General features: G+C 45.4%; 3 protein-coding genes across 3 annotated transcripts in view; 2 read left to right on the top strand and 1 right to left on the bottom strand.

Annotated features, from left to right (window-relative positions):
- The first annotated feature begins 39,366 nt into the window (after window positions 1-39,366).
- Window positions 39,367-64,142, top strand: LOC119404577 (beta-scruin-like). Its single transcript, XM_037671123.2, has 10 exons — window positions 39,367-39,524; window positions 40,525-40,649; window positions 41,198-41,314; window positions 42,562-42,745; window positions 44,524-44,724; window positions 48,873-49,093; window positions 51,447-51,640; window positions 53,784-53,888; window positions 62,327-62,419; window positions 64,032-64,142. Exons 1-10 carry the CDS (start codon window positions 39,484-39,486, stop codon window positions 64,140-64,142), a joined length of 1,392 nt encoding a protein of 463 aa, XP_037527051.2. The 5' UTR covers window positions 39,367-39,483.
- Window positions 64,143-67,186: 3,044 nt separating this feature from the next.
- On the top strand, window positions 67,187-100,833 carry LOC125759740 (beta-scruin-like). The gene is made up of 7 exons (XM_049418835.1): window positions 67,187-67,300; window positions 71,441-71,571; window positions 77,502-77,618; window positions 83,037-83,220; window positions 87,931-88,146; window positions 89,970-90,178; window positions 100,121-100,833. The coding sequence occupies exons 2-7, from the start codon at window positions 71,463-71,465 to the stop codon at window positions 100,345-100,347; spliced, it is 1,062 nt and encodes a 353-aa protein (XP_049274792.1). The 5' UTR covers window positions 67,187-67,300; window positions 71,441-71,462; the 3' UTR covers window positions 100,348-100,833.
- Window positions 100,834-123,959: 23,126 nt separating this feature from the next.
- The window catches only part of LOC119404575 (pyrokinin-1 receptor), a 183,978-nt gene continuing 163,758 nt past the window's right edge, over window positions 123,960-144,179 (bottom strand). Inside the window, exons 3-4 of the mRNA XM_037671121.2 lie at window positions 134,401-134,652; window positions 123,960-127,775 (exon numbers count right to left, since the gene is read on the bottom strand). Coding sequence (XP_037527049.1) covers window positions 127,711-127,775; window positions 134,401-134,652 — 317 coding nt within the window. The 3' untranslated portion in view covers window positions 123,960-127,710. The remainder of the gene's footprint in view (window positions 127,776-134,400; window positions 134,653-144,179) is intronic.

Below are 144,179 nucleotides of genomic sequence, written 5' to 3'. Positions count from 1 at the left end.
CTGCGTGTCTTTTAAGGCGAAAGCCTTAGATGCCTTATCAAACATGAAAATTCACCATCGGCATCGACCGTCGTCCCGCGGCGTCGGCGTCAACACGAGTGATGCAAAAAGTCATGACGTCACATATCGCCAAAATTTGACGTGACCATAACATTATCACCACATGACTATGACGTCACATGACGATGCCTTCACATGACACCATCGCTTGGTCAAAGGTGGGCTGATCACGGAGGCAGTGCAAAACCAAATGAGGTGCAGAAAGCTTTCAATGGCTCCGATCCTGGAGACAGTGCAAAACTACGATACGTGCAGAAAGCTTTCGGAAAGTGACGCGGGAGGGTCAATACATGAACTGAGAAGAAAAAAAGAAAAAGATGGCTTTCGCCTTCGAGTCGTACGGATAAGTGACCCTGTGAGTTTTTTTATCACTCTGAGACGGAACTAATATCTACGTTCGACCACGTTCAGTATTTTCTTTAATCATACCTGCACGCTTTATACCATATCACAATTCCACAGTATGATTTTAAATATTTCATATTTGCTCCTGACGTCTCAGTCTCGCATTCGCAGCAGCTTAGCCGTTCTTCAGTCGACCTGAATCTCACTAGGCGTAGACGCCGTGGTAGCTTGGTGTCAGTCCCCGCTTGCTACCGAGCACGAAGGTGCGGGTTCGATTCCTTTATCGCCGGGCGCGTTCCGATGGAGTCATAATTTGAAAAAAAAAAGCAAAGATCACGTACCATGCTTTAGACGCCCTCGAAGGAAACCCAGCTTGTAAAGCTTCATTCCCCCCTCACAAACCATTACAAAGTTTAGAGCTTTTGATGAATTAGTGCAACTAAGAAATATTCATGGAAATAAGACAACAGAGACAGGAGCTGAGACAGTCGTTACGTGTGCCACCTCTCTCCTTTGTCCTTCGTCCTTTTGACTAATTCATTCTCTCAGCGTTATGTACCAACTGACCCTGACTTCCACCTTACTGCAGAGACAGGAGACAGGGGTGTTCTGTCTTCGTTACCTCGCTGTTTCCTTCATCTATTTCTGAGCTACACTAATTCATGAAAACGTTATGCAACACCAGCACGCGCAAACTCCTGCCTTCAGTACAGGATCTTAGACACACCGCGTCTGATACAACTGGGTCTGTTCGATATGTTATTCCCAAAACAAGCAGTGCTTGCCGTTTTCGCAGAAGGTAAGACCTTCGCGATGGAATCAAATGTGGTGGAGACTTTCCTACGCCTCTAGTATATTAACCTTATTTACTCGTAGAGCAGCAGAGGGTAAAAACAAAAACAAACTAACTTCCGCGGCAGTCTGAAGAGCAACCTTTACTCGAGCATGAAGTTCAGGGGAAGATGAAAGCGGGAAGAGATGAAAAATTCTTGAGCACGAGGTGTCGCTGGAGCCGACGTTTCGACAAATGGTCTTGTCTTCTTCAAGGCTGCAAATGCTTTCGTGCAGCCAAAAAGCAGTTGCAGCCTTGAAGACAAGTCCGCTTGCCGAAACGTTGGCCCTAGCGACACCGCATGCTCAAGAATTTTTCATCTTTTTACTCAAGTCTGTGTGACAAAAAAAACAACAAAAACAAACAGCCTGTTATTGACGCTTATTCCACACAGAGCGTCTGTGCCTGCGTTGACTCTGCGCCTTAAGCGCGTAGGACGTTGCAAGAAGTCGCGAAAGAAGCAGGACCAAATTAACTTCGGATTAGTCGCATTAAGGACCTCTATTTGTGGCTTCGCTATGGGCGCGCCAGACCCAGTGAAGATTAGAAACCAAATAACTCAGCTTTGTGTTTGATTAGAAACCAAATAACTCAGCTTTGTGTGTGACCCAGTGAAGATTAGAAACCAAATAACTCAGCTGAGTCAGCCAGCGGCGAAGTGTTTGCCCCAGATATTAGGAAATCAGCTATTTTCCTTACGCATTTTCTACATTTCTGAATAAGTGAATGTGCCATGCAAAGGTCTCACACGCAAGCCGACGAATAAAGCAAAGGTCCCCGAAAGCCATGCAGGAAAAAGAGACTCGGTCAAATCACCATGCTTGTTGTTAAGGCGTAGTTTAGGCGTGTTCTGTTTTTCGACAACAAACACTTGAACTGAAAGGAGTGTCGCAGGGGCGCCGCACTTTACGTTAGCATGCAGTAATATCCAGAACGAAGGTATCGGCCGTCAGGCTACGTGGCGCTGCAAAATCTCAGGATGTTTCTTGTATTTCAACTCTTTCTTCATTGGCCAGAACCCTCGCACTTGTACCCTTCCATAATTTGTTCTAAGTTCACCGCATCACGCATCATTTAGCAATGATGTATGGTATGTATTAGTCTAATATCACCCGGTTTTACTTTTTCTTATTCCTTCTTTTTTTTTCTTTGATTTTATGTTGGAAAACTACGCAGTCACGAATATACTTTGCGTGTATCGCAATTTCTTCAGTTTCTTCTTTATTTTTGCTAGTGTTTCACGTATATTATAAAGGGAGGTCCCATCACCGTGTCTACACTAAAGGGCATCCTCCTGTATATCATACCTCTTATAGAGTCCTACATGATTGCGCTCAATAAAGTCACACGGTTCCTTATGCCTTTGCATAAGCAGACTCGAAAGCATAAGCCAGGTTCTTTTCCTTCTCAGTCGATCGTACTGTTGCCCCCCAACCCTAAAGCTTTCTGCACTAGACGTGGTACGTGGTTTTGCAGTGAGTCCTCGATCGACCCAGCTTTGACCAAGAGACGGTCTTGTGATAGCGTAATTTTGGTGGCCTTTGGCGTCATGATGACGTCATGGCGTGACGTCAACACGTGATTGTTTTTGTATCACTCATGCTGACGCCTACGCCGACGGTCACTTTTCGCGTTTGAAGCGGCATCTAACGGCTTTCGCCTTTAAACTCAAGCTCGCCACGTAAATAGGAACTATGTCTGCGCTTATACGGGTACGGCGCCAACTTTGAAACAGTCAACATCGCTTTGTGGGCTTCTCCTAAGGTTACCGCGCTCTTATTGCCGATATGACACTAAAAGGCGATAGAGTGGCGACTGTATCGGGACTCGCGAAGGGCCCTAGAGGCTGCGTTTGTGGTTATGAAGCTCTAGTTCCAAGTGCCGCATCGCGGAAGCCTGAAATGATTGCGGGCGAAACAATTGGCAGGGGGACTCGGGAGTGACCCAGACGCGCTCTCTTATCGTGCATTATGCCTCTTGCTTCTTCAATCTTAATCTAGAAGGAAGCATCATCTCCAGTCACTCGAGCGAAAGTGCAGCTCTTCCATTCGCATGCGCGGCTGAATGGCCGCGAAAATGGAATTCTCGTCGGTAACCGACTTTCGAGGCAGCCGGAGCAGGGAATAAAAACTCATTACGACGCCCCGAAGGTTAACAATAGCGCCCTTCCCCCCTTTCCTAACCTCCTCTCTCAGAACCCTCCAACCATCCCGTTCTACCTTTCCCACGAAAAGAAAGATAGCGCTTGTTTTCGCAGAACTCATTCGTTTCTTGATTTTTTTTTCAACCTCGAAGAAGCCTCGCTTTTTTGCGAGCGATAGCATCGATACTTTCTTACATACGTCCAGCTTTCAGCGGTGAACTGCTAAAGTCCTTGGCGAAGCTAGCAGGCGTGACTCCTTGAGCCTGAGCTTGGGTTTCAGGCATCGAGGAGCAGCCACAATCGCCGCGCGCACTTTCTTCGTGGTTTTATTCCTCGGGCGCTAAGACGACTGTACGAGTGATTTACGGAGGGAATGTTTCAACTTGTTTCGTAGCGAATACTCTATCCAAAGAAAGCGATCCCACTGTTCTCCTTTCTTCACTTTAAGCCTTCTTGACAAGCTGCGCTTCTATGGCTTAATCTATTGCCGGTATCTTTTCGCCGCTGACGGAGAGTTTATTTAACGACGCGCGCAGCTGCGCACTACACAAGCGAGAAGAGTGCAATGATTTGTCAAGATGCTAGTTTACTCGATTGTGTTCTTGAAATTAAGAACACATGATGGCCATGCGAAACAGAAAGCAAAGTAACGCGAAAGCGTGCTGTTTCTGCAGACGCTGCTTGCTGGGAAGGCGAATGTTATTCTAAAAGGGAATGGGAAATAGTATAAATAGATAATTAGACATTACCAAAGTGCTACTTACATTTAGGAATGAGTTGAGCATTATGGTTTCCTAACGCTTAGAAGCGTGCATACTAAGTTTCCCGCAATAATTTTCATAAACGGAGCAGCTGCAGAAATAGGTTCTTGCACCCACAAACTTACAGGCTTGCAGAAAAGCCGAATGCATAAGAGCATGACGGCCCGACACGTACTTTAGCACAGTCTGTCAAGTGGTAGATAAAGAAGCAGTTCTACAGCGTTTTTTTTTCTCGTATGTACCGCTGACGCCCAACGTGTTCTGCGCGTGTGAGCAGAAACGGTGCTATTATAAGACGCATATTCAGATTTGCGACAACCAATACAGTGCAGATGCTTTCATTATTGAGCTGTTCAATCCTCGTGTGTCGAACGCTTATGTACCGTGGGAAACGAGAAAGCGCCGTATTTCTGAGCCGTTATACGCCAGTAAGTTCATAGTAGTCCAATTCTGGGGGTGTTACACGTGCCAAAACCACGATATTATATCTGTGTTCGTTTTCGTTGTCCTTGTCTTGGTGCGCTTACGTGTTTCAAAATATCATGATATGATTATCAGACACGCCGTAGTGGGAAACTGCGGATTAAGTTCGACCACCTGGGGTTCTTTAACGTGCATCTAAGGTTAAGCGCACAGGTCTTCTTGCATTTCGGCCCCGTCAAAATGCGGTCGGCATATCCGTCAATCGAACCCACCTCATCGATCACAGCAGCGCTTAGCCACATTACCTACCAAGCTACCATGACGCGTGGGTAAGTTTACAGATCAAAACTCACAGGGTCCCTTATGCATTCGCCTAAGATACCTGAAAACGAAATCCATCTTTTTTTCTTTTTATTCTCTGTCGATTGTACTGATTCCCCGCCCCCGAAATCTTTCTGCGCCTAGCGTAATTTCGCACAGGCTCCGGGATCGGAGGCGTTGCAAGCTTGCTGCACCTCACACGCCTCCGGGATCGGCCCACCTATATGACCAAGCGATGAGGTCCTGCGCCGACGTGACAAATTAAGTGATCTGTGAGGTCATGATGACGTCATATGGTGACGTCATCACGTGATGATGCTTTTTTGCATCACTCATGTTGACGACGCCTACGGTCACTTTTCGCGTTTGTTGAGGCATCTGAAGGCTCGTTCACACTTGAGGCTAGCACCGGTCACGTGACCATGTTAGTCGCAAAGCGAAGGGTTGCAAATGGCCGCCTGGGTCGCAAAGCGTTTGCTTTGGCTCAGTCGCCCGCTGCTCGATTTTTCAGTTTGAACCAATAAAAACGCAGGTATGAAATGAGGCTAAGGCTTTAGCCTTAATATTGTCTCAAAGTGCTAGAGATCCGAAATTAACACTGACTGCCAAGCCTGCGGAAATTCAGGTTTATTTCTCATCTGCTTCGTCCCATGAATGTTTAACTCACACTGTGCTTCGAGACCTCTTATCTCTGCTGGGCTTTCAGTTCGTCACGCATTCATACTGCACCAGATGCAGACAAGTATGCAGTCGGGTCTTTGTCTGCTTTCCGCATCGTGAGTACCGTTCGTTTCGGAATGATATTCGGCAATCTCGCTAACACCGCTGTCACCCTCTTTTCGCCTTCTGTATACTAGAAGCTAAGTCACAGCTGAAGCTCGCAATCTACTGCTACGCTCACCAGTTGGAAATATGACGATAGCGAAGCGCAAGCCTACCCGGTCTCCTTTTACCGATGAAACGAGTTCGCAGCTCCGCGGCGAATGCACAGCTCAGCGCATCGTTTCGAGGAAAACGAGTACAGCCTGCCTGAATGCAGGAGATAACGCTGGATAAAGCCAGGAAAGGTGAGCGGCGCCGATAAACGAGCCGGAATTTCGTTCATATTTTCGAGGATACGGCATAGAGGGCTGTCTCCATACACAGCTCGTGCTGCTGTGTCGTGATACAGAGCCGCCGTCACTGAAGCCAGAAGGGTTGGCGAATTGTAAAGGAAAATAACGAAATAAAAAATCATTGCGCTAAAGTGCGTGCGCGAAAGATATTCAGAATATTCACAAATAAATTAGCACGTGATGCAGGCTCCTTTCACGTGAACTATCGTCCAGATTGCTTTCCATCCGTTTCATAAATACGTCGAAAGCGCATGCAAAAGACATGTCTTCAGAAGATAATCTTAAGTTTACAGTGCTAAAGTTAACGTGTACGATGGTAAAAGATAGGGACAAGCGCGAAAACTCACAGCTAGGGTCCTTTACGCATTGTCCTAAGACGACTCGAAGGCTAAAGCCATCTTCATCTTTTTCTTATAAGTCGATGTATTGATCCTCCCCTGCACCCTTCCAAAAGCTTGCTGCACCTAACGTGGTTTTGCATTGCCTTCGTGATCGGCCCACCTTTGACCAAGCGGCGATGTTATGCGATGGCATCATCTTGCGACGTCACGTCATGTGACGCCATAGTGGCGTCATCATGACGTTATGGTGACGTCACAAATGTTGATCATATGTAACGTCATGATGACGTCATCCCGTCCTAGACGACTTTTTTTCTCACTCAAATTGACGCCGACGCGGCCGACGGTCAATTTTCGCGTTTGATGAGGCACCCAAGTCTTTCGGCTGAGTAAGCCTAAGAGACTCGGTATGGTTTGGGCGCGAGCTAGTTGGTACGAATATTCAGACACCAGCTACGTCCACCGCAGTGGTGCAGTGGTTATGGTGCTCGGCTGCTGACCCAAAGGTCGAGAGTTCGATCCCGTATGCGGAGGTCGCATTTCGATGGAGGCGAAATGATAGAGGCCCGTGTACTGTGCGATGTCAGTGCACGTTAAAGAACACAAGATGGTCGAAATTTCCTGAGCCCTCCACTACGGCGTCTCTCATAATCATATCGTGGTTTTGGGACGTAGAATCCCAGATATTATTATTACACACAAGCTATAGCTCACGAAGTGCTGGTGTAAGATCCACCAGCAAAGTATCATGCCTGGCATCTATAGTCGAAAGACTAAGCGGTGAGGAAACAAAATTCCGGTGTTGTCGTAGGGACACGACGCGGCGGCGAATCGATGTAGCGTTAATGGCGTTGTAGTTTCGAGTTTCATACGCCGTAGACGCCGTTCAAATATATTTTAAGTCTCTTGCGACGAAGTAAGCAACAGTGTGGTTGCGCACAATGTTGTATATATGTTTTTTTTCGAGCAAGCCTTTGTCCTTCGATGGGATCGTGTTGCAAGTAGTTTGCAGGATTTTGGAGATACACTGGAAAGTAACGGGTAATTTCGAGACAGCTTCGCGTCGTAGCATACTCAACGTAATATGCTATTACGAAGCGCTTGTGTTGTATGTGTATGTGCAGAATCTTTTTTTTGCTTTTTATTTGCCCTAACAGTCCGTTGGGCATTACATGGGGGTGAGAGGGGAGGCAGATATTTTTAGTACACTGAACGCTAAAAGTTTCATGCTGACAATACAGAATACAGCGGTGCTAATAACACTTCTATAAGCAGTCTTGCATAAAGAAGTGTATGTAAAATTTGTCCACAAATGTGGGAATATGCAAACAAAAAAAGAGAAAAAAGTTTACAGAAAGCAACACAGCAACTCGGACATGTATACGTCCTCGTGTGTTTGGCGCAATTTTAAACTTTTGCTATTGCTGCTTCGATACAAAATAAAGTGCAATGAAAAGACACAAAAGATGGAAGATCAGGTCGTCACAGTATTTTTCGTGGCAGGGAGACGAAGAAAAAAAATCACAGCATATCCACGGGGTGAATGATGATGAGTGGGGCGAAGCTACGGAGGGAATCATCTGTAAACCGTGAAACTCTTCCGTGAAATGCGCCCAGTACATAATATAAAGAGTGTGAAACATCGTGTATATATTAAACATCAAACTTTTATTGTACTGTTGGTTTACGTGGTCCCTTCATTATCACTTGTGATCGGTGAAATGCAAGGAAGAAGTCCGCTCCCGAGCGAAAGAGCGCCAAGAGCGACCGCATTCCCCACTCGCCCTGTGCGAATTAAAGGCAAGGCTAGAGGGAAGACAGGACGCGCGTTCCACGACGCGAGGTCGGTAGCATGCCCAACGAAAGCCAACGGAACGCGATCGTGCAAGTGCTCCGGCTTCGCATCGCCTCATGGTTCCATTTAGCGTCCCAAAACCAAACATATTGCTCAAGGTGTGCCTTGCGTTTCTCGTAGAAATAATTTCTTTATCATGTACATTAAGACGAAAAGTTGAAAGCTCACTAGAGTGTATCACCCGCAAAGTATGTCTTTTAGTGTGATTTAACTCTCGTACGGCAGGGTCCTCGCGCCGTTGCCGGTCCACCTCGCCCGTTGACGATCGGGCGAGGTGGCTACATATAACTACTACTACTACACTTTAAGAAAAACATCTGGCGTTCTTTCGTTCTGCTTTTACAAAACATCTGGCGTCTTTCGTTGGTTTATTTCATCAATCAACGGCGTTTTGAACAAAATTTTTATTGTTTAATCACGCACAGGAGAAATCTCACCAGGCACTACCTTGGAGGTAAACAATGGCTGCTAATGGCAATGAGAGACAGAAGAAGTCGGCTTTTAGCTAGCACTTACACTTCTACTTCTACTAACGTTTCCTACTGGAACATGCCAATGGCTGCTAATGGGGAATGAGAGACAGAAGAATTCGGCTTTTAGTTAACGCGCACGCTGCGAATTTTTTATTGTTCAACAACGCACAGGAGAAATCTCCCACCGGCACCACCTTGGAGGTCAAAGCGTAAGACTTGTTACTCACTACTACGACCACGACGACTACGAGGGACGAACGGGTGCCGCCTTAAGGAGCTTCGCCCCTAAAATTGGCGAAGCTTGCAGTAAGTGGCGCAAGGCTTGAAACAGCGAGACTGGACGATTCTGAAGTCTAATCTGGTTGCTTCTAGCTTTTTTTCTAGGCCTTAGCTTGGTTCGTTACGAAACGGATGTCCAAACTCCAGAACCGAACGTTCGCACCTCTCATAGAACGACCCTCTCTTGATCTCTGCTTTCTTTCTCTCTTTCTTTCTCTTCGATTATCTCTTGATTTTTCTATTTTTTTCAATCTCTTTCTCTCTCTTCCTATATCTTTCTGTCTTTATATCTATTTATGTCTTTATTACCATTAGTTATCTCAATTTCTCACTCTCTCTCTTTATTTTTATAGCTTTTTTTCTCCCTCATAGTGAACCAAATGTGAGTGGTGGGATTTGCCAAATTTCTGTGACACATACCCCTTCATGATGATTATATTTTTCCGATAGGGCACAGAAATTACAGTTAGCTTAAACCACTTCGTTGTTAAAACATTTTAGAAGATAATGCCGAAGCGTCTGCTTTGTTTATTACGAAATCTTTGTTTTTGCGTGGGTGTTTAGAACCAATCGTTTTGCATGACGGTGCAGAACGGCCCCTCTCCCCTCTCCCCCCCCTCCCGCCCCCTTCCCAAATAACTTCCTTTGTAAGACCATGAACCAGGTTCTGCGTTTCGGAAGGAGTTTTGTCTTCTAAAGGGCAACTTCGGTGACGGCAAGTTGCAGCACTGCGCCTGTCGGCATGGCAACGCGCCACCACACCCAAGTGAAACGTCGTGCAGTGGGTGACACCATAAGAGGCACCGTTCGCACGGGAAAAAAGAAAGCACGTACGTGTTGCAATCAACCCGACGCTCATCGGCAAAATTTACCTGTGCGCGTGCTCGCGCTTACTCTAACCTCACGGTCGCTCGGCGGGCTGTTAGGGAGGCTGAGTTAGGTAACTTGCAGGCACTGGAGCACGTAGCTTGGCTCATTCATAGTGCACCGCACGTGTGGTCTTCAGCGGGTTGGCCTTCGGCTTCAAAAGGCAATATTTGAGGCCAGGTAACGTATTGCTAGAGTATCACTGCAGTGAGCCGAAGTGGTACTTGCACTGCGCATTCAATTAACAGGACAGAGCAAATAAATAAATAAATAAATAAATAAATAAATAAATAAATAAATAAATAAATAAATAAATAAAGTTTCTGCCCAGGAATTTTTTAAGGGTGGACATTATGAGAACCGGAGGGGGGGGCGGTTGGAGGTAGCAAACTACTAAGTTTCATAATGTTTTCGACGCGCACCTACATTTCATTTCCGGTGCGGTCGCGCATTTCTCGCGTCCATGACGCACATAACAAACGTAAGCAAGGGCGCTTGTGTTCCAGTGCTGGCACTGAAGTTGGCGATCTTTGAAACCGTGACGCCAGCTGTTCAGACTCCTTTTTACATAACCAGGTGGCGAGTGATACGGCTCACTAGCGTTGCGCGAACAGAGTGGCTTATTGGTTCCCCATGAACGCATTGCAAAGAGGTCAGTTGGAGTGGTGGGCGGCACTTCCATCGCCGCTCTCTTCGAGGAGAACCATATATTTATATATATATATATATATATATATATATATATATATATATATATATATATATATATATATATATATATATATATATATATATATATATATATATATATGCGTACTTGAACTTGTATTCATGCCTTCTTTCGTTGTCTTTTTTTAGCTATTGCACCGATTAAACATAAACATAATTTCTCAAGGATCAGAATTTTTGATGGACCTTGATAGTCAAGCAGATTTAAGTGCGGACTAAGGAATTTAAATGCAGCACTCGTATTGCGTGATGTGCCGGTGTTTGACTATTACGCGTGCCTTTAGCCTTTTTTATTCTTCTTCAGCGAGGTGTAAAAGGAAAGAAAAAAAAGCTTATATTTGCGCGTTTCCTAGCGTCGAACAACTATTTCTTAATGAATTAAAGCCTTCTCTTAAGACATACGAATTCTTGCAGTTCCTAAGCTAGTTTCCCTATAAAACCCTTTAGCATAACTAAAGTGTTATTACGGTATAACTTCGTATGAAGTGCACCTGGCAAATTTTCAGCGCGCAAGGAAGGTTATTCCTCGGAGAACTTGTTTTTAACGAGCTCGCTGCACTGAGATGCACGCAAACGATGTCTCGGGACTGGCAAAACATTTCATCTTCTCTTTACCGAGCGTTGCTGTGGTGTAGTGGAAAGCGAAGAAGAAAGTTTCAGGATGAGAAATCACGTTCGCCATTTACCGCACGCTCCAGGACGCGCCGGAAAACGCGTTCTCGGAAGCCGCTCTGTTGCCACGCACGGCCGAACATTTTAGCTGAGATTCCCGCGGCGTCGGATTAACACCCGAGCACTTCGTTAATGCGAACTTAGCCTCTCCGTTCCGGGCTGACTGACCGGGAAGTTTGGATAATTACCGCGAACGCCTCTGGTAAAAGCGAGAGGAGATTTTTCCGCCAGTGGTCAGGTGCTTTTCTGTAGAATTTAAAAAGAAGTATAAAAAGAGGTCAGAAGTGTTCGGGCAACAGAGGCCCGGCGCGTTTCAGAACATAACTTAGAAGTATTTCTTTCTGCACTGAATGGGCCACAGTAAATGGAACTGCAGGCCTTAGGAATATACGAGAGCATATGAACACACGCAGATATACTTCCACGCACGTAAACACACACACACACACACACACACACACACACACACACACACACACACACACACACACACACACACACACACACACACACACACACACACACACACACACACACACACACACACACACACACACACACACACACACACACACACACACACACACACACACACACACACACACACACACACACAATACATACATACATACATACATACATACATACATACATACATACATACATACATACATATCGGTAATCACTGAAGATTTGTAGACTTATTAAGATAGCTGTAATTACCGAACATTGGGGGACTTTCTAACATATCTGTAATCACATATTTGTGGACTTCCTAAAATAGCTGTAATTACAGAACATTGGTGGACTTCCTAAATATCTGTAATCACAGAAGATTTTCGGACTTCCTAAGATAGCTGTAATTACAGAACATTGGGAGACTTCCTAACATATCTGTACTCACAGAAGATTTGTGGACTTCCTAAGATAGCTGTAATTACAGATCACTGGTGGACTTCCTAACATATCTGTAATCACAGATTTGTGGACTTCCTAAGATAGTTGTAATTACAAAACATTGGTGGACTTCATAACATATCTGTAATCACAGAGAATTTGTGGACTTCCTCAGGTAGCTGTAATTACAGAAGATTTTGGTGGACTTTCTAACATACCGGTAATCACAGAAGATTTGTGGACTTCCCAAGATAGCTGTAATTACATAACATTGGTGGACTTCCTAACATATCGGTAATCACAGAAGATTTGTGGACTTCCTAAGATAGCTGTAATTACATAACATTGGTGGACTTCCTAACATATCGGTAATCACAGAAGATTTGTGGACTTCCTAAGATAGCTGTAATTACAGAACGTTAGTGGACTCCCTAATATATCTGTAATCACAGATTTGGGGACTTCCTAAGATAGCTGCAATTACAGAACATCGGTGGACTTCCTAACATATCTGTAATCACAGAAGACTTGTGGACTTCCTAAGATAGCTGTAATTACAGAACATTGGTGGACTTCATAACATATCTGTAATCAGAGAGAATTTGTGGACTTCCTCAGGTAGCTGTAATTACAGAAGATTTTGGTGGACTTTCTAACATACCGGTAATCACAGAAGATTTGTGGACTTCCCAAGATAGCTGTAATTACATAACATTGGTGGACTTCCTAACATATCGGTAATCACAGATTTGTGGACTTCCTAAGATAGCTGTAATTACATAACATTGGTGGACTTCCTAACATATCGGTAATCACAGAAGATTTGTGGACTTCCTAAGATAGCTGTAATTACAGAACGTTAGTGGACTCCCTAATATATCTGTAATCACAGATTTGGGGACTTCCTAAGATAGCTGCAATTACAGAACATCGGTGGACTTCCTAACATATCTGTAATCACAGAAGACTTGTGGACTTCCTAAGATAGCTGTAATTACAGAACATTGGTGGACTCCCCAACATATCGGTAATAACAGAAGATTTGTGGACTTCCTAAGATAGCTGTAATTACAGAACATTGGTGGACTCCCCAACATATCGGTAATAACAGAAGATTTGTGGACTTCCTAAGATAGCTGTAATTACAGAACATTGGTGGACTCCCCAACATATCGGTAATAACAGAAGATTTGTGGACTTCCTAAGATAGCTGTAATTACAGAACATTGGTGGACTTCCTTGACACTGCAATGCTGCGACCCTATTTATGATCCCCCCTCTCCCTTCATTTACTACGCTGTAAGGCAGCCCTCCATGAAAAAAAAAATGAAATTGACGAGCCCTATGTGAAAAATACCCACTGCCTCAAGATTTTTCTTTTCTTACTCTTTATTTTGAAGTTGCCGCGCAGGTTTTTTTCTCGATGGAGCACATGAGGTGAAGACAGCCAAACACAACGGAAGGCGAATATGGCTGTCTGTAGCAACGCCATCGAGTTCTGTATTTCGAGTCCCGGGCTGAAGGCCTTGGTACTTTCTGTACTGCTTATGCAATACCCCAAAAAAATGTTAAGTATAGAAAAAAAATTTCGTAGCGATCTACGTAAGTTACAATCCACGCTGAATCTTTCTTTACTCGCCCCATCTTTGAATTCACCACTATTCTTTCTTTCTCCCCTACCCTTCCTTCTTTCTTTCGCTGCTTCTAGCAGTTTCGGCGTGCGTTTACTTAGGCCTCGTGAAGCGGTACTCGAGAATGCAAGGTGTTCCTCCTTTATTTGCCATGCCATACATAAGCAAGCGACTTTCCGAGGCTTCGATCGCTGCAAACGGCAGTATTGAAGCATTCGACAACGTCATCGCCGAAGAAGCACAGGTGTTGGAGCGATGCGAAGGGCGTCGTATGCCACCGAGATTTCGATGTTCCTTCCGCGTTTCTATATGTAGCTATATATTTGTTCGTTGTTTTGCTTACCAGTATTTGCCTATTTCCTTATTCTATAGCCTTCCAATGTCCCATATATTTAGAAAGCGTGCTTGTAGAGATCTCGTTTATTGCATTACTGATTTAATGGTTTTGCTGTTGGCCGTAGTCTGCCGCTGTTCTCTAAGTTCTATTTTGGCCTATTTATCCATTACGAATGTTCTTTTTCTGGGCTCTCTTCTATGCGGCCACACCTCTCAACTGTTGTCGCAACTTCTACGCTCGTTTGTTTATATCAAACTTGTGATTCGGCGTTTAATGTCTTTTTGATATCCCTGGAACCTGTGTCCATATTTTTTTTTAACATTCTTGCGCACGTTCCAGAATTCGCCATTTTTTTTCAGTGACTATCAAACTTTCCCGGTGCTCTTCCATCGCCTTTAGAGAGGGGCGCTTGTAAAATTGCCCTTTGCGTTGGATAAGTGTTTGTGATCCGGTGGCTTTGATTTTCTTTTGATTTTCTCTGTTTTCTCACGAACCTGTTCTTCACGGGGCTTGACGCTTTACCTTCGGAGTGTACGCAAGCATTACGTTCGCATTTGCGATTCAGCTTTGGCGCCCGGAAACGCCCCGGCACCGTTCGCGCGAATGACAAAGGACCCTTCTCCGGGAGGCAAACATTGGCTTGTACGACTAAGCGAGCATCCAATAACGTTTAGATCCCAGCCTCGGATAAGTCCACTGCGTGTGTTTACTTGTGCATACCAAATCTCCTGGCCCGTTTATACCGGTTCGTTTTATCGGTACGCCCCGGTATTTTAGCACAGGCTTGAATCACGAACAGGGTACATTTTTTTTTCGAGGTGGGCCTGAGGACAGAACTGGGCTCGAAGCTTTTTGTTTGATAGAAATAAGTGTGGAAATGAGATAAAGCGCATTTACTGTATCTGGCGTTCTCCGCATCCACGTTCACTTACGCAAGGTACCTTTAAATATATTACGTAACTATTACTTTTCCGCATCGTGTTCCGCTGATTTCCTATGCATATTGCTCAACAAGAGTACAATAAACGAGTCAGGGTTCAGGCCTGTGGACAGGTGTGACTAGAACAAACTTACCTTTCAGCTTACCGAACTATTTGCCTAAAGCATTTTGCACGGGAAGTTCTTTAGCATATGCGCCGGGAATATGCGCAGCAGTTTTCGTAAAAGTTCGCACGCTCATGAAAAAACAAAAAAACAAAAACGTGCGCTGTTGCGATAAGGTGATCGTAGTTTGAGAGCCGCATGCATTAAAGTTTAAGGCTGGTGCTTGATACTCCTTGGTGTGCCTATTTCTTTATACAAACCCCCTCTCTCTCTTTTGTCGTTGACAGTCACGCTTGCCCGCCACGGTGGTTTAGTGGCTGTCCGCGGCGAGATCGGGCTACAGGTGGCAGCACCGTCGCCAAGTCAGTGTGGATAGGCGGTTGGCGGCACGTATGCAGATGTACACAGTGGCGCTTCGCTGTGAGCGGTTTGTGCCGATTGTTGGCAAACAAAACGAGTTGACTGCAGCCTACTGGTGATATATATGCTGTTCATGTCCGCATTAATGCACGAAGCCTACCCAATGTTCCTAGTACGGTACGGTACGAAGAACTTTATTTAAAGATCCGGAGAAGTGCCACCCCTTAGGGTGACACCGCGGGCCGCTCCCACGTGGGGACAGTTAGACCTAGCCTAACCGCCGCATCGCAGGCTCTCTGGACAGCCCAAAGTTGTTGCTGATATTCCGAGCTCTTGAGGGCCGAGCTCCATTTCTGCTCTGTGAGGTCCTTATCCCCACGTAACGAGGGGCACCGCCAAAGCATGTGCTCTAAATCGCACGTTCCCCCGCAGCCAGGGCATTGCGAGCTGAAGTCACTTGGGAATAGACAGTGCATGAAAGCCAGATTCGGATAAGAATTAGTTTGAAGCATCCTAAAGGTCATCGCCTGTGGTCTCGTGAGCTTTTTGTGTGGTGGAGGAAATACTCTTCTTTCCAGATAAAAATGCTTCGTGAATTCATTAAATGTGAATAAAGTGTCTCGGAACTCTTGAACCCTGCTCTGTGACAAGGCTTCTCCTCCCACGCGGAGAGTTAGTACGCGCGCTTGGGAGTGGGCGATGTCGTTGAGATTGGTGAGGGAGTCCAAAGTTTGACCTAGGTGTGCCGGGAACCAAATGATTGTGTGCATAGTTATGGTCCGGTTCTTAAGAACGTCATGTGCCTCTTTCGCTATGGAGCCCGAGGCAAACGCCCTGACTGCCGATCTAGAATCCGAGTAGATTTGCGTCCTGTTATCATCCAAGAGTGCCAAAGCAATAGCAACCTGCTCCGCTTTAGAAGAAGTGGTCCCAGTCAGGGAGGCCGACGAGATTATTTCACCTCTGTTATCTATTGCGACCACGGCATAGTGAGATGAGCGACCATATTGTGCCGCATCTACGAAGCAGACCGATTGAGGATCATCCTTGATCTTCTTCAGGATCGCAATCGCTCTTGCTCTACGCCTTCCCTCATTGTGCTGCGGATGCATATTGCGAGGGATCGGTGCGACAAGAATATTTTCTCTTTGCTCCTCGATGATTGGATAGCTTCTCTCCTCTGCCAGCACTGGATTGAGGCCCAGAATGGCTAAGATTCTTCTCCCTGCCAAAGAGCAGGATAGTCGAGAAAGCTGGGCTGATTCTTGTGCTTCGATGATTTCATCCAGCGTATTGTGCACACCTAATTGAGAAAGGCGTTCTGTGCTAGCCGTCATCGGAATGCCTAGCACCCTTTTGATGCTTTTCCGAATGAGGGTGTTAAGCTTCTTTTTCTCGAAGTTGTGCCAGGTGTGCATGGCCGCTACGTAGATGATGTGGCTCATGAGAAAGGCATGGAAAATCCGGAGTAAATTGTCTTCTTTCAGGCCTCCTCTTCTATTAGACACTCTAGTAATGAGTCTGATGACCATTTCCGTTTTCTTTGTAATCCTATCTAACGTAAGCCTATTGGATCCATTGGATTCGATAACCATGCCCAACATGCGTATGGACTCGACTCTAGGAATGAGGTTTCCATCACGTGTGGTTAGCCTGATATCGACATCTGCGAGTGGCTTCCATCCCCTGGGCTTGGGACCTCGTCTGATTGGTCTATAAAGGAGTAACTCGGACTTACTGGGGGAACATTTTAGTCCCGTGTTTTCCAGGTATGATTCAACCTCATTGACTGCCGATTGGAGACTCGCCTCAACATCTCCTTCACATCCCTTGGTGCACCATATAGTTATGTCATCTGCATAGATTGTGTGACTAACACTGTCTATAGCAGAGAGCTTTTCCGAGAGACCTCTCATTGCTATGTTAAACAATAGCGGTGAAACGACCGCTCCCTGCGGTGTTCCTCTAGGGCCAAGCTCGAAAGCCTCTGTTGTTAGGTCTCCAATTTTAAGTGTCGCTTTCCGCCCCTTGAGAAAGGAGCTGATGTAACCGTGAAAGGATGCGCCCAAATTGAGATCCGATATGGCATTCAGAATGTGTGCGTGAGACACGTTGTCAAAAGCTTTTTCCAAATCTAAACCCAGAATAGCCCGGACGTCTCTGGTTGGATTGTCGATTATTTGACACTTGATGAGCTTCATCGCATCCTGCGTCGACAAAGCCGGACGGAAGCCAACCATGTTGTATGGAAATAAATTGCTCTTCTCGACATGGTCCGAAATGCGTTTGTGAATGACGTGCTCTGCAACCTTCCCCACGCATGACGTGAGGGAGATAGGTCGAAGGTTTGCGAGGCCTGGGGGTTTTCCGGGCTTCGGAATGAGTATCACCGATGCGGACTTCCAGGTCTCTGGAACCAAGCCCTGCTTCCAGACCCGATTTATCTCTTCAGTGAGATACTCGATGGAGTCGTCATCCAGGTTCCTGAGAGCCCTGTTGGAAATTCCACATGTGAGAAAATAGCAATCTGCTAATGATTGGGGTGCTGGCCTTCGGCGACAGTCGTATGTTTTCGCACTGTGCTCGATGTTTTTTCTTGTTTTATTTGCATCTGTTTAGCTTGGGTTCTGCCGATACTACGATAGCGATGGTGTTGCTCGAGTGAACGAAATATATACATCTTGCTCGAGCGGCTACAAAAAAAAATCTGTATTTCTGCGTAATGAGTTGAAGTAGAACTTTGTGCGCTCTGCTTTTCTGTTTGCACGCATACGTATCCGCATTTTTCCTTTTAGGGGCGAAGCTCCTTAAGGCGGCACCCGTTCGTCCCTCGTAGTCGTAGTCGTAGTCCGTAACCAGTCTTACGCTTTGACCTCCAAGGTGGTGCCGGTGGGAGATTTTTCCTGTGCGTTGTTGAACAATAAAAAATTCGCAGCGGTAGCTAAAAGCCGACTTCTTCTGTCTCTCATTCCCACTAGCAGCCATTCTTTACCTCCAAGGTAGTGCCTGGTGAGATTTCTCCTGTGCGTGATTAATCAATAACAATTTTGTTCAAAACGCTGTTGATTGATGAAATAAACCAATGAAAGACGCCAGATATTTTGTAAAAGCAAAACGGAAGAACGCCAGATGTTTCTAAAGCAAGAGGAAAAGACGCCAGCTGCTTAACGAAAGACGCCAGATGTTTTCTAAAGCAATGGTTTTCTAAACAATGAAAATTCACAGCGTACATGTAAAATTAAAGTGAGCTGCAAGTCGTCATAACTCATCGAACCTTTAGTATAAACGCGCCCTATCTCACGTCGGTGATGATGTACTGGGCAGAATTCACGGAAGATTCACGGTTTACCGATGAACCTCCGCAGCTTCGCCCACTCATCATCATTCACTCCGTGGAAATGCTGCGATTTTTTTTGTATTTCTAGTCAGCCTTTGCAGACGCCAATTCACGCTCCGCGGCAGCACAAGGATTTCGAAATCACCGATAGTTCACGAGGTGGTGTCGCTAAAATGCTGTATTCATACCTCGGTATTTAATACTTCCTTTGTTTAAGACGGCGCCAAATGCACCATGAGATGTACTTTAACGACAAAGTGGCACCCAGATTGCAGCGATTTTAGCGAATGGACGGTACGGATGATTACACCTATCACCAAACCGACACGCGCATGCACTCACTTATTAGAGCACATATAAGCCTCGGAAGGTATATCGTTATAGGCATAGGTACAAGCATTTGAGACTGATAACACAACAGAATAAGCTACCCTCTGAGGACGTGCATGACGTTCTCACACATGCGAACACGTTGTGGCTAGAAGGCGACGCAAGGGGCCATCCACACTACGGGGTTTCGTCCGCTGGCCGCTAGGTGCCGACCCTGTTCGATCTCGAGGCGCTGCGCTGCTAAGCACGAGGCCGCGGGTTCGTTTTCGGGCCATTGCGGTCGCATGTCAATGTGGACGAAATGCGCATTGAGGTATCCGAGGTTGTCAAAGTTAACTTGACGTCCCTCACTACGGCGTGCCCCATAAGAAGTTTGTAGTTTAGTCCCTAAAACCATGTACATATTATATTTCAAGAAATTTGTTATACAGCTGTAACTTGGTAATAAGATGGGTCAGACTTTTTTTCTGTCATGGTTAGTCTCGGGCGCACTGAAGACACACTGTATACCAACAACACGGTTGGTACACAAGCAGTTGTTTTTTACCTTTGATACAAGTGCGCTAACTATACTTTATAAGTAACTCGAAAAGAGTTTTCGAATGCTTTTGTTATACGGCAATAAGTATTGAATAGTATATGGGGGTGGGGGTGGGCACGTCACATGTTCGTACAGCCCCAGCGCGCTGCTTATTTTTCAATGCTAATGCTTGGGTAGTGGTATGCAGTTCCAGCGTCCCACCGGGCTACCACCCCTGCCGATTCCTTCACCCTCACATTCCTCCTGGGATACTGCGCTGACGAGCTCAGTGCCGCAGGAGCAGCGTCGGCTGATCCAGCGGGCGGGCACGTGGAGTAGCGCGAGCCAATGAGGCGATGAACTAAGCTCTTCCTTGAAGGGCCCCACCCTTCAAGGAAGAGCTCTTATCCTTGTGCAAATAAAAGTTTCTCTCTCTCTCTCTCCAGTGTCGTATTTGCGTCCAGCCTTCACAGTGAGCAAATCGCTGTGATTTCGGCCATACCTGGATAAGCACGGGCCTGTGCCGTCCGTAATCCTAATAATATCTGCGGTTGAGGCACGCCGTAGTGGGAGGCTCCGGAAAACTTGACCATCTGGTGTTTTTTGAACGTGTACTGACATCGCACACTACGCGGGCCTCTCACATTTCGCCTCCATCGAAATGCGACCGCCGCGGCCGGGATCGAACCCGCGACCGTCAAGTCAGCGGCCGAGCACCGTAATCGCTACACCACCACGGCGCATCCGCCCGTAATCTTCGGCGATTTTTTAGTGTAATGGCCAAACAAGCTCGCGGTATTCTTCTGAGTGAAGCCACTTGAATAGCTTTTCTCTGTCCTCAATCTTCTTCTTCTTTTTCTTTTTGCTAGAACGGTTTTGTCAAGATCGTGTTATATTTGTCATTGTCCTGTGTGTCCGCAAGTACCGATACTGAAATTATGCATTGGAATTATACGTGACTGTGGGAATTTCTTATACCTTCCTCTCCCACCCCCGTTTTTCTCCCGCAAATTGTTCCACGTATGGAATCATGGTTATGAAGCGGGTGCGCACATGATGGCTCTTTTTTTAATCTTGAAAAAAAACAAAACAATTGCAGTTCCAACGGAACACGAGAGTTTGATGTGACTGTCAGTGGTCTGTCAATGTACTTCGATTCAGTACAGAGCCAAACGTTTCAGAATTAAAACATTGTCGATTACTTATGTAAGAGCGTGATAAAAATGTATTCTTTTTTTATTCTAAATTATTTTCTGTCAGGCGTGTATGTTGGATAACTGGACCTGAAAAGGCCTACTTCCTCACATTAAAAAAAAGAAGCAAGGAAAACTCTTGCGAGGAAGTTTATTTCCGCAAATGCGGTACAACCATCTTCTCCACTTCAATGTACATCACTGAAAGAGATTGCGTCCTGGGCCGTTTTTTTTTCCTGCTCAGCTAGCAGCGCTTCCAGCCTTCATCATCCGCGTACGTCCACACAGGGTGGTGGCGGCGCCTGCCCGAGATGGGCGTGGCCTCCACCTAGCGGGGCCACGACCCTTCCCGGCTGACATCAGGTCTGAGGACAAACGACGCCTGAAAACGAGCACATTCCCTTTCCCGTCGCTCCATCCGCAGTGTTTATGTTCCTCGATTTTGTTTGTTTTTTAAAACTCTTATTTTCTCTTTGTTTTCGTCGGCATGTTTTCTATATGTTGGCATACAGGAAAGGCTAGCAGCAGCAGCAGCGGGTTTCTCACAGGGGAAGACACGTCACCCTCCCAGGTCATTCCTTCCGCGCTCTTTCGCTCACTCGTGTGAGGTTCGCACGTGCCGCCGTACACGAGCGACTGCGGTCTATTTATTATACGCTGCACGATTAAATCCGTGCAGCGTTGTCGAAGCTGCAGTTCGCGTGATCCGAGCGGCATACCAGTTAATACGATGTACAGAACAGCATTAATCTAAATGAAATTCTTCAGTTTTACGGGGCCTACGTTAATATACGACTCAGAGGCACGCCGCAGTTAAGTAGCCTGAGTTAGTTTGGCAACCTCGGGTTCTTTAGTCAAAAGTAGAAATACACTGGCATCCTTGCATTTAATCCCTATAGTAATCTGGTGATCTTGTCCGGGAATCGAACCCGCATCTTCGTGGTTAGCAGCGCGACGCCACAGCTGCTAAGCGACGACGGCTGGTGGTTTGGGAAACGATGTTCAGCCACTGATCATACAGTTCTGTTTGTATGTATATAAATTTCGATCGACTGCTTGCTTGAACGATTGATCAACGCTATTTGCAATGGACGTATTGCTGGAATAACAAAAAAGGTACTTTTTCTTATTTCAAAAAAGTATTACTACTTCAGGCTATCAACAAGTCAACCGCGGAACCGATAAGTCGTGATTCCATTAACGCGTCAACGTGCACATTGTTGCGATGAACGAGTGGAACACAAAAAGTGCAAGTTTATAAGGTCACCGATGCTGAAGGTACAATGAAGACAATGGCTTCAGGAATGAAATGAATATAGTGCACCAGCATGTGTGGAGGAAAAAAGCTTTATAGAGGAAACCGCTGTCGTTCACACACACACACACACACACACACACACACACACACACACACACACACACACACACACACACACACACACACACACACACACACACACACACACACACACACACACACACACACACACACACACACACCCACACACACACACACACACACACACACACACACATATATATATATATATATATATATATATATATGTACATACATATCCATATACGGGACATGACGGCGACGGCAAAAACCCGCCGAAAGTGTCCATATCATTGCTATCGCAATAATATGGGAGTGAATCATATCGCTATTGTTCTATTCAGTCAAGACATTTTCTCTCAGTGTCTTTTTGTAGAATACGTCACAATTATTATTTGCATTGCACAGGCAAACACTACGGACGGATCAGAAGTAAGCGCCTGCAAAATACAAAAATAAGTAATAGTACAGAAACATTTTTCTGATTTTCAACTACAAAAGCCAGTTGTATTACTTCCTAACGGAGATGTGGGAGGCGACGAATTCCAATTTTACAAAAACACTGGCCACCGCTCACTGTTCAGGCTATACGTCAAAACACATGAAGAATAAAACCACTCGATATTCTTGATCACCTATTTTTTTTCTGCATGCGTTGTTCTAAGGAAATTGAATTGACAGGTATAACGTTGATAAACTGCACGGTAGGTTATAAAGGACCCTGTGGTGAAGGACATCGAGCTAATTTTGACGACGTGTGGTTCGTTAACGTGTGCCTAACTCCGCGGTTCTTTACCATTAGCCTAAATTCAAGTAGGTGGTGAGTACTCCTACTTGTCCTAGTTGGTATTGATTACTGTACAACACTTCGCCGCTGGGAAAGACAGCACACACAAGAAAGACACGGACACGACGGCATGGGCGGGACTTTCCGAGCGGTCTTTCCTAGCGTCAAAATGTCATACAGCAAGTACATGAGTGTTCTTGCATTTTGTCTCCGTTGAAATGCAGCATCCCCACCTGTATGTGAACTCCCGACCATGTAGCCTCTTGATCACTGGCGTTGTCTCGACTTCTCGTAGCCTTCTCAACGCTGCGCGCAATTAGGTACGTAAAAGGGACACACCTGAGCTTCCGTTGCCTTTCAGCAGGTAATACCGTGCTCCGTGATGAACGATGTGCCGTTGGCACGGTGTTGCGAATACGAGGCAAATGGCCACAGCGAAGATCAATATAGTAATCATAAAAGGGGTGTGATTGTAACCGAATGGTTCGATCGAGGTCATGCGTTATTTCGCGGGTTTCCTAATGCTTTGCCTAGCTCTTCTGCGCATTTCCGTGCAACATATTCCGAAAAAAGAAGCCTGAATTGTAACTAGCGAATAGAGTGTGAATGTAGGCTCTGGAACTTTAATCTTTATATTTACTTTTTTTTTTCGAACAGTGGTTGACAAATATAGGAAGCTTTGTATGAGGTGCTTCACGATGTTTTACAGACTATGTCTGGGAAATGAAGCGGAAGGCTATCGCTCATTTTCGAAAATTATTATAAAGGTATAGCAAAGATAGAGGCATTTAGACAGACTTCTTTTCGTCTTTGGCAAGAACGCTTTGGAACGTTCGTGTGAACGCTAATAGAAGGGGTCTATTAGAAGTGTTACAAATGTACTGGTCTATAGAAAAGCGCTAGGCAAGAAGTATATCAGTTGAGACGCCATACAGATACGCGGACTATTGCCATCAAACCACTCCGCAATAGATGCGCCATTTAGATCACCGCAAAGGTGAGGCTCTTTATAGGGAACAACACTTCGTTCAAACAGTGTGTGATAGAATGTTGGTTCGTTGGTTGGTTGTTCCTTAGATTGTTGGTGCAACCCTCTCCGAGGGTTATGCCATGAATCGGATGATGCTTTGATTAGGAAACTAATTAGCTTTACGAAGAAAGAATAGGTTTAGAAATAAATAGCTTAAAATGTTCTCGGTTAGTTAGAAAACAACCTATTCCGCACATGCGCCGCGTCATTTCTGCAAGTGAATATTTTGGCTCGGTGAATTCCTTCATCTGGCAACCTCAGCGTAGAAGGGTGAACGGCAACAAGAAAAAAAAAAGTAACGAGACGCAGAAAGTTGGTTTTTCCTTCTTTTTTTGAAATAGAGAGCAGGTGACATTCTCCCAGATTCACCCGAGGAGAGGAGCTTGTCGCGCGAAAATTACGTTTGTGTCAAAAGAGAGACGCTCACTTATCGCGGAAACTGCGTCGAAAAAAAAAAAGAGTATTTTATTTCGGAATGTGCGACTAGGGGTTCTCAAAAAGCTCGACAAGTTCAATTTAGTCGCCAGGAGGCGATGCGATCGAGAAGCAGGCACTGTGGCAACGAAAAGAAATAAGTAACGGCATTCGTGGAACGCAAGGGTGGGTATTTGGGTCTATACTGTAACATCGCCTCCCTCCTTCTTTTCTCTTTCTTTTTTTACTTAGGTGTGACACCGAGACCCCATACTACGACACGCACGCAACCTGAGCTAAAGAAAAAAACTTGGACTTTGTGCTTACGCTGTGCGGGTATTTATGTGCAATGTAGCCGCGCGTTGCTCATTTTTAAACTTTTATCTCACATACCGTCGCAGCTCTCTAAGCTTTCGAGTGCACGTCAACGGCTCTCAATGATCAATAATTTCAATATCCAGTTCTTCCCTCTCTATTAGGCGGCGCGCTGGGCGCTTGACAGACGGTTCAATAAGAAGTTATGGATTTATCGAGTCGCACTCGCGGCCTCCGTGTTGGACGTGTTCTGTGACAGGGACTGTTGCGCGCAATGTTTTTATGCTTTCTCTTTGAGATGTTTCCCTTGTGTTGGAAAGTTGCTTCCCATAAGTCCGTTATACCCGTGTAAGGGGCAATTCTTTCCTCGTAGGAACCCATAACGCAATGGGGGAGACGGCGTATTATTCTGACCGATCCACTCCGCTTCCTGTGGGGTGACTTAGCACACGGCGGCTAACCCTTTAGCGTTTTCTCACTAACATTGCCCACACATCGAGTTCAAGGTGGATATGTAGTTGACACAATCGGTGGAAAACGAAGGATGCACAGAATAGTAAGCGCCAGACAGAAGTCATTTATTCCGGCGAGCCGCATTGAGTCTAAGTCAGCCCGCTAGCCAAAGTTATGGGATCGAGGATCGCTTACACTGGACGTCCAAGATTAGTATGAAAAAAAAAAAATTCACCGACGATTATATGATACTGCCTAACGCGAATTTTGAGTGGAGCTTCGTGTTTGGGCAAAGCAAACTGTGTTCTGGCTTTGCGCAAGTTATAGACCACGCCATAAAACGTAATTTTTGTGAAGTAGGACAGCACCCACTACGCCATTATTCCTATCTCTGCGGATAAGCGTGGTACCCGCTACACATCTGTCGTGTATCATGTGCATTTTGTTGGTGCTGCATGTGACTGATGACGATGAAGAATTATGGCTGAGCACTTTGCAGTGGGTGGGAAGCATTAAGCCACATACTCGTTGCGCAGTTAGTATTATGTGATGACTGGTTGTTATTTTACTCTTCTGCCAGCCACCTTACATAGCTTAACGAGATTCCTTACCCGACCTGGCGCTTGTATAGGGTCTTTATGCAAATGAGATTCGAGCAACAGCGTGGCTCTGGGCTCAACCCTGGAAAGCCATTCAGGAACAAAGTCTTGTTGTTTGAGTACATCAACAAACTGACAAATGTTTTCACGAAAAAGCACGCGTGCAGGTCACCTGTCAGGGTCGCAGTGGAAACCGGCCATTCTAGCCCGCCATAGACAATGGAGGCCAAGAAGCATTATTAGATCGAAAGGCAGTCCATCAATTTTAGGAATGTAACTAATCATAGGTGTGTATTGCTTCAGTTGTGTCTATTATTGTATTGTCTGCTGTTATTCCTGTGCCGTGTTATGAAACCGGTAATAAAGAAAAAAAAAACAGCCTGGCTCTGTGGTAGAATACTCGAATGCCACTAAGAGGGCCCAGGTTCAAATCTCATTCGGAGCTGCGTATTTTTCTCTCATTTTATTTTTCCATGTCTATCGTTTACTTTTTCATGTCTATCGGTTACGCCACCGAAAGGCAACGGCGACGGCGTCGCCGCTCAACGCGGGAACGGGCGCCTAAGAACTGCGCTTTAAAAAAAGAAATTAGCGCACCTTGCACTACAGTCGTGCAAGGCTGGTTCACAGCAGGCTTTTACTCTCTCACACTATTCCCCACCCCTTGCCATACTATATCTGAGTCTGTTTCTTTCTCTGCCTTTCTATCTTTTTTTCTCTCTCTCTTCCCCTTCGTTCTCTCTTTTATTTCTTTCCCTTTCTTTCTATGTATTTCTTTCTTTCTCTCTCTCTACTGGTTCTCTCGCCTTCTACCTTTTTCTATCTTTTTTCCTCTTTCTTTTTATCTATTTTCTCTATTTTTCTTTCTACCTCTTTCTTTTCTTTTTCTCTCTGTACGTGTTCTCCCCTTCTCCTTTTTCTCCTTACCCTCACCCCCCTTCCCACCCCCTTGCTATACTACACAATAAAAGGCTATGCTATACGACTGGTCCCCCCTTGGTATACTAGACTACGCAAGGCTATGCTCTACGACTGGTTACCCCTTGCTATACTAGACAATAAAAGGCTATGCTATACGACTGGTCCCCCCTTGGTATACTAGACTACGCAAGGCTATGCTCTACGACTGGTTACCCCTTGGTATACTAGACTGTACAACGCTATGCTATACGACTTGTCCCCCTTTGGTATACTAGACTACGCAAGGCTATGCTCTACGACTGGTTACCCCTTGCTATACTAGACAATAAAAGGCTATGCTATACGACTGGTCCCCCCTTGGTATACTAGACTACGCAAGGCTATGCTCTACGACTGGTTACCCCTTGCTATACTAGACAATAAAAGGCTATGCTATACGACTGGTCCCCCCTTGGTATACTAGACTACGCAAGGCTATGCTCTACGACTGGTTACCCCTTGGTATACTAGACTGTACAACGCTATGCTATACGACTGGTCCCCCCTTGGTATACTAGACTACGCAAGGCTATGCTCTACGACTGGTTATCCCTTGCTATACTAGACAATAAAAGGCTATGCTATACGACTGGTCCCCCCTTGGTATACTAGACTACGCAAGGCTATGCTCTACGACTGGTTACCCCTTGGTATACTAGACTGTACAACGCTATGCTGTACGACTGGTCCCCCCTTGGTATACTAGACTACGCAAGGCTATGCTCTACGACTGGTTACCCCTTGGTATACTAGACTGTACAACGCTATGCTATACGACTGGTCCCCCCTTGGTATACTAGACTACGCAAGGCTATGCTCTACGACTGGTTACCGCTTGCTGTACTAGACAATAAAAGGCTATGCTATACGACTGGTCCCCCCTTGGTATACTAGACTACGCAAGGCTATGCTCTACGACTGGTTACCCCTTGGTATACTAGACTGTACAACGCTATGCTATACGACTGGTCCCCCCTTGGTATACTAGACTGTACAACGCTATGCTATACGACTGGTCCCCCCTTGGTATACTAGACTACGCAAGGCTATGCTCTACGACTGGTTACCCCTTGCTATACTAGACAATAAAAGGCTATGCTATACGACTGGTCCCCCCTTGGTATACTAGACTACGCAAGGCTATGCTCTACGACTGGTTACCCCTTGGTATACAAGACTGTACAACGCTATGCTATACGACTGGTCCCCCCTTGGTATACTAGACTACGCAAGGCTATGCTCTACGACTGGTTACCCCTTGGTATACTAGACTGTACAACGCTATGCTGTACGACTGGTCCCCCCTTGGTATGCTAGACTACGCAAGGCTATGCTCTACGACTGGTTACCCCTTGCTATACTAGACAATAAAAGGCTATGCTATACGACTGGTCCCCCCTTGGTATACTAGACTACGCAAGGCTATGCTCTACGACTGGTTACCCCTTGCTATACTAGACAATAAAAGGCTATGCTATACGACTGGTCCCCCCTTGGTATACTAGACTACGCAAGGCTATGCTCTACGACTGGTTACCCCTTGCTATACTAGACAATAAAAGGCTATGCTATACGACTGGTCCCCCTTGGTATACTAGACTACGCAAGGCTATGCTCTACGACTGGTTACCCCTTGGTATACTAGACTGTACAACGCTATGCTATACGACTGGTCCCCCCTTGGTATACTAGACTACGCAAGGCTATGCTCTACGACTGGTTACCCCTTGGTATACTAGACTGTACAACGCTATGCTGTACGACTGGTCCCCCCTTGGTATACTAGACTACGCAAGGCTATGCTCTACGACTGGTTACCCCTTGCTATACTAGACAATAAAAGGCTATGCTATACGACTGGTCCCCCCTTGGTATACTAGACTACGCAAGGCTATGCTCTACGACTGGTTACCCCTTGGTATACTAGACTGTACAACGCTATGCTATACGACTGGTCCCCCCTTGGTATACTAGACTACGCAAGGCTATGCTCTACGACTGGTTACCCCTTGGTATACTAGACTGTACAACGCTATGCTATACGACTGGTCCCCCCTTGGTATACTAGACTACGCAAGGCTATGCTCTACGACTGGTTACCCCTTGGTATACTAGACTGTACAACGCTATGCTGTACGACTGGTCCCCCCTTGCTCTACTAGACCAGTGAAAAATAGAGGAGGCGCTGACCAGACTATAAAAAGGCTATGCTATACGACTGGTCCCCCCTTGGTATACTAGACTATAAAAAGGCTATGCTATAAGACTGCTCCCCCTTTGGTGTACAAGACTATACAAGGCTGTGCTATACGACTGGTCTTTGAACGAATGGCGTCTAGAAGTAATCCCTTGAACCATCTATACACGCAGTCGTGCTGTTTTTGCAGAAGAACGCGTATATATATATTTTTAAAAATTTCTTTGCACTTAACGCTTGAAACTACGGGGTACCTTATGTTGGGCTTCTTTTATTCAGTATGTTATTGAACAAATAAAAATTGTGGAAGAGATGCATACGTGGAAAATAAAGTATGAGAAAGCTTTGTTGCATGCCATTAATTACATTATTTTCCTTGAAAGATTGCCTCTGTCACTGTTTCACGAAAATGTTCTAGTGAATTGTGTAGCCAATCAAAATGATTCGAATGAGAGATAAGGCTTCAATTCAGCCATGTTTATTGAAACCCACGAGCTGGGCGGTTATCATTCAATTAATTAGGTGGCACAGTGACTGTGTGGTTGTGTTGCATTGTGGTTTAGCACGACTCCGAAGATTCGATTCCGGGGGGCGGCTGTTGATTCTGATGGCAGTGGAATGAAAAAATAATTGCTTTGCTAAGGACATGTTGCTCGTTGAAAAGTTCCCCGCGAATGAAACCGTTTCGAAGTCCTCTACTCAACTTGACTGCTAGCGGCAGTGCATGTTTGGCAACTTCGACCACTTACCAATCTCCTAGCGTGGTAGAATTTCGACGACAAATAGAATGGCAGTAAGAATTAAGCCTTATGAAAGCGACACCAGATCAAGTCCCAAAAATGCTGATTTTAAATGTCGTTGGTACCGAGACCAGTCACGTAGCCAGGATTTTTTTTCGGGGGGGGGGGGGGGGCCAAGGCCTAATTGTTCGAAAGAAAGCCTTTCCATGGCAAAAAGAAAAAAAAGTTGCCTGGAAATATAGAAAGCTGGACGAATTTCGGGGGGGGGCCCGGGCCCCCCGCCCCCCCCCCCCCCTTGCCTACGTGCCTGACCGAGACACAAGTTCATTATTCGTCACTGATAACATCATTATCGTGGCGGTGACTATCATCGCCATGCACACACACACACAGCATCGCACGCGTTGTGTGCGAAGCTGAAGCTGACATGAAGTGTAATATGTCGTATGTACGCGGGAAAAATTGCGGGCAATTTTGTTCCATGTCTTTCGTCCTTTGCGCTGTTCCAAAATGAACCCGAATTAACTAGCTCAACTCTCCCTTGTGATGCAGTTAGCACTAAGTCGCACAAAGCTTGGTACAGCGAAGCAGGGGTCCGTCGCTACTCGTACTCCCCGTCGACCGACACGTCTAGCTTCGAGATGCGCGGTTTCCTCCTCGGGAGTACGCAGCAAGGCTATGCAATATAGAGCGGAAGTTGCGCGTGATGTCTCCGACAGTAGGCGTGGCTTAGCTTTTTCTTTGTCTTTTTTCTCTCTCTGCTTATTTCTCTCTGTTTTGTTAATGTTCTCTCTGTGTCTGTCTTTTTCTTTCTGCATTTATCTCTATTTCTCTCTTGGTCATTGTTTCTGTTCTACGATTTACTGTCTGCCCTCCTCCTTCTCGTCCTCCTCAGCATCACACCTCCTCACGCTCGCTTTGCACCCCTTGCTGCCCCACCTCCTTTCCACCCCCTTATTATACTATACAAGGCTATGCTTATGTGTTCGACATAACCAGTGTCTACAGAAAGGGGCCACATTGTCGTGCGCGTCTCAAGGGCAGTTTTCAAATGGAAAGAAAATGTAGGAGCGTTGCGTGATAGAAAACACTCTCAAGCTTCTCCGAGATCTTCGTACCACCAGCGGTAAATAGCGTATATAAACAGCTCGCCGTTATTTCAGCGGCGCATGCATGGCGTGTGGTTGAGTTGTCTAACGCAGCGTGCTGGAGAGCGAGGGGTCGCTGGTTGGAATCCCCGGACGGGTGCTTCGGAATTCTTTTCTTCTGTTTTATTTTCTTTGTGCCTTATATATATATATATATATATATATATATATATATATATATATATATATATATATATATATATATATATATATATATATATATATATATATATATATATACGCAGTGAAACAGTCGCGCGTACGAAGCGATTTATTGACGTTTCGGCCGAAACGTCAATAAATCGCTTCGTACGCGCATCTGTTTCACTGCGTACATTTACCCGGACCTAGAATAATCTTTTCTCGATATATATATATATATATCCGGGACATGACGGCGACGGCAAAAATCTACTGAGAGTGTCCATATAATTGCTATCGCAATAAAAAATTTGCACAGACTGTTGACTGTTGCATTGGCGAAGATGTCTCGCATGGAATTCTCAAAAAAGCAGATGCTGGAGAAGCAGGCGGCGAACTGGCACTTGGGACAAGATATCGACGATTCTTGACAACACTGTTGTGTGTCTGAACCACATAAGAGCGTGGCTTTTGAGCAGCACTTAGAACCCTAGCGCACACTTTCGAGTCCTGCACCCACACTTTTCCTTATTTCAGGGCAGGGAGATCCTTAGAAGTGTGGTGGGCATTGTCACTTGTTGCCTTACCTTGTCGTTGCCTTCTGATCCTGGCTTCGAAGTTATTAGTGCACGGCCAGTCCGGCCGGAGCTTCGCTCCCGGTACTCGAATTCACGTCCAAAGCAAGCGTTCCATAGCAGGCGTCTGCAGTTATCTGCAGACGCCTGCTATGTTGCACCGAGACCAACGTCGATGACGCCGATGGTGGATGGCGCCGAGACCAACCACCGCCTCGTAAGTTGTGTCGATTCCATGCACGACTGTTGTATCGCACGACTGTTCCAGTTTCTGTTGTATCGAGCGATTACGCCAAGTCAAAGCTGCAGAAAACGTACCGATGAGGTTGAGTCTGTTGCGTCCTGGCCCAAGAAGTTGATCGGCTCCTGACGGGTCAAGCGAAGCTGGGCATCCCTGCAACATTACAGGGACAACAGGCACATCGGCACCCGAGTCCACTTTGAAGCGAAGAGCGCGTCTATGGACTTTGGTGAACCGACCAAGTTCGCGGGAGGCGTTTACTGCGAGCAGCTGAATGTGGCTGATACGCTTCTTCATGGAACGGCAAACTGCAGTGAAGTGTCCACTTTTGCGGCCGCGGAGGAAGAAACATTTAGGAGGTGAAACTCCGTAACGTCACGCTGCCGGAGAGGCAGATCATGCTGGCGGCGTCTGGCGAGAGGCAAGGAAATTGCCACCGTTTAGGTTCCCGAGGGAACCGGTGACGCGCGTTGCTTCTTTTCCGCCGCAGTTCCAGGGAGCATGTAGGCCGAGACAGACGGTACGATTTTCCATCCGATGCGACGTCCGACGCGGCGCTGCGGCAGCCGGAATGGTGGCGATGCGATGCGATAAAAGGTCACCATTCCGGCTGCCGCACCGCCGCGTCGGACGTCGCATCGGACGGAAAATCGTACCGTCTGTCTCGGCCTTGAACGCGGAGCGCGTTTGTTTCTTGCTCCGTCGTAGCGGACTGCTTGCGTAAGCTTGCAGAAACGGAGTCAACGAAAAGAAAAAGTACGAAAAAAGAAAGAAAAACGTGTGCGCTGACGGGAACACCGGTGTCGTCTGCTTACGAACGCTGCCGAAAATCGCGCGCGGGCGTGTTGGCCTAAAGCCGGCTCGCGCAACCGGTCACGTCTTTTTTTCGTTTTTTTTTCCTGTTCCGTGGTTGCGGCTCCGCGCCGCAAGGCGCCTTTAATTGAAGTGTCTCCATCGGCGCATGTTATTTACAGTATTTTTGTGACGTTATCTGGATGCACGCGGACGCCCGTTCTAACGTGAGTTTCACCTCCTAAATTTCTTGCGGCATAAGTTGCATGTAGCCTTCTTCGCCGGACAATCTTGGCGAGAGTGTGCCGAGTAACCACACTGGTCGCACGAAGCGTTCGATGTGACGCGATGCTCGTAATCCTCGGGACGTGAGCAGCTTTCAGACGCGTCTGAGCTGCGGGCACAGGCTTGCTCCTTTGCAAGAGCGTCTACGTTGAGAGGATCTGCTTGAGAATTCCGAGCTTGTTTTAGGGGCGAAGCTCCTTAAGGCGGCACCCGTTCGTCCCTCGTAGTCGTCGTGGTCGTAGTAGTGAGTAACAAGTCTTACGCTTTGACCTCCAAGGTGGTGCCGGTGGGAGATTTCTCCTGTGCGTTGTTGAACAAAAAAAAAATTCGCAGCGTGCGCGTTAACTAAAAGCCGAATTCTTCTGTCTCTCATTCCCCATTAGCAGCCATTGGCATGTTCCAGTAGGAAACGTTAGTAGAAGTAGAAGTGTAAGTGTTAGCTAAAAGCCGACTTCTTCTGTCTCTCATTGCCATTAGCAGCCATTGTTTACCTCCAAATTAGTGCCTGGTGAGATTTCTCCTGTGCGTGATTAAACAATAAAAATTTTGTTCAAAACGCCGTTGATTGATGAAATAAACCAACGAAAGACGCCAGATGTTTTGTAAAAGCAGAACGAAAGAACGCCAGATGTTTTTCTTAAAGTGTAGTAGTAGTAGTAGTCCACCTCGCCCGATCGTCAACGGGCGAGGTGGACCGGCAACGGCGCGAGGACCCTGCCGTACGAGAGTTAAATCACACTAAAAGACATACTTTGCGGGCGATACACTCTAGTGAGCTTTCAACTTTTCGTCTTAATGTACATGATAAAGAAATTATTTCTACGAAAAACGCAAGGCACACCTTGAGCAATATATTTGGTTTTGGGACGCTAAATGGAACCATGAGGCGATGCGAAGCCGGAGCACTTGCACGATCGCGTTCCGTTGGCTTTCGTTGGGCATGCTACCGACCTCGCGTCGTGGAACGCGCGTCCTGTCTTCCCTCTAGCCTTGCCTTTAATTCGCACAGGGCGAGCGGGGAATGCGGTCGCTCTTGGCGCTCTTTCGCTCGGGAGCGGACTTCTTCCTTGCATTTCACCGATCACAAGTGATAATGAAGGGACCACGTAAACCAACAGTACAATAAAAGTTTGATGTTTAATATATACACGATGTTTCACACTCTTTATATTATGTACTGGGCGCATTTCACGGAAGAATTTCACGGTTTACAGATGATTCCCTCCGTAGCTTCGCCCCACTCATCATCATTCACCCCGTGGATATGCTGTGATTTTTTTCTTCCCGTAGTGTTCGTGCTGGTGAGCCTGAGTCAGCGCATCATGAAGAGTAAGCTTCGAGACGCGGCAGAGCTGGTCCGACAGGTGGAAGCGGGAATCCAGTGGACCCACGAAAAATGGTCGCGCACGAGACGATCTCCTACCGCAAGGGAGTAGTTGCACTCTTTCACGCGTCTACAGTCTGTCCGGGCAGCTGACTGCGTTTGTGGAACCGGCTGTACTCGTAGACTTCCAATGACCGGGTGAACAATGTATCCGTTGAACTTTTCCTTGAATGCGTCGCTGGAGGGGCAAGCTTCCGTGTCAGTCATATGAAAGGACACAGTAACACGAGCTTGAGGACCCATGCAGTACAGCAATGCACAGAACGGCAGGGTTCTGTTTGGTGTCACAGAAGTCTGGCAACTTGGGGCACACCACGGACGCTGGCAGAAGCGCGAAGCGGCTCGTGGGTTACGTGCGCCCCAGTGACACGGGCACGGACGCACGCCTGCCCCGAAGGGGCAGGCGCGCGGGCTAAACAGCGCGTGGCCGCGATGGCGGCCAGTAGCACGTGACGGAGACCCTGCCAACCGGCCATTGAGCGTCAGCGAAATGGCCGCACTGGCGAAGCGAGGGCGAAGCCACGATTAGTTTTCCGCGCCCGAAAGGCGCAGAGGGCCTTCACTGAGCAACAGGGAAAAAATGCCCCCACCTCCCCGAAGAGAATTGTGAGGAAATGCGAATACATTTCTTGAGCCGAGAGTACACGGCGTAGTAATTTTAATGGCGTAAAGCTGGACACATCGACGCGTTCAAGTGTCTCCCTTTTGGGCACCTCTTTCAACGAACGCTTCCTACGTGCGTTCGTACTCACCTCAAGGATGTTGCCACCGCCTTCAATGCAGCACAAACGCGTTTATAACGCGCTGTTTTCAGGCTGTGCCAAGGCAGCACAAACGTTACAAACACGTTTCAAACGCACTGCATTGAGGCGGTGGCGCAGGCAGGAGAGAGAGCGAACGGCGAGAGAAGGAGCGGCGAAGTACTGAACCTACCCTCTCCTACACTCTCTCCACACACGCGGGAGCTCCGCCGAGCTCCCGCGATGCCAGCGCCCTCATACGCCAGAGCGCGCTCCTCCTCTCCACTCACTCTCCGCTACTCCGCCTGCACCACCTGCTCCGGTTGATAGGGGCGAGGATAAGCGCGCGCGCCCGCAGCTGTTGCTATGGGAGAGGGAGTGAGAGCGGAGAGGCGCGCGGACACCGACCGACGCCTGACATAGCCCGACTAAGAAATGCATTCGCATTTAAAACTGCCGGCAACTTTGCACGCGTCCGTGCCAGCGTCCGTGGTGTGCCCGTGTCGTATCACTGGGGCGCACTGCCCCAAGTTGCCAGACTTCTGCGACACCAAACAGAACCCTGCCCACAGAACTTTGTTTCTTCGTCAGAAGATGCTAGGAATGACGCGAAGGAGAAGGGTTCGAACTGTTGAACCTATGCCGGCCACTGACCTGCACTGACGAAATGGACGGAGGCGGAGAGCGAAGGGAAACTCTAGCGCCAAAGAGAGCAGCAGAACTTGAAGTCTCGGGATCGGACATCTTAGTGGCAGGATCCCGCTTCTGACACCATGTGGAGACGCTCTGCTGGTAAGGACAATGCCACAGAACGCGCCGTCAGCGCAGCACTCCGCAAGACACCCGTACGAACGTGAGTCGCGTTCCAAAAGCCCCTCTTTATTTCTGAGCACTCCTTACCAACGCCTCCTAAATAGTGTTTTTAGGAGACGTTGTCCTTACATAACCATGAGGGCGCGTCTATGAAAAAAATTAGTAATATAATTTCTATGCTCCCTTTAGAGTGGCGCCACTTGTCTACATAGTTACACTGCAAGTAATTGTTCCTGGCGAAACCTATTATTTGTTTTGTTTTATCTCCTAAAGGAAACTGGCTCATACCCACGAAGGGGATTTGCCCCACTGTCGATTATAAAGGGAAAAGTAAACTCTACGAAACAACAAAAAAGAAAGAAGAACGAAACGCGACGTAAATGAAAAGTGACAGAGGTAAGAAATTCAAAAATCCGTAGGAAAAGAACGACAAAAAATAAAAAGGAAAAAAGTTGGTTTTTTGAGTGGTCGGTAGCACTAGCAGCGTAATCTTCCGGTTGTTTGGTGCGCGACACTGCAAGTGTATTAATCTTTTCCATCATAGCTGCCGTTACTATCATCACCATGATGCGCCCAGTGCCACGCTGCACGTGATGCGTGCGTAGAAGAAGAGGACAAGCAGCCATGCAACGGCGCAACGCTGACGCCAGCTTCTACACTACGGAGTCCTCCCGTAAATCCAGGGGCGACTTCTTTTACGATGAATCAGACCACGAAGTCGACGACGTGAGGCCTCAACGTGAGGTGAAACAACGCCGTCACGATGATCGCTGCGGAGACCGCTACGATGAAGCCTCGTGCGGCCCGAGAAAGCCCGATCAGCGGCTCGTCTTCCGTAAGCTCGGTAGCAGAGGAGTTGCGAGACGCCATGACTGCATTCCGAAAACAGAAACGCCGTACCTGTCTTACCGGGCCGCGGTGCAGGAAAACCAGGTGGCGCCCTCGCCTCCTAAACTTGTCGATGATAACGACGACAAGCGTGATATCACCGTCAGAGGCGGAGACAGTGCGTCAGGCGTGGTTTCAGAGAGCTCGTACTACGGTGACACGTCAGTGGAAGCCCTGAGCGTAACTGCCAAGACAGTGTCCTCTCTCCCTGGTGCGCGACGCAATGGCGATAAGAAGAAAGCTGAACGAGGCCCATGCAGAGGTGATCACGATTACATGAACGCCGACACCTGCGACGGAAGTGGCGCAAACCAAAAAGCAAAGAATGGAGGAGGCGCCTTGTGCAAGAACGCTGACAAACGCAACGGTAACGCCCCGAACGCAAACGGGAATACGGCGAGCGGTCACAGCAATGGTCAAAGAAATTCTGTTCAAGAATCCGAGCTTCTAGCGACGGGCGCTGCTTCGCTGCTGGCGAAGATGAAGATCAAACAGGAAGATGAAAAGAAAGGAGTCCAAAGAATCCATTCGCCCAGGACATTTGGAGGTGTATTCGGCGAAGAGTGCGCTGTCGATGGACTCCTGCCAGCCGACGCCAGTCTGGAAAAGTTGGAGAAAGAAGCGGGCCTTGGTTACGCAACCTATAAAGCCAACGCTTTACCTATGGGCGAAGAAGTCATTCGAACCAGCTCTCAAAGCACCGTGGTCGGCTTGCCGGCCCCCGAGTTCCGCTTGAGGTCCCCAGACGAAGGTCGCGGCATGGCGGCATCCGTTGGCACGGGCAAACTGAAAAAGGTCGAGGCTAAAGGAATGCACGCGTTTGCCGAAGAAAGCTTTGTCGAAAAGCGAGCCACTGAGCAGCGGTCGCGCAGGCGCAATGGACAAAAGACGTTGCCGATCGAAGAGCCCGTGGTGGTCCCTGCAGTCTCCATCGAGTCTATGGCTACCACAGTCTATCCTCAGAGCAAGAATGAAAGCGAGGACGTCATCGTCAAGTGTCCTGCTGTCGTCACAGGCAAGAGGTATCCGGAAGGCCGGGACAGTTACTACAGACGCGATATTGAAGTGACAGCCACAGTCGGTCGCCCTCGAAGGTCGGACGAGAATTCTGGTAAGGTACCTGCCGAGGTATACGAGGGATTCGACGCCACTGATGACGAGATCAGGTGCCTTCTGGAAAGCAAGAGTGGAAATGGCAGCGGACGCAAAACTGAGCGAACTGGCGAATACAAGACTGCCAGTAGCGGTGGACCTTCATCGCTACCGTATAGCTCGTCAGCGAGTGGCAAAAAGAACAGCAGTCGATTCGTCTTCAAGATGCAACGGGCGAGAGATTCCGACATGGAGCTCAAGGTAGATCACGATTGCGAGCGGGATGAGACCTTCAAAAGTTGCAGGACCGGTGGCTCGGTAAAGCTGTCGTCGCAAACGCGGGGAGGAAGTAGCTCGGACAGGTATGTGTCGGCACGTGGCGAACCGGAAGGACTTCGCGACGTCGCGCACAATGCCCCGAGCTACAGGACTCCGCAGATTGAACAACACTTAGAGACAGAATATTCGGACGCCGAGAGCGATGAAACGTTAACAGCCGGAGAAAATGACAGCCAATTTGCATCGGCGGCTTCGAGGTGGACGGAAGGAAAAGACGACCCGAGAATGAAGCTACAGCGGGAGCAAGCGATTGACTCTGCTAGTGGCCGATTGGTCCGAGAGTCGACGAGGATGGAACGGAAATTTGCTTGCGACGCATTGCGGCAAACGGACGGCGAATATGTCACGGCTAGCGGTGGTGATGAGTCTCCGTCGTTGTGCAGCGAGCTTCAAAGTTGGTCGATTGTTTCCACCAGTGGGAGCTTCGAAGGTGACGACCGGAGGCGCCTCGTCAACGACCTTGACAATGTGAGTGCAACTTTTCACTATCCGCTGAAGGCGGAAGCCTTCCTCGATCCATTACCGACGCAAACGACTCAAACGAGCGTAATATGACGTTGCTTAGAATGTTTCAAGACTAACCAGGACTCCTTTACAGCTATCTTTTTATTGAATAATTTTTCTTTTGGTGAAAGTTTCAACTTTCCTTCTTTAGTAAAACTAATTTGCCATATGCAGCGTCCATGTGCTTCGAAATGCAAATTTTTTTCGCCATAGCCCGGCGATCTTCCAGCTTATATGCTATCGTAACCGCCTCGAAGTTGCGTTGGTCAAGATTTCGAATTCTGGCGAGCTCTTCATCAACTGGGAAGCTATGCTCGTGAAACACCCACGCGAATTTCCCTTGTTGCTTCTTGCTACGAACAGGTGGATGGGCTTTCTTTTCTTTTCTTGAAGCTTTTTTTGACTTTGCGGACTTACCCTGAACCTATTTTCCAGCTTTATGTTATTTACTACACCTTCCAGGTAACTGGATATAGCGTAGCAGAACTCGTTGCTGGGATAGTTGGTACGTTGCTTTGAATAAACTAAAGGCCAAAACACCACCAAAATAACGAAAAAGAGGCATGGATGTAGCGTTTACGTATTGAAAGCATGCTGCACCGTTTTGTTTGTACTCGACCACGGCTATTTAATTATGTCTTATCATAGCCGCATGTGCACATGTTTTCAAAAGTGAAACAACGAAGGATGAGTTACCAATAATTAGGCGTCGAATGCAGGAGGAAGGGACGACGAGCTTCTCTCTCGCAAGTTCCTGCTGGTGCCCTACACCGACACCGACATGTGGAAGTGAAGCATCAGGAAGGGGTTATTTTGCCAACGCTTGGCTGGACTCGCCTCTCATGGGGGACTTCCGGAGTCGCAGAAACATTCTCCAGAGAAGGTACACGCTTTGTCTGAGAAGCAGTAAATGACTTGTGTGTCGCAATATAAGACACAGGACAGCTTTAGCTAATTACGCAAATGGACACAAGCAGAGATCTCTTGGGGCACTTTCACATTGAGGATCGATTCGGCCAGCCACGTCTGGACACAAGCTGCTCACTCCGAAGAAGCAGAAACAATGGGACCCAAGAAAGCGTAGGCGTAATCGTCCGGTAATTATGTGCAGTAATCGTGCAGTAATCTAGTGTGGTAATCGTGCTTTTAGAACAAACTCATAGAAACAGCTGCCGTTCCAATCCCTGTTTAGTTGCCACTGCAGCACGAAAACACGTTTTGCACTGCTTACGAACTGCTTAAAGTGAGTGGTCGCTATATATCAATACGGACAATGTGAAACCACCATAGATGCGTAACCCCAATACAGAAGAACGAGCGCGCTGGATAACTATGGAATTTCTGACAAGTTTTATTGCAGCCAAGCCTTTCTAAGACCAACGTTCATTTCCTTGATAGATGCAAACTGTGCTGACAGTTTTTACTTATTCAAAATACCAAGACAGGTGAAAAAGCGTGGCAATGAAAGCACACTAAGCCAGGGGCTATCGACCTGAGTGTTTTTGTCACGAGACAATGAAAAATGCCTCACACAGGCATTTGTAGACCGCAGGAGTAACATGATTCACGCTGACCTGACGTTATGCTTTCACGTTCTTAAGTCTTAAGTCTAATTTCGCAACGACAGTAATGGAAGGACAAGCCGCATAAATATAGCTACGTACTGCATTTTGACGTGGCAGGTGCTCCCAAGGCTAAACAAATTTGTATCAGTTTGTGAAAAGATTTAGCAAATTCACGTGAATACTAACTTAAAAACCACTGACAGAAAAAAGAAACGTGTGTTCAGACAAGCTCATTGCAATAATAATAAAAAAAGTGAATGCGGATTTGTGTATTTGGTTTCGCACCCATTCATTTAATATTTTCGTCTCTTATTTTAGGTCCCATTCATCCCTCCACGTTGCCCTTCGATCTCTCCAACCCGCGACGCAGATCCAGGCAGAGAGTCCAGTGTTGGTAGTCTTAGGAGGCATCAATCCTGAAGATCCGATGAGAGAGGATTTGGGTATATTGCTTCTTTTGCATCGTTGCGGCATATAGTTTATGGGCATGCCTAACCTAGAATAGCAAATCTTTCGAAAAAAGAAATATGTCCTCTTTTTTTTTGTACCGTGCATGATTAATTTTGATAGTAGCAGGAAACTAGTACGCCAGTAGCAAATTCGTTTGCGGGAAGCGCAAACTACAGCAAAGACTTGACCAAGGTTCTCATGCCATGCCTATATTGTTGAGGTAAATATTTTGTTGAAAGAAGTGGCAATGTGGGGGCCGGGGATAATGGTAGATGCGATATCTAAAGGCCGGGGGGGGGGGGGGGGGGTTGTGGGCTCTGAGCTTTTACACTCCGCACCTTTCAGTTGGTAGCGAACAAAAAGCACGGACGTAGAGAGATGAGTAAAATTCGTCTTTTTTGTTCATTTTACCATGTTGTTATGCACAGGAGGTCCCATTTCAGTTTGTAACTACGGGACCTCCTTCTGTATACACTTATGATGTACTCATCCCTTTGTTTGACTCGAAATAAAATGATTCTGATTCTGATTCTGATTTTAGGCTCGGCTGTACTTCGCTACCTTTTTGACGACGACGAATGGCAACTGTGCTGCTTCATGCCCCAAGCCAGGAGCTATCATACCACGGCACTTGTGCGAAATCGTATTTACGTTTTCGGTGAGAGCGATTTGTCTACTGTTTTCGTTGTGTTATTCGGGCATAAGAGGTAGATGGTTTGTCCACGAGGTAAGACAAATTGGGGGCTTGAAACTCCTGAGTAGGCCCTTACCTCGCTGGAGAAGCAAAGACAGCAAAGTTTAGAAGTTATGACTAGTGGAGAAAACATGCCCTAAGTACACGCAGTGCAACTTCTTTCCAGGATATTAACAGATCAGCACCTTGTTTTAAGACAGAGCTGTAAAAGGAGCAGACGGTAATTACATAAAATAAAATTTAATTGAAATGCTCCTCCTCTGAGATTTCTTTCAACGGATGCTTGCCATAAACTTACCTTATTTGCCAAAGTTTGCGTAGAAAGGGCGTTTGTTTTCTAGCCTCACTTAAATGTAGCGACACTCAGCAGTGAACCTGTTTGCCCGCCTGTCCGCTGTAAACATTGTAGCTCGTTTATATTACAGAATTACGGTCTGGCGTAAGTGTGGCTTCGTGCAGCTGTAAAAGTGGCGCTTCAGTTAGCTAAGCTTTACATATTTTATTAGGTTTTATTAAAGAAAGAATGTCGAAGCATTCGAAGAATAAAAATAGGATCTAATTCATCGAGGATCTCGCCTTCTGTCGTCAGTTGTTACTTTTCGTCGTTGACTGAGACCGTTATCACTCCAGGGTGTGTCATTGGCTGCAGTGTTGATGTTTAGCTCTTACATTTGTTTTGCGGATACTTTGTTTGTGATATTGTAGGGTCACTGCAGCCATTAGATTAAGTTTCACGGCCACGAGGTGAACGTTACAGAATGAGACTATTTCTGCTTGTTTCACGTGAATTAAAATTGTGGAAACAATTAGTGTTCTGCTGTAAAATGCAGATACAGCTGGGATGCTATTTTGTAAGAGTGTGCAAAGTGGTCTCTCCATTTTAGCTCGCGCTGGTTAAACAGAGTGGACAACTGACCGACCGGAACCACTCATCGTCCCCGGCTTTTAGGCTCTGTCCAAACGGCAGTCACTGAAATGTAGAGCCCACTTTACGGAAAACTTCGATGTAGCGCGAAACGACACACGGACACAAGAAGGCAGATCACAAGAGGGCCGGTTGTCGAACAGTAAAAAAGACGTTTATTGCAGAGGCGAAATTGATGTTATATACAGCAGACGTGACGAAAAGCTCACGTGTAAATCATGCTCGACGCTTGGGCTGTTGAAGCGCAGCTCTGCTACAGTAAGCTTATTGCTTTCTCTCCGAAAAGGCGGCTTCAACCTCGACGCCCTCGAATACCAAGGCCCCACGCCGTCGGCGCACTGCTTTTGTCTCGACATCGAGAGGATGGTGTGGAAGAAGTGTCCACCCATGAAACAGGCGAGGGCGTGTCACGTCTGCGTCGTCATCGGGCCGCGCATTTACGTGGTCGGAGGCAAGGACAACACTGGCCGGTAGGTGATTCGCTCGATGTCGCCTAAAATTCAGAGGAGAGGTAAAAGCGCACGGAAAACACGGACGAAAAATAGGGACGTTCTTGGTCTTATAACCGTGTTTGTTGCCTTAAAGGGGCCTTGCAACACTTTTTCTACATGGCCAGAAAACGCTGCCGATCGGTAGTCGACGCTCGTGAAAACACGCGAGCCAAACGTTATAGTGCAGCACGTGGCCTGGAATTTACAACCAATTTTCAAAGTCAGCTAGAAATCGTTCCCTGCTCTTTCTACAAATGATGTCATACACACAAACGGCCGCGCCATGTACCCAAATTCGTGGCCATTGGCAGATTTCAGCATCGTGGGCTGCATAGTTACGGCTGCCGCCGCGGGAGGCCGCCACGTGCCCGAGTGCGCGCTCGCGATCACACTGAAAGTAAGCCGCGAGTTCGAAGGAAGAGAAAGAAAATGTGCTCAAGGTCATGAAGTGCTCGTGACGTAACTTCTTTACCACGTGCCATCCGACCCTGCTTAGCTTCCAGCGCGCTCGTCGAGACGAAGAAGAGAGAAAGCAATTGCAGCGTGCGACAAATCTCTAACTCCGTTTCGTAAGGCAATACACTCCTTTAATAAAGCCAATCGAGATTTACTTGGAAAAGTGGTGCAGGGCCCTTTTAACGATCGCTTACGTGAGCACACTTGTAATGTCAGGAACGCGGCTGGTGTTTTTTTAGCGATGCGTTGTAGGAGGTGTGGCTGCTGTTCCATTGTTCGACACGTGGAGAATTGTACACGGAAATAGAGATCAGCTATAAAGGGAGATCATCGAGGCACAAGAGATGGAGAAGATGGGGGAAATGTGCCTAAGCACGCCGTCAGTTCCTCTGACAAAAAAAGAACACAAAACAAGAATTTGATTTTCTGGGCATGACAACGCGGTTTGAAAGTGTCAACTCTTTGTGGCTTCGAACTTCTGCGCATTGCTGTGGTTGGATTATAGGATGCTATATGTAGCGACGTTATCGCAACAATATGGCGGAAGCAGCGTCTGTGTGTGTGTATATATATGTGCCTTTTTTTCCTCCATGTTCGCCGTGCACCTACACCTTTCTTGAATATGGATTACCAACATGCCCAAACTGCCGCAAGAGAAATTATCGCGAGACGTTATACATAACTGCCATTCGTTGTGTTAGTAGCGCAGCGTTCTAGCTTGTTAACTCTTTCAATCGTACAGTCTTTAAAACAGTAGACCACGAAGCGCGCATTCCACGTGAACGAAGCTAAACAGTGTAGCGAGGAACGAAGCACTAAACAACCCTCAAGTACGTCTCTTTCTTGTGGCACCCCACACATATGCAATTCAGCCCGTCTCGCACACGGACTACGTGTATGGAGTGCTCCAATGGGACAGCAAACCTAGCGCATGAAATGTAACAACTTTAACGTTATGCAATAACACCCCTCAGGAGAGCCAGTCCACTCCCATGGCTCAGAGAGGCTAGTTTTTTTCGGGGTGTCTAAAATGTGCCGCCACAAAAAATGTAGCCAGAGAAGGCAAGCGCAATAGAAAGTTCGAGTTGAGGCTATTCGCTGTCTAATTGTGCACCTTATTGGTAGTTTGATTATACAGCAATTCCACACCATAGCATGACATTTTCCTAGGAGCTGGAGTTACTAGAACAATTACCGGCGAAACGCGATTTATGATCCGCTTGATGGGAAAGTTGTCACTTTAAGCGAGCTAATAGAGCACACTTTGATGCATCTTAATGTAACTTTGTGTTTGTGTCCAGGATAACGGACACAGCCGAATACTTTGACGTTGGCACCGGCTGCTGGCGAAGCATTTCCAACCTCCCGCTGCCCCTGATGGCGTCGGCTGCAGCATACTTAGATTGTCGCATTTGGATCCTCGGCGGTATCACGTATTCGACAGCAGGCGATCGCTGCAACGTCATCAGTGACGTCTTCCAGTTCGACCTTCAGGAGGGACGGTACGCTTTTACAGACGGCAGCTGAGCGACCACTCTATTCAATGCTATGTATTGGGGACTGATGGCAGAGACCAAAAGCGTTCTTTGAGAATGTTTATGGTTGCTAATCAGCATGTAAGGGTGAACCGAAAAGGGTCGCCGCCAAAGTACGTCGTATATCAGACGTTTATTTGCAGCCGCCTTCATCCTTTCTTTCTCGTGGAAGCTAGACATTCCAGCGCGCGCGAAATGCCCCTACCTTTATGCGGCCTACGAGAACGCACAGGTGGCACATTGGTGAGTGCTAAAGTTCAGAGTTAAGGCCTTGTATGGCTCATCAGTAAAATAATTCAGTGTCTGGCGGTGTGAACACGAATGGTAACAAAAGTCGGGCGTATCCCGGAAGTTGAATATACGAACAGCGCAACTGACAAGGACAGAGGAAGGTAACAACACACCCCGCTGACTTTCAACAATGAATTAAAAGCGGAGCGAAGTACATATATAGTGAAAACATGGGCATGCGTAGAAGGGTGCAGTTGACAGCCACTGCGATACAATGCCAGCAAAACCCTAGTCACTTTACTGATTGAGCTGGAAACCAGTACACATCTTAAAAATGATCGAGATACGCAATCTCTTTTTGCAATAGCGCAACTGATGGGGAACTTACACATGTACCGTCAAATTTACTTATGTGATAGGGCTCAATTATCTCACGCGTGGCCTGCGAGTGGTGCTTGCCTATTTCCTCGCAACGCTCAAAGAGGGGCACGCAGCCGCAGTCACGGCAGTGAATTCCGAGGTGTCCTTGAACCGCATTGTGCACATTATTATTATGCTCTCTTAAGCGGTCATTCAAGCACCTTCCAGTTTGCCCTATGTATTTCTTACCGCGGCTGCATTTTCGATGGAGGCGAAAATGTCTGAGGCCCGTGTACTTAGATTTAGGTGCACGTTAAAGAACCCCAGGTGGTCAAAATTTCCGGAGCCCTCCACTACGGCGTCTCTCATAATCATATCGTGGTTTTGGGACGTTAAACCCCAGATATTATTATTTCTTACCGCAGGAAAGCGGAAGAAGATACACGACACCAGTAGCACAAGGAACAAAGCGCGTTCTGTGGTTCACAGAGCATCTTACTCTATTTGCAGCTGGTTGATTCACCAACTTATAAAGCTTCGATAGCTTTTCCGGGGCAGAAAAGACAACAGTGATGCCAACGCGTTTCCCAATTTTTTTTCAGCCTATGCGAAACGTTATGCAGGTAAGGGACTGCAGCACAGTTCTTAGGAACTGACGCATTTTGAGGCTGAGACTGCCCTCCTTGCTGATTGAATTGCTTCAAAAGCTTTTCCGCAACAGCAGAAATCAGGGCACTCGGGTAACCAGCGCTTAAGAGGCACTCGACCTGTGCTTTGAAACTTTGTTGCATCGAGTGCGGGCATGACCTCCTAAGAGCGTTGACGAGGCAAACATTAATGATGCCCCTTTTCACCAGTTTTGAATGAGCTGGGTAAAAGGGTAAAATGGGTTTTCCACTTCTCGGTGTGAACAGCCAGCAGAAATGATCACTCCGAAAACAGAGCGTTAGGTCTAAGAACCTAATCGAATTACCTGAAAATAGCTCATGTGTAAGTTCCAGTGGAAGCAAGTGATCCTTAAACAAACCTAGAAGTCTAGGGACAACAACTTCAAAATCGGCATCCGAACAATAAACAAATACTACGAAATCGTCGACAAACCTACAGACCCTCATAACAAGAGACAAGTCAAGATCTTTTTGAATGTGGCTGTCCTTGTGCGAGAGAAAGATGGAGGTCATGCCCGCACTCGATGCAACAAAGTTTCAAAGCACAGGTCGAGCGCCTCTTAAGCGCTGGCTACCCGATTGTCCTGATTTCTGCTGTTGCGGAAAAGCTTTTGAAGCAATTCAATCAGCAAGGAGGGCAGTCTCAGCCTCAAAATGCGTCAGTTCCTAAGAACTGTGCTGCAGTCCCTTATCTGCATAACGTTTCGCATAGGCTGAAAAAAACTGGGAAACGCGTTGGCATCACTGTTGTCTTTTCCGCCCCGGAAAAGCTATCGAAGCTTTGTAAGTTGGTGAATCAACCAGCTGCAAATAGAGTAAGATGCTCTGTGAACCACAGAACGCGCTTTGTTCCTTGTGCTACTGGTGTCGTGTATCTTCTTCCGCTTTCCTGCGGTAAGAAATACATAGGGCAAACTGGAAGGTGCTTGAATCCCCCCTTAAGAGAGCATAATAATAATGTGCACAATGCGGTTCAAGGACACCTCGGAATTCACTGCCGTGACTGCGGCTGCGTGCCCCTCTTTGAGCGTTGCGAGGAAATAGGCAAGCACCACTCGCAGGCCACGCGTGAGATAATTGAGGCCTATTACATAAGTAAATTTGACGGTACATGTGTAAGTTCCCCATCAGTTGCGCTATTGCAAAAAGAGATTGCGTATCTCGATCATTCTTAAGATGTGTACTGGTTTCCAGCTCAATCAGTAAAGTGACAAGGGTTTTGCTGGCATTGTATCGCAGTGGCTGTCAACTGCACCCTTCTACGCATGCCCATGTTTTCACTATATATGTACTTCGCTCCGCTTTTAATTCATTGTTGAAAGTCGGCGCTGTGTGTTGTTACCTTCCTCTGTCCTTGTCAGTTGCGCTGTTCGTATATTCAATTATGGCCTACCAACTTGCCCAAGTTTCCATGCTTCATATCCCGGAAGGTATTGGGGGCCCTGTTGAGGTGCAAAGAGTTTCAAGGGGTGGGTGGTCAGTAAGGGTATGGCAAGTGATTAGATGTGATAATCAGCGATTACGGTGACTCAAATGTAAATTAAAATGATATAAAAGGAATCGGAAGTGAATTAAAGTGAATTAAAGGTGAATCATGTGAAGTGAATCACTCCTGCACTATCTTGCTGTGCAAGATGGCAGTAATTGTAAATAATAATAAATGATAATAAAAGTTTATTCATGTTGAAGTGAATCGAATTTCTATGACGTAACTTGCTGGGCGAGATTTTTCATAGCAAGTGGAAGAAGAAACCATTGAAGAAACGAAGACAGCGAAGGAAAACCACCATATTTATTGGAGAATTCCACACACGCACATACATGAACCAGCAGTAGCGAATGTGTAAATAGCCCATTTTAGCCGTGTAAAAGTTGCAAACCTAACAGTACAAAGCATGAAACGTGGTAATGTGGGTACGAACAGCAAATTGCCATGAAAAAAAAAAACGCAATGTGCACCAGCTATCCAGAAACGCGAATTCTTTATCTGTAAAGAAAACTGAGAAATCCCTCACACATGAAACTTTTCCCTGCTTTTTGATTTCGAAAGGTTCACAAATTTATCATTCAATCTTATTTTTTTCCTTTGCCAATGATACTCGCCGATTGAAATCAGGGGCGCAGCCACTTCCTTTGCAGTGCAGAGGCAAGTTTCCACCAGTGCCTGTGGAAACTTACGCATGCACTGCTGGCTCATGTGTGTGGTTGGGGGGAATTCTTCAATAAACATTCAGTTTTAAGTGCAGCGCTTGTCCCTTCTGGTTGTTCTCCTTCGCCGTCTTCGTTTTTTCTCTGGTTTCCTCTTCCGATTACAGATTTGTATGAACACCTAGGCGACCAATACTCAGCATGTAGAACCAGGGGTGATGTCTAGTCTAGCGAAAGAGAACAAGTGGTGACAGAAATTAACAGTGCAGTCGACTGAGAACGTCGGGGTAATTTGAGTGTTGCGTGAGAGCATAGGCTTTCGTCTGCGCTCTCCTAAGCGTTAGCTAAAGGGACCATGAATTTTTCCCTCGGTGCTCAGCTGGTGATTTCAGCCGAGGCTGTAAAACATCGGCTGAGGTGGTGAATTAGGATTGATACTAGTTAACACTAAAGCTTTTGACGTCTGACGAGGACGAACGTGTGCGTCTCCCTCAAGCCTAGCCGTGGTACTGCGTGCGTTGCTTCCGTAACGGCATTGTATCCGTAAGAGCGTCGTGTTTCGCATAGTGCGCATGAGTAGAAGTTCCGCGCACGCGCTCTATGCGAAACGTGACGTTCTCAAGTATGCATCGCCGTTGCGGGAGCAACGTATAAGACTAAAATTTTCCTTTAGTAAATCGAACACAAGTTTATGGCATTTGGGCGCAGCTGGTTCCGGTCGGTGGGCCTGTGGATGCCCCTGGCGTACTCACTGGCGCTGACCACAACGGACTCCTCCTCCGGTGAACAGCGTCTGTGGCTGTGGGGAGGCATGGATGGCGATGGCCGTTCGGTGGGCGAGCTTCGCTTGTGGAAGCCAGACCGGCGCGCCTGGAAGAGCTACTTTCGACTACAGCGCCCTCGACACGCATTCTCTGGCGCCGCCAAAGGTGGATACTGTATAGACACGCGTTCACACTAAAGTCGGTCACAACATAAGGATAATTACAGGCCCCGCCCCCAGAGGTGTGGCGCTCCTGCCGTTAATTTGTTCGAGATAGTCGTACTAGTAGTTTCCGTTATGACCCTATGTGCTTCATCGCTGTTAATGGAAATACCTACGCATGATAAGAATTAAATGTTCGTCGTCCCTATTTAGAGTACCATTATTGGCTGAGCAGTGATGTCGGAATCTTCTATGAAATTAAGCAGGAAGTTAGTTTTCGACCGAAAGCCAGTGATACGAGCATGGGTCGTATTGAACAATTACCGACCTGAAAGTTAGGTCTACTGTGCAGTTAGGTCTTGTTAGGTCTACTATGCACCTACCAGCTTAATCAATCACACTGCTCGTATTTGAAGCGTACTGAAGCGAAGCGCTACACGTCCGGAAAGGATAAAATGCAGTCTAAACTTTCAAGAGCGTATGGGGGTGAAAGGTGAAGACCACCCGGACATTTCGATTTAGGTCATGTTAAGGAACCTCAGGTGGACGAAATTAATCAGTAGCCTGCCAATACGACCCGCCTCATAATCATATTGTGGTGCTGGCACCTAATATCCTGATAATAATTAATAAATTAATATGTAATGCGTGCATTTCTTCATGTGATGTGCTTTGTGGCGTAGCCAAGGGCTCGCGCCACCATTATTGGTGTGTAACGCACTGCCTCTCCAATGGCGCGAATTTTCTACCGAGTCCTCCTGGCACTTAAATTTCGCCAGGCATTCGAATGGTCACAATATCGACACCTCGCTAAGTACTGCGACATTAATCTTGGGTGCTTTTATAATGACACCTCTTACCGAACAGATTGGAATTTAGGCATTGTAATGAAGCACGCCACGTAAAAGGAGATAAAGAGAAGCCATTGCAGATATTGCAGCGCTAATTCGTGTGCCCTGTGCTTCGCTTTGTAATTCTCACCGCTCAGTGCACTACGAAAACCTCTACGGTTTCCCGCGCCCGGCGTGCCCCGTATGTTTTAACGCGACAGCGTTAAAGAGCTCGTTCCGCAGAAATTCCTGTGTCAACGTCGTTGGTTGTGTGCAAAAATCATCTTGTATAAAATAAATAATAAAAATTCTTAGGTTCGAGTGAGATTCGAACCCAGGCCGTCGGCGTGGTAAACAGATGTTCTACCACAGAGCGATTCCATTGCTTGGAACTGCACCGACATTAACTTTAATGCTTCACAAACAAACGCGTCCTGTGGACAGGTGTCACAGTACGAGATGTAATATCGCACTAAAACGGGGTACAAGCGTATATTGCCATCGGGCGTCACACCATGTGAACTGCATAACGAGTTGGTAGTTTAAAGCCGGTGACCACAAAAGGCACACACATTACTGCGCGTATTCCCTTACGAACACGTAGTGGGTGCATCGCAACTTCGAAAAAGTATCACGCGCGTAATTGCAGCTGTTTTAAAGCATGCCACCCGTTGCAAAGGGCATACACATTAGTACGCGCATTCTCTTACACACACGTAGTGGGTGCACTGTTGTCATAAGACCGCTGTTGAAGAGGGCGGAAACCTTTACCTTTACGATAGGTATGTCGAGTGTGTGTGTGCGCGCGTGTGTGTGAGACCGAGCGACTGAACATAATCACAAGCGAAACAGAGCACGATGACGATGGGGCCAGATATCGCTATCGCGTTCAACTCTTAAAGGCGAAGCTTAAGCGTCCCCCAATTTTTTTCTGAATCGTTTGGAAAGCTTTGTATTGTTAACTTGTGTTGACATAGCCGTTAGTGATGGCCGACTGTGTGTGTCACCGGGATGGTACGCAAGTCAAAGCTATCCAGCGATAATCCTTACTCTGTTGACAGCGTTTGTCTAGCTGAAACGCCTCACATAGTGGTGCACGTGCCATCGATACTAGTATGTCACATCAATGAGAGTGATTCGTTGTTCGGTAAAATAATAAAGCCTGGACTTATAATCAACAAAGTTCGAAAAAGCATAGGTTAATACAACAAGCACCGAAGCAGTAGGTGGAGAATATAGCAGCGAAGCTTGCGTAAAATTTTGTTTGTGCGGGAATCTTTTCAAAGGGTTTACCATAAATATTGTACACTACTCGCGCATTTATGCAAACTATTGCAAACTTAACAATTTATTAAAAAAAGTTTACTCCCAACTAAATACTGTAAATCTCTCGCAGTCGTCACGTGCACTCGACTGAGAAGAAAAAGAAGATAAACAATGACTTTTTTCTTCGAGTCGTTTTAGAGAAAATCTCAAGGGACCGTGTGAGCGTTTTGTCCGACGACAATCTTTCTTTCCGTCTCTCAGGCGACTTGCTGTGCATCGTGGGAGGAACAGAGTCGCGCAGCAGCCCTGCCGCCAGCGACGCCAACACGCAAGTGGACGTGGCCGTGAAAGAGGTGCACTCGGCATGCCCTCTGCCGTACCCCTTGACCGGCACCAGCGCCCTTGCGATTCCAGCTCAGGAGAGGCCGCCGTCCTTTCGAACAGCGAAGCAGTCGGTGCGAATACGTACTCATTTATTGTGAAACGTTCTCCGGGAAACCTTGAACGCGGGGTTTGACGTTGTGTCGCTAGGCGTTGCGATGCTCCACCAGGGGCACTATTCCGCCACGATGTCGAATTCCGTAGGCTAAAGCTTACAGTTTGCTACAATATTTACTAGGGGGAACTGTGGTGCTGCGATCGTTCAGCCACCATGGTAATGATGGGTAGCACATGGATTTGCCTAGTCTTCAGGCTTGTGGCCTCAAACGCACTCGCGGCTTCGTTTGTCTTTGTGTTGTGGCTTTTGTTTCGGATTAACGAATGACTCGTTGTGATCCTCGTGAGCCTATTTGAATTGGTGAGCCTAAAAGGGTCAAGGTGGTGAAGTGGGACTGCTGAACTTTTGCTGAACTTATATTATATTTGTTATATTATATTATATTATATTTGTTATGTTATATTTGTTGTATTATCCATTTTTGTATTCTTGCAAAGTTGATTATTCCTTTGAAATTTTCTCGATGTTTGCACATTTGTTTATTGCAATGTTCCCCACCTGCCTGGTCTTCAGTGACCGCAGTATTTTCTAAATAAATAAATAAAAAACTTCGTGAACTTCCTCGTTGGACAAAGTACCTGCAAGCCACACGAAGCCACACAGAGCCGAAATTAGGCGAATCCATGCAATAACCCATCATTCCCGTGCTGGTTGAAACGCCATGCGTTGCAGCTCCCATTGACACTTGGGCCAGATTTCCCTCTAGTTTATTATGAAAGTCTATGCCCCAAAGAGCGCAGCAGCGCAACTGCCGGTTGCTGTCACATGTGGGAGAGTCCCGTGACCTGAACGGAAACGTAACGCATGACGTCACTGGTAGAGTGGCACGTCGCTGTCGACCGGGGTTCTGGCAGTGGCGATGCTGGCAAAAATAGCGAGGACTGCGATGCGGCACGGCGTAGGTTACTGGCCCCGAAGTAACATGGGCCGACTGCTGACACTGCCAAAGTAGCGATACTTATCCAGCGCCACGCAGAAGCTTTCTTTTAACGCGAGAACGTTGAAAAGCTCATTTCGCCGAAATTCCGGTGTCGGTGTTGCGTCGTTGGTAGTGAGTGAAAAACAGGCGTTGTCCGTGAGCAAAAATTCGAGGTAAATGCAAATAAAGAAATATTAAAAAAATATTCTGTTTGAATGTGACCGGGGATTCAAGCCTGCGACCCCTAGCTCCGTGGCGCGATGCGTTTCGTCGCTTGACCACCACGTATACATCGTCGCGCATACTAAGGCGAGCTATTGATAAAAAACGTTGGTGGTACGCACATCTCGGAGGTGCTTCAGCATGGCAGAGGCTTGACTATCACCCGCGAGATGGCGCAATGGTCCCACGAGGCGCTCGCCCAACCGTGTGTCGTCGCGCCGCATGCATGGATGTAGGAGCCGGAGGGCGTCCGCACTTTGGCTTTCCTTGCGGCACGGTTTAGGTGTTCACCGAGAAGTGAAGCCAGGCAAGCGATTGGGAGGCGATACGAACACGGTCCGATTACGCTGTCGCGTTCTACTCTTAAAGGTGAAGCTCAAGCGTCCTTCAATATGCTTTTTAAAATTTTACCGGTCTTATGACGTCATGCGTGACGTTTCTGCTCACGTCACGGGACTCTCCAGCATTTGACCTTGTCTTCTAATGCCTGTTTAAGCTACGCGTTCGTATATTAAGTATCATTTGACGGCGATCGGAAGTTCAGCTGTTGCGCTCCTTAAGGTACGGAAAGACGCTTCGCCGTCTTGCCAACCAGGAATTTGATGCATAAATTATGAGCGTACTTGAAATTGTCTGAAATTTGAAAATTTCAGACATTTTTTTAATGTGCGCTAGTATTACGAATTATCAGAATTTTAAGAAAAGATTTTTAGCCATAATCAAGTATCCATTGCAGCTGGTACATTAATTTTTTTTCTTTTACAACATCATAGACCTAATAAAATTAGGTCAACGGGTGCCGACCAACATTATTTTGACGTCTTTACGAATTTAAACAGACGCATATCAGATGGAACTTTTTCATAACAGTGAACTGTCCACCCCAGGGTGCCGTGCGTACTTGCACGGTGCTATTGTATGCTCGAGCACTTTGTGTATCACTGTAATTACTGCGCAGGACGACGACAGCACGGACGAGAGTGCGTACAAGATGCGCACCGTGTACCGCCGTTATCGCCAGCGCGTAAAAGTCAAGGACGAGGATGAATCAACAGATTCACAGGTATGCACCACAGCCTGCTAAAAAAACGCGATATGCAAAGAGCCGTGCACTACACCGGCTACTGCAAGTAAAACTCCACCATCGCCATCACGACAATCCCAAGTGGTCAGAATTAATCCGACGTCCGCACGTGTTTTTACGTTTCACCCCCATCGAAATACAACCGCCGTGTCCGGGAATCGAACCCGCGCCTTCGACTTTAGCACCGCAACACCATCGATGTTAAGTTGTTATCACGGTAAGCGCTGCGTACACTATGACGAGATAAGTCGAAATCGAAGCAAATTCAATCTACAAATAACGGGACGTAGAAAAATAAAACGCACAGAAACACGAAAGAAGGGCAGTGGGCGTTTCCTACGTCCTAGTATTTTGCGTTGTTTGCAGTTTGAATGTGAACAACCAACGCCGAAGCTTTCACCTGGCACGCACTTCGCTTGAACTCCCGGAATCGCGCATAACACATTCGCGAAGGCCTTGTTTCAGCCGTGCTTACCTCGCTGATGTTCACGTCAAAACTGCTTTGGTCGCAAAACACACACACACCACTAGTGAAGACGACGGGACTTGTGGTGTGTGTTCTTCTTTGCGGCTAAATCAGTTTTAACATGAACATATACCAAATCACCCAACTAGAACCTCGCTTAAGGTCACTGATGTGATTGAATGTCAGAGAATAACAGCGGTTTTATAAAAGAAACTACAGTACCAGGCTCCAGAACTAATTTGAGTAGTCCGTCTCTGTCTCTTCATTCTGCGCATCAGAAGCTCGCTTAGAAGCACCTCCCGTCTGAAGGGCAGAAGAAATTATCCCTAGAGCGCTAAAGTCACTGGTGCATAATTTTCGAGACTGAGCAGGCCTGAAGCATTCTTCCTGTTGGTAGCACTGTATCTTTTTCCGCAATACGGTTGTGGGACAGTGGGTTCGTTTGCCTTGAGGAGGGTCATTAGGGAGTGAAATCACTCTGCAACGCCCGTCGCACCAGGTGCTTCGGGGCGAGTCAACAAGTGAACGGTCGCTTAACCTCTGAGCGGACTCCGGCGGCACTCACGCTCGGCGACACGTCAAACGCGCTCTTACGCTTCGTCTTCTTCGTGGTGCTTTTCGCATCGCCAACCTTGGGAAAGCAAACAATGACCTCGCGCGCGCGGGACGCGTGGCTGGACGGCCGCAGAGCCGCTGCTGTCGTTTGAAGAAAGTGCCCCAATAGAGTTCGCACAAGGACAAGGAAAATACACAAAAAACAAAAAGGAAAATGCGACTCATAAACTGTCTTTCCCAAAGCCTGTAGGTAGCCAGGATAAAAAGAAAAGTACAGGGGAACGGGGGGCAGGGAAGTCTCCTGCGCTCCGTGGTATCTCAGCAGCTATGACGTTTCGCTGGGAAGCACGAGGTCGCGAGTTTGATTCCCCGACACATTATGATGGTGGCGAAGTGTAAAAATACTCGTGTTACGTGCATTGGGTGCCTGTTAAATAATTCCAGGTGACTCCAACCAATAAAGAAAGAAAAACAGCACAAACGGATGGAACACGAGAAAGACAAGACGCATGGATACAGCGCTGACTCGCAACTAAAAATTCATTGCTTCGAACGCACTGCTTTTATGGTACGCATCGGACCGCAAAGAAAAGAGCCGATGAACCATGTAGTTACAAAAAATTGTGTTGACAAAGCCACGTGTGGTGACAATTAGTACGGAGTCCCCCGTTGCGGCGCTTCTCGGGCTGATATCGGGGGTCTGCAGTGTAAAATTATCCTAGTTAGTGTTTTGTAAGTCGCCATAGAAACCGGCTCCTCCTAGAATAACCCCCTGTACGGCAATCCTTGTAATCATATCTTAGATGTGGCACGTCAAATCCCCTACTTCAACTTACATTTTCTAAGTCGCCCAAGAAAGCCGCGCTTTTTAGAATAATTAAAGGAACCAGTACTATGGATGGCACTGCACGCTATCCTTCTAGGACAGGGCGGAGCACGGAACGCCATTAGAGGCGTAGGATAAAGAGAAAACTCTGAAAAGGAGTAAAAAAAGCGAGAGAGAATAGAGGAGGTTCTTGATGAACTTCTGGGAAGTCACGCCTCACCTGATGGACAGAAAGTGATTACGCACCGTACTACCTGGCGTCCTAGCTCGCGAAGACGGAAGCTGAAACGCTGATGGACCACGTAAATCAATTAACGGCTCCGACGTGGGCACGTCCACCGATCGCAATTTTGCTGCGTCGCTCTTTTCGCAGGCGCAGTGGCTACTTTGCATGCGAAACCTTTGCTTCCGTTTCATTTCCTGCTTGTTATTCTACTTTCGCAGCTCTACTCACGCTTGTCAGGGTTGAAATGTGCGATTATATGTGCCTGTGTGTGTTTACAGATGACTGGTCGTACTCTCACATACCTTCGATTGGCCTTTTGCACTGAACAAGAAAGTTGTCTGTATAGCGGGGCTGCGGGGTATTTCTGATGAAAACTTCGTGTTACTTTTGCGTGGCGTTCCGCTCCTGGTGCGAGCTTTTCTAAGTTTATTACGCTTCGCGAAGCTTTTGGTTGTGAGTGGTTGTCCATGTGAAGGGGCTTGGTGGCATGCTAATAGTATCAGCCTCCTCAGCGTCCAATATAGAAAAGCCAGATCCAATTGTCACCACCTCTTACTTCGCGCAACACAGTGCCCGAACAGGTTTAGTTTTTATATTTTCTTTTCTCAAAGCGCAGCTGGTATGTAAGGTATGCGTACCTGTTGTGCGCCTGAAGTAAAGGTAGGAAAAATGCATCGGCTGTGTGGGAGGACCGTTATATATTTCGCGGGCTATATTTCGAGTTTCGTGTACCGCACGAGGTCTTTTTTCTTTCTTCAGTCAACTTAAGACAAAACTTAATATGGAACCCGGCCAATTGCCGTAATGGTGTTGTTTAACAGCAATGAATTGCTTTCAACTTAATATAATCAAAATCTAGAAACTGACACAGCTCTTAAGGGCATATTTCTTTCCGATGATTGTGATTCTTAAGTCTGTAAAGCAGAGAGTGTCGCTCAATAGACACACAAAAAGCTTCAAAGAAACCATCTCTTCGACTCGGTGTGAAATGGATATTGCAACCCAATAACTTTCAAGCTTGCCTCATTTGTGATGAGTAAATTTGAGGAATGCACATTGAATAGTGAGTCGTGGTCTACAGTGTATACGTTTGAGTAGTAAGGTAGTACAGCTCATCTTGAAGATGGCACGAAAAAAAGAAAGAAAGAGGAAAGTAAATGGCACGTACAAGAGGAGATTGAAAGACACCTCACGGCGATGCCTTCTCTTGTCCGTGTCTAAATTTCCTTTTTTTAGCGCTGTTTGCAAGGTGTTCAAGAGCTATGAACAACCAGCACAGTTGTCGATTCTTCTACAGCATTGTTCACTGTGCAGTTAATCACACGCGGAGCTACACAGTGATCGAGTGCTTCGTTTAAAGCATCAGAACATCATCGAACATTGAATGTCGTTGGAGGCAACTTTTCGACAAGTGGACTTGAAGAAAACTTTGCCCCCAAGAGATCAAGACGTACGTGAACATTGTGCTTAAGAAGGCACCTGCTGCCTTGCCGAAGACCACTTGTAGGAACGTTGAATCGTGCGAAATTTCCTTTCTCGTCACTTCGAACTTCCATTTCCCCATCGACCTCTTTCTTGTTTCCTTTAATGTCTGTCAATAATGTCTCTTCCCGTCTGTCTTTCTGGCTGTCTGCCTTACGCTCACTTGTACAACCTAATGAAACGAACAGACGATGAAGCCAAAAAAGTATTGGGGCATTATTTGTAGTCTTTAACTGTAATGTGGTAATTAGAATACAAATATAAGGGAGAGCTACGGCTCTACCAATACAGCTACAGCTGCATTGGTAGAGCCGTAGGCGTAGCCGATGCCGCTGTAGCTCAATATGTACACTATCAAACGCGTTATCTGAAGGCTGTAGGTTCGGTCCCTACCAGCGGCAAGTTGTTTTTTCTACCACTATTAATGCTTTACATTGATATCATAATTACGACATTGCAGTTAAAGACTACGAATATTGCCCCTGTACTTTCCTTGGCCTCATTGTCTGTTACTCTCATTAGGCCGCACGTAACATAAAAAAAACGAGCCCTTTCACCAATTCCCCTTCCTTAGTTTATACACATTTGTGAAATGCCTGCTGAGGACATCGACCTCTCTGTAATGCTTTTTCTTCAATCCAATGTTCAGACACTTATCTAGACAGAAACAAACACTAGGTACCTGGATAATTTCATGGCTCAAACATTTCGCCAGGAGTGATCGAAGGCAACCTTACCAGAACGCTCTTGTAAAACTCATTCCGAAGCCGATAAATGCTTTTTTTATGCTTTACCATTAACGAACATCTTTTTTTGGCACTTTCTGGCTGGCCTCCCCGATACGCTGATTGACGAAACTGCGGCAGTGTTTCGCCGAAATTGTAAATTTATGCCGTTGCCGCAGCTGAGTTTGGCAACTATCTCGCGCAGTCGCAAAATGTTCCTTGATTGGCCGGCATTAGCATGATTGGGCTGTTCATTCTCAAGGAAATATCGTCGAAGAAAAGTAACACAAAAATAGGAGAACTGTTGATTTCGTAATTTCTTACCGTCCGCAAGATTGGCAAGGACTGTGTTTTGAGGCGTGCTAACAAGTACTTTTCCTTCTTCGAAATTTGATCTCTATAATTTTTTGTCTCATATTCGAAGGGAGAACGCAGCGAAGCTGGAAACTTTTGTCCAGCTTACACAATATATTTTCTAGCCTGTGTACAGAGGTTTCAGCTTTGAATAATGTTGGCGTCGTTCAAAATACAAAGTCCTGCGTATCTATTTTTTGAAAGCGGCACTTTTTATTCCGTTGTTTCTTGTGTTGCGGCTGCCCACTGAATTTCCCAGTAATGTATATGTTATGGGGCATGCAATAAACTGTTGTTCACTATTCCAGAAAAAAAAGACGAAAATAGTAGAAATAGTCTACGCTCGATTAGCAAGAATTCGGCAGTCATATACTGATTGGTTCTGAGTGAGAACTCTATGCTATCAGAAAGAGTTGACTCTGAGATGAACTCTATGTAATAGAAATCATGAAGAATTGACTTCATTTTGATCAAGTTCGCCATGTTCGGAAGTAATGAAACCATTAACCTTAAAAAACACACTAAAATTTAGCGATAAATAATACGCAGCCTCTGTCATCACTCGGTAAATTAAAAGTAAGAACAACAGAAGATAACGTTTCCTCTTATTGCATACATTTTAATTGTGGGTACCTGCTACGAGATTTTAAACCGAGCTCTCGACTGAAATGCTCAACTGACAAGTGACTCGAGCTTTTTTCTTTAGCTTTCACAAACTCGCGAAAAAACTCGTAGGGTCCCTTATGAATTCGCCTAAGACGACTCGAAGGCAAAAGCATTCTTCTGAGTCGATGTGTTGATTCTCTCCTATGATGGCGTCATAGTGACATGACTATGACGTCACAAATGTTGGCGATCTGTGACGTAATGATGACGCCATATGGTGGCGTCATCACGTGATCATGATTTTTTGCAGCAGTTGTGTTGACGCTGCCGGTCAACTTTCGTGTTTAATGCATCCAAGGCTTTCGCTTTTATTGTCGCCCCGTTACCTTCATAGGCTTTCCAATCGGAGATTTAAATAGTGAGTTTTGCTGGCATTTCCGGCACCGTTTGCTTGTAATTTAAGACATTATTCTTACCGAGAAGTGAAGTTGTATTCCCCTGTCTTGGAACACCTTACTGTTCCCAGTATCTGCGCCTTGTATCGACCGATCCTTGCAGCAACGGCACGAGCCGTGCTGTCATTTAGTGAATCGCCGTGCGGCAACTGGGACGGTCATTCCACTCGTGGGTCACACGTAAAGAAAAAAAAAACACGAAAACAGGAAACTGATCAAGAAAAAACGAAGGAAGGAAAGCAGTATGCGAAAGGAGACGGGGCAGTATAAAGCCCGTTAAAACGGTGACGAAACAGAAGCGGCGAGGGGGCATTAATAAAACAAGCCTTGCAGGCCGTGGGCAGAAAGTTGGCTGCTGGCGGACTGTGCGTATAATAGTGTGCAGTACTGCGTCAGGTTTAAACACTGGGAGCACTGACAGAACCCTTCGCTCACAATTACGTGTACGTTTGTCATCGCTCCGCAAGCGTTGGGCAACAATGTTGACTATTGTATTGGTATTAATATTCTATTATAGTGATAACATTTTTCCAATAATACCAATTAATATACTTTTATTAATGTGTAAGTTCACGTCGAAGGCAAATGGGAGTTGGAATAATTTGGCTTACCCAGTGTTGGGAAGTTGAATGTCGTGCTGATCAAGTGCGCGGGCACTGGTCAATCACGAATTGTTTCCACGTGCAAAGAGCTCCTTGAACTGACCTCTTGGTGTTTTAGACAAGTCAATAGCATCCGCGACACTGTACAGTTTTAGCGGAGTGGAGCATAGAAAAGCGAAATCAACTTAAGAATCACAGAAAAAAAACAATAACGTGAGGGCGAGGGTGCTGCTATGGTAGCTGGGAAAGGGAGAGACTTGAGTCGGGTTCAGTTAAAAAAAAATAGCGACGAGGGCATACCGAGTGCATTAGTGCGTTTAGTCAGTCAGAAAGGTCTTTCCTCCCGCTTCTCATCCACCCGGAGGTCTGCAGAATTGATCGCCCAATTTCGAATATTGAGAAACGCTTTCTTCTAGGAACGATGTTCGAGATAATGTTTGTGGAAAAGTACGAAGAAACATCAAAAGCTGTTAGCTCGACGCGATAAACAGAAGAGGGGGCTCTCTGGTTCACGTTTCAAGACAGCGCGGGTATTTTTTTTTTCTTTTCGCTCGTGTTCTTCATTCTTCTGAGTTTCCCGTGAGGCGAAGTTATTCGTTCCAAGAAACAGGACACCATGTAGCTGTCAATTTCACGTTTTTTTTAGTTCACTGTTTCTGTCCTACCTCTAGACAAAGGGACGGCTTCTGAGAACTTTTACTGGTCTGTTGTTCCGGGTGCTTTGTGCCAAGTTAACGCAAGCTGCCCTCTCGGTGGAAGAGGACACGGAGTGGTGTACTTTAACTCTAGAAGTGGAGGCTAGGTGGTATTGGTGCTCGAATGTTTTCGTTGGCTTTGCCTGAGGAGCAGCTTTATGAATGTTTAAGAATCGATTATCTCTCCGGCGATATTTGAAAGGCTATTCGTTTGCACTATGCCTGGTCTCATGAAGATTCGACCGAATCGGTTGGAGAAGAACGGTAAATTATTCTGGCAAACATTTTACGCACAGGCATAAAGTAGTACGATATATGGTTCTTGCAAAAAGCTTGAATACTCATGATTTAAAATGGAGGAGCGCTATTCGCTGAGAAAGTTCCTTCGTTGCTTTTGGTCATCGCGATCGCATTCCTGGATAGGGCTAAATTGACACGCTGTCAAAAGCGTGTGTCGTGTGGTGTGATGCCTTTTGTTAGGCGCCAATTATATTGAAAAAAAAAAAATGAACCCAGCCAAAGCCATATGGACTATGTGTTGAATTAAAATGTAGGACTAAGAAAAAGAAAGAATGAGAACAGAAGTGTGCGCAGGTGGGAGCCGAACCGGTAACTCCATTATTACTCGTGCGTCGTTTTTCACAGCCATAGGGCATTGTAGAATATGCATAATAAACTCATAACATAAAAGGTGCAAAATACTTACTTTTAGGTGCCAGAGAAAAACAATCAGTAAAAAAGACAGAGGCAAGAGCGTCTACGTTATGTTGTTGTGATTCTTAGGATTCAGTGTGTAAAAAAAAAGCAACAATAAAATAATGCATGTGAGCACAACGCCGCGAATGCTCTCAGTCACACACACACGCAAGTTTGGAACCACGGCCTTAAAATACGACGTTCAGCACTTGCAAACGTCATCATATTTCGCAAAAAGATTTATGACAAGATATGCAACTTATGGGCAGAAACAAAGGTACAGTACGCGGAGTGCGACAAGCGTCTTTCTTAATAAAAAAAAAAAAAAATAATAATAATAATAACGATACTACTACTACTACTACTACTAATAATAATAATAAAAATGATAATAATAATAATAATAATAATAATAATAATAATAATAATAATAATAATAATAATAATAATAATAATAATAATAATAACGAAAAAGTTGAGCTAGCCACGTGTGCCGGATTGAGAGGTAGCTCTGCAAGCATGCGCATGCGCCGATAAGTTTTTATGTCTTCTTCGTTTTCCGCCGCAGTGCGTTCTTTCAGTTGCGAGTCGGCGTTTGAGTTCTGATCTCTTCTTTTGTGTCTGTGTCTGCACGCCAGCTTCTAGAAACCTACAAGAACTGGTGGACTAAAACTGGGGACATCACGAGGAAGCCAAGCTATAGCATAGTTTTCCTTTGTTCATTTACAGTTTCCCGCGGTCGGCGTGTACGAAACGACGAGGATCTTGGACTCGACGTTTGACAGCTCACGGATACGACGCCAGGAAATTTCGAGAGAAAAGGTGAGCCACTGAGAAAGTTTCGGTGGTCAGGCCGCAGTATATGTACAGCCGCTGTGAGAGTTCTTGTGTACGCCACCTGCGCCCTAAAAGCGTGGATGTCGCAGTGTCTATGACATTGCGCTGAGTAGTAAGAGGTTGCGGGTTCGATACTCAACCCGATACCAATAGCGACTGTGATGGCTGTGCTTTTATGGGATGTGACACTAATGTACAGTGCTTTGTACGGTGAACAATAACGAATCCAATGTGGCACAAGTTAACCCGAAGCCCCTACTACGTCTCTCTCGCTATCAATTCTGTAGCAGGGCCAGCGCCAAGATTTTTTTAACGGTAGAAGGGGTGGGGGGGAGGAGGCTGAGCCTGTTCTGCAGATTCGGGAGGTTAAACTTGCTTTGGAAACAGAGGGAGGTCACATTTCTAATTCCTAATTTAGGTCTCCTAATACGCCGTGATTGAGTAATTTGGTGTTGCAAGCTTTACCTCGAGGCCTTCATAAATGTTCTTTCGAAACTACTCAAACTTCGGTTAGATTGAGCAGCGAAACGAACCGTGTCTGCTAAGGGTGTTTTAGCCCATGCTTTAAAAGCTTGGCTTCGTCAGATATATTGCCACTCTATCACCACATACCGACTGCAATTTCTTGAATTGCGCTGTAGTTCTCCAGCAAGAAAGAGCTCTGTTCGCTCATAACACCTTCGTTTCACGGTGATAACACATCAGCGTTCCACCGACAGCGCTTGAAAATAAATGTCAAATGAACGAATATTGTCTCCGAATCCCGGATGTTATATGACGGTTGACGTTTTATGAAAAGCGTAACATGAGATCATTCAGGCGAGCAAATACCAAGGTTCGCTTGCCGGAATCGAGATGTAATAATGCCTTTCATTTGTTGTGACACTTTTACGTTGTACATGTCCAGGCAAAGGGATGCAATAAGGACGAGCAGTCATTTTTCGCACTTAAGATCTGTGGTTGGATTTCATTACAATAAAAAAAAATATTTTTCGATGAAACAGCGAACATTCTGAAATCCTCTATGAACTCCGCTACGCAAACAAGTTTCCGTGACAGCGATTCTTACTTATTTGACTAGCACACGCATGTCTTAAGACTTTCGCTGGCTTCCCAAGTTCAACGGTTCTACGAAAAATCAAGAGATTGTTCATGCTGCCTTTCTCAAACCAAGACTGAAATGGGCTAATTCTCCGCTTCTAATTCTGCTTCCGTCGTTAGTGTAAAGATGTCACTTCCCTGTTCTAGTGCGTATATCTTTAAGTAGTTAGCTTCTGGGGTGAAGGAAAGAAGATGACTCTTAAGGGCTCGTTTTCTTTGTTAGACACAATATTAATGAGAACTAACAGACAAAAACGCCAAGGAAAGTATAGGGGGTGTTATCTGTAGTATTTAGAATATGAATGTGAAGAAAGTAAGTGGACGTTTCGTCCACTTTACTTTCTTCACATTCATATTCTAAATACTACAGATAACACCCCCTATACTTTCCTTGGCGTTTTTGTCTGCTAGTTCTCATTAATATAGCTTTTGGGGTGTAATTTATTAACTTTCAAAGACTGATGTTCTTCGTCTGTCACATACGCTATGTTCACAGTCGCCCACACATGGTACGAAAGAAGAACGCCTCGCTGTGGAACTTCGGGACGACTCGAGACAGCGGCGAAAGGAGCTCGAGAAAAAGAGGGTATGCCATCACGCTGCTTGATCGATTTACATCCGGAAGTGTACGCAATAAGGCCGGTTGGTAGCTGTGCGTGGAACGTAAAAATTTCAACTGTTCTGATCCTGTCCGGCCTTTGGTTAATTATTGTGTGGAGAAGAAACTCAGGCCAGTAATTTCAGATAAGGAAGAGTATTTTGTAATTATGCCGGACAGTTTCTTCCCAGAAAAATCATTAACAGGAATAAAAAAGAATTTTAGGACGGTAAAACTTAAACAATCGGTAGTTAGGCAACGTGCTGTCGACCTTTTGTTAAGACATAACCTTGAGAAAATAGCTTGCAATGTCAAGAAGGCTAAATCAGTTACTTAAGAATTGTTTTTTGTTTCAGCGAAACCACATAAGACTGAGATTCAGTTTCGAGAAATTGTTTCAGAGAAAGGTATCTGGAAGGTCGCTGTATCTATAGTTATCTGCAGAACCGCTTAACCTCTTTGGGTTTTTCGGACCCTTTTATTATTCGTTATTCTCGCGCGCTAGTTCAGTTCCCCTCAGAGGAGAGCCCCGGAGGTTGTAAAGTATGAATATTGAAGATCTTTATTACTCTTTGCCGCATGACAACTTGTTAAAATGTGTTAATGACGGTTTTAACGAACAAGGGCACGAGACGGTTTTCACCGATAAATGTGGTGTTTCGACGGTGGCTTTTCTAGAAATTCTTTCTATCTATTTAAAAGTCGACGCTGGTAGTTTGGAGGGAAGGCGTTTATGTGCAGAAATCAGGGATATGCATTAGTTCTAAAGTTACTCCGGTTCGTAGTGATTTATACCTTAGTAAGATTGACAGACGATTGGAAGGTGCCTTAAGTAATTTTCTTATTAAAGTTTTTTCGTTGTGTGGATGATTACTTGATTTTTGTAGTCGTGAGGACCTTGAAGCCGTGGTAACCTCAGTGAGCGAAAAATGTGAATTAAATGGAGTAGGCCTGAGCTTTGCTAAGGAGTAGCCTCAGAATAATGAAATATAGTTTCCGGACATTTCCTTAACGTTTCAGAAGAACCGCGTATGCTAGCAGTATTCTCCTAGATCGTCAAAACTACTGTTAGATTTTGCGTCGAACCACTCGAAGGTTGTAAAAACGGCATCGCCATGTCTTGCCTTAAGTCCGCCTTCACCAATTCGCGTGAGCACAAAATTAGTGACAGCTTTAACGCACAGGCTAGCGTCTTTTAGATGTAGGTTATCCTCGTGGTGCAGTGGCCGCTGTCGCTTAAAGTTCAAAGAAGTCCGTTATGTTAGGTCTGAGCATGGTTGCAGAAAGCGATAGGAAGAAACGTGTCGTAGGTATACCGTACCTTCATTGCGTATCTCACAGGCTAAAGAAAGTAGGAAGTAGAAATGGCGTTAATCTTGTTTTCACTACTGCCAATAAGCTAGGTAAGATTTGTGTCGCTGTGCAGAGAAAAAGTGAGGGAGTAAAACATAAGAAGCGGACTGATATTTGTTTCGTAAAACACACCAACTAGTTCACTGGTTTCTGTACAAGTGTGGTGTATTAAGGTCCCTTTCAGCTGTGGCGGCTTCTTCATGGGACAGACGGACCGCTGTATTAACCAGAGATTAGTGGAACATAAGAGATCGCTAACAGGAGGCTCACCTTCTAATCTATCTTTACATTGTCGAGAGTGTAAGTGCACGCCAAAATTCGATGAATGCGAAGTTTTGTACCGGCATAGGAATGAAGAAGCGCACCTGATGATTTAAGCGTGGCATATCGAGAATAGTGCTAGCGCATGCGTGAGCCAACCGTCGATTAACTTGCATAAAGATGAAATTAAATGCCTTAACAGTTATCTTCCACGCAGACCACCACACGTGTCGGAGTGATAGGTTTGCCTATTTGCATGGCCATGCGCAGATAAGTTTTCGTGCCCTCTTTCTTTTCTGCCGTTGTGCGTCTTTTCAGTAATTAGCCGGCGCTTGTGGTGTCGTGACTTCTTTCTTGTGCCCGTGTTTGCACGTCCTGTCTTTTTAGAATGCATCTATTCATGTTCCCGACGTGATTGCGCATTTATTTGCAAACTTTAATAGCCGATTACTGTCAACTTCTACCGTTATACTACGTTAAAAATCAAAACCGCGTATTCTGCCCTTTAAATTATTGGCGAGCAGCGAACAATTTATTCTCATTCGTGATGGAGGAGCAATATGTTTCGTTCTACCTGGGTTATCATTGTTTTTTTTTCTTGCTTCTAAGAAAAATAAATTAGATGTGTCATGAATCGTAAGGCAAATTTCGTTAGAATAGTTCCATTAAAAAATGTCCCAAAATGTCGCTTTTGTTTCAAGTATCAATGATGGTAGTCTTGAAGTCAGGTTCAACACCCCACAACTTTGCTTGGATATGGCCTAAAGCAATTATTTATACTTTGCGGCACTCACAACGAACTACGAACATCCTCAATGAATTCTGTTGGTTGTTCATTGCTGTGCTGGTTGCAGTTAATTAGATTAGCTCATTAGGCCTTAAACAAAAAGCAGCTGCTTGTGATATCTTGGAGACTACTCATCTTTAAAAAAAAGTTCATATTTGAAATCGGCACACAAAAATCCATGAACTCGGGAACTTCCTTGTCCCGTCCCGTCCTTCTTAAGGACGTTTCATTCCCCGTAATGAGGCATGCGCCTCGTAGAGGTTAGAGCATCATACTATACGTCCGGGATTGACATCCCGCTGTCGGAACATTTGTTTATCCGGTGTATGCGCCGCGCTACGCTGACGTCATTCTGGCGCGCTCATGTGTGTGACACCACTCGTAGCTGAACAGACCGTTTAAACCGGCTATGGTGTCCGTTGTTGCAATGCGCGGTCCTGACTTCTCTCAAGGCTAGATAATGTGCCAGCCGAACAGAAGCAGGTGAGGCTAGCTAAACAAATGCTATAGGCAATCAAGGTTGTCGATGTTATAGACTTGGTCCTCCTTTTTTGCGTTCTTAGCTCTTCTAAGCTTACTACATCTATGTCTGGCTCTTTTTTGTAACACTACTTGAAACAATCCCCCTTAACAATATTTCCTGCCAGCAGGAGGGAAGGCATACGGAGGGAGCAGGTCGCCGAAGCTCTTACCAGATCCTGGCTCCTTCGGTCGACCCTAACCTTGGTCTCGCTCTCGTACTCGGAGACGACGACAAGACGTGCAGGTGAGTGACGTCTCAAAAAGTTCGGCACCATGTTACACTCTCCGAAACACTTGAAGGCAAAAGCCTGCTGGAACCTTTTAACAAAACACGTTGCGGGGCTAGTTGGTGATACATTCTTATTTAAAATATTGTAGCACTAGATTTCACCCCGTCCTTTCATGTACTTCTCTGTCTTGTCCTCGTCAAATGTAGCGCTACAATATTTTAAAGAAGAACATTGGTAATGCATCAAGTTATGCAATCGGGGACCATCCACAGTGTGAATTGAATTACATTGACGTTGAATTACCTCGTTGAGATTTCAATCTGGTTGCACAGAAACTTTCATGGCAGGATCAGAGACAACATTAAAAAACATTTGTAATGTAAGAAGGCCCGCATTTCACCGAGCTTCAACATTTTTAACAGTTGGGTCATTCTATGCCAAATCACCCAGCGTTTTTCCGACAATCGCAAATATGGCTGAAAAAATTTCCACGCTTTTCTTGAAGTTCAAAACTCGTTCTGCTCGTTTATTTCTGTTGCCAAAAATTTTCCCGCCTGTTTGTGAGAGTCTGTAGTTTTGCGCCGACTGAGCTAAAGGGCATGAAACAATAATTTTTTTCGAAGGGTGTTTATAGGATGCACTCAATAAAATGGTATTTCCGGCAAACTAATGAAGTGGTGTAACTGTAAAAACAGTGACTTATTTATGTATATCGATTCTTCCAGGGCTTTTCGCACGAGCAAAATTGAATAAAGTTGCAAAGTTTGATATTTTTTTCCAGGAACAAGGCAAACTCAAAGGGTAAAAATTAATTATATACTGGAAGCCTAACCGACATACTACAGAAGAAAAATAATTTAGTCGCTGAAGGTGTAGCAAATCGACTGAAAAAAAAATTGCGAATTTCACTTTTTTTGTGAAAAGCTCAGTATTCATCGTGAAAAAACTTGCCCTGGTGGTCGGACTAAAAATATGCACTGTACTTCATTTCAACGCTCTATGTATTAGCTAAACATAGACAAAGTTACAAAAGGGTATTATTTTTTTTAACTTGAGAAATTTTTTTTAAAATTTTGTATCTCCACTAGCTTTTCGCCGGCGTAACTCAAGCGGCATGAAGCACTCACAAAGGCAATCTTCAGCCCATGCCTACTGACCTGGGATGCAGACGTCCAACATGGTGCTGTCTATAAAGCAACCCCATTTCCTTTTCCATTACTTCATAGACAGTTACGTCGGCGAAAAGCTAGTGGAGATACAAAATTTCAAAAAATTTCTCAAGTTAAAAAAATAATACCCTTTTCTAACTTTGTCTATGTTTAGCTAATACATAGGGCTTTTAAATGAAGTATAGTGCATATTTTTAGTCCGACCACCAAGACAAGTTTTTTGACGATGAATACAGAGCTTTTCTAAAAAAAAGTGAAATTCGCAATTTTTTTCAGACAATTTTTTCAGACACCTTCAGCGACTAAATTATTTTTCTTCTGTAGTATGTCGATTAGGCTTCCAGTATATAATTAATTTCTACCCTTTGAGTTTGCCTTGTTACTGGAAAAAAATATCAAACTTTGCAACTTTATTCAATTTTGCTCGTGCGAAAAGCCCTCGAAGAATCGATATACATAAATAAGTCACTATTTTCACAGTTACATCAATTCATTAGCTTGCCGGAAATACCATTTTATTGAGTGCATCCTATAAACACCCTTTGAAAAAAATTGTTGTTTGATGCCCTTTAGCTCAGTCGGCGCAAAACTACAGACTCTTACAAACAGGCGGGAAAATTTTTGGCAACAGAAATAAACGAGCAGAACGAGTTTTGAACTTCAAGAAAAGCGTGGAAATTTTTTCATCCATATTTGTGATGGTCGGATAAACGCTGGGTGATTTGGCATGGAATGACCCAGTTATAACATCTTAACAGTTGGAGCGGCGTGCGAATATTAAAAAATGACTAATATCGACTCGAATATTCTCATATTCGACTCGGTCTTTGAATGAAATGACCGCTATTTGTAAATGCGAATAATTTCTAATAGTATAGAAATATTTTATTATTTCAACTGCGTGCAAATACACAAAAACTGACTCAACATTACAACGAATTTTATTCCTGCGGGTATAGTATAGGCGTAAAACAAGGCTTCTTGCGTCTCTCGGGTAATGAAGTCTTAACGGTCGCACAACGATGATTCGGAATAGTTCTCTGCACGATAACGTTCTTGCTATTTGTAACTGATGCTCCACTGTTACTTTTAATGCTTAATAATACCATAATTTCTGAGGATTTACGTGCCAAAACCACGATATGATTATGAGGCACATCATGGTGGAGGGCTTCGAAAATTTCGACCACTTAATTCTTTAACGTGTACCTAAACCTACGTACGCGGGCCACTAGCATGTCGCCTCCGTCGGAATGCAATCAACGCGGCCAGGATCGAACCCGCGACTTTAGTGTCAGCAGCCGAGAACTGTGACCCCTGTACCACCGCGGCGGCGCTAATGTTAGAATTATAAACGCTAAAATGTGAACATCGTTTCATAATAATTGCGAAAACGGCCGTTCAATATTCTAAAACCACTCGAAAAGTATTCGCTATTCGATTTGATTCAGTCCGCTTCTTCACGCATTCCATTCTGTTTCGAAAATTACTTATCGCACGTACCTACAGTTGGCAGCTTGTGTAAAATGTTAGCCAAAGAACAACATAAGTAATACACGCCCATGTCAACAACACAGCCTCCAGGTTTAACGTGTTAAACATGTTTTTCAAGTTATGGCTTTCCTACACGACGCGAGGCTTGTTCACGCTAACACCTTCACTGAAAGAAGGTACTCAAAGATTATGGTGAATTTACAGCGCGAAAAACGAGAGACAAAAGAAGAAATACTACACAGGACAAGCGCTGCTGTATTTCTTCTTTTATCTCTCGTTTTTAGCGCTGTAAATTCACCATGAACGCTTACCAACTAGCCCGGCTTAGCACTATTTTGTACGCAAAGAAGCTGTTTTTGCGATGATTTTGAATAACAGTTCTCTTGCACGTTATATACAGTTGTGCATTCTGCTGGGATTTTTACTTGTTACTTTGCTGCTTTTCAGCACTCATGAGAAAATAATTGCCTTGTCCTTTCGTTTATCACGCCTTGACCCTTCCGTGCGGCCGGCATTATTTATCGAACAAGTAAACCAGCGATGGCTGGGCGTGGTCGCAGAGCTGTCGTCTTGAGTGACACAGGGTGCACACCCGCTGCGAAGACTAGTGTCCTCGAGATGCTACTGTGACAGTTTTGATGGCTCGGACAACAACGTCGTGTGATCTCCTCTTTTAGCGCAATAATTAATCAATAATCTTGGTACAGGTACATCTCACCTGTAAGGAGATAGTTTTTTTTTGTTGTTTTTTGGCCGACGCAGCCTGCGTATATATGTTGTGAGCTCTAGGCGAGCCAATAATGATCCCAAATTTTTTGAAGTGGCAAGTTGCAGACTTAAGATTTGTAAGCGTACACCTGAGGTAGAAAAAGATGAATTCTCTAAATGAACTCACACCCATAAAAACACGAGGCATGTCATAAAGATAGGGCCTGTTCATATAAAGTTTTTAAATTGAGTCACTGTTCATTGATTTTATTCCGATAACGTTGGGGTAGATTTGATGGTAGTAATTGTGAGATGAAGAGAAATCAGGTTAGACGAAAAAACAACCTGCCATCGGTGGTACAACCCAATCGACAACCTCGACATTACATCTAGGAGCGATTCATTCGTAAAGCGGAACTTCATTCGTGAAGCGTATGAGTGGTGCCGATTTAGCCTCGTACTGCAGTCGGATATAGATGCCTGGTTAGCCCAGATGCCAATCGTCTTACAATATCGTTGGTTCCGGGCTCGAACCCCCCCGACGCGAACTTTTCTTCAACAGGAAAGCTTTACTTCTGAGAAATCCGTATCGATTTCCTTTGTACTTTCGTGCTGTGAAGCGGCGCAGGCCCATATGTCGCTTTTACATTTCATTATTACTAGGAATGTACGAAATGGAAGGAAGGCTTATTTCCAACAGGGCTGACAGTATGAATGAATGAATGAATGAATGTGGATAAGACGTTTAGTGGCTCATTCGTAGGCGTTCTCTATTTCAAGCAGCGCCCCATACTCGGAAACCGCGATGGTGATCGACTCTGTCAAGCGGTGCAGAAAGGTCACTTGCGTAACAACGTGGGGCGTCCTGTCTTTCGGCGGCATCGACCTGCATCGACCCGCGTGTCATGGAACAGGTACGAATATCACGGGACAAACTTAAGAAACCTCGTATCGGAAAAAGAAACCCTTCTAAGAACGCCATCTTCACCATCGTGACCCCGTGTTCATGTTCATGCGACACGCATGAAATGCGGAAGTTCTCTAGCGTGAATTGTAGGAGAACAGCGCGAAAGACGAGGACAGAAAAAGGCACACAAACATCCACACGTAGCGCTGACTGTCAGCTGAGCTTTAATAATAATGAAATCATCGAGGCCCGTAGAACTGCGTTGTTTAGTAGTAAGTGCATGAGCACACGATCGGTTTAATATTGGACAATGAAATTGAGTACTTTTCAGCTAATTAGTCATGTTAACTGCTTTTGTCATGCGCTCACAGCTTCATGCAGTGGTGTCCGTTTGATATCTTTTGTTTTTTTTCTTGTTGGTATTGACAATGTGTTGGTACTTATGTGTGTCTTTATTTCCGTCATTCGCCGTATTGCACTTCAGTTGACAATCAGTGCTGAGCGTGGATCTTGGTATTCCGTTTTCTGTCCTCGTCTTTCGCGCTGTTCTCCTACAATATGTTCAACCACCTTTAGCTGACAAGTTCCCCTTTAGAGCATGAGTGCTCCTAAAGCCCTGGATGGGTATTGCATCCAAAAGCAAACATTGTATTTTTTGTGGTAATTTGAATAAGGGCGCGAATGGGTACACATAAACAGGGCAGAACGAACGAGATAAATTAATCTGTTCTTGGGTCGGTTCGCACGCTTTTTGTAACATTCACAATTTCTCTAAGCAAAGTACTCCTCTCCAGTGACTGCGATGTGCATATTGTTTGGTTTCATGCTGATTTGAAACGAAGCGTCAGCAGTGCTAGCACAGCGTACGCTGTACGTTCTTAAACGCAATGTAACTGAGACGGAGAGGCTGATGAGCTTTTTTAGCATTATAAGAGGCGAAGGCTTCAATGCGGTATCCTATAGATCTCTACATCGTCGAGCTGAGCTGTAGATGTGAGATTGGGCTGCATCAGAACTACTTCGTTTCCTTACGTTTCATATCTCTTGCTTTTCTTTATTTTTACTGTTTTTCTGTTGATTGACATAGATGTATACTAAACTGAGTAGAATACAAAAGCTGGTATCGATTCTATTGCGATACTGAAGTCAGCGCTTAGTAGCGACGATGAGCCAATGTGCGTCAGGTCAGGACAATCAAAACGACGTAGTATTTGGGGCTTCAAAACTTTACGCGAGGAGAATCAAGCCAAACGCCTGTGCATTTTTGGGCTCCGTGCGCGATCTGACGGTACCGACTGTTGTTTAGTGGCGGCTGGTTTGATCTCAAAAACTCTTGAATAATTAACGTCGCTTCCGCCCGTTTACCGGCTCTCGGGGCGATAAGTGCGTCGCTAACGAGGAGTGCCCCTCATCAAACATAGATACGGTAAGCAACTGACAACGACCACATCGATGCTTCTGGACGAGAGGGAAAGTTGAAAAAACAACCTTGCGCAAAATGAAAAAAAAGAAAGAAAAAGACCTCCGGCGAGTTTCTCGATATGATGCTGGAGTCGACAGGCCATTGCTACAGTTCCGAGCCGTCCAGGTGATGAATGGTTGTTGGATGCTGCGCCTTTCCCTGTTGTGTCCGTTGCCTCAGCCTGATAGCTGGCTATCGGCTGGCAAAAAGGTCCGATCCCCTTGAGTATCGTTAGGCTTATCACAATGACTTTAAACACTGGTGCCCCTCACTCCTGCAGCCATGCCTGTAACACTTTTGTTTACACTCATTTGTTTACCACTTACTGCACGCGAAGCGCAAACGTAAAGCTTTTATTGGTGTTTGAAAAGCATAGAAAAAAAAAAACCCTCGATGAGTTGCATTTCTTTCATTTTCTAGCGCTGTAATTAGCATCAATCCGGGAGATGAGGCTAAGTGCCCTGTTATTTTTGCTTCCTTGTATGATAAGTACGTTTTCTGCAAAACAGATGATTAGCATCGTGTTTGTTTGCCGCTCTTAAAAACTGGGCAACGTGATTCACGAATCGCGATGCTATGCGCATCAATCTACATGCTATCAACTGAAATGGCGGGCCGTGTTACAGCATCATATGTCATCTTTGTGTTAATAATGTTGAACAAAAACCATCTGAAACGCTCATTCGTCAACAGGCGGGGGGGGATGTTAGGGTTTGCACAGATACATTTTTATTCTGTGTAAATGCAGCCTTCGGTGTTTTATGCACTTCGGTGTAGTTAGTTTAGAACGGTGTAGTTAATTTAGAACTTGCTAGCTCGACCTTATATCTTCTATTACACGTTAAGTGCAGAAAAACTTTCATTAGTAAGGCGCGGAACTTATCATACTCGTCATATTAAATAAACTTGACGCGAATTGGCATTCCCGCATTCACACACATATACACGCAAGAACACACCCCACAAACAGCGTGGTTTGTGGGGTGTGCTCTTGCGTGTATGCGTGTGTGAACTGTGCGTGAATAAGGAAACGCCAAGTTGGGCGCCAAGTTTCTTCAGTATGACGAGTTAGCCAACAGCAAGTATTAATAAGCTTGTCAGACTCGACACAGAGAATAAAAAAACGTAACTTACAATTTATTGGTTATAGCAAGAATTTGGCTTGAGACGTAAAGGAACCGATTTGAGGCATTTCTTCTGACAAAAAGACCATCAAGGCATGTATAAAATGTGTAATACGGAAACAGCATGTATTAACACTTTATCTGTTTGTAAACCAGCATTGAGATAAAGTAAGCGTATTACACTGCACGTGGATTTTATGTAGATCGATTTGTTAGGGTGAATCGCGAAAGCTTTGCGCAAGGAAGATAACGATATACTATGTTAACAAGTCACTTTGGTACTTTACGAGCAGATGCTTTTACAGATGAGCAGTAATAGTCTCTGTGACGAAAGTAGTGTAATTATGCACTTTGGATTGACGTCCTTTGAAAAGTCGAAGTTTTAAAGGAAATCCGGCAGATCCCATGCATCGTTGGAATCAATGTTATGCGAAGCAGTCGGTGTGCAGCGGCCTATGCCGTATTTTGGCTTTGATCCAAGCGCTACGAGGTGGATCGACGTCTTTGTGTGAATTGAGTAGCTGTGGCCGTATCGTGGGCTTACCGGGCACGCCGAGTACACTGTCGTGTAAAGGCTGTCTCATGCATGGTCCGACGTCGTCGGTCAGTCACGTTAGAGCAGAGACGTTAGTTTTATCGCCACGAAGTGCATGCTACGGTGGGATCATATGAATGTCTATAGTCAAGCGCAACCATTGACTTTGAGTAGTCATACCTGCACACATGTAATGTTTAACTCAAGGTTTACATATGTACGTATATCGTGTAAAATCGAATAGCCAACTCCGCAACCGCAATTGCTTTTGTTCTGGCTCAGCGCTTGTATAGAGTCTTTTTCCAATGCCGTTTGAGGCACTGCCGTCGCTCTGTGGTAGAATACACCTTAGAGGTGCGACTACCATAGAGAATGCTCGGGCACGATTCCGATTCGAGTCATAATTTTTAATTTTTTGCTTCCATCGAGATATTTCACCCATCGACAACGACGACACAGTCTTCTTTTTACAACACAGGCGCCTTCACGCTATCGCGTTAAGATGTCCAAAGTCTATATTGATATAGATAGTGAATCTCCTCTGGCGCGTACACGCACATCACGGCATAGGTCGGCAAGAAAATTGGAGCTCGCTCAGACTCACTCAAGAAATATATATCGCTCCTTGGGCTCACTCAGACCCAGATTCATAAAAATTTTTCTGAACCGGACTCACACTCTCAAGTTTTCCTCAACTGGACTCACTCGGACTCAAACTCACTAGCACATTACTGAGCCGGACTTAGACTCACGGCTTCACCTGAGTCTGAGTGAGCCTGAGTGAGTATACTCATGAGTGCATTGGCATAAAATTAACTTTTTCGATCATGGTGCCAATGTTCTGTAACGCCAATATCTCACATAATCAGGTGATCTACTATACGCCTTTTGATCTTGTACGCTCAAATACGCCTTTATATGCAATTATATGGACAGCCGTCGTCATGCACCGTGTATATATATATATATATATATATATATATATATATATATATATATATATATATATAAGCCACAAAGAAAAATATTTCAGAAAAACTTTCCGACACGCGGAATCGAACGGGCGACCTCTCGCTATGAAGCGCGCGGCGTTAGACGGTTAGGCCATCAACAGTACCGTCCTTCAGCCTGCTAACGACGAGCTATCTATATACACCATTTACTTCAGCATACTTTCTTAGTCACCACAGAGACGGCGCGACGTGCGCGCGTGGCGCGCTTTAAAGACCGTCGCCCCGCTCCTGCGAACACCGTTGCTCTTCGCCCTACAGGGCGTGGTCGCCTTCGTGCGTTTATCTCGAGGAGAGAAGGGGGCGGCCGGGGGGTTGAGGGGGGGGGGGGGGTGTTGTATGACTTGTGCTTTCCCCGTGATGTCCACGCTGAAGTAAAAAAAAAAGCGTATGAAGGTCACTTCGCTCACTGCAGCGGCCACGATTGAGAAAGGAGCGCACTGTTCATACAAAAATAAGTAACAACTGTGACAGTCAGTGCGCGGTCGTCCTGTGTGTACCTACCTGTTCGTTCGTTTCGTGCGTCCTGCTTTATGTTTGAGCAGAGCGCTTCAAGTGTCGAGCTGTGACGCATGATAGTTCGAGCTCGTCCTGTGTGCGTTCTTTTCGTGCGTCCTTTGGGCTCGAGCGACGCGCTGCCAATTTGGAGCTGCTTTCCGTTCTTCGCGTTAAATTCCAATTTATTGCTATCGCATTCATTGCTTCGCCGTTGTGGCGAAACTGACTTTTTATGAAATACGCAACTCACACAAGATATATTTATCAAGAACTTCCCCCGAGAAAGTTTGCGCAGGCAGGTCATGGGACTTCTTCCCCTAACTGACGCGCATGATCAATAAATATTATGGTGGTGCATGAACGCTAGTGTGCTGAGAGATGTGTGAATAGACTTCACTATAAACGTAAAGAGATATAAGGCTGATGGTAATGCTGAAGATGAGTAGATAGGAGTCACGGGCAGCTGTTTACGGATATGTGCCACGCGTGACTGGTGCAAATTATTTCATGACGTATGCGGCAGGGGAGTCGCGTCATGACCCGTGAGTCGTGTTCCTCATACTCTGAAGCCCTGTGTCAATTGTGGTATATCCTAACTTGAAGAGATGACCATGAAAGCCCAAGACGTAGGCGATGAGATAGACAGAAACGGTCAATGGGCGTTTGGTTCACTAAGGAATATTTCGCATTTTAAAAAATGATAACATTTAAGAGAATGAAATGAGGTCAGTGCTCCACGCGGTCACTTATAAAACGAATTTGTTTAAAGTGCAATAAATATTACATAAACTACTTTTGCTTCCAAAAGCAAGCGGTTCTTTGTGTGGTACAGCTGCATAAGTTTTACAAGAGTGAAGGAAAAAAAAAGCGTAGGTTGAATTTTCGAATATCTATTTCTGAGAATAATACAATATTCCAAATTGCTACGGATTTTCGGGCAGATATGCATTGCTATGTAACTGACTGCTCGAAAAACAAAGCACCAAATGGGCTTTGCAGATGGCTTCCTGGGCTGTTTGCACCTCATTCCGCAATGAGCTGCCATGTCCGGTGTGAACTTCTGACTGAAATAAAGATCGAGGATACCGAAGAAGTGAACAAATAAAACATCAACAACTATATCGTTAATGACAATGAAATATATAAATTAGAAATAAAAAATAAACGTTTAGAAATAAATAAAAATAACAAATGCCGCGAGTTAGCATATGCATGAAAAACCATTAAAAATCCTCTACATTGAATCTCAGTACGTATAATTCAGTCATCTTACAATGTTTATTGCCTTTTTTTGCTCATTTAATTCAGGCCGTTTGGTCTTGTACTTCCGGGCGCTCAAGAATGGCTGGGAGATGCTGGATCCGATGCCCGAGCCTCGGAATTACCACACGGCTTCTCTCGTGGGAGACGACGTCTTCATCGTCGGTAAGCAACTGGGCACTCTCTCTACCACGTCACATGACGGGAGCCAGTCGTTTGCCAAGAATATAGTGTACTAGAATAATTTCCTAGTGACGCGTCCAGGAGGCAGGGACAATAGGCCGGTTGAAGCAAACGCCAGTAGACGCCACTGGTGGCGTTGCTGCGCTTTTTTCTAGTCGCGGAGCCAGTTCGCACCGGTTTGGGCCGGTTCAGACGCGCTTTGCAGCTGCTTGCCTCGTGCGCGTCCCCTGCGACGCTACGTTCAACGTCGTAGTTATTGTGAAAAAAAAAATGGTGGATGAGTTTTTTTTAGGGGCGAAGCTCCTTAAGGCGGCACCCGTTCGTCCCTCGTAGTTGTAGTCGTAGTAGTCGTAGTGCGTAACCAGTCTTACGCTTTGACCTCCAAGGTGGTGCCGGTGGGAGATTTTTCCTGTGCGTTGTTGAACAATAAAAAATTCGCAGCGTGCGCGTTAACTAAAAGCCGAATTCTTCTGTCTCTCATTCCCCATTAGCAGCCATTGGCATGTTCCAGTAGGAAACGTTAGTAGAAGTAGAGTGTTAGCTAAAAGCCGACTTCTTCTGTCTCTCATTCCCATTAGCAGCCATTGTTTACCTCCAAGGTAGTGCCTGGTGAGATTTCTCCTGTGCGTGATTAAACAATAAAAATTTTCCTCAAAACGCCGTTGATTGATGAAATACACCAACGAAAGACGCCAGATGTTTTGTAAAAGCAAAACGAAAGAACGCCAGATGTTTCTAAAGCAAAACGAAAAGACGCCAGCTGCTTAACGAAAGACGCCAGATGTTTTCTAAAGCAATGGTTTTCTAAACAATGAAAATTCACAGAGTATATGTAAAATTAAAGTGAGCTGCAAGTCGTCATAACTCATCGAACCTTTAGTATAAACGCGCCCGATCTCACGTCGGTGATGATGTACTGGGCAGAATTCACGGAAGATTCACGGTTTACCGATTAACCTCCGCAGCTTCGCCCACTCATCATCATTCACTCCGTGGATATGCTGTGATTTTTTCTCCGGACGCTTACATGTGGGATGCTTCCATGTATACTCGCCGACAACTTTTCTTGGCATTGAAGCGAAGGCTACAGAGCCACAATGCACGTATCCTACCGCTAATGAATGTAGTCGCCCAATTGCGTCCGTATTTTCGGCATGAGATATATAAAATGCACCTTCATTTTCTACATGCAGCTTTTTGTGACGGAACGCAGCACACACAAGCGAGATATCTGCATTTCTTTTACTTTACACGTTGTCACTTCGCGTTTTTGCGTGCATGAAAAAGTCGCGCCTTTTACCCGTACCTTAGACGCTAAGCAGCGTTTGCGTCGAAGTGCAACGCTAGCCATCACACTCAACGGCGTTACGAGACGCGCGCCAAACCGGACTACTTCGCGTAGCAGTACATGTGCAGACGCTCCGCCCCCGTAGCTTTCCCTTCAGTGCCAAGAAAAGTTGTCGGCGAGTATAGTACGTCTCATTGCACGCCGTAAAATGAGGTGGGCGAAGGTTCTCGAAGCGCTTAAATTGACATCTACACCTCTCGGAGAACAGCGGAACTGAATCCTGCTGGAAGAGCCGTAAGAATGAGACCAATACACTCGTATGCCGTATAATTTGTACTGCTATGCGGTATCGGCTTAAAGGGACACTAAAGAGAAAATTTTTCTGATATTATTAAGTTTGTCTTTCACAATTCCAGTCACCACGCTTGCCGCGAGAAGTCGCTTCATAAGTGAGAAAACGCGCTAAAAGAAAATCTGGGTGGCGACATCACCTTGAAATTTCCGCACCAAATGTCATGACGTCATCGATATTGATGGCATCTTATAGGTCATACGTAGTTCTTAATCAGTGAAAATGAAGTGCATTGTCCTGTGAGGAAGCCATAGACATGACATAGCAAATTTCGGGAAATTAAGTTGCGCCAATGTTAAAATACTGAAGAAAACATGGCAGATCTCTGTCATAGGAATCGGTATAAAACGAAAGTAAAACGTGTCTTCACAGACGTAGTTCAGCGTTTGTTGTGCATTGTTTTGCCCCGAAGGCGAAGGAATGAATGCTATAGCAACAATTTGTAATGTCACGCGGAGAACGGCAAGCAGCTGGAAACTTTCAACGCGCTGCTCAAGCGGAAAGGACGCACGGAACGAACATACACTTGATGAGCGCGAACTGACAATTGTCACAGCTCGACAGTTAAAGCATGCTGGTCAAATACAAAGGAAAACGCACCAAACGAACGCACATGTTTACACACGATGGGCGCGAACTGTCACAGTTGTAAGTTATTTGTTTGTGAGCAGCGCGCTCCTTTCGCAAAAGTGGCCGCCGCATTGAACGAAGTGACTTTCGTGCTCTCTGTAACTTTAACGCAAACTTGCGGTGATGGGCCAGACGTACAAGATATGCGCGTGCGCACGGGCGACCACGCCCTGTATAGGCGCACGCTCATCTCAACGCGTCGGGCGACGACCTTTAAAGCGCGCCCTTCGAGCCCTTCGCGCCATCTCGCTAGTACACGCTGATCTACCTCCAATCTCTGAGTACCGCCACCGGCAAATACTGTACATAAATAGTCCACCGTTAGTATGGCAAAGAACGTCCCGTCTATGGCGGAGTCGTTTCGCGCTGCGCGCTAGGGATCAAGGGCGCGTAAATTGGACTTCCGTTGACGAAACTTTTTCTTCTAGTTTTTTCTTTGCCATATGTTATTCTTTATATTTTACAACGTCATATCCTTGACGGAAATGCGTCATTGGAGCCGTGGTGGACCACGGTATAAAAAAACTTTCGTGTAAATACACTTCGAAATGTGTGACGTCACGCGGAGAGATTTCGGTACGATATTTAAAATGGAACTTTGACCTTGATTCTCTCCTCCATTAGCAAACCTATGATGTTAAACTTAATGATATTAGAATTCTCCGAGTCAAAATTACCAGTTAAACCGATACATTGTTTCGCTTAAGCTTAGCTTTAATATAACGTATAAAATTAAAGTAAACCAGAGTTTCCTTGCTTATAAGCAGTCCCAAATGTAAGTGCCTCAGGGCTTACGTGGCCCACCTGAAATGCTACCGCGTTGTGTACGCCTTAACAGGGGACCGGCGCTCCTCTGAATGAGCTGATGACCGTAATGTACACTGCCGTGTTTCACGCAGTTCTTACATACTTTTCTCATGTTTCCACTAAAGAAACGCATGTAATAAACAGACAACTAATTAAAATTTAGGTGGGGCCCATTCTTCTGTGGTGTTTGTATGTAGCACATGCGTATGCGATCCGTGTTTTTTTGTCTTTGTGGTGAACAGTATGGAAGCACTATTTACAGGCCGTGTACCACCAGTTTACACCTGCATAGTGCTCAGACTGAGATTTCAACTTGGCATGTTCCAAATAGGCGTGATAAAATACGAGTTTTTAATATCAAATTATTAGTTGTAATGTACCAACAGTAGTGAGTGTGTGTCACCGCGCCTACAATTTTAACAGTAAGGTTTCAAGGCTGTAATCGATGGTGCTACGATGATTCATCTCTTTGGCAGGGGCGTAATGGAAAAAGGAAAACAAAAGAAATGCCGACCAAAATGAAAAGACAAAAAAAACTGAGACGTTTCGGCTTCCGTACGGAAGCCTTGTTCACATAAAAGGCTTCGTAACGGACCATTGGTCGCAGATTACACAGCCACGGTGACTGAGCATGTGTTGATCATCACCGTAGGTGGCCGTAGTATGCGCAATAATGTAAATACACTTGCGAAATATCTTTTTTGAAAAAATTTTCGCACTCTGCGCCTGATTAGGTGCCACGAGCTTTAGTGCTCTCCGTAAGAACAACACAATAAAGTCGTGTAGCTCAACAAAACCAAGAATTGAATTTGGTATTCGCTCTCTCTCTTTATTTTGTTTCGCGCACTGACCTATGAAGTTGGAAAACGGAAGCGTTCGGGAGGAAGGTAAAGACACAAAATAGTAGGTCGGTCACTTCCTGTAAGAGCTAATAAAGAAAAATGGGGGTGGGGGGGGTGGGGGGGGGGGCGTGAGAAGAAAAAATCAAGCTTCAAACGTTAGCACACGTCTAGTGCTGCTCAATAAGTATAACTGAAGACGAATTTGCGTTGGCAAATCTAATTAGGAAAGTCGCTAATTAAAGGCAAACTCAAGGTGCGAAACTCAAATACGGTTTCTTGCTTCTGTTTAGCTTGCAGTGTTTTATACATTCGCAGTACGGGAACCTTGTAGCAGGCAGGTTGGCAGGCATTGCTTCGCAAAACTGTCTGCCTAATTCTTGCTTCTTATACGCCTCCGATAAAAAGAACTGGCTTAAACAGAGCAGCTACTAATTAGAAGTGTGTACATGAAAACGTGAAACGTTTTTTCCCTGTGTTTGTTGACGCTGCTCGTTGCTTAGTTTTTTTCTTTTAGGCGAGTTGAAAAGAGCAGCTTTGTGCGTGAACTTAGGCTGAACAGCTAAGGTTACCTCGTGATCGAATTCCTATTAGTTTAGTGAGATGAGTTCGTCGGCGTTGCGTGTGCAAAATTCGTTGTCAGAGTAAGATTCGAAAGCTCTCGGTCGGAGAAATGAAGCGCTAGTTAGTAGTGGTGTCACGTTTAGGATTATAAAACTTTCCCTTTGGATATTCTCTTTACTCGCGCTTTCTAAACGGCGCAGGTGTGGTTGCTTTCTCCGTAAGAAGTCGGTTGTTATTATGTAAAATATTCCATACGATGGGTTACAGTCGTCGTTACGAAAATGTTCATATTTGATACCGCCGCGTGGTCAGAGAGTGGTTAAAGGTTGGTTACCTCTAACACTACTATATTAACCATGGCGTAGAAGTACGAGGAAGTATATTGGTTCATAGTTAACTTCATGCGCATGAAATAAAGACACAATAATGAAAGGTAGACAGGGGGAATGCTAAATTCGAGCGAAAGTTTATTCTAGGGATAACATGCGTACTTGCCAGCAGATACAAAGATCAAAAGCAAAGTGCATAAAAAAGTTTGCTATTATTTCTTCTTTGTTTGTGAGCATAGCCATGTCACAATTAGCCTTTTGAAATAAACTTTTCAGGAGTTTGGGGAATGTCTGGTGAATAGGCGTGTTATTCGTAGAATAAACCTTCACTGGAAGTTGAAGTTAGCTCACGTCATATCTGGGTTTTCTTCTTGTCTTCGATTATTTTTTCGCGCTTCAGGTCAAGTATGAATTCTTACAAGCTTGCAAAAATTTTGGGCATTTCATGCTATTTTTAATAATAATAATAATAATAATAATAATAATAATAATAATAATAATAATAATAATAATAATAATAATAATAATAATAATAATAATAATAATAATAATTACTGTTTAAACCAGCGCTGAATACTCATGCTCTTTCAGGGGGTTGCGATCCCGGCCAGGCCCTGTGCAACGAGATGGTGGCCTCGGACTCGGTGTTCTGTTTCTCCACGGGCCAGAAGTCTTGGACCGAGAAGGCCAAGCTTCCAGAGCCTCGGGCTTTTCACGGGGCCGCTGTGCTGGACGACCAAGTGTACGTCGTCGGTGGTCGCGACCAGAACGGCAGGTACGCATCAAAGGAAGTCGACTTGCTTGTAGGAAATGCGAGAATGTTTTGCTATCCAGTCTCTTTTCCCGGCACCGCCTTCCCACACTTGTGGTTCGTGGTCGTCTGGTATTTAAAGTTCATGCGCACTTTAACCCTTAAACGCCCATAAGTTATCTTTTGTAAATACCGATGCAAGATTTCTGAAAACACTGTTTATTGCCCAAAGAACATAATGCAATGTCAAAACTTCGTAATACAACGCAAAATAAAAATGATTAGGATGGGAATATACTTCGCTGTAGGCCTTTGGCAGAACGCTACTTCTACTGGAATTTCTCAAAGCATGGCGCGGGGCAAATGTGAACATTGAACGCAGAGCGAACAATATTCGACCCCTTGTCATTCTGTTCACTTGAGCAACGCCAGCAGCGTTTGAAGGTTGCTGTTCCTGTAGGAAAATGCTATACAGGTGAAAGCCACACTTCACCTGGTATACGCGCAGAGAGAAGTGCCGGTGACGCCAACGGGAACTCTGGCGCCGGGTAGCTGGTTGCTTGGGAGCCGCTAAACCTTTTTCCAGTTGATTCCCAAGCATTGCTCCAGATGTAGCAACCGTCTGAGGGCGGATGAATTAGGCGTCTTGGAGATAGAGTCGTTGAAACGGGGTGGGACAATTTCCTGCTATTTTACACACCTCCATCTACAAAGAGCAGTCACGTCCTAAACATTTCAACATTTTCTTCCAGCATTCAATTCTTTAAATACAGCTTCTTCATTTTAAACATTTATGCTTGTAATGCGTTGCCCGGTTTTTCTTTGCTGCGTATGAAACTCTATTCAAGTCGTGCAGCTGTTATGTAATGACGACATTTCTCCGTTTAACGTCTATTCAAATATCCAACTCTGACTTGACGCCGAACTAGGAGTAATATGGATAAGACTCCTATGTTTCTACTCTCTGAAACGCTCTCCTTCCTCTCTCTCTCTCCCTCCTCCCCCAATTTTTTTTTTCATTTAGAAAGCCAGCTGCGGCAGGTCGTCTTTTAAAGGGACACTAAAGAGAAACAATGATTTAGTTTAGATTGATAAAGTGTGCTCGGAGAACTCTTGTGTAGTTTATTTCACCACCATAGGTTTATTATTAGAGGAGAAAACCAAGTTCAAATTTTCATTTCTAAATTTCGCGCCGAACTTTGTAATTCGTGATGTAAAAGATTTCAAAGAGCATTTAACGTATTTTGGCGCCCCTGCCTCGACGAAATTTCCCCAAACTCGTTATGTCAAGTCTCTGGCCCCCTCAGAGGACAATGTACTTCAATTTACCCGATTAGGAACTACGTAGGCCCAAGCAGGCGCCGTCAAAAATATGTGACGTCACGGCAAATGGTGCGGGAAATACAATGCAGCGTCGCCACCTGTATTTTCTTTTTGCGCGTTTTCTCGCTTATTAAGCGTCTTCTCGCAGCAGGCGTGGTGCTTTTGGTATTGTGGAAGACTACCTTACTAATGCGAGAAAAATTGTTTTGCTCTTTAGTGTCCCTTTAAGATGCTGCAACTCACTTTGGTGAGCGACCTGTAAAGCGTGCTCCGTTGCATATACATCTTGCTTGCAACAAAGCACACTCTACAGGAAAAAAAAACGAAAGCATTAAGACGCGCTTATACTTTATGACCCGTGGTAAAACTCGTAGACCATTTACGAGAACGTAATTTAATTTACTCCCTCCTTCTCTATTTTTTATACGGTCAGTGGAAAGCAGCAGAGTACTGGCCTATCGTATCAACTCGCATACTCTCAGGTCTGGCTAGCGCAGGCATATGTTGGCCTCTGTTGGCTAAATTATGGCTAATGTTCACTATTGTTAACTTTTGCTAATGCTGGCTTAATAGGATAGAATGTTGGCATGTGTTGAGTGAATAATAACAGGCGCTGGCTCTTTTCGCAAATGTAAGCTACCTGCAGTTATGAAAACATTTTCATTCAATCTGTACTTATTGATGATTTCTCATGTATATAAACAACATGTGTCCAGTCTGAGTTATTTTTTTGTCACATAAATGCGTTTCAAGTACATGAAATTTCCTAGCCGGATGTAGAAGACAAAAAATTGTTCGAGACACCAACTGGTGGCCTTCTTTGAAGTGATGCTGATACGAAAGAGCATTGTCAAATGGAAAGCTTGAGTGGTTTCGAAAAAAAAGAAAGAAAAGCATTATTTAAGAGAATTTGTTGCTGGGCTAGGCATTATGCTGAGCTTCAGAGCACAAATTCGGTACGGGACATGCACATACACACATGCACACACATGCACAGGACGAATTGCGAGTTAGAGCTTGTACTGTGTGTGGTTGCTTGTGCACGTGCGTGTGTGCGTGTAGCATTCCTTACTTTGCTCAGCAAATGAAGGGCGAAATCGCACGCAGCATAAAGGAGTAAGTAGGCCAGTTATCTTGATTTGTTCATTAACACTGACTTGGGCGAGTCGGTATATACTCGGATACATGCATCGCAACTTGGACGAAGACAGAAGACACATAAAACACAGACGAGCGCCGACTTGCAACTGAGTTTATTTGCACTTCGACATTGCACTTCTGTGTTTTATGTGTCTCCTGTCTTCGTCCAAGTTGCGCTGCATGTGTCCGAGACTTGATTCGTCATCTACCTTAAGTAAGTAGATAATGCCGGTAACAACATAAAGAAGTCCCTATTGAGGCACTCGCGCACGTCTACTTTATACATATCAACGCGATAGTGTTAGAGAGCTCGTTTTGCAAAAATTGCGGGGTTGGCGTCGGCGGTTGTGAGCGAAAAATGGGCGCTGCCCATGCGCGAAAATTCCAGACATAAATAAATAAATAAATAAATAAATAACCAGAGGGAGATTCGAACCCAGGCCTTCTGCGTAGCAAGCAGGTCCTCTACCACGAAGCCACGCCAGTACTTGAAACTGCTTCGTAAAGAAACGCTATAAGAATGACACGTAGTGGAAAGTCTCCTTAAAGCATGCAATATTGTGTGACAGAATCGTGGAATCGCAGCAGGCGTCAAAGCACGCGAATTGTACCACGAGTGTCCAACCATTACAAAGTGTGCAGCTGCGCAGGTGCGCGTGGCACTTTACGGAGGCTTAGTCGGCATTTCGCCAATTTCCAAAAGGAGGAATTATATATTTATGGGCACTTCGCAATTGCACTAGCAATAGACATCATTGGGTAGTTTGTAACGGGCAATGTTACGCGCACAAGCGTTCCTTTCCTTGTGGCACGGTTTAATGCGATGGGCAAGGGGCCCGATTACGCTGTCGCGTTCTACTCTTGAAGCCGGGGCTCAAGCGTCCACCAAGTTGTGTAGCGTTAGCTACACATGCCTAACCGGAGCCGATTTCGCATGGATGGTCATGAGCCGTGCTGCGCATGCGGGAGGATCAGTGATGTCACTTAGCTGGGTCACCTGAGCTGGGTCTCCGGAGCGCGCGGCTCGCCGCTGCTGGTCTGCGCGTTCGGGAGGAGTGGCGTCGTAGGGGCGGCAGACACGCTGGCGCCGGCGCGCGCGCAGACTCCGCCACCGCCGCGCGCGGCACGCCGCTGCTGGTCTGCGCCGCATTCGAGAGGAGTGACGTCGTAGCCATAGACATAGTGACGCTGGCGCGCGCGCAGCTATTCGCCTTCTCTGTGTAGTCGCCGTCTGACACTGCGCTGGAGCCGATTGGTAGCGCCTTTGAGTGGCGTTTGCAGGTGGGTAACGCCATGGAGAAGGAGAGCGCAAATGCTGCTCAACGACGCAGAAGAGCCGAGATGCTTATCTCATCGGATCCCGAAGTAGTTGCCTCGCAATTAGCGGTTCAGCGTACGAAGATTGAACAGAAGAAGGCTAATAATCCTAGACAATCTGGAAAGCTAAGAATATTCAGCTGAACCTTTGCTAAGGCTACGTATATCCTAGCATAGCTGAGCTAAGCCACTGCAAATTTTTTCACCTGGGTATAGGTTGCAAACTATAAATAAAAAGGAATTTCAAACTCCCAAATTTTGCTTTTCTTGAATGGATGCTTTATAGTTGTCTATAAATCTCGGCCAAGATGTCACATTATTGGAGAGATAGGCCACGAGTAGTTTACTTACTTATATAGACATATACATACATAGACATATACCAAGATGCTGCGTGAACGTGAAATATAATAGGTAGGCGGTAAACTTTTTGACCGGTTCCTTGTACATTTAGAGCATACGAATTTATACGTTTCTATATTTCTTAAGAAGGCATACACAAAAGTGATATTTAATAAGCTTATGCATGAACAAGTCGCATGTCCGTGCTGTGTGTTCGCAGGTCCTTACTATTTGCTTCGGAAATTGTAGTTCTTACCGTAATTCAGATGTACATACGTACGTGTCTTAGTGTGCATAAAAGCGTTAAACAGCAATACGATTTCACAAAAGCTGTCAACAAGGGTTCTCACAAGCGTCTAATAAAAAGAATTACGGCAGATCTCACACATTACGGGATTTTGTGTCACGCGAAAGAGTTGGTGAGTAGCAGCTTATGCTGCATTAGACTTCCGACTTTTGCTAGGTGTAGCAAAGTACGTTTTGTTGTTTGTGCTTTGAAGGCTGCAAATTTGCGTAAGCGTTCTGTAGCAACGCCGTAGACAGAATTTATAGTAGAGCGCTCAATAGCAGAAAAAAAATTAAAAAATTGTCCTTCCCTGTGTTTATTTTCAGTTACCTCGACACGGTAGCCGTCTACAGCCCGATGCTCAACGCTTGGTCCGTGGTGCTGAGGCTGCCTGTTGGGCTAATGGGAGCGGCGGTGGTGGCGCATCAGGGGCGAATCTGGGTGCTCGGAGGAGTCGCCTTGGAGAAGGATACGGCGTCAGCAAATTGTGCCAAGGAGCGCCTGCTGGATGACGTGTTCATCATTGACACGCGCCTTCGCAGGTAAGCTTTATTGACGCTGCGTTTTGTTGCAAATCAGTTTTTCGGAATCCCGCAAGGTGGCAAAGGGGTTAAGAATGGGAAATTGACATCTTCCGGGTAACTAAACGGGCAATTGTCAATTTCCGATTCTTAACGCTGCGTTTACGGAGAAAAGTTGCCCAGCCTCTTGACTACTATTATCAATCAAAGGATCTTTATATAGTAATTTGGCTAACCCACCACTTGAGCTTAGCAGCTGTGGCGTAGCGCTGTTAATAACAAGGGCGCGGGTGCGAGTACGGCTACGGCAGCCATGCAAAAACCCCCTGTAGTTCGATTTAGGTGCAAGTTAGGGAACCCGAGTTAGTAAATAAAATCCAGAATGCCCCAATATGACATGCCTCATAATTATATCGTGGGTTCGGCACGTGAAACCGCAGTCTTTATTTTGGAAACTGAAGCACTTGTTTCCAGTGATGAGGGACGAAACGGTGAGAAAAATGCTTCGCCTTTGTATCTTAATATCTGTGCATCTTCAGAATAATTGACAGTTGGGCAAGTTGGAATTGTTTATGCATTTTTGAAATGGGTAGCATGAAAACAAGGACACGAGAAGCATGAAAACAAGGACACGAGAAGAGGTACTACAATCAACAAAGAATTTCTCGCAACTAACTTTATTAGAAAGAACGCACGCCATTTAAACCAACACCAAATACCACGTGCTCTCATATCATTGACAACCAAAAACCACATGTACTCCTGCAAAGATTACAAAAGGTTACAAAAAGAATAAAAGTGTGACCACATGTACACTCTCTTACTATGTAATGGAAATATTCAGGAAAGAAATTCCATTATCATGTAGTGCTACTGAGGGCATGCTTACTCATAGGTTGCCTTTTTTGTTGATGTAGTAAGCCTTAACAATTCCTCTAGTGCATTTCTCTGTGTAACCTCCTCTAGTCTGTACTGTGTCAGCTTTTCATATGAAGTGCTATTTAGTCATTTTATGATATTTCAAGCGAAATGGGGATCACATGTAGCATTGTGATAGTCACGTATTTGTGGATGACTATCGGTAAAGACAACGGCTTGTACTTAACGATAGCGCTGTTGTACACATGAGGTATGTATACGAGGTGTGCTAACCAGGCTATGGTGATCTGACAGTGTCTTGCTTGCGTTCACCAACCTTTTCACATTAAACCAGCTCAGGTAAACTAGCGCAAATTAAAACAAAAAACTACCACGTAATTCATGAGAGCACGCAGTGTTATCATAGTTTTGATATTCCCAGCGCAAAAATCAGTAAAAAAGAAAGAGAGGTGGCTATTGAAATTCAAATTCTTCATTCTTTTAAATACACTTGGAATAGTTTACAGGCATAAAAGCGCGGTCTGGAGCTTGACAGAAAGCCGGAAACGAAAAGTGCAAGGCAGGCCTTGACTTCAAGGCACACACGGTGCCCCACCACGGTGTACAAGCCAAATGAACGGGAACATGTCGGTAGCCAAAAGATTATTGGAATAACAGCTCATCTGAATAGTTAACAGCGGAACATGTCACCAGTCAAAAAATGTCAAGTAGCATTGATTTTACGTAGAATACAGCAAACATGTTACAACATGTGAATATAGCACTAAATATAATGACATTTATTTTAATTACACAAGAAAAAAAGCTATATTTAAAAGAACAGTTTACGTATGTATAAATATACATGAAAGTACATATAAAAACAACGCATTCTTCGTGTGCCGCAGAAGCTTTCACCAGACGACGTAGGCTTTTTTCGACGATTGGTTATTCATTCTGCAAAAAAAAAAAAAAATGTTTTGCAGGTGCATAAGGGGGCCCTCCCTCCCCTTCCTGTGCGCATTCGGAGCAGGCGCCGTGGGTGCGAGCCAAATCTGGCTCTGCGGTGGCTTGACTCCCTCCGAGAACGGCAAACTCGTGAGCACGTCCAACATCTACGTCCTGGAAGACGGTGCATGGGCGTTTTACGACGTTCTTGCCCTCAACAGGCATGCTTTCCCGGCCGCCAGCTACGGTACTTCAATCAATCAATCAATCAATCAATCAATCAATCAATCAATCAATCAATCAATCAATCAATCAATCAATCAATCAATCAATCAATCAATCAATCAATCAATCAATCAATCAATCAATAGAATTCGTGAAATATGTTTCAGGAAAAGGGGGATAGAAAAAAAGAAAGTAAGGCAACCACCTACCAACTGTTTGACAGTCCCAGAAAGGTATAGAAAAAAAAGGCACCTTCTGCGTATGCGTAAAGAGCCAATGTATGACGTGGAACGTTATGGCCATGATAACATCAGTTTATGAAAGCATATTTCTGAAAAATGCAACGCCAGAAATGATCTTTCTGAAAAACATGTTATCATGACCATTTAGTTTAACGTCACACCTGTGCTCTTCACGCATGTGCGGAAGGCGTATTTTCCCCCGTAAGTTTCTGAGACTGTCAATAAACAGTTGTTAGTTAGGCGCTGAAGTTTCATTTTTATCTCCCTTTTCACGAAACGTATTTTGCACCATAATCAAGCTTACCTAAGAAATCTAAGCTCAACTTGCCTAAGAAGTTCTTTGTGAAACAGAGACGCTATGATGCGTTATCCATAACGCTAACGTTGCAATATATATGCTGCGATACCAGCGCACACTCAAAGCATTCAAACGCTATGTTGTCAGGAATTCTTGGAAGCTAACTCGAGAAGCTGACATTTTATAAGAGCTGTTTTCCGATGGCCGCCTACTTTGGCTCATTCGTCCGATTTCCTTACTTGCTAGAACATTCTATTACGAATGATTGTAGTCTGAGAAATTTTTGTCTGCGAAGGTCCTGTTTTTTTTTCTGTGCGATGGGACACTTAAACAAGATAAACTCGCGAAGCATGTCTAATATTTTTTTTGTACAATTAAGTTCTCGACTTTACCAATTACGCTTTAACCGAAAAAGACGGCGTTATCAGTTCTACACGCAATACCAAGGCTTATATTATAAGCGTTCGGAAAGATATAATACGCATAGAGGTAAATTTGTTAGACGTGCCTCGAAAGTTTAAACACTTCTATAGGTGTTTGAATAACCGACAAGAACTTATTTTGAATGCGCAATAGGTTGGAATAAAATGACTAGTTTTTAAAAATTTCTTTTTATTTAAAAAGACTAAAAACCGTCACAGAGTTATCCTCTGTAATGCTCACAGTCCACAGTCTGAGTATCTGAGTAAGAATGGTATCTGAACACAACGCACGTACGGACATGTGCTTCCACTTTTTCAAAGTGAGTAATGAAAAAGTAGAGAATCGGAAGCCCCCCGCCCCTCTGAAAAAAAAGAAAAAGTTGAGTTTTTTTTTGTATTCACCTTTTTCACCCGTCTGTTCCTGCCTAATTTGAAATATTTTATCGTATCGCGATATTTTCAGAAAGGGAGTTCGAGTACACCTAGGAGTGATCATCGTTAGCTCGTCCCGTGTTGCCCAATTTTCTTCTGGCCCTTCAGGCGACGAATCAAATTTGAGAGGCGCTGCAGAAGCGCAAGCCCTTCATACCGCTTGCCATACATTTTATTAGGTTACACTTCAGAAATACACTAACGGCAAGAATTGTATAAGGTTTCATTAGCATACGCGAACACGAAGCACAAACTCGCGTCTTCGATGCGACGCGTGCGCTCATAGCAAAAATAACATTACTTTTTTTTTTGTATCTGCGAGTAACGGCGTTAAGCGGACGAGCGAAGCAGATAAATTCATTTTCTTCATTTTCAATCTCTGAGTAGCGTTCTGCATCCTGCCCTAGCTGCATTATGCGATGCCCTTTCGAGCGCATCATTGCTGTTTGATTACTTCCGTGGCAGTGACCGCCGCGAAGCGTGCGAGTATAGCCGAGCGCGTTCGATCGTGCCCGGAAGTGCTCTCAGCGAGTTAGCACAACCGCATATGAGCGCACCTTGGGGCAAATCGGTAATGAAGTCGAGGTGGATGCTGTTTCGAAACAAACTTCTTGTGCTGTTTTCTTCGCTCTCGCGCAAAAGTATAATATTTATCGTTTTTTTCGTAGCCTCCTGTTTTTATAAAATTTTCAAAAGAAATGGTTCTACTTCACATTAATAACTTTAAGGTGGTTGCGTGCGATTGTTTTCTTAAGTATGACCACTGCTATATCGGGAACGCCATTGCAACATGCTCACGTTTAGGGTACACGTTATCGAAACCATGGCGCCCATATGAGGCTCATGTACGCGCGTCTTCCACTAAATGTAAACATCCTTTTCAAAGATGTGTTAGGCTGAGTGAAAGAATTCTAGATGCTGGACTGCCACCAGCTCCAGTTTCGGATAGACCGGACATTTCGAGACCCTTTCGGTACGTCTCATGGCTTGACTACATAGGTCAATTTCTAAATGTTTCTATCAAATGGTTTTCATTTTAGTGAAAGCGAAAAGTCTCTCATAGAAAAAATTAACTTTTTGTTCAGCAATATTACCTACATCTTCGTCTCGTATGTTTTTCTGACCGGCGCATTAAACACTTTGGCAAATGGTATTGTCTAGATTTATAGCAGTGCTTTTATTAGACGCATATGGCAACTTCTCTATATAACGTGCCAATAATGATTGGCCTCAATTTTACGTAGAAGTTAACAGTTTTCGAGATTATTCGTTTAGCACAATAATGCAACTTGCGGCCCGCCGACGGGTTTCGCGGTTAAGCATGTAACATAACAGAGACTACATTCACTCGTTTCAGAAATGCTTCGATTTACTCCAAAGGTGGCTGTTGAGACCGACCTAATGAGCACGGATTTATATTCGTGGCGTCGACATGCTATCGGAATGAGAACCAAATCAGTCTTTCTGTGAATTGATTACAGAGTGATAATCGAGGCAAACCGACTTGGTGTATCATAGTGTCAAAACAAATGTTATCATCGCGGTTTATTAACTTTTCTTTTCTTCTTTACGTTCTTGAATGTCAGAATAAAAAGTCCTAAACGATAAAATTTTAGTGGATTTTCACCGAGGTAAATGACAAAAAAAAGCGCATTTACGCCACAATATTTCGTGCGCGTGATATACTGCACTGCAGACATGAAATGGGACCGCTGTGACAGCTAAAAATGATTAATTTAGTAATTAATAACGAAGTATTTTGAAAACTGTTCATGAACAGCTCTAGAACTTCGTAAAGGTGGATCTGCCGCTTTTAGTAGAGGTGGAAATGCCGCTTGTCGTAGCTGTAGTCGGGAAGAAGCGGTTATGGAGGAAGCTGCGTCATCGGCCCGACGAGAGCAACACGCGGCCCTAGGCTACGCAGGCTTTGTCAAAATTCAGAATTTGTGGGCAGAGAGAGGCCGCTGCGTCAACAGCATATCAGCAGAAAGTTCAACAGAAAGTACAACAGCAGATCAACGGAAGGTCCGACCAAGCAGTTTCTTACAATGTTTACTAGAGAATGAAGGAAAGAAGGTGAATTTTAAGGGCTCTCTTTTCTTTGTTAGACACAATATTAATGCCAACTAACGGACAATAATGCCAAGGAAAGTATAGGGGTGTATTTGTATCAATTAGGATATAAATGTGAAAAAAGTAAAGCGGACAAAAAGATAACTTGTCGCCGTCCCTGCCTGTGGTCCCTGCCGGCGGTAAGCCATCTTTTCGTCCACTTTACTTTCTTCACATTTATATCCTAATTGCTACAAATAACGCCCCCATGATTTCCTTGGCATTATTTTCTGTTAGTTCTAATCAATATTGTGTCTAACAAAGAAAAGCGAGCCCTTGAATTTCATCGTCTTTCCTTCATTGATTGCGAGGGTTTCGTTCTGGCAGACTTGATGCCGTCAGGTGGTTCGCCAGGGATTATTGGTCAGCTGCCAGCTAGTAAAAAGATCACGTGCTGCGTGACGCCAGCAGGCAGAAAAAGAGTGTGGCTGCGGTCGGCGCTGACTAACACTCCTAGGTTTACGGAGTGTTAAAAAAGGACGGGAGGATGACCGCCGCCGTAGCTCAGTGGTAGAGCATGGGACGCGTTATTCGGAGGTCGAAGGTTCGGTCTCTGTCGGCGGCAAGTTATCTTTTCGTCCACTTTACTTTCTTCACATTTATATCCTAACTGCTACAAAGAACACCCCTGTACTTTCCTTGGCATTATTGTCTTTTAGTTCTCATTAATAATATTTACTAGAGAGAACTCTAACGCTGCAGTTGTTCAGCCACCGTGCGAATGATGGGTAGTACACGGATTGACATAGCCTTCACGCTTGCGGCTCCAAACGAACTTGTGGCTTTGTTTATTGTTGTGCTTTGAATTTTGCCTCGGATAAAAGAACGGCTCGTTGTGAATTCGTGAGCTGATATGAATTGGTGATCCTAAAGGGGTCAAGGTGGAGAATCTGGAATGCTGAGCTTTTGCTGAACTTCGTCTTGCAACAAAGTGGCCGGAAGCGGCACGTAGCCGAAAGAACGAAATCCCTCTACTACCCATTATTCCCATGCCAGCTGAAGCGCCATGCGTTGCATCTCCCGTAACACTAGCGCCAAATTTCTCTCTAGTGACTATTACGAAGCTATGTGGGTCGAGCTAGGCTTTCGCCTTTACGTTCTTAGAAAGTTCTAAGCATGCGCCGTATTTTTTTTTAATGAACCACCACACAGTTTGCTTCGTTTCTGCTTCGGACCTGTGGCGCCGCCGCTTAACGTGCAGAATACCGACGTCCACGCTTTTCCAAATCTCACGAAGATGGCGTTACGGTCTCCCAAAAATCGATTATGACTGCCGATGTCGCTGGCTAGGACGTCGCTCCCTCTTGAGGAAAAGAGGCGAGGCATCCTGTTCACAGCCTCTGTGAAATTCTACACAGCTTCGTGCGTGAAATCGCCGAGGCGGTGTTCAGTTTGTGCCTTCGTTCAGTCGTGGCGTATGCGGTGTGTCGTGTTGTCCTACACAGGACAATGTAAGACACCAGACATGGCACTGACTAACAAAAAAACATTTACTGGAAATCAACTGAAATGTATAGGAACACGCACTGTCCTCGAACACGCACCGTCACATTTCAAGCCTCATTTTTTCCTCGGGCTGCCAGAGACTGGAACGACCTGCCTCACCATGCTGCTGCGGAACCAACCCAATCCGAATTTCTGGACACGTTGCAAACCTGTATTACACCATAACACCTGCATTCATTGTTTCAATATGTAAACCACCCCTTATGTAATGCCCCAAATGTGGTCTTTAAGGTAATAAAATGAAATGAAGTGAAGATAGGGGGCAAGAATCTGCGCTGACAAAAAAGAAGAAACAGAATATGCGCATGCATCTCAAACAGGGCATACAACAATAGAAAAAAACATCTTGAACACCTTAGCTGTTACACTATTTTTCATAAGCTATCTCATTTCACTGCTGTGAAAGTAAGTTCAATACATGATGACACAAAAGACACCATGTTGCTGAATGCGGAAAGCTTCGCTAATCTAACGCGCGCGCTGCGAATTACAGCGTCCTATAATCACGCACTAATCAAGAATTGGCTGATATCTGCCATTTTTTTGCAATGGTCAGCCAAATGACTGGGGACCAAGCTTTTGAGCGAGTTTGCGTGCTCCCTCAACCGGTCATTTATACATAGGCCTCTTTGGCCAATGTGAGAGCGGCCATAAGTAAACGGCATCTGTAAAGGCCATATTACGTAAAACTTATGGGCGCCGTCACCTGAGCTATTAAGCGACAGTTTTCTGATTACTTTATATCGCGACGTGAAATAAGGCCATGAAATGTCGAATGCATCAACCCTACTGTTGCCATGCGTAAGCGTCTATCGTAGCACTGTTCGTTTAGTTGTTAAAGAGTCAAAACAGGCAGGCTAACAGCCCCACATGATGGCATTGAAACCCATCCGTGCTATTGTCTACAGTTGTACAGGTGTATTTGACAAAGCGCCTTGCGTGTTTATTTGCGCAGGCTTGTTTTTTAGGGCCTTCAATTTTGACCCTACGGCGTAGAACAGATAGCTTGCCGTGCTCTCAGAACACAACTTTTAAACATATTTTGGCTGCTACCTTCTTTAGCATTTGCGACACCTCACCCATGTAGAAGATTACAACCACAATTGAATAGGGCCTGTTTAATTGGCCCCATCTTTTACGTCGTTCTGTTTGAAGCGCTGTTTATTTTCCTCCCATGATGAAACAACCAGCCCTGTGAAGCACACCGCTGCCTTAAAATTCTAGTTGACTGCTGTGATCTCTCTCGATTTATTGTCACTACACTGTCCATGTGATACGAGTGTGCCATTACTCTGCATGACTCAGACGGCCGTGACGTCATTTCCGCGTGCGAGACGGGACTACACGCAGGAGATTTCTGATAGGTGCCAGTGCTAGCCAGGGACCATGCACAGGCTGCGCTTGCGACACTCGCTTCTGCTTCAAACCGCCAAGCGTGACGAATGGGATTCTTTGTTTTTCGCGTCTTTATTTTATTTTTTTTACTGACTGCTTTGTCTGTACATTTAGATCTTGCCATGCCTGCGACATTTCATGCCTCGTGATTTTGATGGTGTCAGCTGCTATTTTAAGAACACAATTGCACATGCAGTACCGCTAAAACGCCGCGAAAACGGGAATCTGTGGTAAAGCTTGCTACACCTCCTAGCTACCGTATTTCAATAAGCACAATGAACATGATAGGTTTGTTTTTCACCTTTTATTTATTTGCCCCACTCATCACCAAATGAAATCGCGACCGCCAGCGTAGGCCTCTCGTTGTGATGGAAGACCGAAATACTAAAAATAAAGGAAAATATTCTAGCGTGGTGCGTTTACGAGCGTATGCGGATACACTGAATCAGAGATCGATGTAAACGGATGTTACAATGTGTGCAGAGCGTTTTTGATAACAAACGGAAGATCTGAAGCCTGATGACGGTTCTGTAGCTTGTTCGCTAGGTGCATCGCATGCTTAGCTCAAGGTGGGGAAATCAGCTAATTGAGAAAGCCTTAGCTCGATACATCTCTCCCCAAGTGTATTCGTATGATGTGTACAGTCGCGTCTAATATGAGCTGCAACGTACTGGCCGTGCTCAGAGCGGCGCAAACACTTCAAAGCGGCACCGACATAGCAAAAAATTTGTGAAGTAAACACTGTTTCCGTTACTGGTATTCTCTAAATCAATTTAACTTTTGCCGGTGTCACCGTTCAGGCTTGGGGCACCTTCAACCACGGCCACCATGTTGCAACTGATATTAAAGGGCTACTGACAACTTTTTTCCAAGGCGAGTTTACTGTGCCATACAAATCTCCTGTATGCGGAGATCACTCTGAGAAAGTGTGAAGCTCAGCAAATGCTGATAAGATATTTTATTTTGATATTAAAGCCAATTTTTTCACGGCGCACCTACCGACATCAACACTAGCTTGATGTCAGGTTACAGTACCAATTCTGGTGACTTCACGCAGCAGTCTGGCTAGTTGTGATGACGTTAGGTACCAAAACTTCCAAGTTGCATCCGCTTGCGCGTCACCAAAACATTCAAAATGGCCGCTTGTGCGTCACCAACGTAGCCAAGGTGCGGAACGGCCGTGGAAACGTCACTATATATTGTGCGAGCACGTGACGAGAAGCTCATACCGTGTTGTGTCGTCAGGGTACAGTGGGAACCGAAACCAGCTTTTAAAAACACACCGTAATTGCTTTTTCAGGGTGCACTCACGCTGAGCACTACCTTTTCTGGGCTCTTGAGTGCTTGACCTTACATTTGACGCAAAAAACGACAGCTGAAAATTTTCGTGTCAGTGCCCCTTTAAGCATGTCTGTAGCTTTGCAGATGGCGCTGCTCAGAAGATAGTGGTAGGCATCACGAGCGAATCTCGCCACAGAGGACAAAATCTGCTACCGACCAAATCCAGAGTGTAAGACACATTAGCTGTTCGCTTGACCATGTGTGCATTTAAACAGTCTTCGTCGCCTCCGAAGAACAAGCCTCAGGTCTGGCCGAGCACCCTACCTTGATCATTAGAGTCCGCCGCGGTGTTATAGTAGTTACGGTGCTCGGCTGCTGACCCGAAGGTTGCGGGGTCGACTACTGCAGGTGCGGTCACCTTTCAATGCAGGCGAAATGCTAGAGGCGCTTGTGCTATTCGATGTCAGCGCACGTTAAAGAACATCAGATGGTCAAAATTTCCGGCGTCCTCCACTACGGCGTGCCTCATAATCTTATCGTTGTTTTGGCGTGTTTAACCCCAGACATTGTAATTATTGATTGTAAAATACATAGCACACTTCATCGTTCGCTTCTAGACATATTCCCCTAATCATTTTTTTTCGCCTTTCTGACATTATTTTTATTGTCCCTATAATGGCAGGCGTTCAAAATAAAAAGTTTGCTGGTACGTCGGTAGCACTCCAGTCTCCGAATACCACTGCGGCTTATTGAATCAATCCGGTTTCGGTTGCTTGGAACAGCACCCCCCCCCCCTTACGCGCAAAGGCTGTATTCAACATTCCAAGCGAGGAAAATGAAAGTTGTTGATCACAAAACAAAAAGATGATATACGGGGGAATTGAAGTGAGGACACACAAGGCAGTGCTTGCTGCCTATATTGTCACGTAGCGGTGAAAATGCAGGTATGTGAACTACAGTGGGCGAGAAAACGGGAATGAACGTTTATCTTATTGAGCTGACCTGCACTCATAAAACAAATGCCAGGCCTGCGCGGAACACGCAGCAGTCACAGCGAAAGCTGGAAGAGCGGCCTTTCTTGAGCCCGTTGTAAACACTCTTGGGGCAACTATTACAAGAACACTTGCAGGGCATCAACTACGCCATAAATCATAATTTTTGTAAACTAGGGAAGCACCCACTATGTCATTATTCGTCATTCTGCGGAGAAGCGAAATACCCGCTAAGCATCTGTAAGGCGTTATGTGCACTTTGTTGATGATGTGACTGATGACAATCACTGAAGGAAAGAAGGTGACTATGAAGGGCTCCTATTTCTTTGTTAGACACAATATAAATGATATCATTAATATGATGACAATGAAGAATTATGGCTGAGCTCTTTGTAATGGGTGGGTAGCTTTAAACCACACACTGGTTTCGCAATTCGCATTGTGTGACGCCTGGTTGTTATTTTACTCTTCTACATATGTTAACGTGATTCCTTGGCCGACATGACGCCCGTATAAGGTCTTTTTGGAAAGGAGTTTCAAGCACCGGCGTGGCTCTGTGGCAGAATACTACACTGCTACGCAAAAGGCCCGGGTTCAAACCCAATTCAATCCTGAGTATTTTTTTCTCATTTCGTTTCTTCTCACTTTGCGCGGTAGCGCTAACGGACACCGGCGGCGGCGGACAACTACGGCACTGTTGTGATCTCGTAACGGCTTTCGTTGTAAAAGTCAACCGCCACGAAGTTATCGAACAACTGACTTGGAGTTTTAGCCCACGAGCGTTTCCAACCGAACACGGAAAGCAATGAAGTCGGGACGCGTGGCGTGATAAAGGCAATGTGTTAACGTTTTTAATTGCGGCGATATTATCAAAATTTGCTGTTGAACTAGTTGGGAATATCTCATATTGGAAATATGAGCGAAACTTTTGGCACTCCCTCATTCACAAATTCACACACGCAAGTACTCATGACCACGTCCCGCTAAGTACGCTGTTTGTGGGGTGCGGTCGTGAGTACTTACGTGTCTGAAGGAGGGAGTGCCAAGCCGCGTCTAATTTTCAACAGAACAGAATATAAAGACTACCTGACTGACCCCGTGACTCAGTGACGCTTAGTGTCCTGATACTAAGCGCAAGGTAAAGGTCGTAGGTTTAAGTTTGTGACGTGATCTCGATATCGAGTCCACTCGTCAGCCGGCGGCGCCTATGGCTGGCGGTTGGACTCGAGATAGAATGCACTTGCTCAAAATATGCACGCGGGTATAATATATTGTCTCTTGCAGCTGACAGGTTCGTGATGCTGTTCGGAGGCGTAAGCACGACGTACGAAGGGTCGGTCGACGAGTGCGAGCTCTTCTTTGCTGGTCCTGGACACGGCAGTCTGCGACTGCGGCCTCCGCCGTTCCGTCTGGCTGGCCACGCATGCGTCGTGCTGCCTCCGGATGGCGGCTTTACGCCGAATGTTCGCGACGTCTGGCGGCGGATGTGCGACGCTGCGCAGCGAAAATGACTGCTCGCACTAGCCACCTTTCGCAATTGTCATTACATTGCTTGTATATCTTTTGCAAATTGTTCCTTTATATTGATATCCGAAGTTGACACAATCGCATTGACCGAATAGAAATAAGTGATATCGCATCTCTAATTATAATAGGCTCGACCAAAATTCTCAAGGTGCTATCACTGCTTGTAAAACAACCTTATTACGTTGGTCCGTGCTCGTGTTAATTGTATAATTTACTTAAGGAAACAATATTATCACACGTCTCCCGTCTGGTGCTTTCAGGAAAAACTGACATTCTAAATATTGAGTGAAATTTGATTTAAGCTCTCGATAGGGTGATTATAAGACATTATTCCAGCGCATTGTTTGTTACGATATAACACTGACACCGTGTACATTAATTAAAAATGAAGCTTCATTCGTATTTATTCATGGTAGTTCACTGATAATATATTCGCTGCTAAGGGATTTCTACTCCATGTAGTCCGCGCGATGAAATTCGGTTAGGCGCTTTGAGATTGTTGCACATTTGTATTCTGTATTTAAATTGTCTCAATGCTTTTCACTTTATCTTTGCATGCATTGCATACAATTGTAGCGTTTCATATTGCTTCCTTTCACTTAAGTTTTATGCATCATTTTATTTAAACAGCTTGTTTGCCTTTTTTAATTGTAGTCTTGTAGGGCTCATGTGCAATGACTGACTTTTGTAGCGTTAGCTACACTGGCCTAGCCGAGCCAGTTTCGCGCGGCTCCTCAAGAGCCGTGCTGCGCATGCGCGAGGGTCAGTGATGTCACACAGGTAGCGCATCGGAGCCGGCACCTCCCGCGCACTCCGCCGCTGCCGCGCGCGACTCGCTGCTGCCGGTCTGCGCTCTCCAGATGAGTGACGTCGTAGCCCAGGTAGACGTACTGGCGCTGGCGCGCGCGCAGCTATTCGCCTTCGCTGTGCTGTCGCCGTGTAACACTGCGCTGGAGCCGCTTGATAGCGCCTCTCAATGGCGTTTGCCATTGTGGTATAGCCATGGAGAAGGAGAGCGCAAATGCTGCTCAACGGCGCAGAAGAGCGGAGAAGCTTAACTCACCGCATCCAGAAGTAGTTGCCTGGCAAAATAAAGATCCATGTGCCACATAATATGTATACCATGTGTGTGTCATTGGAGCAGTAAGCTTGATAAGCTAATCCTAGATAATCAGGAAAGCTAAGAACAATCAGCTGAACCTTTGGTAACGCTACGTTATCCTGGTATAACCGAGCTAAGCCACTGCAACATTTTTTCTATGTTTATATGTGCGTTCACCAATAAATTCGCTTTACCTGGTTTCAAGATTTGGTTTATCTTAGCATGTTCATTAATTTATGACGTAGGTATGCTACATCACAATTCGCATTGGGCTTGCTAATTTGAAGGGTCACAAAAGTACTCGTGATCTAACCGAACAGAGGGACACTACATGTGCTGCAACGATGGGTCGTCCACCGCGGTTGAGCAGTGGTTATGGTGCTCGGCTGCTGAACCGAAAGTCACGGGTTTCATCCCGGCCGCGGCGGTCGCATTTCGATGGAGGCGAAATGCGACAGGCCCGTGTACTGTGCGATGTCTGTGCACGTTATAGAACACCAGGTGGTCAAAATTTCCGGAGCCCTCCGCTACTGAGTCGCTCATAATCATATCGTGGTTTTGGGACGTAAATCCCCAGGTATTATTATTGCAGCGATGGGCGAAATGACGGCTTTCACCAGTGCAAGCCTTGTTTTTCTTCAGCCTCTGATGTATGCACTGCGCGGTTTTTAGACCCGTCACCAATATATTAACGCGATAGCATTAAAGAACTCGTGTCGTAGAAATTCCAGTGTGGACGTCGTTACCTGCGTCGAAAGATCGCGATGGAGGCAAAAAGCATAAATCTTGGGTCCGAGCCGGAGTCGAATCCAGGCCGTCTGCGTGCCAAGGAGGTGAAACTGCTTCGTATAGAAAACCTATAGAGGCGTCATGGAGCGCGAAGAGTCGCGTAAACACGTGCAATATTGCATGGAACAAAAAATTCACCGACGATTACGATACTGCCTAATGCGAATTCTGAGCGCAGCTGTTTAGGTGTCTTGATCTTGCGATAAGTTGAGGCAAACAATTTGAGGGACACATGTATGTATGCACCATTGTATACCACGCCGCGAGTAGCGTGACTAGCGCGGACAATTTCGTGCAGCCCGTTTCACATCAACCGCCGCAGACGTAGCGTAGTGCGACTGCCTCGCTAACCGGGGGACCACGGAGGGCAGCGCGTGGGTGCGTTCCACAACAGCCGCCGCAGACAGGCTTCCGTTCATGTAGCGCTTTAATTTTGTGTATAGTATCGTTGGCAACTCTCGCCACAGAGCTTAGTGATGACGTCATCGGTGACCGCGCGACCGCGCACTACTGTGGCGCCGCGGGTGGCCACCGCGGAAACTGTCGTCTCGCCACTGTCGTTCCTTCTCGCACCGCCGTCTTGCATCTCTCATTGCGCTCCGCAATCACTCTCTTTCATCCTCATTCGCCCTGCCGGTTACGACGACGCCGATGAAAGCAAGAACGGGCGCCAAAGAGCCGCGCTCTAAAATGCAATCGCATCTGGCATCACACCATGTGAATTGCGCAGCCAGTGGGTTGAATGAGGGCCCACCGTCATCGCCGCCAGCCACAAAATCAGCAAAGTGTGCATCTGATTTATAAGGGCAATGTTACGCACACAGATGTTCATTTCCATGCGGCGCAGTTGAAGTATCCACCGACAAGAGCTAACGAATGAGAAGGCGAACGTGGGCCAGTTACACTACCGCGTTCTACTCTAAGGCGAAGCTCAAGCGTCCTTCAAGTTTTCTTGCGTACGAATCCCTTCCGTTGTACTTAACAAACGGCTAAGTGCAAAGCATTGCAACAGCAGCGCTTTGCACTTAGCTGTTTGTTTCTGTATTCAATACTATGGCACATACCCACTCCGGGGGATTGGCCAAGACTGGGTATCGTAACATGTCGATGTCAATTTCAATAGTGCTTATTAATACAAAATGAAAAGAAAGAAGGAAAGAGAAAGAGAGAAAGAAACGAAATAACAGCTAATATATTTTCCCTTGCCGAATCTAATTACTCCACAACGGAAAAGGAATGTCTTGCTGTCGTATGGGCAGTCATGAAGTCTCGTCCATATCTCTACGGCCGTTCCTTCCACGTAGTCAGCGACCATCACTCTCTTTGCTGGCTGAACAACTCGAAGGACGCATCTGGCCGGCTGGCACGCTGGAGCTTACGTCTTCAAGGATTCGATATGACGGTCGTGTGTAAGTCGGGATGGCAACACTCTGACGCCGATTATCCGACGCTTATCCATGTCAGCGATAAAGCACGACGATGTCCCAGAAGTTGATGACATGGCGTTTGTAGGAGTACTCGACACGGCCATGATTTCGTGTAAGCAGAAAGAAGACAGCGAGCTGCTTCACCTTATTATTTTTTTAAAGGGGCCCTGCAACACCTTTCTTAGTTATATTGGAATAGTCTCATTACTGACGTATGACTCTTCACGAGTCATATGCCGCAAAAAGTTTTCGAATCCGTCAAGTCTAAGTGGTGTTACCAAATTATAGAGATCACGTTCTGCAGCTTTCTCCCTCAACTCAACGCCGCGAGCGCGCGGAAAGCTAGGCAGCGAGTCGAGGGAGGGAACGCAGAGGAGCGAGGCTCCGCGCAAGAGCGCCGGCGGAGTTTTTTTCTTCATTTTTTTCTCTCTGACGTCTGGGCGCAACCACGTGGTCTGTGCCGCCACTTCCGGTCGGCTTGCGTCGTTCTCGTCGAGCGGATCGAATAGGTCCACTGTGTATCGCGCGTGCTTGAAAACTGCGCGTCGGTTTGGTAATGTTGGATGTGCACCTCGAACGCAGTAGTGTTTTCATCGCTCTGCCAACCATGGAAGCAAACCTGCGCGCTCGTTTGGAACGAATGACAGCTGAGATCGGTTTCGGCCCATACTCCGATACACCGCCTCGTAAGACGGCACTGGCAGACGACCCCGAAGCGCCGCCATTACCGGACGCCAGCATTGTTATCGGAGACACGCTGCGCCCGTGCCTCGGTCGGTCGTGAGAACGTGCCGACGATGCAGTTCTCAGCTGACGAGGCAACACTCGAACGGCTGCCACTCTCAACGGCAACCGGCGATGGTCAAAAGCACAGAAATATTCACGTTTTCGGCACTGCGCATGGCGAAGAAAACGGAACCACGCAACTACGAGCAGACGAGCTGTCGGTGAGACCGGAAGTGCTAATATTAATGTTTGTTCGGTGTTTTTAACGCGATAACAGAATATAAACATACATATTATCTACTTATTAAACTCAACATTAACAACCAAAGTAATAATGAGGGTGTTATCGTGATTATAACATCAGCCAATGGTGGAACTGCCGACAATCGCGTCATATTTTGCGGTCTAATACATCATTTGTCGAGAGAAGAGGGAGCGATTTTCAGCTGACTTTGAGAATTTATTGTAAATTCCAGGCCGTGAGCATCGCTATAATATTTGGCTCGCGTGTTCTTGGGAGCCTCGACTACCGATCGGCAGCGCTTTTTGAGCATGCTCGAAAAGTGTTGCAGGGCCCCTTTAATGGCCGGACTACAAGCATCCCTAGGACATTTGCAAGGAGCCTGTTGTCATTATGCTTGCGCAGTGGTGTCCTATATAAGAAGAACTTTTCTTCCAGCGGAAGCACCCACCTACTTGTCGTCCCGACGTCCATTCGTGAGGAGGTGCTGAGAGCTTGCCACGATGAGCCGACGTCCGGCCACCTCGATTACATGCGCACATTGGCCAGAATGCAACAAAAATACAACTGGCCAAGGCTTCCAGCCATTGTAAAGCATTACGTGCACACGTTCCTCGATTACCAACGGCGGAAATCGCCACCTTTAAAACCAGCTGCATTGTTACAACCAGTTCAAGTGCCCACCGTGCCTTTTGCCCAAATCGGAATGGACCTTACAGGACCACTTCCGACTTCGCGTGCTGGAAACAAAGAGGTAATAGTCGCCACCCATTATCTTACGCGCTACGCAAAAACAAAGGTTTTATCAAGCGGCACCGCAGTAGAAACCGCACGATTCTTCATTGAAAACATCGTTCTAAGGCATGGTGCTCCGACAGTCATAATAACGGACAGACGTACCGCTCTCACGGCCACGCTCCTGAAGACAATGCTTGAGCTCAGCGGAACAGCTCATCGAAGAACTACCTCCTACCACCCACAAACCAACGGCTGCCTCCCACAAACCAACGGTTTAACAGAACGCCTCAACAAGACTATTGCCGACACGCTGAGTATGTACATCGACGTGGATCATAAAAAAGTCACAGTTTCGCCGCAAGGGCGAAGCAATGAATGCGACAGCAAGAAAAGCGGCCCGTAATGAACGCGCTGCTACTCTGCATAAACATCTGCCCCCCGGCAGCAACTATACTCGCGGACAACTTTTCTTGGCAATGAAGCGAAGGCTACAGAGCCACAATGCACGTATCCTACCGCTAATGAATGTAGTCCCACAATTGCGTCCAAATTTTCTGCGTGAGATATATAAAATACTCCTTCATTTTCTACATGTAGCCTTTTGAGACGAAACGCAGGGCACACAGGCGAGATATTTGTATTTCTTTTACTTTATACGTTGTCACTTTGCGTTTTTGCGTGCTTGAAAAAGTCGCGCCTTTTACTCGTACTTTAGACGCTAAGCAGCGTTTGCGTCGAAATGCAACGCTAGCCATCACTTTCCACGGCGTTACGAGACGCGCGCCAAACCGGACTACTTCGCGGAGCAGTACATGTGCAGACGCTCCCGCCCCTTAGCTTTCCCTTCATTGCCAAGAAAACTTGAGACAGCGGAAGGGCAAGGTTCTCCCTGCGCAAATAGGCTCTTTTAGCTGAGCGTTGCTTACGCTCAGCCCCTCGCAGATGTAGCGTCCCGAGAGAGTGGAGGAACTGCATAGATTTCGTGTTTTTGACGACCGCGTCTTGTCGAGACATGGTGAGCTCGGGTGCAAAACGACGGCAAAACCAAGTGGACGCACCTTCACGCTTCGGTCAGTTGGCTTCACGAGCGGAGCGAGAGATGCGTTCAGCGTTCCGCCAGTCACACGATCGCTCTGCGCACGCGCACTACAGTTCTTTCAACGTGTTTGTGTGTTAAATGATGGCATCTTCGACAAATCGCACTGGTGCGCACCGGGGCGCCCTGGTGCGCCGTTTCGTCCAATCGTCGTAGCGCCTGGGTGCCCCGGTGCGCACCGGTGCAATTTGTCGAAGATGACATGAGTCACGCGCACTGCAGTTCCTTCTACGCGTTCATGTGCATTCGCCGGTCTGACCGGAGCGGACCATCAATGCCCAGCTAAAAGTGCCTAATATTAGAAGAAGCGAGCGAGCTGGCCGACGACATTTAAATGCACCCGTTTAGGGAGCCTTCATGTGCGCGCCGTCGGAGGCACGGAGGCGCGCACATGAAGGCTCCCTTCTCCCGTTGCTTTCTTCGCGCCATCTCGCTGGTAATGAAGAAACGCTTATAAGCGCCTGCCGTGTCTGAGTCCTGCCAGCGGTAGAGGGTGTATATATAACGCTCGCCGTTAGCTGCCTGAAGGATCTGCTCTTTGTGGCGCAATGGCTAGCGCCACGCGCTGCGGAGAGAGAGGTTGCTGGTTCGATTCCGCGCTTCGGAAGTATCTCTCTGAATTATTTCTCTTTGGGACTTATATATACATATATATAGATATATGCAGTGCATGACGGCGGCGACGGGGACGAGAAAACCCAGCCGAGACTGTCCATATAATTGCTATCGCAATAAAATTGGGACGACATTCTACCGTACGTCACGTTCGCCTATAATACAGCCCAGCAGGAAACTGCGTGAAGGACGCCATTTAGTCTTCTTCACGGCTGTGAAGTGACAACGATACTTGATGCAATGTTACTGCATGACTGCAACGATACAGACACGGATGCTTGCTGAAGCTTTTACTCAACGAGCTGAAGAGGCGAGGCAGCTTGCACGCGTCCGAACTTCCCGGCAGCAGAGTTATGACGTACAGCGTTATAGCCTGCGACACCGATAAGCCAGTTATCAGCCAGGCGAGAAAGTGTGGCGCCCTATTCGCCAACGGGGACTTTCTGAAAAATTACTAAAGCGGTATTCTGGTCCCTAGAGTGTTGTACGACGCATAAGTGACGTGGACTATGTGGTCATCCCTGACAGTCTCTCGCGAACTCGCCAGCACAAATCGGAAATCGTGCATGCTGTACGAATGAAGCCCTATTCTGCAGATTAACTTGCATTATGCGTCTATTACACCGTCTTTTGTAGCAGAGCATCAAGGCGATGCTCTCCCTGGAGGGAGGCAAATGCCGAATCCATTCGGCACAGCGACAACAAAGAAGAGCTCGCGTAGCAAGAAGGAGGACTAGATTCACGCCCGATCCTTTTTCCAGTACCTTGCATAATTAAAGTGAGCTGTCCTATATCCGACTTTCTTGAAAACATGGTTTCTTGAGAACATGTTGTCACGGCCATGTCGTTCTTCGTTATACCTTGGCTCTTTACGCATATGCAGGAGGAGTCGTTTCTTCCTTTACGCTTCCGGGATCATCATTAAATAGTTATTTGTTTGGAACTTAACTTTCCTATATTTTTTATCCCCCTTTTCACGAAATGTACCTAGCACCACGACCAAGCTTACCTAAAAAATCTAGGCACCAGCTTGCCCAAGAAGTTCTTCGTGAAACAGAGACGGTACGTTGCGTTTTCTTTAATGCTAATGTTGTAATGTATATGCGGGGTTAAGCGCGCATCAAAGCATTCAAACACAATGCTGTCAGAAATTCTTGGAGGGCAACTCGAACCGCAGCGGTGGCAAAATGGTTGGGTGCCAGATTGCGATGCGGCAAGTACGGGGCTCGATTCCGTGTACCGACCGGAGACCCAACGGCTTTATCCAAGGGATACAAGCGGGCTTCGGGGTGGCGCTATGGCAGTACGAAGCTGCAGTCGCTTGGGGTCTCCCAAAGTGCTGGCACGAAACCACTCGGAGGCTAACTCCAGCAGTTTACATTTCATAACAGCTGTTTTTCAGCCGCTGCCTACTTTGGCTAATCGTCCAACTTCCTGAAGTAAGACCGAAAGTAGAGCTAGTTGGTACATATTCATCCTGAGAACCTTTTAGCGCAAACTAAGACAGGGACACGGAGAGGGGAAACAACACCAGCGCTGGTGTTGTTTCCCTCTGTGTCCCTGTCTTAGTTTACGCTAAAAGGTTCTCAAGACCAATTTCCTGACCGGCTTGAACCTTCTGTTACGAATAATTTTAGTGTAAGAAACTTTTTGTGAGCAAAGGTCCACTTTTTTGATATTGTACGACGGGATACTTAAACAAGGAAAACTCGCGAAGCATTAAGTCAATTAACCAAACCTTAGATCTCACTTTTAAGGTCCTGTTGTGAGGTACAGAAAATATCACGTGAGCGTACGAGCCTCGTGTCCACTTCGTCTAAATAAAGAAAGCGTAACTATCACGTGACCAGGTCCTATTCGCTGGCGGATAAAACCAAGAAAGTACACCACAGCGGAACAGACTAGAGCAACTCGAAATGTCACTCATCGTAGCCGCTGTCGGGAGGAAGCGGCTATGGATGAAGCTGCGGCAGCGGTGCAACGAGAACATGGGGCCCTAATGCGACGCATGTGTTTTGGGTGGGCAGAATTTGTGGAGAGAGCGGCTGCTGCCGCAGCCGCAGATCAGCAGCCAGTTAAACACAAAGTTCAACAGCAGATCAACCGAAGTTCCTACCATAAAGTTTCCTACAATATTTACTAGAGGGAACTGTGGCGCTGTGATCGTTCAACCACCGTGGGAATGACGGGGTGTACATGGATTTGCTTCTTCCTCGTGTGCTTGAGGCTTCGAACGCGCTTGTGGTTTTAGTTATTGTTGTGTTTTGGCTATTGTTTCAAATAAAAGAAGGGCTCGTTGCGAACCTCGTGAGCTGATTTGAATTCGTGAGCCTGAAAGGTGGTGAAGTGGGAGTGGGGAACTTTTGCTGAACTTCGCCTTGCGATAAAGCGGCTGCAGGCCACACGGCGCCACACGGAGCCGAAAGAAGGAAGCTTAGGCAAATTCATGTACTACCCATCAATCCCATGCTTGCTGAAGCGTCATGCGTTGTCGCTCCCGCAGACACTAGCGCCAGACATTCTTAGAAAATTCTAAGTATCCCCGGTAAATTTTATAAAAATTAACCGCCAGACCATTCGCTTCGTTTCTGCTCCGGACTTGTGGCGCCTCGGCTTAGCGTGCAGACACACCGATGACCTCATTTTTTCAAGTCTCACAAAGAGGGCGTTACAAACTCCCAAAAATCGATTATGGCTGCCGATGTCGCTGGCCAGGACGTCGCTCCCTCTTGAGGAAAAGAGGTGAAGCATCCTGTTCAATTCACAGGCTCCGTGAATTCCTACGCAGCTTCGTGTGTGAAATCACGGAGGCGGTGTTCAGTTTGTGCTTTCGTTAAGTCGTGGCGTGTGCGACGTGCCGTTTTGCCATGGTAGGACGAAGTGAAGACACCGGGAACGGCACTGAATAGCGACCCAGGTTTAATCACCTGCGATATGTAGGAAGATAAGTAGCAAGAATCTGTGCTGACAAGAAAACAGAGCGGAATATGCGCATGCATCCCAAACAGGCCAATCAACAACAAAAAATCTCGATCACCTTATCAGGAAGCTGTTGAACTATTTTGAGGTAGATATCTCATTTCACTGCTTTGAAACGCAATGAAAGGCACGCTCACACGAGAAACACCATGCTGTTGAGTATGGGAAACTTCGCTTGTATCAAGGCGCGCTAGATATTACATCGCCCTATAAACCGCGCACTTATAAAGAATTGACTGATATCTGCAATTTTTGTAACGGCCAGCCAAATGACTGGAGACCGAGTGTTTGGATGGATGCTATATGAGCGTCCACTTTATAACGGGGCGGTGACAAGTGTGCCACCAGGCTCGACAAAAAAATTCTTTTTCCTTTTTCTTTTTTTTTAAATGTTGGCCTAATGCATCTACTTTGATAAAATCTATCTTACTACAGGAAGAAAGAAAATAAACGTAAATTCTCAGCCCAGTTCTCTGCTCTTTAGGGCAGACTGTCCTTATTTTTTTCCCCAATATTTATTTTTGTCTTTTCTCTCTAATTTTCTGCCACCAATATTCTAACCGTCTCTAACTTAGTTCAATCGCAGGTGTGTTCAGCTTTCTATTGTTGTTCCTAAAACCCAAGGCTTCATGTAGGCTCGTGCCCAAACGTACACCTGGGTGGATATCTCCACATTCAATGAGAACATGCTCCGCCGTTTCGTTATGTTCCCCGCAGCATGTGCATTGTTCTTCTTCTTTACTGAATCTCGCTTTATAACTGCGCGTTCTAAGGCAACCCGATCTCGCTTCAAACAGTAAAGCTCTTCCCCTTGAATTATCGTAAAATGCCTCTCTCCTTATTTTATTTTTGCCCTTTCGGTAGTTACTTAAAGCCGGTTTTCGAAGTGAAAAATAGGGCCAACTAAACGTGTACAATTCTAACTCGGTTGTAACCCCCTACACGCATGAGGTGTCGCAGGGGCTAAGTAGGCGAGTTTGAGCGAGCTAGTGTGCTCCCTCAAAAGGTCATTTATACATCGTCCAGTTTGGCCAATGTAAGAGCGCCCACAGGCAAACGGTATCTTGTGCACAATCGCGCATGTGTATTCGACAAAGCGCCTTGCGTGTTTCTTTGCACAGGCTTGTTTTTAGGACCTTCAATGTTGAGCATACGGCATAGAGCAGAGAGATTGCCTCGCGCGCTGAACCCAACTTTTACACCTATTTTGGCAGCTATCCTACTTAGCCCCTGCGGCGCCTCATGCGTGTAGGGGATTACAAATGTGCTAGAATTGTACACGTTTAGTTGGCCCTATTTTTCACTTCGTTCTGTTTAAAGCGCTGCTTCATTCCCTCCTCTAATGGAACGAGCAGCCCAGTCAAACACAGTGATGCATTAAAACTCTAGTTGAGTTCCGTGATCGCTCCCGATTGAATATCCCTACGCTGTCCATACGATACGAGCGTGCCAATGCACTGCATGACTCAGACGGCCGTGACGTCATTTCGACGTGCGAGGCGGGGCTTACACCGAGATTTCTGATAAGCGTCAGTGCTGGCCAGGGACCACGCACAGCTTGCAACACCGTCACTTCTACTTGAAACCGCCAAGCGTGACCAGCGGGATTCTTTTTTGCTTCTTTTTCTTTTTGCTGACTACTTTGTCTGTGCATTGCGAACTTGCCTTGCCTGTGCCATTTCATGCCTCGTGATTTGGACTGTCTGTGCTGCTATTTTTAGAACACCATTGCGCATGTAGTAGAGTTTGGTACACCTAGTAGCTACCATATTTCAAGAAGCACAATGATGCGTTTTTCTGCCTATTTATTTATTTGCGCCACTCATCATGAAATGACACCACTGCGAGTTTTCGTGACCGCCAGTGTAGACCACTCGTCGCGATGCAAGACCAACAAAAGTTACTCAAGATAAAGGAAAACATTCTGGCGTGGTACGCTCACGAGCATAAACCTACAGAATCAGAGCTCGATGTGAACTATTATAATGTGTGCTGAGAAATCGAGGGTTCGACGTAAACCCGTCTGGTCGGGAAAGTTTGTGGCGGAAATATCGAGCGCCGACCTATCGTTAAAAATCAGACAAAAACGTTTCGGTCTTTGTTTCTGTGTTCGATGATTTGTGAACAACGCCCCCGTAGCGGGACCGAAACGTCTTTGTCATTGCGTTTGTGTTTTTAACGATTGGTCGGCGCTCGATTTTCCCGCCAATGTGTGCTGAGCGTTTTCAATAACTAATGGAAGGTCTGAAGCCTGATCCCTGTCCTGGAGTTCGTTCGGTGGCTGCATCGCATGCTTAACTCTGAGGCAATATGGAGAAATCAGTGAATGCAGAAAGCCTTAGCTCGAGACATCTCTGCTCAAGCATATGGGCATTGGGTGTACGTGTGCGCATGGGGTGTTTGACTTTCGGGCGTGATCTCGGTATCGAGTCCAGTCGTCAGCTGGCGGTTGGACTCGAAATTGAATGCACTTGGCTCAAATTTGTGAGCGAGAGTAACATTGGCCTTTTGTAACATTGACCTGTTGTAATATTGTCCTGTTGTAGCTGACAGGTTCGTGAAGCTGTTCGGAGGTGCAAGCACCACTTACGAAGGGTCAGTCGACGAGTGCGAGGTTTTATTCGCTGGTCCTGGACACGGGAGTCTCCGACTCCGGCCTCCACCATTCCGTCTGACCGGCCACGCATGCGTCGTGCTGCCTCCAAGTGGCGGCACCACTCCGAATGTTCGCGACGTCTGGCGGCGAATGTGCGAAGCCACGCAGCGAAAGTGATTGTTCGCGCTAGCCACGTTTGGCAATTCTCATCACATTACTCAATCTTATATTGTACGCCTCTTGCCTTGTGTTCCTTTTCACGAACAGCTGAAATCGCATTGCTCGATTAGACGTAAGCAAGATCCCATCCCTTATTGTAATAGGCTCGACCAACTTTCTCAAGCTGTTATCACTGCATGTGAAACGAGTTTCACTCGTGTTCCTGCACGTGTTAATTGTATAATCACTTTGGCTAACTGTAGTATCACGTGTCTCCCATCTGGTGCTTTCAGAAAAAAACCGACATCATAAAAATTCAGTAACATGTGAAAAAAGTTCTCGAAAAGGTGATGATAAGATATTTTTCCTGTGCAATATTTATTACTATGTGACACTGAAACTGTGTACATTAATTACAAATTAACTTTCATTCATACTTATTCATGGTAGTTGATTGATTATTACATTCGATACCACGAAGTATCTACATAAAACGCACACAATTGAACAGTTTGCTAGACTCTCTGAAATTCCTGCATTTATATTCCAGACTTAAGTTATGTCTCAATGCTATTCGCTTTATCTTTGCATTCATTGCATACTGTTTGAGCGTTTCATATTGTTCCCGTTTGCGTAAGCTTTATGTATATTTTTATTTTAGATAGCTTGTTCGCTTCTTTCTTAAATTGTACTCGTGAAGGGCGCATGTACAATGACCATGATTTATTCACATATATATTTTCTGTGTATATTTGTGTGTTCACCGATAAATTCACTTCACCTGGTTTCACTTCACGATTGGTTTGCCTCGGCATGTCCATTCATTTACTGACGTAGGTATACTACATCACAATTCGCACTGTGCTTCTTAATCTGGAAAGCTTAACCCATGCCGCCTACGTGCCAAGCAGGTGTTCTACCGCAGAACCACGCCTGTGCTTGACACTGCTTCGGAAAGAAAACCTATGAAGACGGCATATAGTGCGAGGAGTCGCGTTAAAGTGATCCTAAACAATCTCTGAAAATATAATGAACGAGCGCGTTATTCTCTCGTGGTGTTTCTCGTCCTTTCGGCGCAGTTCATGGCGCCAGCTGTCTTTTCGCGTGACGTCATGAGGAAATAAGCTCTCGATTGGTTCGTATAGGAGGGATATCAGTTGTCAATTGCCTCCTATCCTGCTTTGCCATACAGTCGCACGCCCGTACTGCCTTGTCTCGCATGACTATCGTGCGTAATCACCTTACTTCACCTCGTTTTTGTGCGTTTTCGACTGCGCAAGCGGGAATAACTGCATGTAGCCAAAAAGCACGATATCCCGAAAGGGTCAACGCTTAGTACTCAGATTGTCCACGTGTTTTATGAAGAAAGAAGAGGTGTGGAGGAGATAGCACCTGTAGGAAGGGTAGTGAAGGCAAGAAAGAAAGCACACTCTCGTCTTTGAACTATAAGTGGTTTGGGGCCACCTTAACACATGCAATATTGCGTGGCGGAAGGGTACACTCGTACCCGGCGTCGCACCATGTCGCTCGCGCAACCAACGTCATCAACCACAGGATCAACAAAGTATGCTGCTGCGTAGGTGCACGCATTGTCTTGCAAACGCGTAGTGGGTACTTTACTAGCTCGCTAAATGATGAAATATGGGGTAGCGGGCACTTCGCGACTGCACTTGCTGTATGCATCTTAGGAGAATTTAAAAGGGCCAATGCTACGCGCACAGCCGTTCCTTTCGTCGCGGCGCGGTTGAGGTATCCACCGACAAGAGAAGCCGTGCTAGCGAATGAGAAGGCGATGCGAAAGAGGCCAGATTACGCTATCACGTTATACTCTTGAAGCGCCGAAGCTCAAGCGTCCTCCAAGTTTTCTTGCGTATGTATCAGTTCCGGCAAACTTAACAAACTTGTTTTAATTATATCTTACCAAGGAACTCTAATGCAAGAACTTGCATCAATGACACGCGTAAAATTTCCGCATACTTCAGCGATTCCCTTGGCTTTGATGTACCACTCCAACAACAGCGTTTTGCCCTTTAATTGAATTAGGCTGTTTTTTCCTCTCAATGGAGATTCTCCACGCCCACTATAGGGGATTCACCAAGTTAAAGAGCCATATCTCCTGCGACTGCAATGGTGCGAAATGTAGACGCTGAGAATCGTGCGGCAAAAGTGAAGCTATTGTGTCGCGTTTTCGTTCTGACAATCTTAATTGTTAGTGGAGATGCCGTGCATAGTTCCGAGGTTGTTTGCTGCCAACTGTCATCATCTTGTGTAAAATTTTCCCGAAATGCGCATGATCTGAGCAACGTATATGATCGCAATTCTTTCTCTTGGCCTCCGAAATGCATATACAGGAGCTAGCCTGTATGCTGAACGTCACCTTGAAGTGATGGCATTGTATGGTTGCTGAGCGATAGCTCTGTGGCTAGCGGTTCCAAGGCACGTTTTCTTGCTGGCACGGATTCCAATCCCCAGCGGAGCTGTGGCGAAAATTTATTTTTCTTCACGATTTGGTAATAGCGAACCGGCATAGGTGGGAGGATGTAGTCTGCCGACGACAAAAGCCGTCGTTGTGGCAACAAAACGATGGAAGATGCCGTCGCCAGACCAATGGGACGGACGGGACGGATGCAAGGCAAACGCCATTTTCGAGCCATCATTCTAGGTAGGACGACACTTCACTAAGGACTAGAGACCGGATTTTAGGCAAATGCCTATTTTGTTCCTTACGCTCCTATCGCGCCACTTTGACGTATGAGCATGAATTAGAAGCTCAGGAGGGCTTTTATAATGTTTTTATAGTGCCTATAAATGCCTATTTTTGGCGTTCGTGCCTTTATACCCATAAGTGCCTATAAATGTCTATTTCCAAAACTGGCGCCTATATGAATACTATTTAACCTGAACTTTCGCTTCCCGGTTCCGTTTGAGCCCGTTATTAACGTTACCACGCAACATTGACTTTTCGGAACTCCATGAGGTTGAACCTAGTCCTCTAATTCAACCAACTCCCGGAAAACAACCTTTAGCAACAGTGGAATGGAAAGCACCGGCGAGCATACGCCGCCACGCTGACATGGCGCGAGTGGTTGGCGAATGCGAAATTTCGGAGAGCCGTCAGGGGAGAGGGAAGAGCAAAAGAAGAAAGAAAAAAATGTGATGTGCAGGTGGCTTTAGCTTGTAATCGATGTTTTGAGGTGTTCTGATCTACGCGATTCGAGCCGTCCAATAGGGAGAATCCCCTCCTGGTCATTTAGCGATCTGGATACCTGCCCCTGCTCTAACCTGCTATTCATGTCGAAAAGAAAGGCACAGAGGTGCGTGTTGATTCGACAGCAGACAATTGACTCACCATGCTACAGAATAAGCGGAGAGACCGTCTTCTCCAAAGTGTGCGTGACAAAAGACAATTGCACGGCTACGTTGAACTGTTGATGCCTGTGTATCACCTTAAAGGGGCCTTGCAACACTTTTCAAAAATACCCATCGAATGGTTTCATTAAAGGAGTTTATTGCCTCACGAATCGATCGCCGCAAACATTTTTAGAATCCGTAAAGTACGAGTAGAGTTGCAGACATTTGTCGCACGCTGTAATTGCTTTCTTCTTCCCGTCCCGACGAGTGCGCTGGAAGTCAAGCAGGAAGGGATGGCACGGGGGAATGAAGTTACGTCACGCACTTCACCTTCTTTTTCGTTCTTCGACTCACTTTCAGTGTGACCGCCAGCGCGTGCAGAAGCACATGGCGGACTCCGCGGTGACGTTAAATTGGGTACATCGCGTGGTCATTTGGGCATCAGTTGTAGACAGAAGAGGGAACGATGCCTAGCTGATTTTGAGAATAAATTCCAGGCCGCGTGCTGCGCTCTGATGTTTGGCTTGCGTGTTCACAGGATCCTCAACTACCGATCGGCAGCGTTTTCTGACCACGCTGAAAAAGTGTTGCAGGGCTCCTTTAAACAATAACATTTTCTGTTTTCCTGTCGAGAGGTCGCGCACGTCTTCTTTTGAAACTATTTTCATTTATGTTAAAATTTATTGTGCCTATATTTACGATATTGGGGGCCTAAAACGTTGTTCTGCCTGCCTATTCTTGGCGCCTAACACGCGCTTTTGTTGTGCCTAGAAATCCGGCCTCTACTAAGGACAGATACTGAGATGACAAGCAACAGACTCTTACTTCAGCGGAAAATTTATTTCGAGATGCGCATGTAAATATAGCTACAAGGAAACAAAGAAACAAATAAAGAAGCCCACGTGCCAAGCCAAGCCTTATTTAACGATTTGTATCAAGCAACCCTCAAGATAGAGCTACCTACAATGACGGACCAACTAGCTGGATCAGATTGTCTGTAAAGTTCCATTTTCTTGCACTTAGCTGCTACCGCGGTAAGAAAAATTGTGGTTGCATGGTATCGTTTCGTGCTGGCGCATGCGCTCGGTGATAACCTTGCTGGCCGATCTTTCTAAATGTTAAACTCGGTTGCTATTCCACTGTCGTAGCCTGCGTTTCTTCTTTCTTCTGTATGTCTCCTTTGCTAACTATCGTCTTGGTTGTCCTTGCAGCACCAAGTCGCCCAGCACTTAGTGTTCGACAAAGCTTCGTAAGGTCGCCAGGGTGTACAGGAACAACTGGTTTCGTCTTTATTTTTATTTGTTGCATTCGTTTTTGTGGACAAAGTGGGCAGCCTTCTTCGTCCGCTTACCCTAAATATACTTCGTGTCTCTACCGACATCACTGGACGCACCCGCCGCAGCAAAGGTCAGAATCTCGCATTTACTTCTGCACATTTTTGTGGCCTTCCCATTAATGCTACAATGCACTGAACTTACGATTGTACCTCGCGAAAGCTTTACTAACTTCTTATCCTAGTGAGGTGAATCGAAAGTGTAGCAGCGCGTCTAAAAATGAAACGCCAGTCAGATACTCCCACGTTTGCCTCGCACAACGCCTCTAAAATGCCCATCTAGAAGCGCGGCCTACGGGAGCTTTCCCGCAAACCCGAGTTCAACACGCGCTAGCGAAGATAGCACTTAGCGACTTGACTCCCACGACACAACTTACGACATTGTTCGCCATCCCACGCGCCTTACGTAAGGAAATGCTCTGGTGTACGCTCAACTGTTGTTAATTGCCACGTGTACAGATTCGCTGCCAACGCGATGTACTAAGCATGCCCTCCACTTAACAGGCGAGTAGAATTGCCCGAGTGCTGAAATTGTTGTCAACGCGTTCGTTCCGAAATTGTCCTGTTTAGTTGTCCTAATGTGCCAGCGACAAACGTCATACGTTATGCAAATCTATACTTCATTGTCATGGATTTAATTACAACAAATGGTCTTGTTAGGTCGGTCTTGTTGTTCTTAGATGATATGTGTAACTGTTGCGAACCACCTTGTTTTTATTCTGCTTTAAGAGGTTCCTAATTAAACCATGGCGTAATAATCTTCATTGAGCTCCTAATACACTCAGTTTCACACGCACACACACGCACACGCACTTGCTTGCTTGCGTGCACAGTTACGAAACACGTAGCTCAATTCAACTGTGTGTAGATGCATTGTGTGTAGAGCGCAAGCGCTGTTCCTGAATAACCATGGCACTGCAGGCGAGCCGGTTAATGTGAATAGCCTCCGATGCAATGCTCTGGTTTATCAGAGGTGTCATAAGCGTGTTGAATGCGGTCTCGGTTAACTGGTGACTTGTTTGTTTCACACAATGCTTCAAGACCAAGTGTCAATCGGCTTGACAAGTAGGCGGCAAAATGCGTTCCCGGATTTACGTTCGTATCGGCGAAAAGAGAGCGAGCCGCGGGTTAGTGCACTACTCATCGAAGTCTCGTTGTTCAGCGTTTTCTTTCGCAACGCCTCCTCGAGATTGAGATGCGCGTGCCTTGACATACCTTGAATAAAGGAGCGCCGATACACAATAGAGGGCATTCCGGGTAATGCGACAGCGCTGTCGGCTTTTGTTCGCTTGGCTAACGTTAACTGTGTGAATGGCTTCGCAGTTAATGCCGCACTATACTACGTGGCGTTGAAGACAGTGCCTACGCGTTACTTGAAAACGAGCCGATCTAACCCGAACGGAGTCCCATGGCACAGCGTTTGCCCAAACCACTAATTAAACTCATTACGTCGCTCTCGAGCCAAAAGGATGCACTTAGTTGGGCGACGAGTGCTACACCCAATGATTCGATGACTGCGGTAAGTCACTGACTTGTACGCGTTTGTGGTAGTTTTTGCCTCAGGTTTCATCCACCCTTTGACTAACACCGCCCGTTAGCTCTTTCTCGTGCGTTGTGTTACACTAGAGACAAATTGTATTCAGCGCTACTTTTCATCTCGATGTGCGCAAGTTCGTTGAACTGAATTTCTCACTCCAAACTAAGGTTCTCATAGAAGCGCAATTGCTGGGATATTCCGTCAAGAAATTTCATTCTGCAACAGTTGCCTTTATCGGCGGAGTTCTTTCTTCAATTTTAGTATTTTTTATAGATCGAGGCTTTAGACAGAGATTGAAATTATACATAGCAGATGACGGCTGAACTCGTAAAGATAGTGCATAAACGCTTGAGTGAAAGCTGTTATGATATAATCTAGCAAATTATTTTTCTTTAATGACGTGGCTTGAAACAGCATGCTGGAGGCTGGAGCTAAGAGAGATGTGGGCAGCAGTGACAGAGCTGGCGCTGCGAACAAAATAAATTAAAGCATTGCTTCTTCTTGTCCTGGTCAACTATAGGCTAATGCCAATAGTATGCGTTCGGTTCATTTCGCTTCCGACGCTCCTTCTATTTTTTAAAGTCTTAGCTGAAGTTACGTGGGACAGATTCTATACTGCTGTTCCAAATAATGTTTGTCTCCAATGTGCAGTATGTTTTACCTGTGTCTTAGACTAGAAAAGCAACACACTACATGACACGTGTTGAGAACGTATTCATCGACGCATAAAGAAAGCATGAGGGTATACTATGCGAACTGGCTGGCCTGATAATTCTGACGGTTCAATATTCCACATAACAAGTCTCACTAAGAATATAATTATAAAAAAGCGCCGGCCACCTTCCGTCGCGCGAAAGGCCCATGGAAATTCCCTGATTAAAGGGGGGGGGGGGGAAGCAGCGTTTTGCTCAGTAAAGCCAAGTCGGATGTTCAAGGGGTTAACCGCTAGCCTTACTTCGTATAACATAACATTCCTCATTGTTTCTTTGGCATTCATTGCATCGCCCTTGCTGCGAAGCTGTCATTTCGAGTTGTCTATCAATTTTTTTCGCATTTAAAACTTCGATTGTGTGGTAGTGGGAACACGCGTAGGTAGTACACGCATGCAATTGCGCAACCTAACACGTGGGCACGAATCTGTACGGTTGAGAGGTGCGTGCCTACGCGTTAGCCCAGTTGTAGTATCCTCGGCTCGTTACCGCGGTTGTAGTTACGTCACTCGATCTTCTTTTTCCCTGTTGCATAAGGATGGTTTCACCTACTTACTCTCTGCCATCGCTAATTGACATTCACGCGTGCGAACATGCCGCAACCATGTGACTTAACGAGTCACTTGTACCGTGTCTTCGATAGTGTTCGTTGCTAGGTTCTTGTATGAGTCAACTTCGTGTGGCAAGTATTAAAAATGTGCACGATGAAGCCGCACTAGAGGAAAGCTGACGCTGTGTTGGCTTCGAAAACGTTTTCCGACGGTGGATGTTGGTACAGCTCCTTGAGCAATTAAAATATTAAGGTAAATGCCTTTGAAACCTTATCAAACGCAAAAATTGACCATCGGCGGCGTCGGCGTCCTGCGGCGTAAAGGTCAACACGAGTGCTGAAAAAAAAATGTTACGCATTGACGTCACCATATGGCATCATCACGACGCCTCAGATCGCCCAAATTTATGACGTGACATGACTCGACGTCTCATGATGACGTCATCACATGACGTCGTCACTTGGTTAAAGGTGGGCCGATCAAGGAGGCAGTGCAAAACCACGCTAGGTGCAGAAAGCTTTCGGAGGGGGCAGGGGAGGATCAGTACATCGGCTGAGAAGAAAAATTGAGTTTCACCGTAAGGGCGAAGCAACGAATGCGATAGCAACAAATTGTAATGTCATACGAAGTAAGGCTGGCAGCTAACTCTTTTAGATCCAGTCTCACGTGACTCTACAAAACGCTCGCGTAAGAGTATACGGCCGCTCCAGGGAGATGCGGATTTCGCACAGTCTGTTCGCGTTGAGAGTGCAGCTCCTAGACGGGTATACAAACCGTCCGCTGATGCTTGCCGAGATAGCGCGCGTACCAGCGATCGCGACCGCACGCTTAGAATCAAAGTTCACAGTTGCTGCTCGAACGACCCCCCCCCCCCCCCTCCCAGTGGTTGAGGAAGTTAAAAAATGAAGGGCATGTTAATAATTTGCCTATCCACAGACTACACGAGATATAGTCAATTTGGATTATTGAGCTAGAAAGTTGTCAGCTATCGTGAATGGTGTGATAGAAGGGAGGGATTTGGGTACCGACTAAAAAGTAAATTGAGGCTAAAGCTCAGGGATGCAGCCTCTAAAACAGAGGTCTCAAACATGCGATCCATTGGCCTTTCGCTAGCGGCCCGACCCACGCTTGACTGTCTTCGACCCATATTTTTTTCTTCCTGCTACTGAGTCATGCTACTCATGCTACTACTGAGTACGGCTCCTTTTTAAAATGTGTTCATAGTGACAGAGGGATTCTGATTTCTCCAAAATTACGTGCCTCGTAAATTTCTGACGCCGATAGTACCATATAATTTACTCTAAAAATGGCACTCTCTGCTGCTGCACTTTTAATTCTCACACAACGTAATTTATTAACGACTGCCTAATTTTGCACCCGGGCACCGAGCTTCTGAAAGGAGCTCCGAATTCCCTTCACTTCATTTGAGACATAACTTATTCTTGTGCACTTAACACCACTTTGATGTTGGTCAACATTGATCTAATTTGATTTGTTGGAGCCGCTACTTCTGACGCTTCTATTCAGTAGTGATGGTTAGGAAGCCCCGCCACGGTGGTCTAGGGGTTATGGCGCTCGACTGCTGACCCGAAGGTCACGGGATCGAATTCCGGCCGCGGCGGTAGCATTTTCGATGGAGGCGAAAATGTTTGAGGCCCGTGTACTTAGATTTAGGTGCACGTTAAATAACCTCAGGTTGTCGAAACTTACGGAGCCCTCCACTAGGGCGTGGCTCATAATCATATCGTGGTTTTGGGACGTTTAACTCCGGCAATTATTATGAAGCGGTGATGCAAGCGATACGGCCGTTCCAGTCTTTGGCTGTGCCATTTAAAAATGATGATGAGCAAGCGACCGTACACGCACTTGGGCGAGCAACGTTAAGTCGATGGCCTATGCGCGGTGAAATTCGCGGATGAGATAGAATGCAAGGTGCGAGGCGAAGTGAACTGTTGTGGAATATATGATACAATGATAAGCTCGTGATACGACGACGATGTGTTAGCGAGTGCAAACCACTATCTGCTTTTATTGACGTAACGCTGATATTGCATGAGAATAATGAATGAATGATGAACATGTTTAATAACAGATGGCTGCAAGAGAAGTTGCTGGTGTAACTTGAAGCTCCGCGTGCTTGGCAAAAAATATTAACAAAAAAGCTTAGGCTTCTTACTGTGTTAAAGTTATCCCTATATGACTGCCGCAACGTTTTCAACTGAAGCCCTTTAATGGCTAGTATGTTTGGTAAGTTTCAGTTTTTCATTAAACGAAACTCCCTAGGTTGGTAATTGGCATTTTGTTAGGGCATCTCAAGCATTTTTTTTGCTTAAGATGCTCTGAAGTAACGCGCTAGAGATGCACTTCACACAGCTGTGATATTTCTTTTGTTGAGAAGTATGGTTTCTTAACATAAGGTCTTTTATTTTTTTTTAATCAAGACTTAGCAATATTCGGTAGCATATTAAATTCTTTAGGGCCCTAATCAAAAAAATTTTCTCCAGTGGCACTAAAATAAAACTTTCTTAGAATGCAACAAATGACATTCAAGTCAGGTAGCTGGCTGTCATAAAAGCATTTGAGCTTTACATGTGCTTGAATTGGAAAATCTAATTGGCTCTGTATTAACGGTTCCTCTTAAGCGTTACCTCTATGGTCTCTGCTCACGTTTCTGCAAACATTTGTTTCAAGGTCAGCTTAGCTTAAGAGGTACAAACCTTTCGCCGCGTCAGCTTTCGGGTCGGGCCTTGCTGCTGAACTTGCTGAACTTACCTTAGGTGGTCTGACCCGAAGGTCACGAGTCGAATCCTGGCCGCCTTTTGATGGAGGCGAAATGCTTGAGGCCCGCGTGCGCAGATTTGGGTGTATGTTAAAGAAAGCCAAGTGGTCGGAATTTCCGGAGCCCTCCACTACGGCGTCTCTCATAACGATATCGTAATTTCGGGACGTAAAACCCCAACAATCATAGGGTTTTAAAGTTGGAATCAAATAATTCGTGTAGTAATGATTAAACTTGTATTACCGAAAACGTTCCTAACGAGTTAGGTCTAACGCTAAGAGAGCCTTTGAGCTAAGTTATTGAAGAATCTTAGTTTGGACACCCTCAATCCTGATTATTTTCGACGATAGCGTGGCATCAGGCACGCATTTTCAGACATATAGACTGGAAATATTTATCTCAATGTGGTCTTGTTAAAAGGATTCCATTGCTTGTATCCCTAATGAGGTCGTTAATCGAGCAGATTTCGAACCAGAATTTGTTCGCTTTAAGCGGCAGAGCAGTAAAGCTGCTACTAATACTTGCACATCTGAAGTCAGGCGCTTGGTGGAGCTTATCTTTAAGTCGTAGTTTGCGACGTGTGTGTTATTGGGTAGGTTGCTGAAAAATGGAGTGTGGCTAGGTTGAAGTATTCTTTAAAAAATATTAGAACAGCAATATTGTCTCTTCGTTGACTTTCGCAACTGGACTGGCCACATTTAATTTAGTATGTATGGATAGAGTGCCTATTGCAATGCTTCAGTAGTCATCCATGAGCCACAGGTGTAAACGATATGGCCACTTGCGTCTGTGTTGTGTGTGCCAAAGGAACGCAACAAAAACACAATAGCAATTCTTTTATTGACGATGTGTCGCTTCTCGCATGTTTCTTTGAAACCAAGCAACAGTGGACTATCACTCTACGACTGCTAATGAAAACTATTACTCCAGATTCTTAAACTAAAGGCACGGTAAGCAACAAACGTACCTTTCCTTTACGATGCGAAGAGTTTGACGTGACATTTGTAGACTGTCGCAAGTAGTCCAGTGAGACATGGTTTTGCCAAAACAAACTTTATTCGCTCTGAACCTGGACGTCATGCCTACAGGAAATTGTCTCTCAGAGACTTCAATAAACAGACTCATAGCGCTTGTCACTGACGTGTTAATAAAAACAGTAACAGTACCACAACCTCAACTCATACGAAACAAATGGGGCTTTTTTCTTTTCACGTCGTAGAATCCTGTATATAGGCCTGATACTGAGCTACGCTACTGAAAAGCAATTTATATTGAAGAAAGACTTTTAAGCGTTGCAGTCACATAAGTATAGTTGAAGTGAGAGCAGCCCGAACCGTACTTCTTGGCACTGTGTTTTCTTGTCTATTCAACCCCTCCCCCTCCCTATTCCTCCATCTCTGCCCTTGATGAAGGAAACACGGGAAAAGGGAAGTGATTTGAAATGGGAAGGCTGAAAAAGTTGTCAGGCGGATTTCATTCGTGTCAAGAGAAGAAAATGACAGGTAAGAACGCCTGAGGACATAAGAATGCATTTCTTTACCCGGTATGAAATATGAAACCTTTTTTTTTGTCTGTACCAGCCAAGAGCGCCCGAGTCAGTATTTCTAGCTGAAGTACTTCGCAACCATAGAAATGAGGATGAAAGTTAGGACGAGCGTACGATTAGGAATGAACACTGTGTTTTTACAAGCTGTTATTTTAGAAAAAAGTGTGGCCAAGCCTTCGCTCTCTTTGAGAAAAACTGGGTTCTACCCAAATAGGTTGCACTACGAAAAAAATATGCTGCCATTGATACAGCCCAAAGGCAGGGCGATTTTATTGAAGTTTTCAGTCTGGGATCTTCTGACATGCTTTATGAAATTGAAGCAGTGGTAGCATACACTTGCAAATAACGAGTGCTCGTACTTTTAATGACATTCATTCGTAGTGTGCCAGTAGTGCGTCCAAGTTATTTATGGTTCTTTCGGAGTGTAATGAATTTTCACGCACACAAAGAACACGCATGGAATATCTATTTGATGTAATCCTAACTTATCTCTATGTGATATCACATCTATACTTTACTTTTCGTCGTCCTAACGGCCATTTAGAGATAAAGCAGATAGTGCTGATACGATTACGCTATTTCTTTTTCAAAATACCTCAAGATGACAAACTAGAAAATCATGGGCATAGAAAAAGCTGTCTCAATTAAAAAGTACCCGATCAGTTAGAATAAAAATGGCCGTTTGACGGTTGGTGTTCAAGGGTTGCATTTGAAAACAATAGCTCCGTTGCTTACCGTTCGTCCAAACGGTTGCTTTCATGTTAACACATGCTCGCGCTGTGTCAGAGAGAAAAATTATCTTGATTCCCTCGCAGGGCTTTTCGATCTTATATCATCGAACAGATAATGTGGGCAGGGCATCCGTTTTAGGCGCACGTTTGGGGCTGCGATTGCTCGGTCTTGATGGTGACAAAATCAAAAGAAAATGCGTTGTAGAAAGCCAGTGCCACCGCTCAAGAAGGCTATCAGGCAGCCATATCAGGTACCGTTATTGAGTGCTTTGAAGTCGGGCGCGGATAGTTATACAACTGAGGCACCATCAAAACCTTGGTCTAGGCAACATTACCGGAAAAGATATTGCAACCAAAGCAGGCACCACTATACGTATGTTCCGTTTAATACCACCTGAGCGAGTTCCTCGTTCAGGCATCCATTACTGACATAAGCGTGCTTCCGGGGGTGGGGGGAGGGGTCTGCCCCTCTAATCACCTGAGGGAGGTGCAAAGCCTGCCCCATACCGTTACACAGTATGACCTGCCCCTTCATTCTTTAAAGAACAGGGTTGTGGCCATGCAGATTTTTGACGATAATGGCAGCCTGAGGCCCCTGATGTTGCAGAGCAAAAAGTGTTCACATTCCGTGTTTACTCCAGCAGTGCCAGGGACCAAAGGCACGCCACAGTGAGATGCACGTCAGCGTTTCATTCTCACTTTTTTCATACATTTTGAAGCATGCTGTCTTTTGGACTCCACCAAAGGGGGCGGCCAAAGAACGTTCCCCCCCCCCCCTCCTCTCCATAATTTTGGAACCCTGCGCACGCCTATGATTGCTGATGCTGCGCTGCTCGTGACAAAATGTGATGCATTGAATTCGCCGGAAAGGTATTGATCACTCGTCGGAGATTCGACGTGATGTAACCTTGCTCACTTTGGGCCGTGTTTTCCAAGAAATATTACGGCAGTGATAGCAGCGGCCGTCCGCAACACCTACAGTTAGGTTCTGCTCGAATAACGCGATACGCTAGGTGTAAGATCGTTCGCTCTGCGCGCATGTAATGCCTTAAAGTGAACCTTCCCGTATATTCTTCTAGAAGTTGACATGACCTTTCTTTCGTATAATCAAGCAAGCTTCCGCCAAGCCAAGTCGAGTGTTTTAAAGCACAAATATCTCAACTGCTAGCTTGTGTTTTGTTTGGTTCATTAGCTTAACAGCACCACCTTTAGGTTTGTATGTGGAGAACAGCAGTGATTACAAGAGGAGAGATTCGACGCGATAACTTCGCCTCCTTGTTCTTGTATTTATTGTTTTCCGTGATCCTACACTCAGAAGGTCGTCCTGTTTTAGCGTGAGGCTAGGCCCTGCACGCAAGCCGAACAAGGTTCCCGTGGCACATAGAACGGCTGCGAAGGCGATTTGCTCATACGTGCAAACTGTGGTCATTTCCTTTGGCTGATGCACGGAGAGAGAGGTAATTGAAAAGTCTTACGGTAGCCAGTACAGGTACGCAACAACACTGTGTTATGTATGCTTCCTGAGCAGAGTGGGTAATGCTATTCAGCGATGTTAGCATTGAGCGTGTTATACTTAACAATGAACGCTAACACAAATAAATTAACACATATCAAATGTTTCCCACAGTCTTCTGTCAGTTTAGTCGGTATAATACTGTTCATCGAAAGGTAGTACACATGTGTAGCACATCGCTAGGGCAGAGTACCATAACAAGTATGCAAAGGTTTCGCAAATATAGGATAACACACAAAATGTGTCAACTTGGTCGTGTCTCAGGGACAGGCCTACAGGTCTGCTGGGTCCTTCTTCCGGTCCACAGCCCCACAACTGCAGGACCAAGTCACAGTAATGGTAGGCTTGGATTTCTGCTTACGATGTTCACGTAAGCGCACGATTGCCGTACAGAACGTACCCTGTTTTAAAAATTCAGTACTCGCTGAGAACTACTACCACTGGCCTTTAACACGTCATTTTTGTAACAGTGTTCACCCATTAGTCAAGGACAATGTTGAGCTGGAATTTAGATGCAGTCTTTCCTAACCTAGGCTGCTATATGCGCGCTATTCTTTCATCTTAGAGTGCCGCCTCGAAATATTGTAAACATATCATCATTCTAGTAACTGTTACACCACGTTTTTTTCCCAGTTGCTTGGTTCAGAGAGTGAACGTTGACAGCCGAAACACACTCGCCGTTGTCGCGTTCAAGTAATGCGACGTCCACATTGTCTGTTTGTAAGATATTCACGAAGGCCATTCCCACAGGCACCACCGTCACAGTGCACAGTCTTGGGGGAAAAAGACATTAGCAGGGCGCTGTACTTGGCAGCGAGGGTTCGGTGTTCACACTGTCGACGGTGTCGTGTGAAGCTGGTGGTTTGAGACGTAGCACTCCGCTGAGTTCCATACTGAAGGTAATAGGGTTGGGAACAAGACATCAGGAGACATGCTGTGGACATTCAGTGAACATCACTTTAGCTTCCGCAAGTTACGTGATATCTCCCGCTAACCGAAACTTTGTTTCCGAAAACATCAGTGACAAATCTTGTTTAGTGTGTCAATACGATTGATGTTACGTGAAAACATGTGCTGGTTTCTCTTGCGAGATGAACAGTTCGAGAGAAGTGCACCCCGTTACGTCACATGGTACTTCTGCATTGAATTTCAGGAGCTAATGAATACTAATTGGCTCTGTCCTAAACGAGCTATCAGTCTGCGGCTTTCCCGGAAGATGCTGTGTCCGCGACAGATAGCTCATGTTTTCTTTTTTTATTCACAAGTGTAGTCCGATGCGATGTGTGTGAAGGAGGCCGCGCTTCTTTTCTCCTAACTTGACAATGATAGATTGCCGCAAGCTTAAGAAATTTCTGGGAAGGAGCGAGTAACGGGGCTAACGAGTGGGTAATGCGATTGCGTCTAGAAGCAGGAAAGTTTACGGTTGGCCTCGGTTGCCAGAGCTCACAGTGTTGATTTTTTTTAATGTATCGCGAAGGCCAAAGCTGTTGGAGGAGTTGCATGCAGTCAGGCACGTTGTGACTCTAATGAGAAGGGTTGCAGGCACAAATGGATAGTGCTGCAGACTGGGTAGCTGAGCGCAAGGTCGCTATTAATGAGTGCTCAAAGAATGGGGCAGCATCGCAGTGAGCGCGCGCTTATGGCGGCTCTGAGGGCAGTCAGGCGTACAGAAAGCGAAGAGGGGTGACTGTGGCTGAAGAAAATGTCTTGTTAAGTTTGAAGCAATAATGAAGTTGATTCTAGGTGATGTGGAGATCTTTCTGTAGTTTGCCTAATATGGTCTCGCAACATTGTTTTTAATTATTACTTTTGTTTCCTTTTTTTAAAAAAAGATATTTAGTGGATCTACAAGTCCAACTCGCCCAACTATCAGTACTACCGATCTACAAGTGAACTGAATAATTTGACATGAATAGAAAATTCGACTGCTTGTGCAAAGAGGCGAGACTGAACGTATGATTTAAACATGTTGCAATGACGTATGTAGATGTAATCGGGGTGTATTTGGAAGTTTTCTAGCATGCTGTGAAATTTACATAAATGATAAAATCATTGCTTGGATGATTTTTGTTGAGTTAACAGAAGTTACTGTATATACAGCTCTGTAATATTTGAAAAATATATATATCGTAATTTTTCTCATGGTACACGCATACATATGTCTATCTGATTAACTGTTTTTGTGAACAGTAAGGAAAGCTTGTGCAACATATTGTCTGGTTGGAATCATGTTAACGGTAACATTCCCTAGAATATTCTCTTCTATAATGCACTAGCTTGTTTTTGAGAACAAAGTTCTGACTCCAGACGGTTCACACAGTGAACTGACTTTGAGCGAGGTGAAATATGTGTTCAGTGCGATTTGGTAGTCGCAAAAAAAATTAAAAGAAAAATGGAGTGAAGGAAGTTACTCAAGCGGAAATGACGCACGATGCAGTGAACTGGATTGAGGAAGGGATCAAAAAAACACACGTAGGCAAGTGATGTGAGGCAGACGCCAAGAGGTTTATTTAGCATGGCAGAGAGTAGAACAGACAGGAGGGTAAAATGCTCGCAGCAGGCAGAGAGAGAGAGAGAAAGCATTGACAGAGGCACGCCAGAGAGTAAGAGGAAAGTGACTGCAGCTATAGCGGCGCGATAAGCACGTGCTTTTTTCTGGACCTATGACCGTAAAGCACAGCACTTTGAATATGCCATGTTTGTAACGGTATTGTCTCTACACATTATCACATGCACCGTCATCTACTGTAAATTACGCTCATTGGTGCAATAGTAGAAGACAGCTTTGAGGCGTCCGGTGTTCAGGTACGCGCAGTGGTGTCAGCGTAATACCGGGTTACCGGAAGCTGGTAGCGACATATTATGGCGGTTTCTATAATTACGATGTGACCAGAAGACGCGGTACAGGAAATTCTTCCAGAGCCGACGTATCGACAAATAAGTCCCAGACGGGATGTCCCAGACGGGATGTCCCAGACGGTTCAGATGTCCCGTCTGGAACATTCTCTAGACAACAACTGGGGCTGGGAATGGCTCCCGCGACATCTGTCCGATGATTTCTCACCACTTTAAGAATCCGTCTTTCTCTGCACCTTCATCTTATTCAAAGCGCCTTACCGAAACGTTTGTCTGTTCCACTAGCGTTCTGTCCAACAGCAAAAACACACTTACAAACGTCCACGTTTTGACGGTTACGCCACTACCGAAAATTAAATCAGCAGCGAAGTAATATATATTCTGTTACAGCAATAACAGCCCTGTGTTTGGTGGATCTCTACGCCACGGTATGGCGTCACCATCCAGACCGTTCACGTTTCCGCTTCCGGTAACCCCGTATATGACACAACTTCTCCAAGTTTCGGAACAAATTAAAACTGCCTAAAATATATGAAACTTGGTTGATTGCTCCAAAATATTTTACACTTGAGGCGTCCTATGGGGAGTGGCCTGCTTAATGATGTTATAATGTAGACGCGGACATGTTTTGTTGTTTGCTGAAGCATTCTTTGCTTTCAAATAGGGCGAAGCTCTCAAGCAACCACTGTAAGACGTTATCATCTATTCGATTTGTATTGAACTAACACAATGATAGATGAGCTTCCTCTTGAGCCCATAAGCTGACAGTGCTTGTGAATGAATGTTTCGCTGCCTTCTCAGCGTTAATAGTTTGCGGTCATAAGTCCAGAGACGCATGTTGCACATTTTTAAAACTCGGATACAGAGTACAGTTCTGTTTCTATGCAATACTGACAGCGATACAACATTGACGTGAATGCGAAAGAGCAAACATGCAATGATACGACATGCTGCTATTAGTACAACGCAAAAGCTCCTCCGTGCTTTGTATAATTACCAGGGTGTGGCGGTAAGTTACAATGCTTGAGGTTTTTAATTTTTTACCCTGGTGTGTGTTGTGAGCACACAGTTGAACATATTATTAGGCATAATTGAAACATTGGAACACAAAATGTGGCAAATAAATTGGGTAAATAATAATGAACAGAACTGCTCCGAACTCTTGTAAATTGCTTTTGGTACAAAGCGTTTCTGGATGCTGCTGTAGAAGCTCTGGTTGATTCAAAATTGTGCTCTAAAAATCTATCCACCGTTATTCAACGGCTTATTTTAAATTACTATATTAACGTGCAAAAAGCGTAGTACATTAAGCTCATTTTTGTTCTGAAGTCTTGCCTAAAGGACTGTGGTCCAACACAGCCCTGCCTAACAAGGCAGTACAAGTTTAATCAATGTAGCATCGCCTAAAGTGAGTACTAGGTTGTGACTATGCCTGCACATTGCAATTTGAAAGCGGACAGGTGCGGAATGCCTCTATAAGACTATGATGAGAAAATGTCGAAATTGCTTCTCTATTGCCTAAGAACTGCACATTTTTGCTAAGCCTTGAAATCTACACCCTAATTGAGCTGTTTTACTAGCAATAATGATCTGGTAAGACGCCTTAGGACATGAATGGTGAAATTGCAGATGATATCTGCCTTCAGAATGTGTAGACCTGCTTGGCTAGCAAAAATGGCAGTGTTTTTTGTTCGCAAGCAAGCTCTCTTATTGCTTCTCATATGCTCAAAATATTTCAGGCTGATTGTGCTGTCAATTCAGTGAATATTTTTTCCCGATGGTCAAGCATTATTACGCCAGTGTTTACACGTCACCGCGAGCCAATCTCATTATGAATCAGGACAATATTGCTTTAATAAAGTTGGATACAATAAATGCCAGACCATACTGACCATACCAGACCACGCGTCAGCTTTCTGACGACCGTAGCGTGCATACTACGTATTATAGAGAAGCCTGTTTTTTCTTTTTTTGCATTAGTCAAGTTACATTGTCTTTCCGTGCGTCTTGCGTGCATGGCAGTCTTGAGCCTAGACTTGCTTTTAAGCCGCTTATATGAAAGAATACAGCTGCCAATTACTTTACAAAATCTTAAAGAAAATGTTTAATGTTGACCGTTAAAGTGCAAACTAAGGGGACATGCTTTACAAGTTTTGTCTCAGTATGAAGGAACGCAGAAAAAAAGGGATATCAATAAAGTGAGGCCAACGCTTTTCTTGACGCTAATAACTTCTAAGCTATCTTAAGTGTTATGCAATCCAGCGTGATTTGAGGCTGAGAAGTAACGCTGTTTTAGCTTTTTGGATAATGCTGTTAAAAAGAATGTGCTCTCCGTTGATGTAACAAATAATGCAATAAAACTTGGTTTAACTTGTTTACAGCCTTTGGTTCAAAGAAAACGAGTACAAGAAACATTGTGGACAGTTCGTAAAACATACGTTATTAATATAAACAAATAAATATGATTACCCTACGCTATTACACACCTTGATGAAAACTGGTTCGAAACACAGGCAAATATCACTCTTCACACATAAAGTGTACAAGTAGTACTCTTTAAATACCATTCACCCACCTCCTTCAACGTTCGCAAAAATAGACTAGTCAGGACGGGATTCCATCTCTCCGGATCAAACATGCGCACTCACTCAGCACAAGAAAACGTGTAACACTGCGCAGGACTACAGGACAAATGTGAGCACACGATAACACTGAACACAGTTATTGACCAGTGTCAAGGCAAGAGCCGCCTTTGACAATGGCAGCTGTACAAACAGATTACATTTAACAACACACTATGCGATCACGACGCAAGTGCTACACTACGGCAGCGCAAATTGAAATCGCCGTAGCCCAGCTGACTCCAACGGAACGCGCATGGACATCACCAAAGCAGCAGACGCAACACAGCTGTTCTTAAAACCAACGTCACACAACCACGCAGACACTCTCATATATTCTAAGCTGCGACATCCAACGGATTAACTCGAGGAATGGTGACGACACCGAAACACCGTGCACCTACGCTATACAGATAAGGTATTATAGGTACGAGTTTACGAAACGACACGGCTGGACTGTTTACCCTAATACACTTGCTAGTCTATACATCATAACGACAGCAAAGGAGTCAGCGCCGCAAAACAGACCAGCTTTAGGCAAAAGTTTACAGAGGACAAACACGTGCCTTGACTTCTCCCTACTTTTTTTCTATATGTGCTAAAAATATGTAGACTTCAGCTTTGAGAACGTGCCTTGTAAATAGTCATGTTCTTACGGTGATCCTAAAGCATGCCGTGCCTTGTGCTCGGGCCCTCTAAAAATATGGCAGTTTTGGATCCTTCTTAAAGCTCGTGAAATGTACCTGCGACTCCATAGGTACTCAAAGGGAATTCCTCCAATGAAAAGTAAGGAGTGGCTACCGTGGAAGGAAACAACAAAAATGGATATTTTGCATCAGTAGAAGAATAGTCAGGACTGAAGTAGTTAGGTTACGCTTGGAATGTGTCCCAGCAAATTAGTTCCTGTTTATGAATACTTTGAAAAAAGCTATAACAACTGGTAAAAATTTTAGAGTTAGTGCCTCGAGGTAAAGCTGACTGGTGAAAATTACAGGCACAACGTGCACGTTGGACCAGGTGGAGCGCAGGCAAGGCCTAGTCGTCATAAGCTGCAGCAATCGGTAGTAGTAAATTATCAAGTCATCACGACAATCACGAGGACGACGCGGGGAGGGAGTCATAAAATGTGCGACTTCTAAACAACGACCCGGAGAGGACGGCACAGAAGTGCCGAAAGCCATAAACGCCATGCCGGATGTGTCGTCTGCAGAAAAGCAAGCTTGGATTTCTGCCTCAGACATCAAAAACCTGAGGGCGAGAAGTCACCCGCGCCTGTGCAATGTCGGCAGGCGGGGGTTGGAACAACCGGCCATGGTTGTTCTGAGCCCGAAGACACCAAGAGGGCCGCGATGGCGAAGACACACAGCCATCGAAAGCGGAACCTCAAAACCTCATCGAAAGTTTGGCCGCGCTTTGACTGAGTCCGCCTTGACTGTGAAGATCCTGCCTTCTGCAGTAGAAGGGTAGTGGGACCAGCGTCAAAAATCAGGCTCACCAAACGGTTTTCCAAAGGCTTACTCTGGAATCCGGTTGTTGCCACTGTCTAGTAGTGGAGGCGCTTGTCTAGTAAACAAGTTCTACTAGCAAAAGCCACGTGTTCAGAGCGGGAACTCCTGGAGAATTTCGAAAAAGGTCATCGGGAGTGGTCGACAGGTCAAACTGTGGTGTCGTCTGTCGCTCCTCGCATAATAGTTGATCGGCCATTGATAGTTGCTCTGGGGTCGCACTCAACCACAGCTACCTAGCTCGACCATCCGATCGGAGAGGCGCTCGGCGCGATCGAACGCGTCCCTGGGCACCATCTGCAGGCTGCTGTTTGAGATGGAGCTAGCTTTGCGACTGCTGCTTGTGCCGGGCTCGCTACACTCGTCAATGGACACGATGACATTGCGCGCCCTCTGGGCGAGCAACGCCTCGACGGTGTACGGGGGCGGCGGGCCTCCGTCCGTGAGGAGCGTGAAGTCAGACGTCTCGAAGGCCAGCGAGGAGCGGAAGGTGGACCGGAAGCCGGACGGGAATGTGACCGACACGACCGACTTACCGTGGCGCGTGGCGCGGTGGCGACCGCAGCAGCGCATGAGCGTGTCCCGGAAGGCCTGGCGGAACTTGAGCGACATGATGCTGTACAGGATGGGGTTGATGGTGGCGCTCACGTAGTACGTGACGCCCGAGACGTACGTGAGCAGGTTGAAGGCGATCTCGAGCGCCGGCGTCGGCACCTTGGCGTACACGGCCATCAGGCGCTGGGCGTGGAACGGTGCCCAGCAGATGAAGAACGCCACCACCACGGCGACTGTGAGAAGCAAAGGGCGGAAAAAGGTAATAAAGTATGGTTAGGAGCAAGACACCGGTTCTAAAAAGACCAGGCTCAGCTCTCATTCCAAGACACTGGTGGTACGTTCAGAGTAAACCAGCATTATAATGGGACGCTAAAGAGAAAAACGATTTTTCTCGTATTAGTAAATTACTCTTTCACAATACCAAAATTGCAATGCTTTCCACGGTAAGACGGTTGGTAAGCGAGAGAACATGCAAAAAAAAAAAAAGTGCGTGGTGATGCCACCCTCAAATTTCCGCATCAATTACCGTGATGTCACTGATTTTGACGGTGCCTACTACTGCTTACGCAGTTCCTAATCGGCAAAAATGAAGTTCATAGTCCTCTGAGGCAACCAGATATTTAAAATTCCAAGTTTTAGGAAATTTTGTTGAACCAATGTCGCCAAAATATGAAAAAATACTTTAAAATCCGGGACGCCCATCACGCGCGCGGATTTCGGCGCGAAATTTAAAAATAAAACTTTGACCCTGATTTTCTCCACAGTTAATAAACCTACGATGCTGAAATTAACGTAATTAGTCATCAGAGTACAATTTATCAATCTAAACCGATTCACAGTTTCACATTTAGTTCGAAGTGTCCCATTAACCACTGTGAACTAACGTTTTCACAATATTCGTCCGCCTTACTGCAGGGCCATGACTAAATGCATTGTTGATATGTTCTGAAAAACTTGGTACACATCTAAGTGATTATGTAATGAAGCACGCCTATAGGACAGCGCACGCCCCTTCCCTCTCCATTCATTCACACAACAGCTTCCTTTTTGAACAAAGCAAGCGTGTAATAGGTATACAGGATGCCCCAGCTAACTATAGCCAGGGTTTAAAAATATGCCGACGCATTCCGTGACGACGATACCAAATGCGTGTTGCTGACTATTGCATGGAATAAATCACGCTGTTTTTTGTGTTGCATGAACGGTTAGAAATTCCTAGAATTTCCTAACCGTTCTTATAACCGTGAAAATATAACTGTAAGGTGGGGCTTCCTTTGTCACTCATGATTCGGCGGAATCTGAATACCCACCTCCCCTTTTTATTTAAACTTCAGTGCCAAAGGTAGTTTTCAATTGTATTATAAAGTGACGTACGTTATTGTGAAATGGACGAGAATAAATAACCGCTGTTCATTGAAATGGCAAAATGTTTCTTTTAATAAGACGTCACTACTTCTGTCATTGTTGCTTTATTTTCTTCATTACATAGTCAAGGGCTGGGATGTGAAGGGAGAAAGAAGAATACGCGCCATTAGCGAAGCGTCAGGGATAGAAGGGATCAGGAAGCGGCATCAATGTCAATAAAGGCGCCACCCCCGAAGAATGCAAGCATTCGGCTCTTCATGCAACTGCTTCCGGGTTTATTGCTTCTAAGGTAAACTTCAACTGCCCTGGAATCTTCCAGCCGACTGCAAACATCATGCCACCAAATATAGCTGTGTGCATTCCACGCACTGTGTGTTTATCTTCTCGACCAATCCCCTTCTTGCTTTCCGTGCAAGCAAAAAGAAAGAAAAAAAGGAAGAAAAAGAAATAGATATTTATGGCCGTCGAGAAGCGTCGTTTTGTTTTTCAAGAACCATGAGGGCGCCAGACTGTCGCCAATAGAAAAAGGATACCCTTTCGAATCTTGCGACCCAGAATCGTGTTTTGAGTGCTTGTTTTTGCTTACTCAAATTCGTAAGCCAGAGAACTGCTGCTGTGGCATGGCGCCTTCAGTTCAAGGGCGTAACGCAATATGCTCGACTGACAGCTCGCCCCAAGGTGACTGTGTTTAAGGCCGGAAAGAATGGCGATAGCAACCGGAAGAAACTGAGTAAACAATGCTGAGGGACGAGTGCGCAGTTTTCTTTGTGGAATTTCGGAGTCTGCAGTTAGCCCGGTATGGATTGCTGAGCCTAGGATACCCCTACGCAGCCTCGACCGCGTAGTGTGGTCGCTGCGGAGTTTTTATTGATTTCTCGACGCAACTTTCGGAAGGGCGCGCGCAAATGCAACCTGCAATTGACCAAATTTGACACAGTAACGCTCGGTAAATTGAAGTGGCTACGTCAATCAGCTATGGATCATCACTGGAGGTGTGAGAATGAAACCAGAAATTTAGTTTTCGTTTCTTCGAATTATTTTTTTCAAGAATGAAACCTAGCGCCATAAGGAAGACTGATGATGGGGCGGCAGTATGCGCGAACAGTATGGGTGTGCAGGGCTTCAGAGTGACATTTGTTGACTGTTGTCCCGTGCAAAGAACTGTTTTCCGGCAATATAAGTTCTATTTTGTCCAGCTTTTCCGTGTTCCTCACCAGTACGTTTTCCAGTTTGTCGCTGTGGCTTCAAAATAGTGGTTTTGAAAGAAATTTTAGAAGTAAAATTTAATTTCGATTGAGATGATAACGACAGAGCTCTCGCGAAAAAATAACTTTCCTGGGCTTCTTGACGACTGCCCGTGCGTGCTTCTTTTCAAAAGTTAATCCTTGCTCCCTTACGTATCTATCTATGGTTAGGACTAGGCCGTTCAGCTACTGGACATCTCAGGGAAGTTGTTGGCTTTTTAACAATATAAAGAAAGATAACGAGCGTTTTTGTGGACATTGTAAAAAAGAAGTGACAAACAGAGGCCCGCCAAAATATGTAATTCATTTGTCTCTGTTGCTGATACCTGTGCCAATATAGGACGCCTATTGTCGCTGTAAAAATTTCGTTCATTAGTGAGCTAGTAAACGAAGGAAAATGATTTCTAGTAAAATACGCTAGTCTTATACTTTACTGGTATATGTTACGTTTAATGGACATACAAGGGCCTGGTGAAGGGAACGTAGTGAATACTGCTTGATAACTTTGCTAATTTCACTTCATATAGGAACATCGTTTACATGTTCGAATTATTTCCAAGTATAGATAACGTTTGATGCAACTTTATTAGACATGCATATGAAACTGGAAAATCGATTTGAACTGTAAAGAGGCTCTAAAAAACGATCTTGCGAGGCGTGCTTATTGGAGCAGCAAGCTCTCAAAAGTATATATATATGCAGCAAAGAAAGCGCGGGCTCATCTCCTGTGTGACGCTTTTGCGTTATGCAAGGCTTTCGAATTTCCATTTTTATTCCACATTTCCTTCAAAGGAGGAAACTGACAAACAACTTGGCACTCTATATTAGCCGCCAGGCATGCTGCTTATGCTTGAAGCTGCTGTTATAGTTAAATGGCTGTCTCATCTTGTTGTTCGTTCGTTAACTATTCGAGACCTTGAAAAAGGCGTTAAAGAAGAATGTGCAAACCTTAAAGAAAAATTTTCTTAGTAACGGCGTAGTAATGAAGCAAGCACTGGCGCAGAAAGGGACCCAGTGTGTCATGGCTGAGACCTTCGTTACATTAAAGCAACCTCTCCAAACTCCCACTCGCCTTATTTTTTACTTTAAAGAAAAGGACTATTGTTCACATTCAAGATACCCTTCTTGACAGCGGAAGTAAACGCAACGGTCAAACTCGCCCTATTCTCTACTAGAACAATGAGTCCGGCTCACCAGAAACATTAAGACAATCAGGTTTTTCAAGTGTTCGCTCGTAATCACGGTTAGCATAACAAGCTGCCGTCTCCTTGTTAGAAGACTTGACTAGTAAAGTTAACTAGGAGCAGGCTTCTCTCGTTCTCACTTTATTAGCTACTTCCTCGATTAAAAGTTCTTCGCAAGTGCATAAAAGATGCGTGCGCGACAGACAAATTGCCTTGCTTTCACCTCAATGCCTCTTTGTTAGAAAACAAAGACTGTTCTTGCTACTTTTCACATCTGGTTGTAAATAACCTCGACTTCTTCTTTGCGATATGTCATTGATGCGGCCACGCTTCTCTCTGACTTGGTTATTCGGGTCTCGAACAATCAAAAGGAAAACCTACGCCACCAGTTCTGTATAATTTCCATCTTAGCGCATGATCGCTCGCCCGCTCATTAGACGCGCATTGTGAACTGCCGGCAGACCATCTTCCGTCGTCTAACAGTGGCTGCGTCTCACCAGTGAAATACGAAAAAGAAAGGTTCAGACGATCTATGATCATTCTGTTATGTCCATTTTTCAATATTACAGGAAAAAGAAAATCGCAGTTTCACAAAAAGGAAGGAATAAAAACGTGTGAAGTAACATCAACTTCTGGAGGGTAATGCCACGGAGATTAAAAATGATGCGAGACGGAAGCCAACGCGGCGCCAGACACGGTCGGCTTCTGGAAGAGCGTGGGTGGGTGAACAGTATAAATAAGAAGAAAATACATAAGGAAAACGGGTGGCACTCGGCTTTTAGGCGGAATGGAGTCAGAGGCTCCCCATGCCGCAAGAAAAATGCGTTTCTCACCCACCGCCAGCGTCGTATAAGCTGGCATTAGGGGCTTCGCGAACAACAAGTTTTTTTTTTGCACGATCTTTTCCTATGTCTTATCAGGGCCTCGTGACAGAATTCCAATTGGCAGGCGTGGGGGTACGTATTGCGAGAGTTGCATATGCGTGACAGAGTGTGTTTGTCCATATGATCGTGTTTTCTCGCGTTTTTGATGATCGTCATTGAGATAGCGTGGATGAATGTAAACACTTATGTCTGTATTCGCGTGAAGGTGTTTGTGTGGTGTGTTGGTTAGCGCCCGCTTCACTGGCGTAGCCAGGGGGGTCGCCTTGGGGGGTCACATTCCCCCCGAAATTTTTCAATTTTGCATCTGTATATATGCGCGCGGACATAAACATATGAACGAACATACATACAGGTTGGTTGAACCCCTCCCACCGTCTCCCCTCAAAAATTCTGGCTACACCCCTGGTCCTCTTCGTATTTGTGTACGTGTGTTTGTGCGTGCATTTTGAGTCTTTGCTGGTCGCTGACTCTATAGTTACGTCGTTTCACCTTGGCGCTCATGCTTATAGTTTCATAGCTAGCACGAGCAGCTGCGTTGCTTTTGTCGCGCGACACGGACCTGTCTGTATCCCGCCTCTTCAAGTATGAACTCTACGCTCTTTATAAACTCGGCGTCTTTGCTGCTGGGGTTGCCGAAGACATTCAACACGGGCTCCTCTTCAATGAACCAAGGTCGGTGACACGTACTTATCTGATCCAGACTCTAACGACGAGAGATCTTCGCACCGACGCACCCGTTCCTCACATCTTCAACTCTTGTTTATTCATTTCGTTACGTCTGGTTAGACGGCAACATGTGCTCTTTCTTTTCTTTTTTTTTTATTTGCGTCTTCCGCGTTGTTATGTTACGCCGGTATAGAAAGATGCTATGACTAGACGGGTGAAACCAACGCCGCTGGTCTTGCGAATGGCGTCGTTAGCGTGTCACGCCTGAGCGCAGTTTCAATGAAAAAGGTCGTTTACGGTGGCGCACGCTTGATAAGCACTGCTTTTACGCGTAGAGCGATGGCGGCGCCGAGTAACTGTATACGATGCGTTGAACCCGAGACATGTTGGAGCTGCACACTGTAAGTAAACAGTAACGCTGTAGTCAAGTTCTCAGCGTGGTTTGTATCAAATGCGTGGGGCGTACCGGGTTAAAATAATAACAAATGTTACCTGCTTGAATTCTTAGAGATGCTGGCGACTACCATTGGAACATACTGGCGTCAAATGAGGACCTTAACGAGCGCGTATTTTCACAGAAGTGGGCGTTGAGCGACATTTTTCTGCTGTTGCTGCCATTATTATTGTTGTTGTTGTAGTATATTGTTTTCACATTTTGAATATTGAATGTTCAGGGCCGCGCCTTCGAACGCGGTGGCAATAGACGTCATATTTAATACAACTCTCTAGGCAACAACCTGCACGTACTTCTGACGCAGAGTTTTTGACCTCGCGTTCTTGCTACGGCTTGTCTTATATTAGAAGTAGTTCAAATTCCTGTTAAATTAATCAGTCAATCATTGTCCAAAGGTTAAATTGCTCAAACTGTGCACTACGTTTGAAGTGATTAATTTGATTGGACGAGATAACAATCCAATCAGGTCAGAAAGACTCAGTCAGTTTTCTTGCTTTTTAAAACGAAGGCCGAAGTCGAGAATATCGTTTGTCTGCTGATTTTTAAAACAAGATGCATTAAAGTTTTTGCAGAGGATCGCCTATGGCTATAGCCCGGCGCACAGGTGAAGTGCGCAGACAATATTCATAACAAAAAACACATGACAAGCAAACTTGGGTAGACTCAGGGTCATGGCACTGTAACACAAAGCGATGCATGCGACGTGGAAGCAATTATAACGGTATAGAAAGAGAATTCAAGTCGCCAGAGAGCCCCTAGAGAGCACTTTGAAGCAGACAGTAAATTGAGGGCACGCTTAATGCAAAGTCCTTCAAAAACACTCGTCCGCATTTCTTTGGTCACGCAACTTTTCTTTCTTCTTCTCGTTTTAATTCTCGTCGGATAAGTTGCGCAACGTTGAACTTCAGCGCCGCACTCGCACACGATGCAAAAGCACGATGCACACATTTTTTTTTGTCTGTGAATATTTCGCTTCGTCGAAATGTCCGTGGCGCCACTTTGGTAAACATCCGTTCCGTTTCATTTTCTCTCGCTTTGCTGGCGTTGCCCTCTTATCGACTAGTATGAGCCATGCAAGCCCAGAGTGCGTGCCGTGTTGTGTGCTACGCGTTCATCGTGATAGTCTCAAGCAAATGGAATGAAATTGAAACGCATGGCAGAGAGAGGAGGGAGGGAGAGACAGAGAGAACGTCGTCATGCGACTGCGCACACTCCTGTCCTCGCCATGGCCACGCTAGTATTCATCATGAACTCAAACTCTCAAGTAAATTCAATCTCCCACAAGAACTCGAGATACGAGTCATGTTTTTTCCTGTTAAAGGACGAGAGCTAATTGCGACATCTGCATATGGCATTTTATATTTTTTTCGTCGTCTTCCGCACACTTTGCGATTCGACAGACTCGAAGAAATTAAGCAGCACGAGTGCACCGGACTACGTGTCTGTGACATTAACAAACGAACAAATAGAAACGGTCGAAAACAACAGACACGCTCTATGTACCCTGTCCACGCCCGCTGGAGCGACTCGGCTCTTGGTTCTCTTTCTGCTTTATCGTTGAGAGTTCACCAACCTTTGAAGCTAGCCGCGCGAGTGGCGTGAATAAACAATGCGAGCCGGTGGAGCGTGCTGGTCTGTGGCTTTGAGGCAGAAATATGGCTCGCACGGGAGCCGACGCCTGCTCGAGATGCATTGGGAGATGATTGCGGCACGAATGCATTGAAGATTTTCATGTTACGGCTGCTCCCGTTGCTGCTGGCTTTTTTATTCTTGTCTTCGGAGGAGACAAAAGAAAGAAGCGTTTAATCATTGTACTCCCTCAGATTGTCATGACAGCCTGACACTTCAACGTGCTTCGGAACCCCTTTGACACTGGAGCACTTGGTTTTTTTTTTCATTCTTTATTTACAAAATACTTTACAATTTACAAAAGCATTACTGGACCCATAGCCATTGGCTAGTTCCGGGTCCACAGACAACTTAGGGTATGAAATGCAGCACGCGAGCAAACAGAAACAGAAGACGTGATACATAATAGTAATATTACCATACATAACTCATACACAAATATAAATATAACATCAGTGTTCTATTATCCTTCTCGCACGCGAGCGAACAAAGCAAATACATAACAATGAGTATGACATGCACAACTTAAGCATTGACACGCACAACTTATGCAAGAATGTAAATATAAAGAAGTGTACTCTCATCAACAGTATTTTTCAAAAAAGTATTTTCTGACAGCAGACCTGAAGTTGCGGGCTTCTTTTATATGTATGGGCAGAGAATTCCAAATAAGTGCGCCGTTAAATTCCACGAGCCTTTTCCCGTACAAATTATGACATGGAGGCAGATTAAAACACTGATTAGTTGCAGCTCTTGTATTTCGTAGCGGGATCTTAAACAATGTAATTGGAAGCGGATCATTGGTATCGATAATACTATGAATGACCTCAGCAATTTTCAATTCATATAATGCATGCACTGGCAACACATGCACTGAGCTGTACAAGTACGTACTGGATTGAGTACGCGTAGAAGTGATAATTCTTAATGCCCGTTTTTGCAGACGGAATACAGGATCAAGGTAAGTTGTAAAGGTGTTACCCCGTGAATCAATACAGTAAGATATGTGACTTTGTATAAAGGAAAAGTACAGAATGCGTAGGACAGGATATTCGAAACATTCACGAGCCTTAAGAAGAATATAACATCCGTAAGCAAGCTTGGAACAAAGGTGTTTAATGTGAGTTTTCCAGTGCATGTCTGAGTCTAAGAAAATGCCTAAATATTTATAGGAAAAAACTTGTTGTAGGTTTATACCTTGTAATGATATATCCAGTGTTTCAGTATTGAGTTTTTTCTTCCTGGAATGAAAAACTGTATACTTAGTCTTACTAAGATTAAGGGTCAGCTCATTGGATGTGAACCACTTAAAAACATTTTCTAACTCAGCATTTATTTTATCCTGTATATCAAGCAGACTGTCACCAGTAAATAGAAGAGCGGTGTCGTCAGCATACATCAAAGCCTGTGAATGCCTAAGCGTTGCAGGGAAATCATTTATGTAGAGTGAGAAAAGCATGGGTCCAAGGACGGAACCCTGTGGCACACCAGTTAGTACGGTTTGTGAAGTAGACGTATAATTTTTAAGTATTACTTGCTGTTTGCGGTTACTGAGGTAGCTTCGGAGCAAGTTGTGGATTTTGCCCCTCAACCCTAGATTGTTAATCTTGTTCAGTAATATATGATGGTCAACTGTATCGAAGGCCTTTCTAATGTCGAGATAGGCAACGAAACGCTTCAAAGTTATTGCCGTTTAACAAATATGCTAACAATATGGTTGCACGTGCTTGCGAAATGAATGCGTTTCGCAATGATTTTTCAGAAGAAATTCTTAGCAATCATTTTCCTACAGTGGACGTCACGTTTAAAGTTACTCTAGTTGAATGGTGTTCTTTGTTTTTGTTTAAAAAATTGCCTATATTCAGGGTTTGGCGATTGTTCATCGACTTCGATGGCTGAAACGTTCGAACTGACGACGTCGAAGTTTTCCCGTTTTGGTTGTTTGTATGGCTAGTTTGTAAAAACTTGTCATTACTGGACATAGAAGTGTCATCGGTTGCGCGAGATAACTTACAAATGTATATGAAGACGTCTGTTTTGTTTTTGATGTACCGTGCTTTTGTAGCCTTGGGGAGATTATGCAGTCGTGGTTTTGCTCGTCTAACGCTACGACACTTGTTTGAAAGTATGCAAAGCGGTAGCATCCCCACGTCTGCGTTTATTGTATGTGTCGAATGCGAAATCCATAAAGTGGCCACACATGCGCTCCACAATTTAATAGTATGGAGTCTATATTTGCCGCGGGCAGCATACATACGTATATTGCGGATTTTTCGCAACCGTAGCGTTAGGGTTTCCTTTAGTGGAAATATAGTCATATAGATCGGGCTGGTT

The sequence above is a fragment of the Rhipicephalus sanguineus genome, chromosome 9 (genome assembly GCF_013339695.2).
Source record: "Rhipicephalus sanguineus isolate Rsan-2018 chromosome 9, BIME_Rsan_1.4, whole genome shotgun sequence".
NCBI classification, from domain to species: domain Eukaryota; kingdom Metazoa; phylum Arthropoda; class Arachnida; order Ixodida; family Ixodidae; genus Rhipicephalus; species Rhipicephalus sanguineus.
The sequence above is the reverse complement of the archived record's forward strand: the minus strand, read 5'-3'. Positions and strand labels throughout refer to the sequence as shown.

What these genes read in the sequence shown, in the direction of transcription:
- LOC125759740 (XM_049418835.1), top strand. Translation starts at nt 71,463, where the DNA reads ATGGTGATCGACTCTGTCAAGCGGTGCAGAAAGGTCACTTGCGTAACA. An exon ending in ACCCGCGTGTCATGGAACAG is followed by an intron (nt 71,572 to 77,501) that starts GTACGAATATCA and finishes CATTTAATTCAG; the next exon opens with GCCGTTTGGTCTTGTACTTC. An exon ending in ATTGACACGCGCCTTCGCAG is followed by an intron (nt 88,147 to 89,969) that starts GTAAGCTTTATT and finishes AATGTTTTGCAG; the next exon opens with GTGCATAAGGGGGCCCTCCC.
- LOC119404577 (XM_037671123.2), top strand. Translation starts at nt 39,484, where the DNA reads ATGGGGGACTTCCGGAGTCGCAGAAACATTCTCCAGAGAAG. An exon ending in AAATCGTATTTACGTTTTCG is followed by an intron (nt 41,315 to 42,561) that starts GTGAGAGCGATT and finishes CTCTCCGAAAAG; the next exon opens with GCGGCTTCAACCTCGACGCC. An exon ending in ATGAATCAACAGATTCACAG is followed by an intron (nt 53,889 to 62,326) that starts GTATGCACCACA and finishes GTTCATTTACAG; the next exon opens with TTTCCCGCGGTCGGCGTGTA.